Genomic DNA, 144,179 nt, shown 5'->3' on the forward strand with positions numbered 1-144,179 from the left:
TAAAAATAGGGCACAATGTATTACTTAATATGAAGGATTTGCCCATATTGATTGTTTACAGGTATTTTATCTATATTTTAAATTTTGTACTGCATTGCATTGTTTAATGATTAAAATGAATGTATAATGTCCATTCATTTTTCAAAATAAATAAACAAATAAATTCATTCAACAAAAATGTATTAATTAATTAATTCATTCATTCATTCAAAAAAAAAAAATATATATATATTAATAAGCTACTGTTTATGAGAGACAATGACAAGCTCTAAAATTACACTATTAATATATATGCACGTAACGCACCTGAAAATATAAATTTTAATGTATAAATTCTGTATCTAGAAGTAGACTTTTTTGTATTTTCTCTACCCACTGGTAATATTATAAAAACGGATGATAAATACTTTCAACTTAATAGTTATTTTTACTTCCTGAGTTCCACTGTTCCTCTGAAAACATAGTTTAACCTAACCTATTCACCTATTCAGAAAGAAAAAAGAGAAACAGGTATAAAAACTACATATCCCATCAGGCATTGCAAAACCAGGAATCACGCAGCCTTGTTTCTAACCAATCGCGTTCGACGAGCCTCACGCAGATGAGCAGTTTTGCGGGAACTTTGGAGAGGAAGAGCTGTTACAACCTGCCACTTACCCACGGAAAGGTTAGTAGAATATTCTCGATCTGCTTTGAATAAGCATAATGCTCCTATGCATTTAACAGCGGATTACGAGGACAAATAATCGGCTCTGTTGTGACAAAAAAACATAATAAGACAGCTAACCGTGCTAGCATAGCAAGTTGAAATAGTCATTTTACAGTCCCCCCCCCAATACAATATCAACAACCCAATGTAACTCTCATTGATTGAGTGTGACATTAACCGCATGTTTAATCACTCTTAAAAACTTGTATCACATAAACATACTGAAACCTTATTAAATGTTAGTAGTTAGCTAGTATTAATGTTTCTTGTTTATACTTGTAACGTTTAGTAGGCCTCTAAGAAAAAACTAGTGCTGTCAAACGATTAATCGCATCCAAAATAAAAGTTTTTGTTTACAGAATATATGTGTGTGTACTGTGTATATTTATTATGTATATATTTATTGTGTCTATATATTTAAAAAAATAAGTATATGCATATAATTTATATTATATGAATATATTTAATATATAAATATAACATTTTTCTTAAATATATACATGTATGTGTTTATTTATACATGCATAATAAATATACACAGTACACACACATACATATTCTGTAAACAAAAACTTTGTTTGATGCGATTAATCGTTTGACAGAAGAAACGAATGTTCACTGTAGCTAAAGTTTATATAAATGTAATGATATGAAGTGACTACATCTGATGTTCAGCTCCAGATTTTATGAAGTTGTGAAGTGTAAAACCACATTAAACTTTTTGAATCTTTTTTTTTTTCAGTCATCCTTATTTACTATGAAGTAACATTGCTAATATGTCTGTTATAGATAATGTTGTATAAAATTAGAAAATAAGTCAAAATCCATATTATCCGTAAAGATCTTCACTTTAGTTTAATAATCGAACTTATGTTTCTCTTGTTTGATTGAGAACATTTTAAATTATTCAGTAAAATGCCACCAAAGTCCAAGGCAGATGGGGCGAAGAAAGCGAGAGCTCCAGCCAAGAGGAAACTGGCTGAAGAATTCCCACCCGGAGAAGTTCTGACGGATAATGCAAAGAAAAAATGGAAGCTTGGATCAGCTGTGGGGCAGGGAGGTTTTGGCCTGCTGTATCTTGGTAAGATTCAAAAAAACTGTCGAAAACTGTGAAGTTCTAATGCTTTATTTTGTTTTATTTATCAGTTGCTCAAATGTGAATTTGTCTTACATCTTTTAGCAAATGAAGACTCTTCAGGATCTGTTGGTGCTGATGCATCTTATGTCATTAAAGTGGTAAGGGACTTCTGTTGCTTTCGACAGATATATGTCTAGATCTTGAACTTTTTAAATGCCTGTGATGTTTGGGTGGTAAGTAATGTAATGTCAATCAATGAAAGGCATTTCTGTGACCTTTACTAGAACAATAAACCAATGTTCAAAAAAATGTTTTAAGCAACATAGATGAATTATTTGAAATGACCAACAAGCATAACTTTTATTATTATCTTAAGTAAACAAAGCAATAAGACTTATTATTACCTGATATATAATAATGTGGGTAAAAGAGTATGACTTGCATTGAAGACCATACTATCATAGACAATTGGGCTAGTAAGTAACCGTTCAGCAATGTCCTAGCAACCTTTGCATGGGAATTTAAACAAATGTTTACATTTTACAAGTAAACTAAATAAAATAATTTAGTGTTTTGGTAAAATGGCATTGCATGGAAGTGCTATAATCAGTGATGGGAATAACTAAACAGCGTTACTAACGACGTAATTTTTTTCAGTAACGAGTAATCAAACTAATTAGTACTGTTTCCCCCGTTACAACGCCGTTACCGTTTCTGACAATAAAATGTGGCGTTACTATAATGTATTATATAGCTGTATTTGACGTACCTTAAATTCTAGTGTGAAGGCGCATGGCTCGCCGTCGTTTTGTCTCTCGTGCGCAAAGAAAGCTACAGAGCGAGAGAGTCTTTCATAACATGCAGAATTGACGCGCTACATGTAAACGATATTCTTTGATGTATTTTCCTTCGGAATTCTTCAGCCTTTAACATCTGCCAGGTTCTCTGGTAGTGGGTGGAACTAATGCGCAAGCGAGAATCTCATTAGCTGGCGCTCACCTATTATCGTCCCTGTTTTGATTTTAGCAAGTCAATTCGAGCGAACGCAGACAATGTGATTAATATTCATGAGCCCAGCAGCTCATTAATCCTTAGTGCGTTTTATATTGTTATTAGTAGAATTCGTAGTAGTTTTGCTATCTTATACATTCCCATTTTTTATACAAACACTAAACGACAAACAATATCTTAAGCACCACCACCAGTCCTAAGTTCGGTCAACATGACAAATATGTATTCATACTTGGTTATTCTAATTACTGTTCTATCATCATATAATGCTAAATTATCATAATATCATATTATAATGCTTGACTGATATTGATAAGTGTCAGTAGATAAATAATGTAGATTAATATTGGGGGCATCCAAGTTATTTGACACATTTGAACATTTTTAAAAAAAGTAACAATTCTTTCCCTGGTAATTAGTTACTTTTATAATGATGTAACTCAGTTAGTATGTGTGAGAAGTAACTATAACTAATTACTTTTTTAAAGAACGTGCCCAACACTGTTGGTTTTTAAAATGCACGTGGGTTCACCTTTTTATATTTTATTCTAAATGTCAGTTATTTTTGGTGATTATTTTTTACTGTGTCTTGCAGGAGCCCAGTGACAACGGCCCTCTCTTCTCTGAACTGAAGTTCTACATGCGAGCTGCCAAACCCGATCTAAGTATGCCCTTGTGACTGCAAACACACCCTCATATGCATGATGAGCCAGACTGAAAAAAGTCGAAGAGCAACACTTTTAATTAAAGAAAATTCTGAGCTCACCATTGAGGGCCTTATGGAGACAAAGCACAACTCTCTGCCTTTGGTGGCTCTTATGGCTGCCCCAAGGCCACAGCATTGCGCTTTATTTAATAACAATCCAAATGTCAGTCTCCCCTGACAATTAACTGCTATATTACTAAGGGATTCTCATGTTTTATTCATTGGAATATTGTAATGTTGGTAAATATTTGTCCCACCAGCAGATTACCTTGCGGCACACTTGCAGTTTGGTCCCTGGGGAATACTCTTATATTACTTTGAGCATCAACAAGTTTAAAGAATAAAAGTTTTGAATGATTTAACCACTTAATTTATAAATTGATCATTTGATTGCATTTAACGGTTGTTTTGATAATCTCACTTAGTCATTTTAGAACTGATTTAGAACACTGTAGTGTTTCTTGATTTCAGTTTGAAGTGGAATAATTAATATGTTGTGAATCCTGTTTGTGAATGTTTTGTTTATTCAGTTGGGGCTTGGATGAAGTCAAGGAAAATTGACTATTTGGGAGTTCCAAAATATTGGGGCTCTGGTTTTCATGAGAAAGGTGGTAAGAGGTATGAGGAAAAGAAACAAACATTCTTTTCTAAAGTATTACATGATAAATATTAAATAACCTGACATCTTAAATGTTTTTTTTAGGAAGTTAAAAAAGTTTTTTTTTTATCTTTGATCTTTTGAACATGCTCAGTGCCATTTAAAGTAAGATGATTTCACCTAAATCTTTATGACAGGTACAGATTTATGGTCATGGATCGATTTGGAACGGACCTACAGAAGAAGTTTGAGGGAAATGAAAAGAAATTTCCAAGGAAGCTCATTCTTCAGCTGGGACTCAGACTTGTAGGTTTCTCCTAAAAGTATTTTAAAAGTAGCAAACTGCGGCAAAAATGGAAGTTATGTTTTTTTTTTTTTTTTTTTTTTTATATAGCTGACCGCTACGACAGTTGTCTTGCACTTCACTTTGACAAAGCAAATAATTGTTACAAATGTCATTGTAGAAATAGCCACTTCACATAAGCATATGTCACCCAAAATTAATTTATTTCACAATCAAAATGTCTTATAGATGGGCTTCCTAAAATAAAGTGAGCAATGCGGGAGGCCACTCTTATTTGGAATAAAATACTAATAATTATTCAACATATAAATACAAATAAATTTTATAACTATAAAATTTAAATGAAGACCTTTTACACATTACACATTTCTTTTTCCCATTGACTGTTGTGGCATTGTGGGAGAAAATCTTATATTCCTGTATTATTATAAAATCTCATATTCTAACATATCTTTCATCTCTCTAGCTTGACATTCTGGAGTACATCCATGACCATGAATATGTACATGCAGACATCAAAGCCTCCAACCTCCTTCTGTCCTACACCAACCCCAATCAGGTTTGTTTCAAGCCTTCCACATGTTTACCAGATCTCTGTTGCCATGGCTGTACAGCTCTAACTGTAGAGACGTAGAAGGCAGTGTGTGTAGACTGCAGGACTATACAGAGCTCCTGCTTCTTTTAATTGGAGTACCAGTGATTTGCAATGTAAGAAACTACTTGTCTTATTTATTATTTTTTTTTTTCCATCGGTTAATGAGATTTGGGTGAAGAAAAAAAGCAAAACAATTTAAGCCTTTAATGCGGCTCATAAACTGGTGAGATTAGAGACAGTATTGAAGCTGTCTCTAGCAAATAAGGTTTGGGGGCTGGGCAGGGGCAAATATTTAATTTGAAGATTAATAATGTATCAGTGGTGTATTATTAAGATGCTATTTTTAAAGTCACAATTTAAAACTCGGCCTCTTGGGATTAGTCGCTGCTTACTTGGTGACTCTGAGCATCCTTTTTTGCACGGGTGTTCTTTTTGCCTCTGAATACATGCTGATTGGCCAGCTATCCATTGTGTTGTGATTGGCCGAATACCTCAAGTGTGTGACGGAAATGTTATGGCACTTTCCATATTTGGAAACACACAGCGTCTTCACGACATGGCGACGGCGACGACAATACTGTAGTGTGAATAAAAGTTACAGCTTCTTTCTTTGCGTATCCTTTTGGGCGGTGTTATGCAAATCTTCCAACACAATGTGGGGAGTGTTTGAATGAGGCATGGGCGTGGATGAGTCTTAACTTTTAGAAATAATACCTCTTTGGGTTTGAGACACAAGTTTTTTTTTTACGTTTTACATGCATGAACAGCTTGTAACACTCCAAAGACAAAGGAAAACATGAAATTGAAATGTTTGTGTGTGATTGGGATTTGGTTGTTTTAAAAAATCAGTAGGCTAGACTCATTCTTTGACTTTATAACACGGAATTCTGAACTGAATGTGAATTCTTTTAACATATTCCAAAATATTTAAACTCATAAGTTAGCTGTTTGAATCAGTCTGGCAAATCTTTAGTAAACTCACAAGTCCATCCAAATGGTTAATAAATGAACAACTAAAAGTAAACACTATTTAGCAAGTCAGATGTTCATTCTGTAACCACTTGGATGAATTTGTTTCTGTTGGAAAATAAGTACGTTTTGTATTTTAAGACTTGGGAGGACAGTTTTGTATTCTTGATAATATTTTTGTGCGTTGGGTGTGCGATATGACGATTTTTGATCATGGACGATAAAAATGTCTCCACGATCTGCTTCTGAAGAAATATCGTAGTATCATTCCATCAGCTGCAGTTTTGGCGCCGCCGTATCAATATACTGTACAACGCCACATGCATTCACATCAGTGTTAACTCAGTGGTAGAGTTACTCGCACAGGACACTGCACTTGCATTCGCAATCATAAAAGTACATTATTTGCATGTGCTTTAAAGCCTTACTTACTGGTTAACACTAGAAGTCCCAGAGAGCAGCCATTTGGCTTTTCTACCTATAAAACCCGCTGGACAGCCGATGGGCTGGAAGGCTTTAGGCTAATATCCTTAATCAGCTGTGAACAGTTGCTTTTGTTATGTAAACAATGTGGGGCCATGCTGAGCCACTTCAAGGAAACTTGTGTTTCACAGCCATCTTAGGGAGAAATCAACACGCATGTTTTTTTTCCTTTGTTGCTGAGATTTATTGATAAAAACAGTACAAAATAAAATAAAAAAGAAACCAACCATTTGTACACATATTTACAAATAATATTAAAAAGTACACGCCGCACTTTGTGGTGTTGTAAAGGGTGACAGTGTTTGGCTTCCTTTTGGTGGTATTATCAGTCTGAATCACGCTGTGCATGCTGCACGTTTCATTCACATGCTGTTCTGAAGAGCACTTTTTCTTAGCATGTACACCCGAAGCGCACGAAAAAACCTGTTAAACAGCGCCTGATTACTTAACTAAGTTATCTTTAGCGCTGATACTGTCAAAACACACAAGGTTTATGTATAGGCTCAGTTGGTTAAGTCTAAAATGAAAGTAAACAGCTGAGAGAAAACGGATACTTGCCTATATATTAGATGCGTGAAGGTCTTAAACGGACAGTATTAAACATGCTGCCGACTGTCATTAGAGGGATAGTTCACCCTAAAATGTCATTTCTGCCATTATTTACTCACTCACATGTTGTCCCAAACCTGTATTAATTTCTTTCTCGTACTGAACACAAAAGAAGATATTTTGAATAATGTGGGTAATCAAATAGTTGTTGGTCCACATTGAATTTGATACTATGGGAAAAAATACTATGGAAGTCGCTGTGGACCAGCAACTTATGAGTGAGTAAATGATGGTATAAAAATAAAATGCCAAAACACAAACAGACAAATCACTCACTACTCTTGACTGAAAAAACTTTAATACAGTTGCTTTAATAGGTATATATATGTATATGTTTTATTTTTATATTAGTTCATTAAATTTCTTGAATGCTCCTGCTAAATACACCTATTGCACCTGAAAATAAAGCACTGTTTGTTTTATTTGTATATTATTTGTATTTGTAATGTGCATCTTTCTTCTCATTTTTTAATAACAGATAAAATGATGACTTTTTTAAAGATTTTTTCTTCGCCCACTTTGGCCTAAATATCCATTCTTTTTAATATTCTTTTTTTTTTACCTTGAAAGGCTTTGTCTTTATAATAGGGAAATTACAAAATAGAAAAAGCAACATGAAAAAGAATTGTGATTAAAATCGTGACAATTCTAAAAAAAATCGTGATGTGATATTTTTGCTATATCGCTCCCACCCCTAGTTGGGTGTTGATGCTGGTGGTTTCTAATCAGCAGCACCAACTTTGAACACCTCATGACAAAGTTTAGTTAAAGTTTTTTATTTTTTTTTATTTTGTGATGTTTGTCACTGTAGGTGAGCTGTTAATCTTTGTTGTTGCAAATTGGCGTATGCAGTTAGTTCTGAGACACTACCTGGACACAAACAATTTTGCACTTTTTGAGGAGGTAATAGGTGCACCTGCAATTTGTGCACTGTCTGTTTTGGTATCCTTGGAAGGCTGTTAACTGCTTCCTGTTGCTTTGAAAACAAAGTGCTAATTGTCAGATCTCTTTTATAAGTGACACATACTGCTAATTGGCAATCCGACTGTTTGCAGCTTCAAATGTGATTTATTTGTATTAATCTTCAATTATGGTATACTTTATTATATTGGGTGTTATATCTCTAAGTAATTTTTAATTTCCCAGTCATTTTTTTCCATAATTGTTTTAGCAGTGCTTTGCATTTTTGTTGTATAATAAGCATTTGATTTTGACTATTTTTTTAACCCAGGTATATTTAGTGGATTATGGACTGGCCTACAGATATTCTCCAGAAGGAGTTCCAAAGGAGTACAAAGAAGACCCAAAGAGGTGTCATGATGGGACCATCGAGTTCACTAGTACTGATGCACACAAAGGAGTCGGTAAGAAATTGTAACAGTCAGTTCTATTGGTCACTCTTAAAGCTAATACTTTAGGCCTAGGTGAGTCCCTATGGCCTGAAAATACTTTTTTTCCCTATAGCCTGAAAGTACTTTTTTCTTTAACCCCTGGTGGATCAGGTAGCACACATCTGAGCAGTCATTTAAGTGTTAATTATATAGAACATCACATTGAGATTATTACATTATTAAGAGGAATCCTATTTTTAAATGTTGATGTAATGGTACTTTGCATCGAATACTACAAAGGTGGGCTATCCTTTAAAAATAGCCTCTGATACATGCATATTACATTTCAGCCCCTTCAAGAAGAGGAGACCTGGAAATTATGGGCTACTGCATGATCCAGTGGCTTTGTGGCCGTCTACCCTGGGAGGACAAACTTCAGGATCCACTGTATGTCAGAGACTCCAAACTCAGGTGACTGTCTTTAACCTTACTTGTGGTATTTCAGGTTTAACTTCTTTTTGAACTACAATGTAATCTACCTATATTCTAATCTACCTATTTTACCTATCTTTTTTTTGGGGGGGGGGTAATGAATAACTAATATACCTCTTTGCAGTATAACTAATTCATTTTTTACATTAATTTCCTTACTGTAAATTTCTTTATACAGATAATAATGGATTAAATTTAAAGTGCCCCTATTTTGCCATTTTTAAGGTTGCTAATATTGTTTTGTGAGTCTCCTAAAATAGGTTTACATGCATCCAAGGTAAAAAAAAACTTTAGTTTAAAAAAAAAAAAAAAAAAACTTTAATTTGAACTCATTTCTAAATGATTCTAAACGACTCGTGCGAAGCAGTTCAAAGATCCAGTCTCTCTAAACCCCTCCTTTCCGTGAGCCCTCGCTGCTGTGATTGGTCAGATGGCGCAGTCCTTTGTGATTCGTCTACCACGTACAGTGCGAATGATAGCCCATGGGCGGACATTATGCAAATGTGTTACTTTGTGACGTACAGCCGTAACAGAATAAGATTTGAATTCCTAACGACTCGTTTAGTTAATTGCGAGCCAATACAATAACTTTATATATCGTGCACTTTCGGCTTCACAACTTTGCAGAAAGTTTGTTCACATACTGCTACATGACACACTGCATGAAAGGTAATATTCGAAAAGGCATAATAGGGGCACTTTAATGAATTGTAATATTTATGCATTTAAGATTTTGATTTAGTTTGATCCATTTTTAAATATCCTTCTCCTCAGGTGTAGAGACAATATCGATGAGTTCTTGAAAAGCTGTTTCCCTGCAAAAAATATACCAGGTGAGGCAAAACTCAGCAATTTTATATTTATTATATAGTTTGTAATACGGTAGGTTAATCTTAAATCTTAGGAAATTTCTTACAGCTAAATGGGGTTTAAGCATATTTATTTTTTAACTGTGTCGCGATCGCAGAAGCACCTGTGAATTCTGCAGTATTGCTTTTTGTTTGTCTGCCAAGCAGTAATTGGAGTGACGCACTTTCGAGCTCTGATGCGCAAACAAGAGTGCAAGGGCCTCTTCTCTTGATAATGAGTGTGGACCTGGTGATTTAGTCTTAATTAGAGCTAATCTATCAGCTCTGTGCTAATTCCCAGCAACTTCTCGCACTTTCTTTAAACTGAAGCATGACCGCTTTATTTATTTATTTATATATATATATCACACACACACACACACACACAGTCATGGCCAAAAATATTGGCACCCTTGTAATTCTGTCAGAAAATGCAACCCTTCTCTCAGAAAATTGTTGCAGTTGCAAATATTTTGGTACTTAGTTTATTTTTTTTTGTTTGTATTGGAACAACACAAAAAAACAGAGAAGAAAAGTGAAATCTGATACAATTCCATACAGTACAATGCACTGTACAAAATTATTGGCACCCTTAACTTAATATTTGGTAGCACCCCCTTTGGAAAAAAAATACTGAAATCAATCGCTTCCTGTAACCATGAATGAGTTTCTTACACCTCTCTACTGGAATTTTGGACCACTCTTCTTTTGCAAACTGCTCCAGTTCATTCAGATTTGAAGGATGCCTTCTCCCAACTGCTGTTTTGAGATCTCTCCACAGGTGTTCTCTGGGATTCAGATCTGGACTCATTGCTGGCCATTTCAGAACTCTCCAGCACCTTGTTTGTAACCATTTCTGAGTGCTTTTTGAAGTGTGTTTCGGGTCATTGTCCTGCTGGAATACCCATGACCTCTGGTGGAGACGCAGCTTTCTGACACTGGCCACTACGGTGCGCTCCAAAATTCTTTGGTAATCATCAGATTTCATGATACCATTCACACAGTCAAGGCATCCAGTGCCAGAAGCAGCAAAGCAACCCCAAAACATCTTTGAACCTCCCCCATGTTTGACTGCAGGGACTGTGTTCTTTTCTTTGAAGGCCTCATTTCTTTTTTCTGTAAACAGTGCCATGATGTCCTTTACCAAAAAACTCTACTTTTGTCTCATCTGTCCACAGTTCGTTCTCCCAGAAGGATTGTGGTTTTGTCACATAAGTTTTGGCAAACTCCAGTCTTGCTTTTTTTATGCCTTTGTGTCAGCAGTGTTGTTCTCCTTAGTCTCCTATCATAGCGTCCCTTTTCATTCAGATGGCGATGGATAGTGCGAGCTGACACTGTTGTACCCTGTGTCTGCAGATCAGCTTGAATTTGTTTGGAAGTTAATCAGGGTTTTTTATCCACCATTCGAACAATCCTTTGTTGTAATTTTTCATTAATCTTGCTCTTCCGTCCACATCAGTGCCATGGGCTGTAAACCACTTGCGCACAGTGGACACAGGAACATTAAGATCTCTGGAGATGGACTTGTAGCCTTGAGATTGTCCACATTTTTCCACAATTTTTTCTCTCAAATCCACAGACAACTCTTAACGCTTCTTTCTTTTCATCATGCTAAGTGTGACACACAACACAAAGGTTGAGTCAACTTTTCTCCATTGTAACTGGTTGCAGGTGTGATTACTATATTGCCCACACCTGTTATTTGCCACATGTGTGTCTATATATAAATTACAGGAGCATCACATGCTTGAAAAGCTATTATTTTTTACAATTTTGACAAGGTGCCAATAATTTTGTCCAGTCCATTTTTGAGTTCTGTGTGAAATTGTATCAAGTTTCTTCTGTTTTTTTGTGTTGTTGCAGTGCAAACAAAAACAATAAGCACGTGAATACCAAAACAGAGAGAAGTGTTGCATTTTCTCACAGAATTGCAAGTGTGCTGATATTTTTGGCCATGACTATATATATATATATATATATATATATATATATATATATATATTACACACACACACACACACATTTTCTGTTGACAGATTGTTTTGTGAAATGTATAGCAAATATCTGTCTAGTGTGGTGCCACAAAAAAGTGACTGACCACAGATGCTGCTTTTGCTGCTGCTTCATTAATTTCATATTTGTCAATAAATATTATCAGTCACAAATTGACATAGAAATAGTCGGATAAGATTATAATATCAAAAATTTTGATTCTGGATCTAATTTTTTACCTTATATTTTCAATGTAATCTTTGACTTTTTGGACCCACATGTTTGTATATATGCATATAATAAACAGCGCATTGTATCAGATAGCCTGCTCGACCACAAAACAATTAAATAAATGAAAGATGAAGTTTTTAAATAAACTTGTTTTTCACCCTTCTCCGTTGTCGATTGCATTGCCTAGTTTTGCAGTCAGTGTGTGGCAGTCTGTACTTTTGCAGAACTTTAGGGTGTTCTTTCTTTGTTTCGTTTAAAAATCAAAGATGTCATTGGCTCCCTTTGCTCAGTCGCTGATGTGATGGCAGTTCTTAAGCCCTGTGACAGCCGCGCGGCAGACGGCGAGATCCCTCCTCAGGCTGTTGTCTTGTGCGTACACGCCACATCACAACACCGAGGTGATGGGAGGCGGCACTGTTAGCACGGCCATCACGAGTAATTCTGTTTGGTGTGACTATTTTAGCAGCCGACAGTAAACAACAGTTTGTGAGTGGAGAAGTATAAGGAATAAAGTGACAAATGTCAAACCCTCTCCTCTAAACTTAGCCTGAAGGTTAAAGTGTGAGCGCCTGCTGTGAAGACACTGCCCTGCAGGGACTGTTCTGTCTTTCCTGCACAATGCTAAATGCACAAATATAGGTGCACATGCACTTTATTAACGTCGGACTTCTGCATGTTGATTTGAGATTAACTTTGAGACAGAGGGCCAAGTAACTTTCGCATAATCACACACATAAATGCTCTTCGTTTGTTTATTGACCCAGAAGTGTCTTTAACTCTGTGCAGCTGTATTGCTAAGTCTGAAAAATAAATCCATTTGCATTAAGATTAAATTGTTGTGCTTAATGTCTTTTTCAATTTCTAGAGGAAATGAAGAAGTTCATGCAAGAGGTCAAGGCTCTCGGATACACAGACAAGCCAGATTATGCAAAATTGCGAGGAATTTTGCAGCAAGGCCTGAAGAGCATAGGGGTGACCGACGACAAAAAGCTGGACTTCGGTGTGTCGACCAACGGCGCAGGTCAGCCCTCTGTCAAGGTGAGAGCCACCTTCAGTACAACATCAAATAGCTGACCTCTGTCGCACTCCCTCATTCACGGTGAATTGAAAATACTGCGACAGTCCCTTTTTGAAGCCCGCCGTTTAAAAACGAGCCCATTTCAACATCCTATAATTTGTTTACCTTTTGAAAGCAGATTCAAATTTGAAAATGCCCACACACGATCCGAGACTAATTGCTCGGGTTAGTAGGAAATGGTGTCGAGTGCATTGATTTTCAAATGCGATTAACGTGTGATGCTTTTAATAAACGTTTCTTGAGCTTATTTGGATTCTTTTTTGCTGTCGACACACAGACGTGCCCTCATTTTACCTCAAAGTGTCTTTATGTTAATATTGGTAAGAATTAGATATTTATTTTCAGTATTTCTCTCTGCTTTTCTAATGGTGGAATGCCATTTGGCTTTAGTTTATTATCTTATATTGCAGTCAATACCCTCAAGGTGTCAGGTGGTATGAGATCTCACTCCTCTGAAATAAAGAGGTTATTAATTGCTGATTTGTTTTGTCTGGATTTGAAGTTAAATGATCTTTAGAAGTGAATTCTGCAGCCGTGGTGTTTGTTTTTTGTGTATTTCATGTAAAACAAACCGTCCGAGCCCACAAAGATGCCCTTGATGGCATATACTTTGGGAAAACGATAAGACTGTGGCTTCATTCATGGGGTCCGGCACAAAGAGCTCTTGGCAACAAAGCTGTCTGCATCTCAGGTTCTCTCTAGCGCCCGGGTGTTTATCCCAGTGGCCCCTCCTCTTCCTCCCACAGACAGGTCCTGAGTGCCTGTGTTTATTCCCTGCTAATGTATCACAAATTTGCTGACACGGTAACCTTGGAGTCGGCGCGGGCCGGCAATCAGTGAGCCGCACTTACGACAGGGGAGGGGACGGACTCTCCTCGCTTCCCACAATGCAGTTTGCATATGGAAGGTGCCACCAGGGAGCTGGCCCATGCCAGCTGAGGGTTACCTGCCCACTGCCGTTATTGTATGTAATTATCGAGCCAATCTGTTCAGCTCAGCAGGGTCTGAATGGTAATCATGAGGCAGCAATTGGCAAAATGGAAGGGAAATGTGAGGGGGTGTGGGGGGAGCTAGTAAGTTTGATAGTTCAAGTCCGAGAGAGGGGCGAGCATTCATTATGCAGTTTGAGTGAAGAAAAGGGAGAATTTGATTGCTGTCATTAAGTGCATCTTCTTCATAACCTCTGGTTCGGTTAGTACGATTTCCTTGAATTGAGGACTTGAGCTTCTTTGCTAGAATTTTCATTTGAGGAGAAAAAAACAAGGATTTTTGATTGATGAAATTGTTCAAATAGATTGACTTATTCCAAACTTTATTATTTGGAATTCTAAGAAAATTTCCCAACATTAAAATCTGTTTCCTGCCCAGAACGGGCCATTTCCAGTGTCAAAATGCATTGCCATTCAACAAATTGGGGTTTGTAAGATTTTTCATGTTTTTGAATAAGTGAATATGTCTCTTATTCTCTTTTTCTTTTCTTTTTTTTTTTTTTTTTTTTTTTACATATATAACGTATATTACATATATGGTACAGTGTATGGTATATATGGTTATATTCTATATACAGTGCAGTAATTTTGTGAAATTTTGCAAACCAATTTAAAATACCTCTTTTTATTTGAATATATTTTAAAATGTAATTTATTCTTGTGATGACGACAACTGAATTTTCATCAGCCATTTCTCCAGTCTTCAGTGACGCATCATCCTTCAGAAATCATTCTAATATGCTGATTTGGTGCTCAAGAAACATTCTTATCAACAATTCTTTATATGATCAGTATTTAAAACAAGGATTCTCTGAGGAATAGAAGGTTCAAAAGAACAACATTTTTGATCAATTTCTTTGCGTTCTTGCGAAGTAGAACTATTTCTTTCTTTGTGCAAAAAAAAAAAAAAAAGCATCCTGACCCCAAACTTTTAAACGGTAATGTACACGTATTGGGTTTGACATTCAAATTATTTTATTTGTTCTTGCTGGATTTACTGGATAGCTAAATTGTAATTTCATTTTCTCAAGCGTTCACAATGCTCAAGGTGCACGCAATAGTTTCCATGTGTATACTGAGCAAAAGGTCCCTTCTTAATATTTGATTTGAACTTCCTCCAAGGTTGCTCTAGGCAAGTGAATTGACCACTGCTCTTCCATCTTTTCCATCCCCTTTTTTGTGTCTTTATTTTTGATTGGAAGGCTCCCAAGCGAAAGAAGGCAGAGCAAAAAGGCCAGTCTGCTGATGAAACTGAAGGCGCCCCTGCAAAGAAGAGGAGAGCTCCTCAGAAGAAGGGTAAGTCATGTTTAGACTTTAGCGTTGACCTGTTCACTTATTAGCAATATCAGTAACTTTGGGTTTGGTAAATGTTTTAAACCGAATGTGTAACCTGTTTAGATGTGAATGGGGCTAAAAAGACGGCAAGTCCTGCAAAGCGTCCAGCGAAGAAACGAGCTCAGGCCTCATCTGAGCCAGCGGTGAAGAAAAGCAGAGGAAGGCCTAAGAAGAACTCTTAATCCTCTTCGCACTCGAGTTCAGGTTGTTTCCTTTTTGTATCTTTTAAATTGTCTGGTCTGTATTTGTTCTCTGTGGTTGCATTTTCTTAAACTTTAGCAGCTTGTTGGGCACACTCTCTCGCAGTGAAATGAAAATAAATAAGGGTAAAAAAAAAAAACACAGTGGCTTTGAGTTGTGAGTTATTTTCATTCCTTTGTAATGCCTTGAATAATCAAGCCTATGCGGATGAGGTCCAGGGGGGATTGCTTTGCCCCCGATAAGGAAATCCCTGAAGGAGCTCAGAGTCCCGACTCTTCCCCCGCCACATTTTTCCCTTGTTGTTGTGCTATGAAAGCTGCCATGTGGCTGGCACTCCGACGTCTGTGGGAGAGGCGAGCTGGTCTTTGATACCTGCATCGAGGCAGGCGAACGTGTGTCAGACGCCACTGAGCCGGGTACGTGCTTTTGGTGAAGGGGGCTCTGCGCCTTTCCACTCAGCTGCCATTTGATCAGGTGGAGACAAAAGACTAGAACTTGGGTCCTACTTTCTGTGTCACTCTCGTTTGAGTCTTTCTTAACTTCCTGTTCTCCGCTAGGAAATGGCTTCAAAGAGCTATCATTAAAAGTTAGTTGTGGCTGCACCACTTGTTATGCATTGTAACTTTATCGCTGGTTTTGATAATGCACCGACAGCATTCGCAGGCGTATTTTTAGGTCCAAATGTCATCTTCAATTGTTTGCTTTGTAATCGCAGTAAAATTGATATGACATTGAGGGGACAGGAATAATTTGATGAGGACAGGTTAGAATACATGAATAATAGATATGGCATGTATACAGGGTCATGACTGGAAGAGCAGGGTTATGTTTTCCAAGAGTTTGGGGAAATGCACTTGTAATAGATAGAAACAAACTCAGTCATGTGTATTTGTATTGTTTTTTTTCATGAACACATTTCATGATTCAGTTCTCTTTCACAGGCTCTGCTTTTGATTTGATTCTTATGCACATTCAGATTTTTTTGGCTATATTGCAATTAGAATGTCTGTTTTGCTTACAAATTAATAATAATCAATCTGTTCAATCTTTGTCATAAATTATACAGCATCAGAAAAGAGAGCTGTAAAAATGTAGCATTTCAGACTGATTCAAACTGTTAACTTATTTTAAACTTTTATGCTCAGTCATTTTTGAATTGGACTACACCAGTCACGTTGTATGTTGGTATTTTTTATTTATTTTTTTGCATGCAACTGAGTAATTGGCATAGGGTAAAAGATTTTTCAAATGAAATTCATAATTAATTGGAGAATCTGTGTTTTTACCCTGCCCTAGATGAATCTGAATTCTTGAATTAGATTTTTCAAATCTGTGAAATTTGACATGTCCCATCAGTAAAGCCCAAACCATTAAAACCTGAGTAAGGGATATTAACTGGAGTTGCCAAACCATTGAAAATTAAACTTAAATTTGTGTAGTTCCCAAAGACCCCAAGTGTGAACTTTCTTTTAACGCAAAACCGATTGCAGTTATGTCCATTATATTCTGCTCTAGGTCAGATGCAGCAACAAAAGAAAAAGTACACCAAAACCATCGTTGGTGCTTTTATACCCAATTTGCTCATTTCAGAGCTCCTCTGAGGCCAATCTCCCACCTTTCACCCTCTCTGATTTCCTTGCTGAGGGAGACCAGAGCCTGGGTTGCCTTGTTAACTTTAGTTAGACTCTGTTGGCCCAGCAATAACAGTGAAAGCGGAAGATGTTTCTCCTAATGTTTGTTTTCAGAGCGGAGCCGCGTGAGCCCCGAGCTGATGCCGGCATCGATTGTTCCAACAGTGAGGACTAAAGTGCACCCCTGTGTGCTTTCTTCCCCTTCCTCACCACTGACCTTCAGGGCGCACAGCCATTGCTCCGCAGTAGGGGGCAGTAGTACATAATGATTGCACAGCTGGGGGGTGGTGGGTGGGGGAGGTAAACCTTAAACACAACATTACCACCTGTACCTCACCAGAGGACATGCTGCTTTGATGGGCTTGACTGTGGCCATTGATTGACCTGTGTTTATATCCACTCTCTTAGGTTCTCAGAGTTTGTCTTGGGCTGTTGGGGTTTGCTGGAGGGCTGCATGCTGGAAAATAATTTCTCCACGCAGAGGTTTCACTGGCTCTCTGCTTTCCTTAACATTTTGGAAGTGGGTTGGTTGTTATTAATGGTTACTTGTGCTCTTGCGTTGAAACTTTTGGCTTTTATTGACTAGCTGTGCTCTTGAAACTTTGCGGATTAGTGAATGGTGTGATAGTTCTCCATTTATTATATTAAAACAGAGTCAAATAATGATTGCTTTAAATAAAGGCAAAATTGCAGGGACTGGCAGAAGGGAAATTTTGTATTTGTTTATTTATTAGCGATACATTAGTAGTCAAATGTTTGGGGTCAGTAAGTTGTTTTTTTTTTTGTTTTTGTTGAAAAATTTATATTTTTGTTCTCCAAGAATGCATTAAATTGATTAAAAGTGACCGTAAAGACTTGTATTGTTACAAAAGTTATCTTTCAAGAAAATTTTAACTTTTAATCAAAGGATCCTGAAAAAATGGATCACTGTTTCGACAAAAATAGTAAGCAGCAAAAGAGTTTTCAACATTAATAATAATAAGAAATGGTTCTTGAGCACCAAGTCAGCAAATTAGAATGTTTTCTGAAGGATTATGACACTAATGGCTGCTATTACAGAAAAAATATATACATTTTAAAAATAAAACATGAAAATAGTTAAAGATAGTTAGTTATAATAATATTTTGCAATATTGCTGTTTTTCCTGGATATTTGACCAAATAAGTGCAGCCTCGGTGAGATTTCTTTGGAAAACAGAAAACAAAATCTTACCAACCCCAAACTTTTGAACAGTTGTGTGTGTGTGTGTGTGTGTATATATTTAAACTGCTTCATGATTTAACACTTTCTGTTTTACAGAAGCATGTAAATTCACCTAGATCAGTTCCCAGTGCCATGTGATTTTGGAAACTTATGGCAGCATATTGGAAACTGCAGTGCTGGCATTTATTTGTCTTACAGAAATTTGACATTCAGAGCCACGTTAGTATCTTAAAAAGGGAAGGGGATGGTTGGCAGCTGCAGTGATAGAATGGAAAAATTAAAGGTCGTCAATGATGGTTCCAAGCTAATTATAATCGCAGACTTCATACTTTTTACTTTGTTGCAGTCATTTCTTTTCTGTTAGGGCATCTGATAAATTTGTCCGGCTCGTGTCTTCATTTGTTTGTTTTGGGGGCATAAAATTATTTATATTTATTTTTTTTCAGATTTATCAACACCTGCTCTATTTTTCTTCTCTCTCGTTCTCCCTACCTTTAGATGAAATAAATTTCACTGTTATTGTGTTTGTATTTATTCCCATCCCCATGTGCCCCCATTCCGAAATACCCACACATGGAAAAAGAAATATACCGATTTTACATGGCAGAGAGAGAAAGAGCTCTTTCAATGCAGTTATGGTACATTTGCGATTCTAGTTGTGTGTAAATATTAGAAAACAGCAGGTTCTCACATTCACCGAGGAAAGGCATAGCAATGGGGCTAAGATGCGCGTTCTTATCGGTATTGTATTCACACTACACCGTCCTCCTGCTGTTTCTAATCTGCCGCCGCCGCTGTGAGCAAAACTGGACAGGCATTTATTGTCCCAGCAGGGGTATGCTTGACAAGAGAATGTTAAACACTCCACTACCTGCAATTTTCAAAGGTGATACTACACATGATAAAATGTAGATACACGCTTAATTTCTGTTTTGGGGGAAACAGGGGAGAAACTCTAAAAAATAAATAAATGAACAGATTTTTCTGTTTCTTTTCCGCATTATGGGCTTCATTCTGCAAACGTGGTGTGTGCTTTTACTGTTTGCACATAGAAAAAGCTGTCTCTCGTAAGCTGTCGATCCTCCAGGCAAAAGACTTGTCCAAAACGAAAGTGCCAAGTCCAAGTCTGCGGGCCAAATTGCAATCTTTAATTCGATTTACCCTTGGCAGCGGCGTTGAGTGGGTTTAGTGGTCATCAAAAAGACATGTTCATCAGCGTGAAGCGAGCTCTCTTACTCCGAACTGTCCATGCCATTCATCAGGACTCTCTCAGACGACTCCCTCAACCTCTCCATGTCTCAGACAAGTGATGAGTGCCAAGCATGGACCTACTAACTGCTGAGAAAACGGGTGAGAAAATAGAAGAGGCAGGAGTCTTAATTAATGTGACATGGACACATATCTCATGCCCACTGAAAGACATCTAATGAAGTGTCGGTTGATGTTCTAATGAACTCTGAAGGGGTCCTAAAGAGGATGTTCAAACTTGCGTTCCACCCCGTTAGCCCGTGGCCATTGTCTCAGTGATATCAAAATCACACTACTTAAAAAATATGCCTGGATGCTTGCTCGTGAGCTACGGGTCTTCGATTAGGTCCCACTGTCTAATGGTCTTCACGCTGGGTGTGTCGTTTAAGGAAACAAAACATATTTATTTAATCAATTTATGGGACAGTGAACATAATTTTATTAACAGGGAGTCAATTATCTTTCTTGATAGATGGCTGTGCTGATGGAAATGTTTGCTATGATACTGTAAATGCTTCGGTGGAGAGCAGTGTTGTAGGGTTTGCAATTGATACGTTCAGTCCATCTTAGTAGTATTGTCCTGGACCATCAGTTTTGCAAAAGTAACAGTAGGCAACAGTTCAGCAGGTAGCGGAGATCTTTTCTTTAGTACAGGGCCTATGGAATGCCCGGGGCAATGTCTTGCATGTGGCCTATGGAACATAGCGTACCTATTCTGAGGCAATCGAACACCACTGTTGTGGTCAGTTTGTGGCTGGATTTGTCACGGTATTTTATGAACTACCTTTAACAAGCTTTGATGGCTTTTGCAGCCTCTTATTAGAAATGCCATTTTCAGCCTTTGAGCTATAAGAACGGCCTTCTAGGAATCATGGCATACTAGGTAAGAAACAGCAATATATATTTTATATAATTTTTTCAAAAGAATAGCATGTAAATAGAGCTCGTGTTATTTTATAATGTAATATTAAAATAAAAAAATATTGTATATTCAAATATACATGGGTATATATATATATATATATATATATGTGTGTGTATGTATGTGTATATATATATATATATATATATATATATGTGTATGTATGTATATATATATATATATGTAAATATATATTAAATATCTTTAATTTTGCATATATATATATATACATACATACATACAGGTAGCATACAGGTACATCTCAAAAAAATTGAAATTTCATGAAAAAGGCCAATATTTTTGTCACTCACTTCAGAAAGTGAAACCCGTATATTATATAGATTCATTACACAGAGTGAAATATTTCAAGCCTTTATTTCTTGAAATTTTGATTATTATGGTTTACAGATAATGAAAACCCAAAATTCAGTGTCAGAAAATTTGAATATTACATAAGATCAATAAAAAAAGGATATTTTAAACAGAAATGTCAGGCTACTGAAAAGTAAGTTCATTTCTATGCACTCAATACTTGGTTGGGCCTCCTTTTGCATGAATTACTGCATCAATGTCGCGTGGCATGGAGGCAATCAGCCTGTGGCACTGCTCAGGTGTAATGGAAGCCCATGTTGCTTTGATAGCGGCCTTCAGGTCATGTGTATTGTTGGGTCTGGTGTCTCTCATCTTCCTCTTGACAATATCCCATAGATTCTCTATGGGGTTCAGGTCAGGCGAGTTTGCTGGCCAATCAAGCACAGTAACACCATGGTCATTGAACCAGCTTTTGGTACCTTTGGCAGTGTGGGCAGGTGCCAAGTCCTGCTGGAAAATTAAATCAGCATCTCCATAAAGCTTGTCAGCAGAAGGAAGCATGTAGTGCTATAAAATTTCCTGTTAGATGGCTGCGTTGACTGTGGACTTCGGAAAACACAGTGGACCAACACCAGCAGATGACATGGCAGCCCAAATCATCACTGACTGTGGAAACTTCACACTGGACTTCAAGCAACATGGATTCTGTGCTTCTCCACTCTTCCTCCAGACTCTGGGACTTTGATTTCCAAATGAAATGCAAAATTTACTTTCATCTGAAAAGAGGAGTTTGGACCACTGAGCAACAGTCCAGTTCTTTTTCTCCACAGCCCAGGTAAGACGCTTCTGACGTTGTCTCTGGTTCAGAAGTGGCTTGATATCCCTTTTCCTGAAGACGTCTGAGCGTGGTGACTCTTGATGCACTAACTCCAGCTCCAGTCCACTCCTTGTGAAGCTCTCCCAAGTTGTTGAATCAGCTTTGCTTGACAGAATTCTCAAGCTTGCGGTCATCCCTGTTGCTTGTGCACCTTTTCCTACCCAAATTCTTCCTTCCAGTCAACTTTGCATTTAATATGCTTTGATGCAGCACTCTGTAAACAGCCACACCTTTCAGTAATGACCCTCTGTGACTTACCCTCTTTGTGGAGAATTTATACTGTATGGATGGTCATTAATTGAAACTCAAATGTTCTAAATATTAGTAAATATTCTAATATTTTGAGATACTGATTTTTGACTTTCATGAACTGTAAGCTCTAATCATCAAAATTAAAACACAAAACTTTAGAAACTTTTTGTTTTACTTTAAATTTAATGAATCTAAAATATATGCAAGTTTCACTTTTTCAAATGTTACGAGAAAAAAATGAACTTATTCATTCATCACGATATTCAAATTTTTTGAGATGTACCTGTGTGTGTGTGTGTGTTTGTGTGTGTATATACACACACACGTATAGAGTTAAATATTAAAGAAATACAATTGTAATGTTTTTTATGTACATTTTTATAATTGTAATTTGTTGTCAGATTGAGTGCAAAATAAGAATATCAAAATAAGATACAAATGTGTAAGATTTGTGATTTTTGCCGCCTTTTTTTTATTTTATTTTTCTAGAATTACGATGATGGTGATGATGATGAACCGTCAGGTTGCGAGAGCCCTCTGAGAGAGTGGTTCCCATAGTATAACATCATCAGCTTCTCCAGCTCCCAGCAGCAGCTTATGCTTGAGGGCTTCAAACAGCCCTGCGGGTTCTATTGTGGTGTCCGGCTTGCGGGGAGGAGAAGCGACCAGCTCAGGTTTCATGAAGCACCACTACTTGACACAAAAAAGGGCCAACCTTGCTGACCCTCTGCCCTCTCCCACCATTGTGTTATTGCTCTGTTGCTGTGGCTCCAGCCACCAGATTGGTTTGCTCAGGAATGGGAGAGGATGTGTCTGCCGCTCCATCTGTCAGACCGAGGATCAAATAATAGGATTTTCTGTCCTGGAATTGAAGATAATTGCAGTCTCTATTCCGCTCCCTAACCGTATGATATTAACCTTGCGCTCCTGAGCCCACACTGGGGGCAGCACTTGGACCAGATGGCACTGTGTTTTGATATCCGATCTAGGCGAGGAGGTCAAGTTGAAGTTCAAGTCCAAAGGACCGCTGTCCCTGCCTCCGCAATAGAGGTGTCATTCAAATAGAACGTCCTTAACATTACTAGTTCTTTGCTGGGAAGACAAAATGTAGAAGCAAAAGAGCAGTTATACATACGGTGCGCTGCTGAGGGTGAGGACATAAACCATTTATACACACCGAGGTCACGGTGGGAGAGGCCATATAGGTCGCAAGAGGCTAGCTTTGGGGACATGAGCAGTGTCGGCGAGTAGATTTAGTATCAAAGGTTTTTCCTGTCGCATATGGGTCGAGAGTGAGCAAGATAAACTACAAAGCCAGTCAAATGTCTCGTGTCTCATTGCTGTCCATTTGCTACTTTGAGTTTGTGAGGACATTGTGGAAAAAAAAAACATAAAGGAATACTGTCCGAATGAGAAGCAGAAATTGCTTTGTGTGATCGACTAACCCCATTACCAAATGTAATGAATGAGCCATTTGGAACACTTTTGATGATCAGTCTGCCTGCATGTGGTACGGTGGCCTCCTGTGGTGGCTTTGAGCCGAATACATAGTAATAATGTTAAATTAATAAGAAAATTAAGCTTATTAACTAGATTTGAGATTGTTTTTTGTTTCTTTTTTCGTTGCAAAATTTACCACCCAGTTCTCATCAAAATAAAATGTTATATTAAATAAATCTAAAACAATATTTATATATTAGATATACAGTGCCCTCCAAAAGTATTGGAACAGTAAGGCCAATTCCTTTATTTTTGCTGTAGACTGAAAACATTTGGGTTTGACATCAGAAGATGAATATGAGATGAGAGATTAACATTTCAGCTTTTATTTACAGGTATCATGAGCAGATCCTTTCTTTCTCCAAACTTTAGCCTTTCCATCTCTTTGGTCCATAAAGCCTTGTCCCAGAATTTTTGAGGCTCGTCTCCTATTCTTCTTGCTAATGAGTGGTTTGCATCTTCTGGTGTAGCCTCTGTACTTTTGTTCATGAAGTCTTCTGCGAACAGTAGATTGTGATACCTTCACTCCTGCCCTCTGGAGGTTGTTGCTGATGTCACTAACAGTTGTTTTAGGGTCTTTCTTTGCAGCTGTCACAATGTTTCTGTCATCAACTGCAGATGTTTTCCTTGATCTACCCGTTTGAGGTGTGTTACTTAGTACACCAGTGGTTTATTTCTTCCTCAGGAGATTCCAAATGGTTGTACTTGCTATTGCCAGTGTTTGTGCAATGGTTTGATTGATTTTTCATCTCTCAGCTTCACAATTGCTCGTTTTTCACCCACAGACACCTCTGGTTTTCATGTTGGTTACACGTCTAACTAACTATAAATGCAGTCTGCACGGATCTGAAACTGAGCGCAGACATTCAGTGCTATTTATTGTTTGAATAATCAATTAATAGGACACACCAGGGCAACAAAACACACCTGTCAGTCACATGTTCCAATACTTTTGGTAACATGAAAAATGGGTGGGTTCAAACAAAAGGTGCTATCTTCTAAGTTGTGTTTCAGATCCAGATGAAAATACCTGTAGATAAAAGCTAAAATGTTAATCTCTCATCTCATATTCATCTTTTGATGTCAAACCCAAATGTTTTCAGTCTACAGCAAAAATAAAGGAATTGGTCTCACTGTTCCAATACTTTTGGAGGGCACTGTAGATATAGATATATATAGATAGATATATATTAAATAACTCACTTACTCACTCTCTCACTCTCTCTCTCTCTCTCTCTCTCTCTCTCTATGTGTGTATATATATATGTATATATATATATAATCCAAACTTAAATTTTTTTTACATTTATTGACTTTTATCTTTCACAAGGTGACTTTATTTCTTATTTTAAACATTAATTTACAATAATCTGTTTTATGTATAAGACATAAACAGGCTTCCTTGGAATTGTTTTTGTTTTTATTCACCCAACCCTCAAGATTTTAGTTCCAAATATTGACCTTTCTAATTGTAGTTCACAAACATGATTTTCTTTATAATACCATTTTTTTCCTTTTTTCTCTTTAGATTCCCTTTCTTTACATAAACACTTCCACCTTATATGCTCCTTTTGTGGATGAATGTCTTGATTTATATAGTCATGCTCTCTACTTCCTCCATTCCCTCCCTTCCTCTGTGTGCACCTTGCATGGGATGGCGTGAAGTTATTGTAATTTAGTGATGATTTGTCACTGTCATCCTCCAGGTTCCCGCTGTATCCAGAGACTGCGGTTGGGCCCCTCTCTGGCAGGGGTGTTCCGGGGACTGCCACGTCATCTATATGGGAGCCCCATTAATAAGGGTTAAATCTGGCTAATTGTAATCCAATTAATAACAGACACAATGATCTAGCTTCCGTTTGTTATGTGAGGACCCAGCTGAAACGCTTTTGAGGGTTCACGCCCCCCCAGGTTTCGCCCGCCATTGTCGGCGTACTCAGTATGCAAGGCTAGTTTTTATTAAATCCATTGACTGGCGGCCAACGGTAGGCTGCGATGCCAGTGGCCCTCTCCGGTGCGTCTCTCTTCTTCAAAGCGGACAACTTAATGGCAACCCTGGTGTCATTATCCTTGCCATATTTCTTCCAATTACCCCTGTAATCTCTCTCTTTCTTTACATTCCAATTTAGTACAGTAAATCACGAAAAGCGGACTTTTATTGTCAATGATATATGCTGTAGTACTGAGTGAGAGAAAAATAGGAGAGTGAACCTATTTGTGTTTATGGCTTTAGAGGGAAGGAGATAAATGACCTGGCTTTTTTATTTAGTTTTAATGAAGAAGGGATTGAGGGACTCCCTGTCCCGGTGGCATTAATGTGATTTTTCCCTCTCCAAAGAAGCGCCTGCCTGTCCTCGCATTTGTTTGTGACCTAGTTGCGCTGGTCTCCGGAAAGGACATCCGGCTTTGTTTGCGTGAACATCCAGTGTCCTCCGTGCTCATAAACACACTAATGGGTTTTTCACAGCGGCAGCTGGACAGGGGTGGAGAAGGAGCGAGCACTTACAGTAAACGATCAGTGTCCCTCGATATTAAACGTCCCTCCGGCCACTAGGCTAAACGATGGTTCCATTTAGACCCTCCCCAAAGCACCCTCCTACCCACTTAAAGTCCCCGCCTCCACCATCTCCTGCTCCCGTACAAGGCAGGACCAAACAATATTAGCCGAGCCACCTTATGCTCTCCACATGAGTCCCCTCAATCGTTCAGCGTTAATTGGATACTCAGTCCCCAATTAGGTTCTTGGCCCAAAAGCAGAGCATGAAAAAACAAGACAGGTTTAGCTCCCTTCTGTGGGACTTCATTAGACGGCTACTGCTGCAACATCCTTGGGGAGAGAGAGGACAGTGCTGTGCACACACACACACGCATGCATGGTAAACACAATAGGCCAGTGACACGGCTTGAGCGAAGGGCCTACAGCATTGGGAGAGTGAGGCTGGAGAGAAGTTAATTACACACTGTGTGTTTCTCACTCATGTGAAATATTTGGAATTCATTAACAAAATCAATATGCCTTCGATATCCATGTAGAAACATAGTGTGTGTTGTAGAGTTAAAGGAATCGTTCGTTTGAATGTAGAACTTCTGTCACTGTTTACTCACCCTCATAACCTGTGAATTTTCTCTCTTCTGTGGGACACAAGTGATTTTTTTTTTCTTTACTCTTTTTCAATATAATGCAAGTGAATAAGGACTGGAGAACATTTTCAGGAAAAAAATTAAAAAAAGCCACATAAAGTGCTAAATAGGAATGCCATTGCTTTTAAAAATGTCTCCACTCTTGTTTGTAAAGTAAGATTAATCACATGCTTATTTCTTTGCATGCGTATATTAAAATAGATATGATTATTGTATTTTGAGCACCAAACGCCACCCCTACCCTAAACCTAACCACTTCTCAAAAATATAAAACGCATAACTATCAGATAATAGTGATGCACAAGGTACTTCACCATGATTCAGTTTTTGACACATTGGGAACGAGAACGCATTGCAAATTCCAAGTCTTCTGGGGCCAGTTGCATAAACATAGCCACTATGTTAAAGGGGTAGTTCACCCAAAAATGAAAATTACTCCATGATTTACTCACCCTCAAGCCATCTTAGGTGTATATGACGTTCTTCTTTCAGACAAATACCATCAGAGTTGTATTAAAAAATGCCCTGGCTCTTCTAAGCTTTATGATAGCAGTGAATGGGGGGTTGAGATTTTGAAGCCCAAAAAACTGCATCCAGCCATCTTAAAAAGTGCTTCACATGGCTCCAGGAGGTTAATAATTCTGAAGTGAAGCAATGCATTTGTGTAAGAAAAGCATTCATATTAAATAACTTAAACTGTAATCTATAGCTTCACAAGAGAGTGGTGTTCCAGTAGATGATGTAGGCGTTGAAGAGAGAGGTGATGAACGAGGAAGCGCAAAGGAGAGAGAAAAACACTGGTCACAAATTAGAAGTAAACAAGGATTTGTAAAGAACGTTTTGATATAAGGTGAGAGGAGAATGGTTTTCCTTTGCTGAAAAAAACAACGCCTACATCATTCTCTGGAACGTCACTTTCTCGTGAACAACAGCAGAAACTAACAGAAGTTTTAAATCTGGATATTTTTAAATATGGATATTTTTCTTTCACAAACAAATCGCTTCGCTTCAGAAGGCCTTTATTAACCCCCATAACCGTGTGGAGTACTTTTTATGATGGATGGATGCACTTTTTTGGCCTTCAAAATCTCGACCTTCAATTCCATTATAAAGCCTTGACGAGCCAGGACATTTGTTAATATAACTCTGATTGTATATGTCTGAAAGAAGTCAGTCATATACACCTAGGTTGGCTTGTGGGTGAGTAAATCAAAGGTTGATTTTAATTTTTGGATGAACTATACCTTTAAGACTGTGTCTAAAGAGCTAGCAGGTTATGTAGATTAATGAACTATTATTCTTTTGAATCAGATCTTTTCAGTGATTCTGCTGATCCTGTTTAAAAAAACTGGTCTGAATGACTCTTTCACAGATTTGGTTCTCACTGATTCAGCGATTTGGTTGCAACAGCTAATTGCTTACTGAAGGGAAAAAAATAACACTGAAAATGTTATTTCTTAAACAAAACTATCATATGGTTTAACAAAATGTCAAACGCAGTTGTCACTTGGACTACTTTTATCATACTGGTTACACTTTGTTTTGATGGCCCTCTTTAGAAATTCAGTTATCTATAGGTAACCTTTCCAACTACAGTACATGTCAACTACTAGTCATTAGAGTGTAAATAGTGTATTAGTGAAATGTTAGGGTTAGTAGAATAAGTTTACACATACTTGCAAAGTTGCATCTAGTCAACAGAATGTCTAAAGGGCACCATCAACGTAAAGCATTACCATTATACTTTAATGGTACTTTTACATTATTTTTGAAGCTAGAAAACATCTATGCTGATTCATTATAATTTCATGGAAAAGCTTGACAAATACATTAATCAAAATGTATTTTTTGTGTTTCACAGAAGAAAGTCAGTCCTACATATTTGAATCAACATGAGGGTGAGTAAATTACAGCATTTTCATCTTTGGTGAACTGTCCTTTTAAATGCATGTTGAATTTGCCCTCTGTGGATGGAAATGTGGCCTCAAACCAGTACGCTTGTTTACCACCCCTCTCTTTTGCTCTCGCATCCTCCTCCCTCCATCTCTCTTTGCAAAAACGAGGATGTAGTTTACTCATAAATTCATCAGGCACAAGGTTTGCACGTAACAATTTGTGACTCGCGTGTCTTTTCATTTTAAGGCTAGTAGGACACGGACACCGCCGCTAAACAACATGCTGTATTCTGTAATGACGTTGATTTTTTTTAATGTTTCTGCCACACACGATAAAATTCAGGCTAATCCCAAAGACCAGCCCACCTCCCAATCAGTTGCTATTTATTTTGACTGGAAGCTCACTGATGGCAGTGAGCATGAAGTGTTTCAGTTGAATCAGAGCTCGCTAGATGTTGATTTTGTGTTTGTGTGTGTATGGCAATGTTAAATTCCTCACTGAATGACGAAACGCCATGTGTGCTTTGTTCAGATAGGTACTTCATCATAACCTCCTTTTACTTTGTCTCTTTTTACGGGTACTGAAATGTCTGTTAAAACAATGGCTGTTTTTCCCTGTGGTTGGCATGGAAATAGTTATCAGGGTAATGTTAACTTTTAATGCATCTATAAATTTACAATTAGGTTCTTAGTGGTGGATTGTGCCGTCTTCTCCAGACTGTTTTTCCACAGGGTGGTGATAGCATGTTGGTGTTGTCCCGAAGCTTGCCTGAAGACTGCCTTGAGGGGAACTCCTTAGAGGAGTCCATGAGCTTACTGAACTTCCCTCCCTTCACCCCACTTCAGCCAATCGGCTGCCAGCAACTACGTGCGCCTGGCTAACCGCTTTGGAAGATGTTTCTCTGAAATGTAGGTAGAAATATGAGTTGGTGTATTTGCTCGGTTTTAATTTTAATGAAGTGAAAATGCAGGAAAGCACATTTGCACGGGGGAATGGGAATAGTTAACCATATTATCCTTTTAGATTTTAAAGGATTGTTTCCAGTTCAAAACAAGTTAAGCTCAGACAATTACCACAGACAATAATTTTGACTCATCACTGAGTCTGTAAAAATAAACAACCGGATTTATAGTAATGCACTTAGAATGGAAGTCTATTGGGATGGAATTTTGCATGGTTAAAATAGTGTTTTAAATAGTAATTATTTCTATTAAATAATTATTCTTATTATATTAAATGTTGAAATACTAAATTAGCTAAAAATTTAACATAAAGCTAAATATATATATATATATATATTTTTTATTTTTTATTTTTTTTGGGGGGGGGGGGGGGGGGGGGGTGTCTGGATACCCACTTTATTTTTTTAAGATTTAGTTTGTTCAATTATGTGTGTAAACTTGATATATGGCTAGATTCTTTTTATTTCTAAACTTTCATGATTCAGACAGTATGTCAGTATATTCTATACATGCTTGACATCCTCTGTATTACAGTATACTTCTGTATTGAGTAGATTTTTTTTTTCTTTTTGTTGTTGTGTGTATTTTCAATTTAGTTTGTTTAATTCAATTATTTATTCATTTATTTGTTTATTTATTGGTTGGGGTGGAGTGGGAACAGTGTTTTTCACTATTCTGTATTTTTTGTAAAAGTTCAATACACAGATTAAGTGCAAAGAAAAAAGAATAAAAACAATAATAACAACACCTTCAATAATAATAATAATAATAATAAAAGCTTAATATAAATATAAAAAACAATCTAAGAACAACACAAAAAAAAATATTAAAAAATTCTATAATTAGAAATGTCTCATCTGAGTTTAGGCATCACTTACAGTTTGTAAAATGGATATTCATTTGGAGATTTGCTAAATGCAACATTTGTGTTAAAATTATAAATCTTTTTTAACTAAGTGTGTATTGAAAAAAAGAAAAAAGGTCTTCTAGATGTTACTTTACATGGTTTGTGTTTGTTTTTACAAGTTATGGGAAAAGTCAGTTATTTTCAGTGGTAATTGACATGACACATACAGGCTTGGTATGTAAGAGCTATCTTAATTTATTGATTAAATGGGACACAAACCATAATATATCGTTGCCAACTTCAAATGATAACTGAAAGACTAGCTAATCATTTTGCACTCTTGCTCTGTGCTTAGCCTGCTGAGAACAATCAAACACACCCTCTGTGTCTCTGTCTCTCTCTCTCACTCTCTCTCTCACACACACACACACACACACATATATAGTACATGAAACCGCTGCCTTTGGTCCCCAGGCTAGAATCAACAGCTGCTCTTGATGACACGTATATGTGCGATCTCCCACCTATGTTAATCACCTCTTCACACAAACCGCTCGCTTCACAGCGCAATCATATCCGTTAACAGCCACCCTCACGCTCTCTGTGCAAATGGAGGACGACTCCAACCCAGCAGAACCCACCCTGCCTCTGCATAAGGGCGAAAACATGCCCCTGTGCCCTGCAATAACTGGCATCACATCAGACAGTGTCCACTGCACTGTGGTTATAAATCTTAGCATTTAAGTACCTAGAGGGGCACATTTCTGGCAAAACGAGAGCTGTAAATTTGCATTTATAACTCCCAACCATGTGTTAAAAATCCTGGTGCTTTGGTTTGGACTGGGCTTCAATTAAAACATGATCCTTCTGGTTTGTGGGACTCAGATCTTTGGTCAAACACATTAACTGCCATCGCTCTGCCAGGATATCCAGAGGCATGTCTTTAGGGCTCCCGCCAAGTTAGAAAGCAGTTATTTCTATAAGACACTGAAGGAGAAATGGACATTATTGGAAAGCCCTGGGCAAGAGTACTACATTCTGCCACCGTTTATTCATACACCCTGAGATACTCTTAGAAAGACTCTTAAATTGTTATGCGATGGGTTTATTGTTTTACACCTACTACACTGTAATAAAAACTGTAAAAATAGGGCACAATGCTTTGTTTTAAATGGCTGCCCACTGCTCCGGGTGTGTGTTCACTGCTGTGTGTGTGCACTTTGGATGGGTTAAGTGCAGAGCACAAATTCCGAGTATGGGTTACCATACTTGGCTGTATGTCACTGTCACTGTTTTAATATGAAGGAATTTTCCATACCTTTTTTTTTTTTTTTTTTTTTTTTTTTTTTTATACAGGTGTCTTACACACACACACATATTATATATATATTTATACATTTATCATATGTGTGTGTTTTATATATATATATATATATATATATATATATATATATATATATATATATATTCTATATTATAGTGTATTTAGCTGTTGTTAAGGATTTAAGGTAAAAATGGAAATTGTCTTCATTTACTTCACCTCATCGTTTTGAACTTGCACACAGTTCATGTTTTGTCAATTTGGATCTGCTTTAGTCTTCATTCTCGGTTGAAATTCTTAAACAATTTTTTTTTTTTTGCAGCTTTTGTGTTATTTTGTTTGTTTTGTTTTACCCTTTTTAACTTTTTGTTTTCCTTTTTATTTTGTTTTACTTTGTATATATATTTTGTTTTGTTTTGGTTACTTTTTGTTGTTTTTTAATTTATTTATTTTTAATTAAAATTATTTGTTTTGTTTCGAGTGTGTGTTGTGTTTTGTTGTTTTGCTGAAGAATGAAAGCCGTTCAGATTTTGAACAACATGGGGAGAGAAAACAGAATTGTCATTTTGGGTTGATTTGCGTGAAATGTCTCTTTAAGTGCAAATATTAGTCCATTGCTTCCCCTTTGTGCCTTTTCGATTATAGATCAGCATAAAACATATTGTTCAGTAATCTATTCCCTACAAGCCAGTCTTGAAGCCGGTCATATAGCACGACAGTTATCACCTCATTTTCAGCTCTAATGCAGTTGTTGTTTTTGGGTGCTGGTGTAATCACCAGCTTGCCATGTCCTTGCTTGACCAGATCATGACATGTTCAACACTTCACCATCTGTTGTCTCTTCTTTTTCCACTGTGCCTAATTGCATGCATGCTCAACTCATCGTGGACATAAACCCTGCTTGTTGTTGTTGTTTTTTTGGATGTTGTGATAATGGTGTGTTTGTTTGCGTGTTTAGAGGATGATGAGCCCTGTTGGTTTGTCCAAAATGTCCTTGGAGATCAGATCCGTGCATCTTTCCTGTAATGAAGCTCCACAGAGGGCTGTTGAAAGGAAAGGGCAATGGTCCTCTGGGTCACCATGCTTCTAATTGGGTCTTAGTGGTCTCTTAATGTTGGAGGTTCCATGACCTCCTGTGGCCACTTTGTAGTCACTATACTAGCATTGTTCATGAGGCTCTACAAAACAAGAGGGATCTCACCGCTAACATCTGCACCTCAGTCTGTGGTGCATCTGTTTTATTTATATTTATAAGGATGTAAGACTTGATTATGTAGTCAAAGTGTCCATTGTGCTCATTTCAGATTGATTTGACAGCATCTATGGCATTCTTATTGGTGGAACAGCCTTTGAAAATTAAAACCACCTCAACTCTTTTATTTCTCCTTTCCATCACCTGTGAGGAACTGTTGCCTATTAATTTCCATACCCCCCTTTTCCCAAAATGATACTTTTGACAAGTGTCGAAAGGCTTGTTTTCTGATTTTTCAGAGGTAATTTATGGGGCATGGCAGGGCTTCCTTAAAGATCTATTTTGCTTTTCATGTCTATCGGGCAAGCTCTAGACAGCACTGGCTGTGTGGTGAGAGGTGAGTGTTGGGTGGAAGTGTTCCATTTGGAGAGAAGCATCGCAGCATCAAAGCCCCCTGTCAGCTTGAAGCTAGACATCACTGGGATAGATGGCTTTGTTTTGAAACAACAGACAGGAGCTGCCAGCATGACAGCAGTGGTGGTTAATTGATACAGAAGTATCTCATTTTGAACTACAAAATTTTACAACTAGAAAGCTTTTTTTATATATATATGTTGCAGGTCCCGGCTCCGGAGACCCGACAGCCAGATTACTGTAAATACAGGAAAACAAATGAGAGTCGGGAATCACGTCTTGTCTCTGCCAGCTCCTCTGTATCTATATTTATTGACAAATAGTCAGTATTCCACATGAATAAAACACTCATTCTTCTTCAAAAGAAAACAAATAAAGTCTCAGTATTACTTCTCATTGTCTTTTCTCTTTCATTCATTCTTTGACATTGTATTCTCTGCATTTAATCCACTTTTAACATTCAAAAATCTCTCATTCATATTCTTTTGTTATATCTAGTATTAGTTTACTCAGATCATGCACATAAATGCAAACTTTAACTCTGTTTTACAGTTCAAAACATTTGTGACACTTATTTCACATTTAGTTCCCCATAAATGGACAATATAAAGCATTTCAGCCGCCATTACCCGTCTCTCTACACGAGCTGATCACGTGATCAGTAAACGCGCCAAGCGCGAGTCCAGAGTGAATCTTAAACAGAGCATTTAAATTAACTGATGAACTTTTCAATATAAACAAATAAAACATCCACCTCAGATTTACTAAATAATAACATGTTAAACTTCGAAGGGCATCTTAATAGGATCATATACAGCGTTACCATGGCTGCACGGCCTTCACAACACATCAAGGGAATAAACTGTATGATTTGTCACATAACCTCAACAATGGATCTCACTATACATCGCGATTTAACAGAAGGCATGAAATTTAAACAGTTTTCTCAAACGTTCACATTATGTACCTGTAAATACAGGAAAACAAATGAGAGTCGGGAATCACGTCTTGTCTCTGCCAGCTCCTCTGTATCTATGAGCGGCAGCGGCAGATAGCGTCCGTATGCGTGATCTTCCCGTATCAAAATAAAAGTCTCTGCTCAGGTATGGAAAGAAAAAGGTAAAAGTCCCTCTTTAGTGTTTAGTACAGACAAATATTGCCATATTTGTTAAGCACGTTTTGATATTTGTATATTTATTTTTCTGTGGGCACCACACTCTCCCTGACAAAAAAAAATCAAAGCTTCCCATCACCAAACACTTTAATTATTCTCAATAAACAGCAGTTGTAACCCCATAAGGTGTGTAGGCGGAAGGCAAATACCAGTGAGGGTAAGTAATGGGTGTGGTGTAGTTGTGTAAACCCCAAACGGGCATGTGTTGAGTGGGGTAAGCAGTAACTGAGTTCAGTGTGTGAGTATAGGGGTGGATCACAGGTTGGCCCAACGTATCATAGGTATAAATTTGTCTTGGCCTCCGCTCTCTAGTTGACCTTCTGGCACTGGCCTCTTCTTCCATCCCCAGACCCTCAGCTCTTTCAACACCATCAGGCTCACTTTCTGTATTTGCTCCGTTCGACGCATCAGCGTAAACTGGATGTGCAGCCTCAAGGTAAGTAGCTGTTCTTCTGTCTGCTGGGCTCTCACTTATTCTTTGAACCTCTCTGTCTTGACTCTGTTCTGGGTTTTCCCTTCCCTGTAGAACACGAGTGGTTTCCCATACAGGAGCTTGCTCTGGGAGTTGGTCGCTTCCTGACATTGGCCAACTGACTGGAGCCTTTACCCAGTATCCTCCTGTGCTACTCTCTGCATCGGAGCTTGCGAGGTCACTGTCTTTGTCATCCATGTTGTCGTTGTTTGTGTGTCTCACTGTTTTTTTCCGTCTTTCAGGTCTCTTGGATCCGGGTGTCGTCGCTGGAGCTTCTACAGGTAGATCGTTCACTAGTAGCAACAGGTTTCGATGTAGTGTCCTGGTCTTTCTACTGTCACTGTTCTCAGGATATACGACATACACTGGGTTGTTTGATATTTGTTCTTTCACCACGTACACAGCTTTCTCCCAGTAGGACCGCAACTTTCCTGGGCCTCCTCGTTCTCCAAGATTCCTAACCAATACTCGATCTCCTGCCTTCAGCACAACCCCTCTCGCTTTCCGGTCATACTGAATTTTCCCTCTTGCACTTGACTGTCGACTTTGACTCTCAGCGATCTTGTACGCTTCACTCATCCTGTGTGCCCACTGTTTTGCGTACCCCTTAGGTGTTGTTTCTTCCTCTGACTCCACGAGACCAAAGATCAGATCAACTGGGAGATGAGGATGTCGTCCGTACAGCAGGTAAAAGGGAGAAAACCCTGTGGACTCGTGGCGGGTACAGTTGTATGCGTGTACAACCTGAGGTAAGTGGTTTTTCCATCTCTCCTTTTCCCTGTCTGTCAGCGTCCTCAGCATCTGCAAGAGGGTCCGGTTGAACCTTTCCACGGGGTTCCCTTGCGGATGGTATGGCGACGTGCGGGAGTGCCCAATGCCAGCCAGTTGTCTGAGAGTCCGAAACAATCCATTCTCAAATTCACGGCCCTGATCATGGTGCAACTTAGCCGGGTACCCAAAGCGTGGGATATAGTCCTGGAATAATCGCTCTGCTGCAGTCTGCCCTGACTTGTTTTTAGTTGGGTAGGCCTGAGCAAACCTGGTGAAATGATCCATAACCACCAGGATGTACTCATACCCCCCACGGCTCGGCTCCAAGTGGAGGTAATCTATACACACCAGCTCCATAGGTGAGTGTGTTGTAATACAACTCATGGGTGCTCGGACATGTGTGGAGGGCTTCTTCTGCTTTATACAGGGACACTTCCGGGTGACGTACCCTTCTATCTCAGTCTTCATATACGGCCAGTAGAATCGATCCCTCGCCAACCTGAGTACTCTCTCTGTCCCCACATGTCCCATCCTGTCGTGGAGGTGCTCCAGGGCCAGCTTCTTATATTTGCTCGGCAGGACTAGTTGCTTTCTCTCCATCGTCCTTCGGTAGAGAAGTCCCCCTTCCACATGTAGTTTACTCCACTCGTACATGAGCCTCCTGCTGGTCCCTATCAAGTTTCCTCTCATTTCTTCTGTTGGATTGACACCATCTACTTTCCACTGCCTTACTTGCGAAATCACAGGATCGTCTCTTTGGGCTGTGATCAGTTCCTCCAGTTCAATTGTCGGCAAGCAGGTGGGCGATGGCTCTACTTTCTCCTCCGCAGCAGACATGTACAAAGCAGCAATCCAAGCCACATCCTTTTCCTCAGACACATGACTACCCTCCCAGGCCGCTTGTACAACACTGGTGGGTAGCTGTTCTGTACACTGTGTCTCAAACACTTCAATGTCCAGGGGAAGACGCGACAGCGTGTCAGCGTCAATGTTAACTCTTCCTGGCCGGTATTTGATGTCGAACCGGAAATCAGACAACTCCCCGACCCAGCGATGGCCCACCGCGTTAAGCTTTGCAGTGCTCATCACGTAAGTCAGTGGGTTGTTATCGGTATACACAGTGAAGTGCTGGGCATAGAACAGGTAGTCCCGGAACTTTTCGCAGACTGCCCACTTTAAGGCCAGGAACTCCAGCTTGCCGCTGTGCAACCGATAATTCCTCTCAGCCTTCGTCAGTGTCCTGGAGCCATAGCCAATTACCCCCAGCTTTCCCTCCTGGTGCTGATAGAGAATCGCTCCCAGGCCCTCCTCTGACGCGTCGGTGTGGAGAGTGAAAGGCAGGTTAAAGTTCGGATAGGCCAGCACTGGTGGTTCCTCTAGCATGCCAACTAGTCTCTCCAAAGCTTGTTGATGGTCTCTTGTCCACTCCACTGGAGTCTTTGAGGAAACTTGTGGCCCCCTAGCTTTTCTTTGGCCATGCAAGGTTTGCTCAGGTCCTGTCTTCGCCTGCAGCAACTCGTACAGGGGCCTTGCAACTCTGGAGAAGTCCTGGATAAACGTCCGATAATAGCCGAGGAACCCCAACAGCCTTCGTACATCCCCCACCGTCTGTGGGGTTCTGTGTGCGAGAGATCGAACAGCCTCCAGGTCCCTTGGATCTATCCTCACTCCTTCGGCGGACACCAGGCGCCCCACGTACCTGACCTCCTTCCGAAATATCTCACATTTTTCAGGTTTCAGTTTTACGCCGTGACACCGAAGGGCCCTTAACACTCTCCTAATGCTCTCAACATGCTCTTCAAATGACTTAGCATAACACAGAACGTCATCTAGGTAGGGTATGCAGCACTCATCCCTTAACGACTCTAGCATCTCCTCCATGCTGCGTTGGAAAGCAGCAGGCGCGTTAGACAGGCCGAAGGGGATCCGCACCCACTCATACAGGCCCCAAGGGGTAATGAATGCTGTCATGTGTCTGGAACCCTCGTCGATAAAGCCCTGGTGGTAGGCCTTACCCTGGTCTAAAATACTAAACCAGGAATATCCTCCAAGCGTGTCTATTAACTCCCGTATCCTGGGCAACGGGTGTCGATCGGGAATGGTTTTTTTATTTAGGAGGCGGTAGTCCACACAGAGCCGGAGCTTGCCGTCCTTCTTCCTAACGCAAACCACTGGAGCGGCATACGGAGACTTGGACTTGACAATCCATCCCTTGGCCAGGAGTTCTTGTATATATCCTTTTACCTCACTGAACAGGGGTTTCGGCACAGCAGAATATGCTCTCTGAACTGGAATAGCATCTTGAAGGGTGATGGACATCTGCAGACTGGGGATGCATCCAATGTCATCGTCACCTTTACTGAAGACGCTAGACTCCTCGTATAACATCTTCTGTACAATTTCACGTTGACTGTCACTCAAATGCCCCAAGTCAACAGGAGGATGCCACAAGCCCGTGTTATTGACTGCCTCCTCCGTCCCTGCCATCTGGACCCTGACTGTCTGCCTTGCTCCACTCGATTGTCCCGGTTCCACTATTCTTTCTATCCGCTGCAGTGTCCCAATGACCGTGCCCTGTGGTAGAACTACGTCACATCCTGTGTAATTCCCTATGGGTACAGATGTATATGAGTCGCCTTTGTTAGGCATCTCCAGGAGCCCCTCTCCGATATCCAAGCATCTCAGATGGGTGTTATCCTCTTGTGGCTCAAACAAGACTACTGAATCCAACTGTGTTAACTTTGACGTGATCCGACATTGCACCCAAGCAACCTGTCCTGCTGGAATGACGGCTCCACTCTGGCCAACTTTCAGACGACCACATTCTTCTTCTTCGGTAGTCTGTATAATGTCAATTAACGTTTGTGCCTTTTCATTTGGGACATCAATAGCTCCAGCTAATAGAGCGGTAAGTGTTTGCATGAGCTGTTTCGGTTGACCCTGAATCAGTTCCTCAATCACATTGAAACCCAAGAGTGGTCTCTCAATTGGCATTTTGCTTACTAGGAACGGCACATTGATGGATAGGCTGGGGTCCTCGTTTCCTAGCAAGTTGACTGTAATAACTGTCCATCCGTCAAATGGAATAGGATCTCCATTGACTGCACACACCTTCAGATCATCCCCGCATCCCAGTAAGTCTTGCAGTGGTCTCACCTCGATATCAGGTAGGTATTTCTCTTTCCACACGCGATCAACTATGCTGACCTGTGCCCCTGTGTCGAGCAGTGCCCTCACGGTGAGTCCATTCAAATTGCACTGAGTTAATGCTTTGTTTCCTATCAGTTTAATTATGGTGTCAGTTTTGGTCTGGTAAGGTTCAAGACTGTTTGTTCTTTGCGTCTTGTGTTTCACTTTTGGGTCCGTTGATTTGTCCTTTTGTCTCTGGTTATGTCTTTGATCTATGGCTTTTATCCCTTCAGTTCCCTCCAGTGTCGAGAAGGTCGAGTCAGTTTGGGACATTCGTTCAGCGGTCACTGGTTGTCCCTCTGCAGTGGCCGGCTTCCGTTTCCCTGCCGCTGAAGTCGTCTCAAACACCCAGCTGCCCGGTGCCCCTCCTCACCGCAAATGAGGCAATGTGGACAGTCCTGTCTCCCTTCTCCAGTACACTGTGAACAGCATCGTGAGCGGCTAACTCTGTGTGAAATTGGTTGACTGGCTGAGCATTGGCAACCCCTCTCCACCCGTGTCGCCAGGGCGTGTTGTAGTGTATCAACCATGTTGGTAAGAGCGTCGATTCTCGCGGTAAGTTGTTTGATTGGGTCATTTTGGCTTTTTCTCGCAGTCTCTGTCCTTCCTCCATCGCTGTCAGGTTCACTGTGGACTTGAGCACTACTCGCTGTGGACTGTTTCATTCTGGTCGGTGGGCCCAGTCGTCGCAGCCTCTCATTTTCATCACTCGTGACTTTCATTACATGTCTGAGGATGGCATCGTCAGTCACATTACTGTCAGCAAGCAGTGGCTTCAATTCGCTGCGGATGTCTTTACATCGGTGGCTCAGGCCCTGGTATACTGTGTGTAAAAACACATCTTGCACAGTGGCTGCACTATACTTGTGGTCTGAATCAGTTTGCCTTGCTGCATAAAGTATTTTCTGCTTCAACCCCATGACACGGTATAAGAACTGCTGAGGTGTCTCGTGGTCGCTTTGTTTAGTGCACATCAATTCTTGAAATAATTCTGTGCTGCTCTGATCTCCCAGGTGTGACTGCAGGAACCCTTTTAATTCATCTACTGTCATGTCATCCTTATTTATCAGCATCTCCTTGAAAATGCCGGGCTTGATGATTCTTAGCACACCTCTGATAACGTCAGTCTCGCTTAAGTTCTCTCTGAGGCCAGCATCCATTTGTCTGCATACATTGTTATATGCAATGTCTGACGAGTGGTCTCCAATCTGGCCTCCGTGTATCTTGAACTCGCGGGGCTGGATACATGGAAGTCCTACCAGTGGGAATGTACTGCTATGAGCTGTCAGCTGAGGTCGTTCAGTCCGGTGCAGGGGTGGCGGTGGAATGGAGTTCCCCTGTGCACCAGATCGAGCCATATCAGTGTGTTGTGTGGGTGTTGTCATGTATTGTTGTATTTTCTTGCTAAGTGCTTCATACTCTGCAAGCATTTTACTTAGATCTGTGTTTGTTCTAGGTTCAGCCCCCTTAACACCCCCTAAATTAGTTGCAGCCTGTGGTGTCAGGTAGGTGTTATTTGTGGCTAGTGGCTGTTCATCAGTAGTGAGTGGATGGGACACATGTGCAAGGTAAGTGTTTGTATCAACATCAGATGTACATTCAGTGTTGCAAAACTGTTTTGCTGATTTTACAGTCTCCTGCAATGTCAACAGTCCACTCATACCTTGATCCTCAGTCTCAAGTAAAGATTCACTTGACATAAAGGCGTTGATGTATTCAAAACAACCCTCACTGTCCTCCAGGTCCAGTTCAGATGAGTCTTTACCTTGCACAGGACCGATGACCTTGGCAATGTGGAACAGTTCATCAGCAGGTAGTGTGATCAGTTCTTTTCGGATGTCCCACACCAAGCGCTTCCTCGCACGATCCGCCATGATCCCGCTTTCTGTCGCCCCTTCCGTTGCAGCCTTGACCTCAGGATGGAGATAATCGTCTGCAGGTCACCTGGCACGCGCCTCGTGTCTCGTCGTCTGTGGATGTAGCAGCCGCCGGCCTCTAGCCCAACGCCGCCTGGTCTCAATGGTCCTGATATGGTTGGATCAGCCTTCCCGTGTCACGTAAGGCTGATCCCGGACGAGCCCCCAAGAATCTGTTGCAGGTCCCGGCTCCGGAGACCCGACAGCCAGATTACTGTAAATACAGGAAAACAAATGAGAGTCGGGAATCACGTCTTGTCTCTGCCAGCTCCTCTGTATCTATATTTATTGACAAATAGTCAGTATTCCACATGAATAAAACACTCATTCTTCTTCAAAAGAAAACAAATAAAGTCTCAGTATTACTTCTCATTGTCTTTTCTCTTTCATTCATTCTTTGACATTGTATTCTCTGCATTTAATCCACTTTTAACATTCAAAAATCTCTCATTCATATTCTTTTGTTATATCTAGTATTAGTTTACTCAGATCATGCACATAAATGCAAACTTTAACTCTGTTTTACAGTTCAAAACATTTGTGACACTTATTTCACATTTAGTTCCCCATAAATGGACAATATAAAGCATTTCAGCCGCCATTACCCGTCTCTCTACACGAGCTGATCACGTGATCAGTAAACGCGCCAAGCGCGAGTCCAGAGTGAATCTTAAACAGAGCATTTAAATTAACTGATGAACTTTTCAATATAAACAAATAAAACATCCACCTCAGATTTACTAAATAATAACATGTTAAACTTCGAAGGGCATCTTAATAGGATCATATACAGCGTTACCATGGCTGCACGGCCTTCACAACACATCAAGGGAATAAACTGTATGATTTGTCACATAACCTCAACAATGGATCTCACTATACATCGCGATTTAACAGAAGGCATGAAATTTAAACAGTTTTCTCAAACGTTCACATTATGTACCTGTAAATACAGGAAAACAAATGAGAGTCGGGAATCACGTCTTGTCTCTGCCAGCTCCTCTGTATCTATGAGCGGCAGCGGCAGATAGCGTCCGTATGCGTGATCTTCCCGTATCAAAATAAAAGTCTCTGCTCAGGTATGGAAAGAAAAAGGTAAAAGTCCCTCTTTAGTGTTTAGTACAGACAAATATTGCCATATTTGTTAAGCACGTTTTGATATTTGTATATTTATTTTTCTGTGGGCACCACATATACATATAATCTGTAATTGTAGGTATGTAGGTAGACCTTATGGCATGTCAAGAGTGTGTGTGTTGTGTATGCACCGATACACTAGTGCATCTTTAAAATACACACACGCACACATCTCCAATTTTCAGTGGTTCAAAAGCATAATTTCATGAAGCTACGAGAATACTTTTTATGCGCAAAGAAAACAAAAATAATGACTATATTCAACAATTCTTCTTTTAACAATGTCCTTACTACATTTCTGGGCCTTGAACTTGTCAGTTTCATTGCTGTCTATATCAATATATTTTTCATCAAAAATATCTTAATTTGTGTTCTGAAGATGAATGAAGGTCTTACGGGTTTGGAACGGGTCAAGTGTTCATGAGATGGATTGCCTGATGGAAGATACTGTTTCTGTGTCTGGTCGTTCTGGTGCTCAGAGCTCTGTAGCGTCGACCAGACGTAACAGTTCAAAGAGAGCGTGTGCTGGATGTGAGGGGTCCAGAGTGATTTTACCAGCCCTTTTACTCACTCTGGATAAGTACAGCTCTTGGAGAGTGGGGAGGGTTGAACCAATGATTCGGTCAGCAGTCCGGACTACCCTCCGTAGTCTTCTGAGGTCAGATTTGGTAGCTGAGCTGAACCAGACAGTTATTGAAGTGCAGAGGATGGATTAATGACAGAATTTTCATTTTTGGAATGGAAATTCTGTCATTAACCCTTAAATGCATGAATGTTTCGCCAATCACTCTTACATATTTGGGTCTTTAGTGACCCGGACATATATATCCAGCACAGATGGGTCCTAAACTGCTGCAATAGTAAAAAACTCTTGATATTTTAAGATCCATTACAGAAGAATAAAATAAAGGATATTTCGTTACCTTTTGAAACTTAGAAGGCTTCAATTTGAGCAAATGATTGTACCATCGCTGTCATCTTCAGAGCGCACTTCCACAGTACATTCAGCATCTGACTCATATTTGTGATCTCAAACATATTCGCAAAACTACTATAGTTTGATCGCTGGCAGCTTATTTACCACATCCACCATCAAATGACAGTGACATTTATATTTTATGGCATACAGTAATTGCTCTGCAGTATAGCCATTCAAACCAGTAAAATCTTTACAGACATTATTTTAAATTGTATTATTTTTTCTTGTTATATTGTTTATAATGAATAGATTGAGGAATACTAAGAAAGCTAATGTCTAACTTTAAAAAATGAAAGGGGGAGAGGGTAGTTAACGACGTCCCGGGTCGCTAAAGACCCGAGGTATGCATTTAAGGGTTAATTACTCACCCTCATGTTGTTCCAAACCCGTAAGACCTCCGTTCATCTTCGGAACACAAATGAAGATATTTTATATGAAATCTGAGAGCGTATGCAGTTTCCGTCCAGCAGATATAATCCAAAATGGTGCTGCGCTGACATAGAGACAAACTGTTGAATAAAGTCGTTATTTTTGTTTTCTTTGCATGCAAAAAGTATTCTCGTAGCTTCGTAAAATTACGGTTAAACCCCTGATGTCACATGGATTATTTTACTGATCTCCTTGCTAGGTTTTTGGACCTTGATCGTGTAAGGACCTTGCTGTGTATGGAGGGTCTGAGAGCTCTCAGATTCCATCAAAAAATATCTTAATTTGTGTTCCGAAGATGAACGGAGGTCTCTTGGGTTTGAAACGACATGAGGGGAAGTAATTAATGACAGAATTTAATTTTTGGGTGAACTAACCCTTTAATGAGTGATATATAGATATTAATGACAAATTAGGCAGTTTAATTGCCATCTTACCACAAGATAAACAAGTGTTTCACATCATCACAGTTACTGTATTGTTAAGCGTGACTTGTGGACCCCTGTGTTGACCAATGGATGTCCAACTGAATGAGCATTGAACTATCCAGTTTATAATATAGCTTTATTTCATGGTGGAAGCAGATACACAGAGCAAGATTTTCACAATCTTTCTTTCTCTGTCATCCTAAGTCCTCTATTAACTCTTCAGTCTGTTCTGGGTTTGTTTTGATGTCTTGGAGATGGACGACCACCTCACCTAATGCCAATAACGCTGTAATTTTTTCTTAGTCTCTGATGTGCCTTATATATGCCTTTAGAAACATAAAGAAAGTATATATTTCAGAGCAAGTCAAATAAATAAATAAATAAATGAAATATTGTTGCCAGACTTGGGCCCTGGATTCATCTTCATTCTGGGTTCAGATTTCACTTTTGAGACCAGCGCAGCTGATCAGATGACACCAAACGTGCCAAGAAGGAGTGTGCCCTTGACTTGTGTTTGTGTCTTTTTGTGTGTGCGTTTCTCTCCATCTCTTTCATCCTCTGTTTATCATGTGCAGGTTCCGCTTTGTGTATACGTCCTGTCTGTCTCAGACTGGTTGGAAAGGTTGGAAGATTGCTGATTTCCCCAAAGAACAAATGATACCTGCAGGCCCCATTAAAGCCATCTGTAGCATGCGTCCATGTTTATCTGCTCCCCCCCGCTGCACCACCGGACTCCAGCTCCTTACCGAAGACCTATGGCACGTGTCCCCAAAGTGGCTGGCCCCGATGGCCCCCCGTAGGTTGGCGCCATGGTGTGCCAACTCCCTTCGTCTGCCAGCAACCTTCAGGTCCATTACCGTTCGCTATCAGCAGGGACCAAGCTGGGGGAGCCGACAAAAGTGGCATTTCCAGAGCGCATCAACATACTATCCCTCAAGCGCTGCAGGCCTCGTAAAATTGGACTTATGGCTCGGTTGCCAGCATAAATAAGTCCCTTTGATAGTTAGGGGAAGAAGTTATGACACTCTTGGGTACGCGTGAGGGACAGTGGCACTGTCATCTCATTCCTGCTACCCTGGCACCCTGGTGCCTCTGATCTTTCTGCCGATTCAGGGCACGCTCTCTTCATTACCGCCGGCCACCGGGGACTTGTTTTTTCTGCAAGATTAATGAGTGCCGCGGAAATTCTCCAGCGCATCTCGATAATTAAGTCTTTGTTTATCAAAAAACAAGTTATATTAGGAGCAGGAAATTCGCAGTAATTATTCATAATCCTAACAATTCAAGTGTAGCTACCTCATTTGCCTGTGTAATTCTGCTTTTTAATTTCTTGCATACATTTGCATATTAATTTTGCTCGTTGGCTGCTGCAGGCCTCTGACAGTAATTTTTTTTTTTTTCCCTTTCCGCGTGATGTTTTTCACAGGGTGAGGCTCAGTCGGGTGGCATTTCGGCTGGGTGTAATGATAAATTATGAATTTTTCTAATTTGCTGCATAATGAAGTAACCCCTTCCGATCCATTTCCTCTTCCTGCGCTGCGGCTTCAGGCCCATCAGATGGTTGTCGGAGCGTGTTTCTTTATCTCTTTGAAATGGCCATGTGGTCATTAGAGACGGCGGTGCCATGCGGGTGTCAAAGGCTGTTTCTCCAGTCGGGGTGAGAGATCGTCAGTTCCCTGGCATCCGCTCCAGCTATGCGCAATGCCTATCCTCATTTCCACTTCGCAAATGGTGTCAACTCCCATTTTCATCGAGCCACTCCAGAAGAGACAGAGGACCTGTGTCCAGTGCGAGTTGTGTACGCTGCTTATGAGCGTTCGGTTGATGAACGCATCTCAAAGACAGACTGACATCCTCCAATTTTTCCATGCGGTCTTTAAAGCGTTTACTGTTACACAAAGTTGACTGGGGCTGTCAGAACAGAATGAATATTGATGATCTTAAGCATCATGAAAGCAGGATGTTATGCTTGAAATTCATCAGCCCACTTAAAGCACATCAAAGCCACATCGCACACTGAGGCACTTTGGAACTTTTATGCTAAAGTTTTGGGGTTCTGTTATGTGTTTGACAGATAATCATTTGAATACAGTCAGGGATGAGTGTCCTTTTCAAAATGCTTAAACCAACATTTAAAGAAATAGGTTGTCCAAAAATGAAAAACTGTCATCATTTGCTGGTACCGTTCATGTTGTTCCAAGCCAGAAAGACTGTTTTTCATGCTCTTTTCCATTTGATTATAATTAACATACCTCCCAAAAGCTGTTATTCACTAGAAATCAGCGATGTCGGATACATGAATCAATCATTATTTTGAGTCGTTTCATTTCAGTGATTAGTTGATTTAGTTCACAAAATGGTATGAATGATTCACTCATGAAATAATGTGCCATTTTGGGTTGCTTCTCAGACAATACTATTGTATAGCTTTTGAAGACTTAGAATATAGAGCTTAAGTTATGAAAACTTTACAGTGCCTTTAAAAAAAAGCAAAGCCTCAAAGCAATGAACTGTGAACTTTTCAATCCTTCCTTTAGAAAAGTAATTTCTCAATTTTTTTAGGAATAACTTTTAGGATGTTTAAAGTTCCTTAGCCACTATTTTCAGAGAAGAAAAAAAAAGCTCAGGGATCTTGACCAAGAAGAAATCTCAGAGCACTTTCCGCTTTGTCAAACTGCCTGTTAGGCAGCAAAATTTGTATTCTATAGTGCCGTTTACGTTTTCTGTAGGCAGTGCAACAGATGTGAGAGTCGCCAAACTGTTATGATACGATGATACTGGCATAACTAGAAAACGAGTCCTCTGTGTGTGCCGTGTGTTTGGACTCTACTCTGTTTTTCCTCCATATTCCCATTCTGCTGCCTGTGAATCTCGCTTTACAGTGTGTTTACTGCAGTCAAACAGATACGGGGGTCTATTTACTCTAATCTAGTCTCCTTGTGACTTTGATAGTGGGTCCGTAGGGGTATTTTCTGCTGTGTTCATGTCCATATTGCTGCACCGTGTGCAGATTACAAAATATGCATTCTCCTCATGTTCAATAGGTTTTGATGCTTAAAGGGATAGTTAACCAAAAAATTTAAATTGTTATTTATTACTCACCTTTGTGCTGTTCCAAACCTTTTTGACTTTTTTCGTTCCATGGAATTTTAAAGAATTCTACAGACAAGTGTTTGTCTTGCAATGAAATGGGGTCTATCAAATTTGAAAAATTATGCAGAAGCATATTAAAAATATAGCAAAAGTGGTCTATATGATTCTAGCACTATGATTCTGAATTCATGCAATAACTTTGTGATGCTCACAACAAATATTGAAAGCATTCGCTAAAATCTTAATATCTTCATGAAGTAGCAACATTCGATATCGCGATAAAGAATTTGTTCTTTTTCAATGAATCATTGATCCATTTCATAAAACCAATTATGATGATTCATTCACAAATACTGATCCAGTTCCCCTCAAAACTGAATGATCCAGTTACAGCAGATAACAGCTTAAAGGAGAAAAATCAGTGAATAACTTTATTTATCCACTATATTTAATGCAAAAGCTGTATGGGCCACTTTTTTTGTTGATAATTTATATTTTTGTGTCCTTTTTTGAAGCGTGAAAATTCCATTCATTGAAGTTGCATGGAAAGCAACCATTACATATGTCCTGTTTTTGTGTTCCACAGAATTAAGTCAGTCATACAGATTTTTAATGATACGAGGGTGAATACATTTTGATTATAAAAACTGAGCAGTAATTAGTGAACTCCAAACTAAATATGCACGAATTATACTCTTATAAACAAAACAACCCTGTATGTTTATACTTTTTTGTTGACAGAACTATTTGTTAAACTATGACAATGACCCATGAGGCGGCACTGTGTGCCATTTAGGCATTATCATGTAGTTTGTGCATTTATTCATCAGGACCTCTCACCTATGATAATGCTAGCTTTATACACAGGTTGCGCACGACTGACCTGCGCTTGATTTCCATCCTATTTTCCGATGTCCGGACGTCTAACTCCTGTTAATGGGGCCACGCCGGTCATTATCGAAATTTAATCCGTTTGGTTGAGGGGACATATGCATAAATAGTGATAAAGAAAGAGGGCAGCTGTCTGTAAAGGTTAGATGGAGATGACTGTAGAGAAAGGCCAATATTGTCTGATAATATGGCGGTAGCACGGCTCTATAATTATGAGGTGTCGCCCCATGCAGCTGCTTCCGCCCTGGCTGGCACTGGGTGATGACACCAGAGCGAAATATAGCACGGAGGTCTCTCCAAACAGCCCTAGTGTCAAAGGGGTTGACATTTGATTTTCTGATGTGCCCAGAGACATTTACATACTGCTCTCATTACCAGACATTTATTCGTGGCTGTATTTCAGAGAGCATTCAGAGTTCACGTTGACTTGTACTGTTGAAATGCAAAGTAAATGCAATTAATGACTGTTTCTTTTTTCCTTTTATCGATAGGACAGTAGAAAGGGGAAGGGGCCAGGACATGTTGCAAGTCATAATCAAACCTGCGTTTCCCACAAGAGCACCAGGGCTATGCCGAATGGGACCTAATACTAAGGTATTTATTTTTGTTAGTTTGTGAATAGATGAAAGGTTAATAATTATTTAAATGTAATATTTAAATAATATAATTATTATTATATACCATTAAAATAAACAAACTAGAGCCCCTTTCACACAGAGATTCCGGAAAATACACGGGTAATGTGTTCCGGCGATTGTTCCCGGGTCGTTAGATTTGCTGCATTCACACTGCCAGTGATTTCCCGGAATCTGTGCGTGCTTTCACACACAACCCGTAAAAGTCCCGGAATGACACGTGACGTCATCATGTGACGTATAATGTACGAGTCGAAAACGCTAGACAGCCAAGAAACAGGACGAACGTTAAGTAGCAAATCGGAAGTGTTTGTACTGCTTTATAAACATATTTTGTTATTCACCGCTCTCCGAGTTTAAAACACAGACTAGTCCCTCCGGCACTGCAGGGCTGTATTATTGAAAACACCCGCTCAAAGAGTCGCACAATAACTACGTCATCACTACGACACATCCGTTATGGCATTGGCTCCGGCTTTTGTTCACACAGCGCTCGTTCCGGGACTGAACCCGGCAATGTTACTAGGTCCCCAACCCGGGATTAATCCCGGGTCGTGGTTGCGTTCACACAGAAGGCACTCCGTCAATTTTCCGGGACCAACGTGCAGTGTGAAAGGCGCTTAAGTTAGGTTGCAGTTAATAAAAATGAAATGGATATATATATATATGTTATTTTCAAATAGTGATTAGCAAATCAAAGTGTGCGATTTGAAGTATATTGTCAAGTGAAAAGTTCATATTGCACAAATTCATATGAATTGTGCAACTCATAAAATAAGTACGATGGTGAGGTTGTACGAATTAGCCACCTCGTAAAATATGTATGAATAACCGTGAGATCGGGCTGTTTATTTACACACATTCAGCTTATAATACTGTGTTTCAGTACGGCTCTAATGCTAGCTTCACTTTATTTTCATTCACAAATTTTCCAACAAATATTTCAACTTTTTTACCAATATTCTGTCAGAATAAAAGCTTGAAAATTTGACATTAAAAGCTTAAGGGTTTGAAAGTGAAGAATTTACAACAAAAAATATTTGGATTGTTACTAGACGTGTATATATACACAAAAAAAATTATTATAAAAAAAAATTATATTGCTAATAGAAAATTTTTTTCATATTTGATCTGTTTCCTTGCATGTCGTGTGACTCATGAGAGAACCGTTAACAAGCAAATATTATTAAAATAATAGGAGCTTTTCAAGGAAATATTTTACATCTTAGGGGTTCGGCTGACATAAGTTTTGGGAACCCCTGATTTAAACATTTTATTAGTCAATTAGCCTTTGCCTATTTTAAAATGCCCATTTTTCTGCCAACGTTTCCAGAACAGACTGAGCTAGAGCTTTGGTTTACATAACCGGCTGTGCGGGGGCAAGATCACTGGGGTGAAAAGGTCCCTGTGAGAGAAAAGAGAGAGAGAGAGAGTTGGAGGGGGGTTTGACGTTGAAGTTGAAGCCTGTTCTTTTGTGCAGCCGCTCTTGATCATTTACATCAAGTTGACATTCGGAGAGTTTACTCTGGGGTCTGTAATTGTATTCTTTCTCCAGTTCTGCATTGCCAACCGTGAAAATGGAATCTTATCAACCCTGACCAATTTTTAATGTACAAAATGAATTGGCAGAGGTTCAAAAAAGGGAGCTACAATTCAAATCAGGTGAATGATACATGTATTTTTTCCTCTCCGAAATCCTCCTAGCTGTTAGCCGCCCCCCCTCCAATCAGCCCCCACTCATTGCTATCATATTACAATGGATTTATTTTTCTTTTAGGAGAAGGGCAGGAGCCACGAGGGCTGAAGGAGGGTAATAGGAGGTGTTCTAACAGTAGGAAGAGGTTGAATTGCTCAGATTTATTGTAGTCTTAGCGCTGGATGAACTAATTGAATTGATGACCTAAAACAAGGACGAGCAATTTCTATTTTGCTGAGATCACTCTATCAGAAAGATTGAGAGCCATATTTCATTCATCCTACCGTAGGTTAGCACTAGGGTTGAGGTAAAACATTGACTTACTGATCCACGGATCCCTTCTCTTTTTGATGCCTTAATACTTGGTGCACCTAATTGCAATAAAGGCTAGATCGGTCAAAAATGGATATGACCTTAATGCAGTTTTCACCATGATGATTCGCGTTTCCTGGAGAAAAGGTCACTGCGGTGTTAACGGTCACACCTCAGCTGGTTGTACCTCCATTTTAGGTCCCTAACAAGACAAAGTTTTGATGGTACGGGCAGGACCTTGATAGAATCTTGGGATGGCTACTCTGTATTAGTGATTTTGCATCAAATTAGCATTTTCTCTGAAAATAGAATTCTTTTTCCTCTCCCTGTTCGGTGGAAAAAACAAAGGGAGCGAAACGAAAGTTATACATATGTTAAAATCACATCGGTGACAAAGATCATGTAGAAGTGAACAGCATCCTCAGTCACGCTTGTGGTGCTAATCTCTCTTTTTTATTAAATTAGATTTGGAGCAACGGAACAAACAGGGGGCGAGACTTTGGCGTAATATTTTAATCAAATTGTCATGAATGACTGGATACAATTAGAGAAGCTGTCAATCAGAAACGCAGGGACCCTTTTGTTGCTCATCTGTCAGAGACTCGGATGCAGACAGGGCATGATGGGCCGGCATTGGAGATGACCTTTTCTGGCATCCACATGTATATGAGCCACTTTCTCCTTTTCTGGTCAGTTCTGTTCTTTTTCTTTACTTCTTTTTATGTGGAATGGGAGTGCTCCACACCCTGTCAGGCTTATCTTTTTAGGGCTGCGATTGGCTGATGAATTATCAGACGGCAGTGAGGGACAAATCTGCTAATCTTTTTAAATGACATTAGAGCTCATGCAGAGCTGCATAGGCACGTTTGAGAAGGAACACCATCAGAAAAATGACTACCATGGATGACATGTTCACCCTTATTAAAAGGAACAGCAGCATGCTCTCCATAACCAACCCCCATTCCTTTTTTTCCTTTTATTGTATTTTGCATGAGCACTTTAAAAACTAAACAAGTGTGAAAACGATCACTTATTAGAGCAATTTGGGCTCGAGAATCCTTGACAGTTTGAATAAACGGCCTGATTTGGCTTAACAGCAGTAATCTTTGAACATTGGGGTGTCTGCGCATGGTGAGATAATCAATTTCTGACACACCTAAAGAAAACAAGCATTTTCTTTCCTTAATTGGGCTATTATAAGTGCATGAGGCATAGACAAACGAGAAAAGCATTTTTTCATCGCTGACTTTTGGGAGGAATGTGTTTGTTTCCCTTCAGTTCCTTTGCTTTTTCTACTTCAATAGAAGAAAACATTTTTTGTTCTTTTTCCCCTTTTTTTGAGGGGGTTGTTTGGAGAAAAACAACAGACCACAACACAATGGCTCCAAAACAAAAGGCTGTGCCCAGTTGCACATGTATATATTTTTATCCCAGTGCGCTAAGCTGCAGTTCGTTCCCCTGAGTCTAGCAGTAATAATATGTGTCATTATCCACGAGTCGGTATACGTTCATGACTGATATGTTAACAGCCTTGACTGTAATCTCCAATAATTATGTAATGGTGAAGTGGATAAATTTGTTCAAAAATTAATGATTGATTTGATATACTGCCTTGGAGACCAAAAGTGCGTGCAATCATGCATATGTATTTAACAAACGGGTACATGCTCCTACACCTGGTGCAATTATAATGTGATTCCGTACATGATGTTCTGCTGCTGGAACCATCCACTGGTGTGACCGACTGATCATGTGACATCAGACAGAATATTTCACTCTCGAGAAATATGTCAGTCAAGGTGTCGGTTTATGGTAATCAAATCATCAGCAACATTTTACTCCTAAAACATATTTGAATGTTAAGGTATTAAAAAATGATCTATCTATCTATCTATCTATCTATCTATCTATCTATCTATCTATCTATCTATCTATCTGTCTATCTGTCTATCTGTCTATCTGTCTATCTGTCTGTCTGTCTGTCTGTCTGTCTGTCTGTCTATCTGTCTGTCTGTCTGTCTGTCTGTCTGTCTGTCCTTCTCTATGTTAGTAGCTATGTCTATCTATCAGTAGGTATATTTGTCTATCCATTGATGTATCTGTTGGTCTTTCTCTCTGTCTGTTTTTAGTTACTGATTTGCCTCGCATGTGGTTTGTTTGATTTTTCTTCGCTTTCAGTGTCATTTATCTACATCAAGGCCTTCTTTCAGTTTGGAGATTGAACTGCAGCCAACCTTTACCACTTAATCAGGGGGTTAATACCACACTCAGTGATGGTGGTGTGTTGGACATATTGAGATGTCAACCCATTTACAAAGTGTGCATAGGAAATTACAGAGGTCCTGTGTCATTTACACTCCATCTGCCCCCTGATGCTATAAAACCAAGAAGGGTGGAATCTAGGAGGGAGAAAGAGGCGTTCATAAAACCAACAGCCCTCCATTCTTGGAATGGCCAGCGCCCTGTCTTTTCGACTTACTTTCTTTCCCCCTCTCCTCCACTCCCCCTCTTCCGGAACACGGAGGCAGCCGATCCTGTGAAATATAACTTGTGGTGTCGGCGGCCCGCGCACGCGCTCCAGCAATATGCTCTCACTCAATCAGATTTGCATAAGTAAGCTCTCAGCAGGCCTGCTCCACTGCCCAGGTGCAGGCCTATTTGCATATAGAACTGTGAGAGGGCTCCCTAGAGTCACTTTAGACTCCAGTGGCTGCTGAGTGAGCTTACGGGCCGCAGCACTGGAGATGAAATTTGAATTAAAAACCTTGGCCGTGCTGTTTTTTTTTTCCTTGTGCAAAGGGGGGAAATGGGGCCGGCGAAGAGGCACGTAGGCATTGAGCTCAGAGACAGATAGATGGGCCGGGATGGGTGGGGGTAGATGGATGACTGGACAGAGGAAGCTGGATGGGCCGCTCAGAATGGCACTGTGAATCTTAACGTGGTGTGATTTTGACTTATGCGTTTGCCATGAGCTTGCTTGTCGGTCATACATCCCCCATCAGCGACTTTATGAAGTCAAAGTGAGCGGATGTTTTGTAATGTAATTTAAGGTTATCTTCGGCGGCATTACAATATGATAAGTGCTGTTTGAATTTTTTTCTATGTATTTCTTCACATAAACTCAAGCGCACACTACAAGACTAAGTCTTTCTCCCTGTTTTAAGAGACAAATGCCTGATCTTTAAGCACTGAACCATTTATGCAAAACTATTTTTTTTTTTTTTATATTTTGAATTTGTTTTTTCAAGTCAAGTCGAGTCGAGCCAAGTCAAGTCGAGTTTTATTGTCATTCTGCTACATGTGTGGACATATAGTGGAACGAAATGTCGTGTCTCGCAGGACCACGGTGCTACTTACTAGTTAAACATAAGATAAACATACAACAATGCAAGTATAAGAGAGAGAAAAAGCATCTGACTATATAAATACTATAACTACTATACCTAGTTGCCTAGACATACACAAACTGAGACTGTACAAGAACTTTACATATATACTGTATATGAAATTGTGCAAAATGATAGAAATAAAAATTGTATATATATTTCGTACATTAAATTGTTGTGCAGATTAAAGAGAGATTTTGTGGGAAGCAGCGCATAGTGCAAAAAGATTTGTAGTGCAATGCTCAAGTAAACATTATTTTGTAGTGCAATGCTCAAGTAAACATTTTTTTTATTGAGTCTTTGTAGCAGGGAGTGTTCATAGAAAGTGTCTAGTGTGCATACAGTAGGATGAGTGCGTTACTACAGGTGGTTTGTATAGCCCACTCACCTGTGTGTAGCACACTCAGAATTGCACTTAGGAAAAGTTGTCAACAGTATTAATGAGTTGGGTGAGTGGGGGGTCAGAGGGGGACAGGGAGATTGGAGTTAAGAGCTCTCACAGCCTGGGGAAAAAAGTTGTTGAGCAATGTGACAAGCTTTGATACTCTGGTACCTTCTACCTGATGGTAGGAGCTGGAAGAGGTTGTGGGAGGGGTGCGTGGGGTCTTTCACGATGCTGGAGGCCTTGCTGGAGCATCGTGTACATTTACATTTATTCATTTAGCTGACGCTTTTATCCAAAGCGACTTACAATTGCTATATATGTCAGAGGTCGCACGCCTCTGGAGCAACTAGGGGTTAAGTGTCTTGCTCAGGGACACATTGGTGTCTCACAGTGGATTCGAACCCAGGTCTCTCACACCAAAGGCATGTGTCTTATCCACTGCGCCATCACCACCTAAGGAACCACGTGTAAGGAAAATGTCCAGGATGGAGGGGAGAGGGGCACCGATGATCTTTGCGGCAGTGTTCACTGTCCGTTGTAGGGTCTTGCGGTCAGCAGCACTGCAGTTCCCATACCAAACAGTGATGCAGGTGGTCAGCACACTCTCAATGGTGCCCCAGTAGAAAGTGGTGAGGATGGGTGGTGGGAGACTTGCCCTTTTCAGCCGGCGGAGAAAGTGGAGGCGCTGTTGTCCCTTCTTGTTGAGTGACGTGACGTTGGTGGTCCAGGTGAGATCCTCTGAGATGTGCACCCCCAGGAATTTAGTGCTGCCAACTCTCTCCACGGTTGAGCCGTCGATGGTCAGTGGGGGGTTGTTCAACTGGACTTCAGCCATCACAACCTCTTTTGTCTTACATTGAGGGACAGGTTGTTAGCACCACACCATTTCGCCAGCTGTGCCACTTCCTCTCTGTAGAGCGTTTCATCGTTGTTGCTGATGAGGCCTACCACAGTTGTGTCATCAGCAAACTTGATGATGTGGTTGGAGCTGGACTTGACAGTGCAGTCGTGGGTCAGCAGCGTGAAGAGCAGCGGGCTGAGCACACAGCCTTGTGGGGCACCTGTGCTCAGTGTGGTAGTGCTGGAGGAGTTGCGGCCGACACTGACTGACTGAGGTCTTGCAGTTAAAAAGTCCAGGATCCAATTACAGAGGGGGGTGTTAAGGCCCAGCAAGTTTAGTTTGTGGATAAGCTGTTGTGGGATTATAGTGTTGAATGCTGAGCTGAAGTCGATGAACAGCATTCTTACATAAGAGTCTTTCTGTTCCAGGTGAGTAAGAGCTAGGTGGAGAGTGGTGGATATTGCATCGTCCGTGGAACGGTTTGGACGGTATGCAAACTGGAATGGGTCCAGTGTCTTTGGGAGACTGGACTTGATGTGATGCATGACTAACCTCTCAAAGCACTTCATCATGATTGGGGTCAGTGCTTTTTAATTTTATAGTTTAGTTTTAAAAACATTTATTTTATTTTTTTTCAGTTTTAGTCTTTAGTTATTTTAGCACATCACATTAAACAAAATTAAATTAAAGGTGTCATCGGATGCTAAATTCACTTTTACATGTTGTTTGAACACACATGTGTGTTGGCAGTGTGTGTACACATCTACCCTATAATGCTAAATTAATGCCTAAAAATAATATCCCCTTTTTCAAATCAAGCCGTTCTCAGCTTCTTGTCTGTGGACGAAGGCCGCTCCCACAATAGTTGATTGACACAGCCATCTTACCTTACACCCGCCATGAGTGAGCTGTAGCAGTTCGACTGCCAATTTTTTCGATGCTGGAGCAGGGATGTAGACAAGAATGGCTCCATAGCGATTGAGGTGTTTTGTTGCTGAATGTAATAATGAATATAGCAGTCATCATTTACTCCGACATCTGAGCTGCTGAAGACGCAGTGAATTTCCTTTGTTTTTGAAGGGAATGCGCCCCCGATCTGCCTAAATGCGTTTGTTCGTGCAAATCATTCATGATCCAGCTTCACTTACAGCAGAAGTGAATATAAGGTTTGTTTGTTTTTTAAGAATCTTTGCAATCGCTATTCCTAATAACGTGCTAGTTAGCAAGTTTCGCGGCTAAAGTAAACAGTCTCTCAGAGCACAGCTCATCACCCCATGGAAGAGAGGGGCGGGGGGGTCAGCAGAGCTCATTAGCATTTAAAGCAACATGCAAAAAACGAGTTGATTTCTGCAGCGCTAAAAAGGGTGTTTTTTACACTACCATTGAGCTAAATTTTAACCAAAGTATGTTATATACCTTTCATTAAGACCCTAAAGAATCATATCAACTTGTAGAAAATGGGCGTCCGATGACCCCTTTAAGAAATATTACCTTGGAAACTAGCTGAAATAACAAGCTCAAGAAATTATTTTATATTTTATTTTAATACAGTTACCATTTTTTTTGTCAAGTAGTTTTATTAATATTTTTTATTATTTTATTTTTAGTTATGCATTTATATAATATATATCAAAACACCAAAACAAGATGTTTTTGAATGAGCTTCAGTCTTGTAGTATGACATTATTATTATTTTTTATTTTAACAGTTTCTTTATACTGCCGACAGAAGCAGTGTTAAGAAAACATACTTTTTTGGGGAGATGTTGGTCTTCTAAATGGGATATTTGAAAGACCCTATTGCGTTTCCATATGGTGTATAATGAGTACATAAAAAAGCTGCTTAACTATTCTAGTTTGCAGGGGTTTGTATGTCATACAGTTATTGTAATGTATGGCAATACTCAGATTGTTTCAAAGACATTGGAACTGCATAATCTGGAGGTCAATACATATGACCTTCACACAACTCCACCTCTAAACTGATTGCAAGAAATAGTGTGTTTCTGTTTAATGCTAAATCATTCAGAATTTATTCAAAAAGTGGAAGAAATGGTAGATATGAAACATTGATCAATTTCAAACCACTGGACGTATTTAATCTGTAAATAAAGAAAATAAAAAACAGCATGACCTTTAAACGGATGCTTCAATTTGATTGTGGCCTGGGGTCAGTTATCATTTATCAAATTTCTTTTTTTTTTTTCTAGTTCAGGGGTTTTTTTTAGGCCAGGGGACTCTGAAGGTGCTAAAAAAAAGAGTGCTGAGGGTCTGTGGAAATGTTCAGAGAAAGATTTTATGCAAGTGGATTGACACAACCTATGCAGTCTATGAATTTCATGCACAAATATTGACTATATTCAATCTGAACATGAAAGGATGGATGGGAAAAGGTGCATCCGCACCGCAAGCTCTTTATTTTGCATGATTGCCATGTACAGTATAGGCTATATTCAAACTGAACATGAAAGACTGGATGAAAAAGGATGCATCCACAAGCTCTTTATTTCGCATGTATCAAAATTGCAAACGTCTGACCAGTCGGCCCTTATCTGTGCGGCCAGATAGCATCACAAAACAGGCCTGTAATGGGCACATGCTCCATTTGATAATCCAAAAGCCTTGTCCGGAGATAGGATTTATTTATTTTATATTTTCCAGGGCCCAGGCTGGGGGCTTATGGTCTGGAGAGAGCAAGTGAATTACCTATACAAAGGAAATGCATTTTGGTCCCTGTGCTCCTCAGACTGGGTTAACATTATGGCTTCCATTCTGCCCCTTGCCTTGTTTTTGATTGATACTTTTCAATTACAGTCTCTTCAACCTTCCCCCCTTCCAGCCAACATTCAAAATGCTTTTTCTCCCTCAAGTCTGTGATAACTTCAAACATTTAGGGGGTTACAGGAGCACCAGTAACCCTATTTAGCTGGTGCAGTAAATTGGTTCCATGTTCAACATAATAGCAGTGACAGGGTTTTGCTAGGGAAATCAGTCCAGCAAAGGGACATGCCAACGATAAGACATCCAGCTTTGAAATTCTATTTCTTGGTATCAGAATTAAATCTGGACGTTATATTTCTTTGCCAGCAAGGCACTCTGTAGTTGCCTCCCGTCGATGCTATTTGATCATTGGTTGACAACTAATACCCGTCCTGTTCCTTCCTTTGACTTTTTTGGGAGAGAGGTTTGCTTTTTTGCAGTGTTTAATCAAAAAATCTTTATTTTAAAGTCATGAATTGTGTTGTCTCTTCTTAGTGGACGTGGAACAACTTTTGAAGATAGTCATCTTGTAGGAACCTCTTCACTGCATAAAATCCCATTTTTAACAGGTATTTTTATCTTTTCCAGTAAAATTATAATGTAATATAAAACAATCTAATTTTACTAAGGAAACCACAGTGCTTTTAGTACACTTTTTAAATATAAATCAATATAAGCTAGTGCAGTTAAATGAAATGTGCTTATACTCATCTATATTTAACAAATCTTAACTAAATGCTGTCTTAAGTAAATGTATCCTGTTTTAAAGAATATATATATATATATATATATATATATATATATATATATATATATATATATATACACACACACACGTTTGTTTTTTTTTCTTATTGAACTTTGCGTTGCGTCACATTATACAGTCATGGCCAAAAATATCGGCACCCTTGGTAAGTATGATAAAAGAAGGCTGTGAAAATTTGCATCGTTAATCCTTTTGATCTTTTATTTAAAAAATTCACAAAAAGCGAACCTTTCATTGGATAATAAGAATTTAAAATGGGGGAAATATCATTATGAAAAAAAGTCTTTCTCAAATACACATTGGACACAATTAACGCACCCTTTTATTCAATACTTTTTGAAACCTCCATTTGCCAGTTTAACAGCTCTAAATTTTCTCCTATAATGCCTGATGAGGTTAGAGAACACCTGACAAGAGATCAGAGACCATTCCTTCATTCAGAATCTCTCCAGACCCTTTAGATTCCCACTCCACTATTGGTGCTTCTCTTCTGTTCACCTCACTCATTTTCTACAGGGTTCAGGTCAGAGGAGTGTGTTTGTGTTTGGATTATTGTCCGGTTGGAAGATCCAAACATGGCCCATTATAAGATTTCTAACAGAGCCAGTCACTTATTGATTTTTTTTTTTTTAATCTGTTGGTATTTGATAGAATCCATGATGCCACGTGTCTAAACAAGATGTCCAGGACCTCCAGCAGAAATATAGGCCCACAACATTAAAAATACAGCAGCATTGTACACATGCGGTACTTTTTATCCCTGTGTTCACCAAACCCATCTTGAGTGTTTGCTGCTAAAAAGCTCTTTTTTTTTTTTTTTTTCATCTGAACATAGAAGCCAGTTCCATTTGAAGCTCCAGTCGTGTCTGATAACTGAATATGCTGGAGGTTGTTTTTGGATGAGCTAGGAGAATTTTTCTTGAAACCCTCCCAAACAACATGTGGTGATGTAGGTGCTGTTTGACAATTGTTTTTAAGGTTTTCTGACCCCAGGACTCAACTATTTTCTGCAATTCTCCAGCTGTAGTCCTTGGAGAGTCTTTAGCCACTTAAACTCTCCTCCTCATCGTGCATTAGGACGATATAGACACATGCCCTCTTCCAGGCAGTTTTGTAACATTTTATGTTGATTGGAAATTCTTAATTATTGCCCTGATGGTGGAAATGGGAATTTTCACTTTTCTAGCTCTTTTCTTAAAGCCACTTCACTAATTTGTGAAGCTCAATTATCTTTTGCTGTACATTAGAAATATATTATTTGTTTTTTCTCATTGTGATGGATTATTAAGGGAATTTGGGCTTTGTTTTCCCTCCTATTTATATTTCTGTGAAACAGGAAGCCATGGCTGGATAATTTCATATTCATAATCACCCTGGAGTGCTCAGAATTGTGAATATGAATGGGAATATACTTCAGAGATATTTTTTCTCGTAAGAATTTCTAGGGGTGCCAATAATTGTGTCCAACATGTATTTGAGAAAAACATTTCATAATGATATTTCCCCTCATTTTAAATTCTTATTATCCAATGAAAGGTTAGATTTTCGTGAATTTTTCAAATAAAAGATCAAAAGGATTAACAATGCAGATTAATTTTCACAGCCGCCTTGATCATATTTACCAAGGGTGTCGATATTTTTGGCCATGACTTTATTGTAAACTCATTATAAAGTGAAATTGCTTAGTGGTGCTTCCTGAAAAAGTGGACTCCAATAATGTGTTTTGCAGTTTTCTTGTTAAACTTCAGTTTTTTTGTATTTAAAATGTATCATGAAGTCCCCAACCCTGCCTATAGGTTGGTGCAGAAACAAACACATAGAAATTAAATACATTTCAGAATTATTTCCAAAGAAACCACAAGTACATTGAGACAAAGAACATTTTGAAAAAGAAAGACTAAAATAGATTTTCTTGTAAAATACACTGCAACAAACATTTAATTACAAAATAACTATTTTTTGTATTTATTGTTATAAAAAATGTTTTATTCATCTTATTCTTACCTGTTAACAAAAACATGACTGGTGACAGATGTGGAATCATGAAACCTGCAGTTGCCTCAGAGCAACTTGCCAATTCTTATAAGAAATAGCCTACAAAAAGTTATGCTACATCTCGAAACTTACAGCCTAAAGTGTTCTAATCCTTAGCGGCACCAAAGCGTTCTGTGCCCTAATGCCATTAATTATCATTTCCAATTGGATAGTTTCAACTGTGTCATCCCCAGCTGTTTCATTAGGCCAACATTTTCTGGGAAAGATTCCCTCTCGCTCGCTCTCTGACTAGCGGTGCGTCCCTCACCAATTCACTTCTCCTAACAAATGCGCCCCATTCGCATCAACTGCTCAACTTGGGGAAATTGCGGTCTGGGATTAATACGTGTTAAGTATGTGAAATGTGTCTTCGGTAGGTTGCGTATGATGTCTCACCATAATATGCACTTATTGATAGTGCCTGTTACTTAATCTTAACAGTAGAAATGGGGAGGAAAAACTTCATATAGCATCTCAACATTGGTAACCCACTGGGTTGGTGCTTGTGCTTTGCTGTATATTCGAGATGCCCGTGTTCATACTGTACGCAGGGACAGACTGACGGATGTATTTTGAGGGGATTAGAGATTCCAGGCATGTTCGGGGAGGTGGAGAGAGAGCTCCTCCTCAGTTCACCCTGACATTGTGAGTGTCAGCATCAGATCACTTTAATCAGGCAAGGGATATGCATGATAAAACGGATAAGGGACTTTAATCAAAAAAATTCGCTGGTCTGGAAACGTGACACACTCCGACAAGCACGCCTCATCCCTGCCGCACCCCCGTGTCACTGCCAGGCGTGGGCTCGTCATGAATATGCATGGCAGGAAGGCAAGGTACCACATTAAAATGTGCTATTGTTTGTTCAGCTGCACGGCCACCAGAAGAAATAACCAACAGAGGCGTACAAGATAAGTTTGCTAAAATCCATCAGAAAATCCCATAAGTACGCACTCACAAACTTAGACAAGCACAAGGAGATTCACGTGCTCTGCCTTCTTTGACCCAATGTGTTGGTATCATGGTGCTTTGATATATTCAGTAGTTCTGAATAATTAGCATATTAAAATAATGTAGATTGTAGAAGGTACTCGAAGGATTCGCTAATGTCAGAACTTACTTCAAGTATCTATCTATCTATCTATCTATCTATCTATCTATCTATCTATCTATCTATCTATCTATCTATCTATCTATCTATCTATCTATCTATCTATCTATCTATCTATCTATCTATCATCTATCTATCTATCTTGTTTGATTTAAAATAATTTAATTATTTTAAATTGATCTTTATATATACACACGTGTATATAAAAATGAATTTGTACACAATATAAATATTAAAAAAGAAGATGCATTTATATATTATACTATTAAATATTATATAATATTTTATTTATATATATCAAAAACCGGGTAAATTTATATATTATACTTAAACTTTATATTATATAGTGTTTATATATAAAAAACAAGGTAAATTTCTATATTACTTGTACTGTGTACACACACACACACACACACACACACATATATATATATATATATATATATATATATGTATGTGTAAATGTGTATATGTACCGTATAATGTACAAGTAATATAGAAATGTACCTTGTTTTCGATATATATAAACACTATATTATAATGTGTGTGTGTATATATATATATATATATATATATATATATATATATATATATATATATATATATATATATATATATAATCAATATTGTATAGCTTATTTATAATATATAAATATGTATAGCTTATATTATATGTAAATATTTTATAGCTTGTGCACAAACTATAACAATATTGATATAAAAAAAGAATATTCCTTTATTTATATATATATATATATATATATATAACTTTTATTGTTGTATGTTACATATATACCATGTAAATAGCTTTATATTAGGTTGTACGTTTTATATTCTATTTACATTATAGATGACAGTTTTCTTGGTGACCTACATGTATAGAGACGCTAGAAAGATAAACACAGTTGTCTTTGATGAAAATCAGTCTAAACAGCCGTAAGAGCAGATGTAAACTGACAGCTCAGTGGAATCCATGCACAAACTCACACATCAACGTCAAGCTAATGAAGTATGTTTAAGTGCCATTGATGTGCTAAAACAGTGACATGTGACTGCCTCTTGAGCAGTTGTAATTAATTAGCTTACACGAGTTGTACGATGCCAGCATATATGTATCGCAGATGGTCTTAAAAAAAAAACATGTCTATCTCTTTATAGTACTGAGTAAAAAAAAAACCTTCATTACAATTGATTTGTATTGTGCTCACATATCTTACTTCTTTAATGTGGAGCGGTAAAGAAACAATTGTGTCTTTGATTCTGGACTTTATGTGCGTATTTTGTTTTGATGTGTCTGTCAGGGTTGACTGCGATTCAACAGTGTCGGAGTGTTCGACTGTTTGATTGTTTACTTGAGGAAATGTTAGTTCATTTAAAGGCTTTTTCGCGGCCGAGGTTTGTGTGTTTGTTTACTTTGGCAGTCTTCTAAGTGATTGAATATGCAAAGCAATTTTTGGTGATTATTTTGTGCTAATTCGAAGGCCTCTGTCTTTTGTGCCTAGCCAGTTATTGGTTCACCCTCCTGAACAAATCCCTAGAATTCAGAGGATCATCATTTGGAGGGAAGGGAGCTTGTTAACCTAATGATTAAGTTTAACCAGGCCTTGAAGAATATATGGATGTGGTTCAGCCGAGCAGAACTGAGTAATGGGTTGTAAATGAGGGGTGTTGGCAAGGGAGGGTTCTTTGAATATGGAGGTGCTGCTCTGTGCAGGTCAAGGAGCTTCCAAAAATGACTCCCAAAATAACCTGAGCGAGAGGGAGAGGGATGAGAAAACCAGAGCGACGAGGAACTGATTACGATCTCAGCAAGAGACGTGCACTAGTTTCTCTCTATTTTCTGCATATATCTCATTAAACGAAAAGTGCTGTTCAAAAAGAATCATTTCATTGATTGAAGTTTGTGAGAGTAAAATAATGTGTAATAACAATCTTAGCATTGGGATTTATGCCATGCCACTGTTATATTACTATATTAGCTTAAGCAAACAACACTACATGCATCTATTATTTAACATATTGTGTAATATTTTAATGTCCCTATCATATATGTTTATATATTGGATTAAAAACAATGGAAATTATACTAGTAGTTAAATTCTATCACAATCAAATGAAGGGATGTATTTATACACTAACTTTTCATTTTCATTCATTTGTATTTGCTAGTGTTATTATTCAATTATTTCAACTATTATTTTCTAGTATTAGAAATAAGTTAATTAGAATAGTTTTATTAGTTAATATTTCATGTTTTGCCTGTATGTGTCCACAATATTCCTTCCCATTGTTAGTTTTTGAAAAATTTAAATTTTTTGATTTTAAGAAAATGTAGGTCCTTAATGACATCATGCTATAGGAAGTGATGTTATTTTGGTAGGGAAAAGCGTAAACATCAATAAGTATTATCAGTGGATATAATTATTTTTTATTTTATTTATTTATTTTTTTAATTAGGCAAGGCAAGTTTATATAGCACATTTCATACACAGTGGTAATTCAAAGTGCTTTACATAAAAGAAAGTGAAATAGACATTAAAATCAATAAAAACATGGAAATAAAAATAATAAAAACAAGGAATTTTAAAGATTAGTTAGTCTTACTTTAAAACACCCCATCCTGAAGACGATATGATGATATATACATGTCAGAACATGAAAAAAGTCAAAGATCTTAATATTTTTTTGTGTTAGATTCCATCTTTCTATAAATAATTCTGTAAAAGTTATTCTGCATAATTTTTAAGTGTTTATGTGTTAAGTTTATACAAATTCTTTATAAATCACAACAGAAACATTCCTTTGTTTTGTTGTTTTTTTTGTGTTTTTAATTCTTTGTGTTGTTTAATTATTTTGTGCTTTGCTTTTTTGTTTTTGTTTTGTTTTGTTTTGTTTCAACAGAGATACAATTGTACTGGAATGCCCCGCCTAATAATTGATGGATTGTGGACTATGAAAAACTTAGCTTTGTATTTTCTCTCACAATATCAATAAAATGCATGCATGTTTCTTCCATATATTGATCCTTGTAAGCTCATGTCAGTAGGATATTGTATATTAATTCAGTGCTGAATCAGGGTTGCTTTGGGAAACTTCTGTTTTGGTTACTATTCCTGGTCACATTAGAGCACACATGACCTGATAAAATCTACTAAATTCATAAAGCCCATCAAATATGTTTAGATCTTAGGTTAAACAATCTATAATCACCAGTTACTACATCTGAAAGGATTTGTGGTTTATGTTTTGAGCCACTGCAGGTATAAAGCCAGCTGAATGTGGGATGATCTCAGGTGATACCCCTCACCGCAACCTGTCAGCGAGACACTTTACCCACAATTAACCAAAATAAAAGAGAAAACCGTGAACAAAGCAGAGACATGTTCCTAAACACTGGCGTCTGTGTTGAGCTTGGGTGAGCGTGTGGATACAGTCGGGTGTTGCTGTACATCGGGTTCGGAGGGCAAGCGCTCTGAGTGAAATTACAGCCGCTGGTCAGACCTGTTGCAGGGAGTTTGTTACAGAAATGGGTCCTACAGTGGAGGGGGAATATTGAACGTTGAAGAAAGGGATACAGCGGCAGAGGATGTTTGCTGTAATACCCAGGCCAGGTTCCTCCACTCTGAAGTGGACAGATCAGATGCAGACGAGATTAGATTTCCTTTAAAAGCCTTTCCCTCGCGCTAATGGCTTGAGGCCTCTTGCTCAGAGGCCAGAGTAAGGTCAGTGGCATGGAATTGAATGCCCCCAGGATAATCTCACATCCCAAAGCTAGGAAAGTGACACTGGATTTAAATTGGCAGAAGTGTGCATACATATTGAGATCTCAGTGATGGCAGGTTAAACGTGTATTTGGGGGAAAAAAAGGACTGTTTGGAAAATGTATTGGGTTTGTTTAGCATCTGCGAATGCTTTTTGCCTTAATATTTGGGAATGTTTGCTAAAGAGATGCTGTAGTTGAGGACTGTTTGACTTGGCCTTTTAAAGTGGCCAGCTTTCAAATACCCGTGCTTGAGGCTGTGTTTGAGATTTTGCTTTTATCCTTGGTTTTCATCCAGGTGAGTGTGGTTGGATATTGTGGCATAGTGAATGTTCAATGATTATTTCTGGTTTAATCTCAAGTCATGAATTACCTCCAGAGATTCTTAAGATATTCAAGCCACTCTTATTATAATAAGTGTTAATCTATGTAATATATATTAGTATGTGGTCATGCAGATACACTTTTGAATGTTAAATGCTGCTGTTCATCACTGTTCTGCATAGTTTTCAAAAAATGTGGGGTTTTTTTAAGCATTGTACTCTTATTAAATGTGTAATATCTTAATGTTATGTTAATATTGCTATAAAATGTTAATTATATTCAATTATATGAAATTACACACACAAACACACACATATATGCACAGTGCCTATAGAAAGTCTTCATACCCTTATTTTTTCACATTTTGTTATGTTGCGTTATGTTAACTGCTATAAATTACTTTTTTTTTTTTTTTCGCATAAATCTACACCCCCCTCACCATAATGACAAAGCAAAACCCAGATTTATCACAACTTTGCAAATTTATTAAAAAGTAAACGCTGATAAAATGACATTGCACAAGTCTTCATACCCTTTGCTTTGACACTTGAAATGTAGATCAGGAGCATTCCAGATTCACTGGATCGTCTTTGAGATGTTTCTATACTCCGACTGGAGTTAACCTGTGGCAAATTCAGTTGATTGGACATGATTTGGAAAGGCACACACCTGTCTATAAAGTTTAACAGCTGAAATGGATGTCAGAGCAAAAACTAATCCATGAGGTCAAAGGAATGGCCTGCAGAGCTGAGACAGAATTGTGTTGAGACAGATCTGCTGTGTTGAAGGTTCACAGGAGCATTTGGCCTCCATAATCCTTAATGGATGAAGTTTGAAACAATCAGGACTCTTACTAGATGGCCAAACTTACTCTCCTGGCCAAACTGAGCATTAGAAGGAGAAGGGTCTTAGTTAGAGAGGTGCTCAAGACACTGATGGTCACTCTGGTTGAGCTCCATTATCTTATATGGAGATGGGAGAAACTTACAGAAGGACAAACATCACTGCAACACTCCACCAATCTGGGCTTGATGGCAAAGTGACCAAAACTCAAGCTTCTCTTCAGTAAAGATACATGAAACCATGATTGGAATTCACAAAAATACACCCAAATAACTCTCAGACTATGAAAAAAAAAAGATCTGGTCTGATGAACCTCAATTCCTTATTCGTGTCTGAGGGAAACCAAGCACCGCTTATCACCTGCATAATACCATCCCAACGGTGAAGCGTGGTGGTGGCAGCATCATGCAGTGGGGGTGTTTTTCAGCGGCAGGGACTGGGGCAGTGATCAGAGAAGACGGAAAGCTGAATTCTGCTAAATACAGAGATATCCTTAATGAAAACCTGGTTCAGAGCGCTCAGAACCTCAGCCTGGGCTGAAAGTTCACCTTCCAACATGACAATGACCCTACAATCATTAAGTTAAGTTTAAGTGGTCTAAATGTATTTATCTGTATTTGTATGTTCTGTGGAAGGTATAGGACCAAGAAATGTTCACAAATGTAACACACCTGAATCAGATAACCACCTCGTTAGAAGAGAGCTACGTGCATGAATTGTGTTCCGATTGACATGATCCCTACACAGTGTTCATTGCTCCCTACTCCCTGAGCAGGGGAAATTCGTTGAAGTTTATTTCACTTCGGAACATTCATGCATGGATTTGTGCTGCGCATCTTCACACACAGACAACACTTCCTAGAGAAGTGTGACATAATATACCTCTGTAAATAAATGCAATTTAAATTCACGTCTCCCTCACTTTAATGCCCTTTGTATGGAACATACGCTTTGAACTGGAATCATGGCGGAATATCTGGTGATGTCCACTAAGCAGGGCATTTTTGATTTACTGTCGGACAGAACAACCATCGGACTTGATAAGATATACATATGAAATGTGCAGAGCGGGGAGGGCGCGAGGACTGTAATTGGAAACCGTTGATGTAGCCTATTGTAGTAATTTAATGTTGTCTCTGGTATTCTGCTCTTTGAGCATATGTGCGTTCAGGGGGCGTAGCTTTGGACGGCGATTGCAGGGAGGGTGGGACGTTCACTTTCAGTGCTACCAGGCTAAAGTTAGCATCTTCCGAGATCTCCTATTTCACCTTTAATATATTTTTATTTCAGTGATGAACAGCAGCATTTAACTAAATATGTTGTTATAAAAAGCAAAACACTGACATTAGACAAATCGTAGACAGATAAATCCTTCAAGTTGAGTCACCGTTACTTATATAATGCTGTATACAATAACATAATTAATGATGCAAACGTCATCAAATATGAGACAAATTTATATTCTGCTCTAAAGCAGCTCTGCTGTTATTTTATCCCCTTCAGACCTGAATTTTTTTCACTGAACAAAATTGTTTTATCTTCTCCAATATAGAAATAAGTCTAAAAAACAAGATTTGTGCGAACTAATTTTTTTATTCGATTTTCTTTCTTGTCCACTATAATGAACACTAGTACTGAATAAAAATAAAAATACCCATGTTTTAACCAAACATAAGTAGAGCTTCTGCCCTATAGTTGAGCTAGCGTTTAAGATTTTGAAAAGAACACATACTATAAGAATGAACAATGCAGTAAGAATGTGGGAAAAAAGGTAAGATGATATGAAGTCTCAAAAAAATTAGTTTGATCCTTTTTGTTGGTTGAAGTGGGTGAATCTGAGTATATGTGTAAATGTCTTTGTGTGTATGTGAATTGGTTTATGTGTACTTGCTGATTGTTTTGATGAATATATGATTGTGTGCATTATAGCATCAAGGCATCAGTGTGTGTGGAGGGGGTGTGAGTGTGTGTGTTGCTGTGTATTCACTGATCTCACATCCACTATGGCTGTTTCTCACTAAAACCAGTGAAAAGTTGATTGACAGGCTATGGTCACTTTGATGACATAAATTAATTATTGAGCTTTGAAATGCTTCCACACATTTCTCAACCTGTAATTCCTGAGGTGCTGTTGATATCTTTCAAGACCTGATGTCCATTGCGATGGACAAACATTTTTTTTTTTTTTAAATCCTGTGCTCTGCAACTCTGAAAGATCTTCAAAATAACTTTGAATATTATCATTTGATAGTCTTAATTTTATAATAGGTGTAAGTTGATGAGGCTACCATAAACATAAATTTGCATATAAAAAGTAAAATGTGGACTTCCTCCCCTTCTTGTCTAATTGGTTAGTCATGTCTCTCTTTTGTGATGCCTGTAGCTCAATCAGCTTAAGTTAGGAGTCATATCTTCATTATGATTGGTTGATCAGGGGCCAATCAGTGACTAGGCATTGCTCATATTATGAAAACATCATGTGATGTCCATTTCAATGGACGCAGGGTTCGAAGGTTTTTTTTTTTTTTTCTGGACTTTCCAATTCTAAATATGCTAATTTGCAGTAGTGTTTTGTTATGCTACATCACTGAAAAAGTTTGTTACTCTTGAGCTACTGTCATACTATTGAAAAAAATATATTTTTATTAGCTTTGTAGTTTGTAATGTTGCTACTTTTAAGTGACCTCCTAATTGCTTTGTCTAAAAGTGCATGCTAAATGTTATGCTTAAATAGCTAAAACATGTTTTTGATCTTATCTTTAAGTCGATGAAGACTTCACATCAGATACTTTTCCCTCCCATTATGCATATTATGTGAAGCTACTGTGTGCCCCCAGAATTCAGTATGCCAAGGTGTCATGCATACAAGCTGTTTGTTTTGTCTGTGCCAAAACCCTTTCTGATCACGTTATGCATAATCAACCATTTATAACAAATTGTCAATGTTTTTTTAGTGCTGTCCATGACCTAGAGCAAACATTATGATATTTGCCATCAAATATGCTGACGAAAATCAAACGGGCAACAGCAAAGTGCCCTTGTGCTTATGCTCGCTGAGGCCTCGGAGAACTGCAAGTTAATTTCTGATATGGAGCTTCTTCGGTGGTTGAGTAAAACGGCTGGTCTGATTGACTATTGTTGAAGTTAAGAGACAGGGGGCATTGAGTATTTTATCATCTTTTTACAGACAACAGCACTCGCAAACCGAATGTTTGGGAAATTACAATTACAATTTTAATCCTTCAAGTACAGCCAGGCAATTTTCTTTTTGAGGAATTATTCCTAATTCTTGCAGAATTCTCAGGTGTCCCCTCAACTTTTTAAAAGACAGATACCCACGGTTTATTGGCAGGAGTTATTCATTTAATAAGGGTTAGTTTCAGAAGCACTTGTATAAATCATTTAGTTGGAATTAAGTCCTTTCATCCACTCTCGAGATTAGAAATCCATTAATGAATTATTTGAAAGAAAATATGAAAAACTTCAATGCAAACACGAATAACATAACCAAAGAGAAAAGTTAAAAGCCTGTAAGAATTTTGACCAAATGTGACATTATCTTGACATGCAGACTTCAAATTTCTCTCATTTGTTTCCTTTTTCCTTTGGATATAGTTTTTTTTTTTTTTTTTCCTGTTATTGTCTTGTAATGGCATTAAATAGATTGTGTGACTGTCTGAGATGGTTAGAATCACATTCACACTTACAACTCAAACAAAGACACATCATTTAAAAACACATGCTGGACCAAGTAAGGAACATCTAGAAAACATTTAAGCCTCATTTTCGATGTTTTGGCTAATGATAAATCATTTGAAAATAGAAGAGTGGGGGAAATATAATATGGGAGACTAGAGCTATTCATACACTTAATTTTTTTATTTTATTTTTTTTTTAGCCAGTAAATTTGTAATATTTTAGCTGTTGAACATTTTAGCTGTTATTGCTCAAAAGAAAAAAAAAAAAAAAAAAAGATGCAGCTCATTGAACGTCTGTGAATATATATATATATATATACCGGGGCAAGTTGTCACAATGGAAATTGCCATTAAATAGCATATTATACACCCGGATTATTATAATTAACTAAAACTAAAGCTGAAATTAAAAATAAAATATAATAATTATTATGTTAGTCGCCAAAGAACGTTTCTCTTTTTAATTTAGCTTAACTTGATCTACTAAACTATCTAAAACTGAAATATTCAAAGTCTATATAGACCAATAAAAACAACAAAAATTACAAAAACGCAGAACGAAAGTACTACAAATAATTAAAAGCAGAAAATATAAAAGCAAAAACTGATTCAAAATATTAATAAAAACTAAAGCCTAATAGTATCTGTAATGATAATAAAATAACAATGTTATAGACTTTTCAGTACAGTAGTAATCTATAATCAAACCCATAACATTTGTGTATGCGTGTAAAGCGTAACCCACAAAAAAACTATTTTTAGAATTAATTAAACAGTACATTATTTCATTGTATGCTAAATTATATAAAATTATCAACACATGAAATATGTGGCAACCTGTCATTGATGCAAAATACACTGATAATACAATTTCAACTCTTTTTAATTTACAGAATGTAAGATTTTTATTCAAAATAATTTTCCCTTGTTTAATTTGAGAAATAATATTGCATAAATATCATAAAGAGATATCTTTGGTATCTGAAGTACTTACACATCCTGAACTGCACATGCCATTGCACATTCATTCTGCTGCCCACCAGGATCTCTTTCAGAGCGCCCGATTCCCCTGCAGTGGAGCTCATACCACTGGCGCGATATCTGTGGAACCAGAAGGCACCTGAAGTCTCTCCAGCCAGGCCTTGGATCAAAGTCAGCTGACCCGTTCCAAATGCACCCCTGAACCATGCATCAAAATAGCGCCGCAGCCAGTAGCTCAGTGGGCATGGGGCTCGGGCCGCGGGTTGGCCTGTGCCAATGCAGGCCTGGGTGAACACGTCAGATTGATTTATGTGACGTGTGGCCCACCCTGACCCCTGTTTGTGGGCAAGCCGGCTGAACTGTCTCCCATGGCTGGTGTCCACCTGTTCTCTGGTCTGAAATATCCCTCTTCGTGCTGGGCAGGGGCGATGCCAGCAGCTCCAGGGTCACTGAACATTATTCAGATTAGGAGTGTAAGTTCAGGTTAGAAAATGTGCTTGAAATATTTTTTTTCTTGATTCCATCAGGAGGACATTAACAAAGAATGACCACAGGAAAGCCCATACTAGCAACTATCCTGAGGTGCGTCAAATGATCTCTCCAAAATAAAGTTAGGCACTGATAAATACTGAAATAATGGCAATATATGTTGCTTTTACTTCCTTTTGTCAGAATGATGGTCCTGTTCTCACAGAGTGTGTAGTTATGACATCTACCATCTGGCAGTGTTATTTCAGTGTGTATCTGTCAAAAGTTTGAAAACATTATGATTTTTAAATATCTTTAACGAAGATTATCCTACTCTCCAAGGCTGCATACAGTAAATACATTAATATTATGAAACAGTTTTACAATTCAACATAACTGTTTTATATATATATGAATATATTGTTATGTATTAATCTGATCAAAACCGAATTTTCAGCATCTATTTTTATTTAACTGTTACATGATCCCTCAGAAGTCATTTTATATACTGATTTGGTTCTCAGTTATTATTGGTTCTCAGTTATTAATAATGGCTATTATTGTTATACTACAATATATACTTGTTTATATAATACCATTGTATTTATTAATGTTTTGAATTAGCTTTTCTTTTTTTCAGTTCTAATTTTAGTTTTAGTAATTTTGTTTGTCATTTTTTATTTTTTTATAAATGTGTTTATCTTTATTCAGCTTTTATTACAGTTTTTAGTACTTCAACTTAAGTTGCTAAGCCAACATTTCTCATTTTTGTTTCAAGTTTTTCATCCAATATTTATATTTTATTTCATTTAAAATGCATTTCAATTACAGAAAATTATTTTAATCATTTTAGTTTTAGTTAACAATAACAAACACTGCTAGCAGGCTCTAATGGAGCCATGCTAACCAGCCAAACCATAAGATCTGATTGGTTGATAGGAAAATTGATTCAATCAGTGTTCAGGAGTAAGTATAGAAATGCTTTTAACTGTTGTAACTGTCATCCATTTGCATTTAAAATAGTAGATTTTCCGATAACAAGATATTTCTATCCAACAAGTACACATTTCACAACACGCTGTTTGTGCATTACAGCCATGCAAGGAAAGACAACTTTGAAGAAAAAAATAAATAAAAATACGGCATTTTAGGTCTGCTTGCTACTTTTTCAAAAGAATATCTTCGAATGAAAGCTATATGCTGTCTATCTCTACACTGAAAACCTGAAAGCCTCTATTCATACTGCTGCACAAGTTCCATTCGGAGAAAAAAATAGCATTAAATAGTTTGTAGTAATGTTCATACCATGATTAACTCTTCAGCATTGTCTGACTGGCTTGGCGTGATTAGTATCAGTGTCATGTCCTTGTGAAAGTTGGATGAGAAAGTTGAGACCGTTATGAAACCTTGCTCAGGGCCGGCCTCCTCAGCGGGGGTTATAATTAGGTTGTCTTAGAGTTCCACCAGATTGTCCAAGTGGAAAAACGATGAAATTGAGAGAATCGTTGGCCATCGATACCCAATTATAAGACCGGGACACCAGTACTTTTAAATTCTTTCACAGCATGACAATCCCAGCGATCTGATGTTTTGATCCTCGGGATGCTGCTCGCACATGTACAATCAACCGAGAGGAACACATTAACAGTCTACTAGATACGTCAAGGCAATAAAAGAAATGTACTGAACTTAATGCTTCCCGTAAAGCCACATTAAATCCACTGCAAAATTTCGAATAAAGGTCTCATGACTATCTGCTGCTGTTTTTTGCAATCCTATATAGATTCGAGTAGCGTGTGATAGACTTCTGAAACGATGAGGCAAAGTCCCTCTGTTTTCTTTTTGCTTTTTTACCAAAATCAATCTTAAGCTGTTAAAATGTTTATATTTGTAATATTTATACATTTTGAAATAGTTATAAATATTTTTTTAAATTATATTTAAGAATTTTACATTTTTTTTCACTAGTTTGACCCATTCAGGCTACTTTTCAGACCAGCTGTGGACATCTGGAAGTAGCAAATACGCAATTTCTCATTTTTCATGATTTAGTTCGTTTCTTTAGCTTTATTTTTGTACTATTGATTATTTTCTCATTTATTATTTTATACTGTTTCCTTCTCTTCAGAGAAATAACCACTGTTCATAACTTCATGATCTATATTGATGCATTTAGAAACTCAAAAAAAAAAAAAATACTTATGACAAATCTTTTGACTTTCTGACTGACTGTACTTCTTCCTGGTTAACTGATCATACTTCCCATCATTTTTATTCTTATCATAATTTGTGAGAACATTCGTTTTTAGGGTGTCATTACTCATGTCAAAACTGGTTGTTAAATACATTAAGATATGATCGTGTCCTGTCAAGGACCGCTTCAAATTAGACATTTCTTTTGAATTGGATATTTCTTGATGGCATAAATTTTAATGAACGACACCGTTCTCATGTTTGGGGTTTGATATGAAATGGTGCATTGGCGTCCTTGATCTCCTGCAGTCATCCTCGAGGTGTTCTCTAATATGGCTGAGAGTGACATGCCTCGACAGTTAGCATTTGCACATCAATAAGGCAATGCAGAGCTTTGACCCAATTACAGGGCTGAAGATCAGTGAGGCTGGAGCTCCGGTGGGCTCGGCTGGGGAGCCTCTTGCTCAGCTTGGCAGGGTCACGGGGAGCCAGGTCACTCCGTCGGCTCTCGGCTCTCAGTCTCGGGGTCAGCCGGTGATCAGGAGATGAGAGAAAGTGCTGCCTTTAGCCTTTGAGTGCTGTCATCTTTTTCTCTTATCTTCCTCCCTTCATATGCCTTTTTCTCACAGACACAAGCACACATCTCATCTGCTGCTGAATATTGGGCCTCTCGCCTTTTAACACACACACACACACACACACACACACCAGGAGTGTTTTCTGTGAAGAGGTAAAAGAGGCAGTGCCTTTTCAAAAACAATTGGATGTTAATTTTATTGTACATTAAACAGTATATAATTTATATTATTTTAAAATGTTATTGGTTGCAATAATAGGAAATATAAGATACGTAATAATTTGATGTATATAATTTTTTATAATTATTTTAATAGTTATATAACACATATAATTGAATATTTCATATATAATGTAATTTGTAAATAATGTATGTAATGTTTTCCACATATTTTATATATATATATATATATATATATATATATAAACATTTGTTAAAATTAGTATGTTTTTTAATGTTTTTGCAATGAGTTTTTTCCCTTTTTTCTATATATAGTTTTCACATACACACATTTATATATATATATATATATATATATATATACAGTTGAAGTTAAAACATTACATACACCTTTCAGAATCTGAAAAATGTTGATTATTTTACCAAAATAAGAGGGATCATACAAAACGCATCTTAATGTTTATTTAGTACTGACCTGAATAAGATATATCACATACAAGATGTTTACATGTAGCCCACAATAGAAAATAATAGTTGAATTTATAAAAATGATATAAATGTTCAAAAGTTTACATACACTTGATTCTTAATACTGTGTTGTTACCTGAATGATCCACAGCTCCATGTAAACTTTAGAATGGGGTCATTTTTATAAATTCAACTATTATTTTCTCTTGTGGACTATATGTAAACATCTTTTATGTGAAATATTTTATTCAGGTCAGTACTAAATAAACAATAGCATGCATCTTGTATGATCCCTCTTATTTTGGTAAAACAATTAACATTTTGCAGATTCTGAAAGGTGTATGTAAAGTTTTGACTTCAACTGTATATATATATATATATATATATATATATATGAGAGAGAGAGATGTGTGTACTATATATTAGTGCTGATTAATCGCATCCAAAATAAAAGTTTTTGTTTACAGAACATATGTATGTGTACTGTGTATATTTATATATATATATATATATATATACACACACATACAGCATTGTCAGAGAGTCACCACAGTCACCGCAGTCTCCACCAACGACACTCACTAGATCCCAATCCCCTGATTTCTGATCACCGCCACCTGTCAGCACTAATCAGCAGCACTATATCCCTGCACTCCTCCCGTTCACTCACTGTCTGGTCTCCAACTTTCCATGTTGACTAACCTGACCCACTTACCTTTTGTCTACTTACCAGTTGCTCCAGTGTTCCTATCCCTGTTCTCCACCGCTCCAGTTCTCCACCGTCTCCACGCTCCACTGTTACCTCCGGATCCCCTGGAAAACGGAAAAGGACATTAAAACCCCTAGAGCCATTCCCATTCCCCGCCTGCTTACCTCCCCTCTGTTACAACTCAATAAATCTGTTGATTGTATTGCACTTACCTCTGTGTCCTGTGTCTATCTGCTGACAAGTATATATTATGAAAATATTTACATGTATATACATATACTTATATTCTTATATTTTATATTATATACAAATATATTTAATATATTTTTCTTAAATATTTACATGCGTGTGTTTGTATATATATATATATATATATATATATACATATGTACACACACATTTATTACGTAAACTTAAACGTTTATTTTGGATGCGATTAATCACGATTAATTGTTTGACAGCACTGCTATATATAGAACATCAAACAGAACTGGAAAAAGCTCAGGCTCTCATAATTTTACCTCATCATTCAGAAGTCCACCACATGCCACTGATACACACACACACATTACACTCGTCATGCCAAGAAGTGACCTGTCAGTCAGCCCGTTCCCACAATCCTTCACCTAAGAGAGGAGTGGAGGAAGACTTCTCTCGATTCCATGCCTTGTTAAATCTATCATCCCTTTAATTAATAGTGTTTTTACGGCAGCGTCTGAACTGTGTCATTTCCATTATTGGAAAACCCAACGCGATTAATGAATAATTTTCATTTTTGATCCATTATATCATGCCAGTTGATCTCTTTTCCGCGTGGCTGAATGATAGCGTCGTTTTCTGCCCCTCGATCAAATTTAATGTGGCCCTCTATTATATTACAGTGTTGCGACTGAAGTGTCAATTTTTGTCAGGCAATTAGAAGCTATAACCTGTGAAGCTAAGTTTGATAGGCATTGTAATTGGATTGTTTCAGCAATAGCTTGAAACGCTTATAGCTCTTTTTTCCTCTCGTTTCCACCCTTTTTCACTCCTGGCTTCTGATAGCAACTCTTCCTATATGTGTAACTTCAGAACAAACAAAAGATGGTGGTCTAAAGAAGGAAGCTAAGAGTGCTTGCCTGGCAGAAACTCCTCCCTTTGCCGCTTTCCCGATTTGCATGGATTTGCAGTACGTCTTTTTCTGCTTCTGTGGTAGATGTTTGTCTATTCATCTTGACCCTGCAAGAAAAGCATAGTGCTAAATTTAAAGCTCTTGCTGGCAGAATTGTGGCCTTTGTAGGCTGTGACATGGATGTGGAGATTTCTATAGGAAAGAAAAAGTAAAAAGTTTAAAAAGTTAAAGTATAGCTTACTACAGTGTTACTTAATATTCTTTTTTTTAATAAAAAACAAAACAAAGAAAAAATTAACAATCCAATTATATAGTCTATTGTATCTTATATTCATGGCCATATTTTTGCTGGGTTAAAAAAAAAATCACTCTTATGGTGACAGTATCAAATTTGAACATGTAAATTTATACTAAATATACATTTGAATTAAATGCAACTAAATGAATCACCCCCTTTTACATAAGTCATAAAAGTTACATAAGTCGAGAAGCTACAGGGAGTCAAATCATTTTTGTGAATCTGTTCATCAACTGTCCAAACCAAGCGATTCCAGGAGAAAGAGCAATTTGTGACCCTGGACATATGTCAAATGTCATAAGTCATATTTTTTTTTAACTTTGAGATTAATACATTATCTGAAAGCAGAATAAACAAGCTTTCCATTGATGTATGGTTTGTTAGGATAGGACCGTTTTTGTCCAAGATGCAAATATTTGAAAATCTGGAAAATTAAAGATCTAAATATTGAGAAAATCTCCTTTAAAGTTGTTCAAATTAAGTCCTTAGCAATGCGTATTACTAATCAAAAATGACGTTTTTATATATTTACGGTAGGAAATTAAAAAAAATATCTTCATGGAACATGATCTTTATTTAATATCCTATTGATTTTTGGCATAAAAGAAAATCTATAATTTTGACCCATACAGTGTATTGTTGGCTATTGTTACAAATATACCCACGCTATATGATCGGTTTTGTGGTCCAGGGTCACAATTAGAATGAACCAATTTTCTAGAATAAATCTGATTAGTTTGTTTTTTTCAGTGCTCTTTTTAGGGAACATTTCAAAACTAACTAGTTCACTAGTATGAATCAGACATTTCAGTACTACATAGGTGAGGAAACAATTTTGGACACGTTTCGCTAGAATGAATCGGACCATCCAGCTCTACATAGGTGAGGGAACCATTTTGGACGAATTCTGATTTGCTGGAATAAATCTGACTTTACGAAGGTACGTGTGTGAAAGAGAGGTTTGTTTAGGTGAGTGCTTTTAATTATTCTTTCAGCTCAGATATTAAAAATAGCGATGTAGCCTTTGGTTGTGCTATATTGCGACTCGTTTAAAAGAGTCGGTTCGACACTATTTAGAAAATAGCTGAACTACACCTCACGAAAATTAACCATGGTTTTAAGCATGGACAAAAAAACAAGGGACTAGCTGCCTCTGATTATTAAAAAATATATTGGACAGATTGAACTGCATAAGTATCAGCATTTTGTGGCTCTCTACAAACAATTTATTTTCACCATGTTTAGTAGCCCATGTTTATAAGTGCACAAAATGGTCACACATGTCAGAATTGCATTATTAGTGAGTTCAAGCACTAAACTGAGGCGTAGAGTCATGTTAGATGAGCTCAAGATATGCATAGTTTCTGTGATGAGAGCTGTTAAAGACCTTTGCCTGTGTCGAGTGTTCTGCCCTTTATGTTAAAAAGGAGGGCCTTTTTCAGTCAGAAAGTAAATTAGGCCTCTCATAACGGCCTATTTTTTGTCTCCCTTTCTTTCTCAGCATGACAAGAACTGTGACACGGAGTGTATTGGCCAAATTAATGAGCACTTCCTAGTTGGGCTTCAGAAGCACATTAAAACACTCTTGAAATGAGCCGTGTTCAGATTTTAGCCACAATTCCGTTACATATGTGAGACCTGAGACTCCTTCAAGTGTGTTTTTGTGGACTTGGCTGTAACAGAGATACCCCCTCAGTAGGAGCATCTAAATCAGAATGATAAATGCTTTATGATTTGCCCTTTCAGCTGGAAATGCAGGTGTCTTTGTTAGAAATGCACGACGGTCAGAAAAGCTGCTCCTACGTATAATTACCAAAAGATTTTTGGCATACACACCAAATGAATTTTTCTCCCCGCGTTCCCCAGGAGTCCCAGTAAACACTTTCCCCTTCTTTCACAGTAGGAGAAGTAAAATTATACATTTGGTAGAATGAATCTGAGATGTGTTTTGTTTTCATAAAACTCTTCTAAGTTTTATCTAAGTGATGTCACTTTGCATAGTTCATTTCTGTCAAGTTTGTTAGTCTGTTAGTTAATCTATAGCTTTTTCCTTTTCCCCAGCAGCATTGCAGGCTTTACTGTAGTTGATATGTCTCTATAGACAGTCATTAGTATTCATGCTTTGGCTCATAGAGACATTTGCCTATCAGACAGGCCTGGATTAACATGTGGCTTTTTAGCACCTAGAGCAGAGATGATCTTCAAGGAGGAGCAGGCATTTGAAGGTGCTCAAAGAGCATCAGGAGAGGGGGTGGAAGTCAGTATGATTGTTTGTGCTAGATCCCCTCCCCCCTCCCCCTTGCTCTCGGAGCACCAGTCCCGTCGCTCTTGGCAACACCCCGGGTGACATGGGCATTGCCGAAGCCTCCTGGGACACACTGTGTCACCTCTCAGTGAGGCATCAGGCTTTTGTTTCATGTCGAAGCAGGAATGGATAATAACGTATGCATGTTGAAAATGCAAAGAAGAGAATTAAAACAAAATGTGGTGAGATAGTTGTCCACTTAAAAAAAATAATCAAGAGGTTAAAGGTCATTATCAGATATGTTCAAATACAAACTGTAGGAAATCGTGTAATTTTTCCAAAGATAAAGCCTGTTTTATTCTATTACAATCATGTTTCTTCACTTTCACCAGTAATATGCAAAGAAAAACCATGCTCTCATTTATTTCATGTGATTTTATGTAAGTGATGCTTTAATTGGCATACTGGATGTGTTTATGTGCCTCGCACACACATGCACACACTATATCTACCTGGTATCAGTCAAACAGGAAATGCCTTGCTTCTCATGTGCACCTTTTTTGTGCCAGTGGAGGGCAGAATTACATTTCTGAAATTCAATCCAGCGAAGTTGATTAAAATGCAATGAGAACAGCTCTCCTGCTAATGTTGTTGATATCAAGTATAGTTCCTCCACTTTTCCTAAAGGATACACAGCCGTAACAGGCAATAATTTCAGTCGCTCAGATTAAAATACACACCAAGGGCATGCTGATGAGACTGAAGACTCTAAACGTTCGCTGTGTCGTACGTACAGCTTTAAAAAGGGGTATTTGTCTCTTTAAGTACACATTTAACTGTATAAGTCGATGATAACTAACTCAACGTGTTGTGGCTTAATTATACATGATAACGTGAGAGGGGAGATCTTGGCGCTGACATCTCTGACCCCAGAGTGTGTCTTTCTCGTGCCGCTCGATGATTTGTTTTTATTTCAGCATTCATCATATACTGACAGATAAACTCCAGACCCAGATCAGTTTGAATCAAAGCGAATTGGAGACTTCTACAGAGCAGTAAATGTCTTTAATTATCCCCAGGCAGCGCAGCAGAGAGGCAGAGTCTGTTTGAGTGGCGTTAAAGGGAGAGATCTGGGCCTCCCCTTAGCGCCTAACCTACTGGCACTTAAGAAGAATGTTGCATTATGCCGCCCTGCATTTGCCACTTGGATCAACCAAATTATCTGACAGCAAAGAGGGAAGGTTCAAAATTGAAATTCCTGCTTGAAGCTTCATTCATTTAAACAAGGAAAACCACTTTGTGTATATTCAACTTGTTCCGGTGACATCACTGTAACACAGGCCTTGAAAACAAATCGCGGCGGAGATCTGGTTGCATGATAATAAATAGAATATGCCAATCAAATTAGGGGTGTGTGTCAGTTTGGACTGTGTGGAGAGCCAGGTTCCAGTGGTGCAAACTGAGCCTATCAATAGCTCATTTGAAAGGTCGCTGGCCTCATTTGTGTATATTTGGGATTGTATGAGTTTTGAATTTTAATGAGAACAGCATTTTTTTTCAAGAGATTGTTCGGTAAACGACATGAACACTGGGAAAACATACTGTATGTTAATGCAAATTTAGGCAGGTTAAGGTGACAGCCCTGGTAGCCAGAATGAAGATTTAATCAGTCCAAAAAACATAATTAGTCAAAACTGGAATATTTTTCGGTATTGCATTCTAACCTAACCTATTTTTTTAGTTTTCTTAATTTAGAAAAAGTGTCCATTTCATTTTGAATTTTATTTAGTGATTTTTTTTTTACTAAAAAGATCACACGAATCATGAAGCTAATGGTTGCAAAATATAGAAAAGAGCTCATGTAATATTTAGTTTTAGCTCCTTAATTATCAACATTTTATGAATGTTAAACACCTTTTTTCACTGATCAGTTGTTGTCAAAACAGTCAGTTATATGGTATAGTTTGCATAATTAATGTTAAATATGCAATCATGTTTATTTTGTTTTTTTGTGTTTAAAAAAAAAATCACAACTCATTATGGTAACAGGGTTACAAAATAAAATAAAAAAAGCGCTCATAAAATAGTTTGACCTCCTTGAGATTTTATGAATGTTAAGCACCTTTTGTTCCACTGACTATAATAATTTTTAAGGTTCTGACCCTATTTTGTAACCTATTAGTTTGAAGTGCTATCATATCAGTGCTATCGTTTTGAAGAAAAAAAAACAACTCTGAACGTCATTATCAAAGAGTGTGCCATTATAGCCTTTATTTAATATGTTAAATCTCTGCTATTATAAATCTTAAATTAATAAAAAGTGAAATCGTAGCATATTGACGCTTGAGAAAATATTCAATTAGCTCCTCTGTATTATATATTCTCGCATACGATTGCGCTGAGGCTTGTTAAATTGAGATTAATTTAAAATTAACACTTACAGTGTGATCACAGATCAGAGTCTTGTTTTAACTTTCTTACTCTTAGTTACTTCGCTGGAGACTTAACAGAGGAGCTCATATTTTTCAGCATTTTAAATAGACTCATGCCGACTGACTGAACAGCATTTCCAAGCCCTTAAAACAGAAGAAAAAATCTGTTCAGTCGGCACAGACCTCCATCATATCATCATTTCAGACTGCACAAAAGTTTACAGTTCACGCTAGGGTGATGCATTTGATAGACTCGATTTTTCTGCGGCCATATGAGTTTTAGTATTTCATATTATTATTTGGTATGGACATTTTGCATCCCCTCTATCTTTTTTTTAATGTGCCTTGTTTATCCTTGTTCATTCATGATCGCTGCTCTTTTGCTTACACAAACATATTTCAGAGACAGTGCAATCAGTCTTACTTTGCCACACATTTCTGAATGGAGCTGCTTTGATGCTGTTGGTAAATTTGATCTTTGTATTGCTCCTTCACAGAGGCAACCAAACATGGCACACTTTTATGACATCGGCAGAAGTATGTTAATCTTTCTTTGTGAATTATAACAAGTCGTTTCTTCATTCTGCAAAAGGAGGTCTATGGCGCGTCAGAGTGATGTATGGTTTACTCATGTAAATGTGATCTTACTCGCAGTGGCATGATGACTGATCTCCAGTGCATTCCAGAAAAACAACGGCAGCTCGTTAGAAATGTGTTAAGCACACAGCCTTTTGCCAAAGGAGACAGGGAAGGCCTGAGCAGTGCGGGAAATTGCAAAGGATCTGGCCAAGAGTATGAATTTCCATGTGTGTAGTGCCATTTTATCCCCAAAATAAAAATGATGTCATCATATTCCCAATGTCATTAACCGATGATGCAAATTGACTTTTTTGTGTGTGAAAAGCTAAAGAAGTTTAGCAAAATGCACAACGAAAAAAGCAGCATAAAAGTAGAGTGTATACCTTGTCAAGTTCTGTGAAGCCATAACTAAAACCTAATTGCATTTTTTTTTTAACTTTCATTTTATTGCCAAGAGCAGCATTGAAAGTTCTGCTAAACACCTTCTTTTGTTTTCCACAGAGGAAACAAGTCATATGGGTTTCGTACAACATATTGAGTAAATGACATAATGATCCATTTCTTTAAACCTACAATAACTACTGAATCATATTTGATATGCAAATCTCTAAGGCCTCTAAAATGTCAGCATGATCAAAACATGTACACAATCTTATACATTCCTTCTGACTTCAGAAAAACCATGTTAAAATGTATCAAATAAATTAGTCTTTTGAGGAACGTCTCAATCATGACTATTACATTGCATTATATATTTTGCCCCCACAATAAAAGCTAGTTTTAATTATAAATCTAGCATGTAAATATAATCTTAAAATGTATTATAAGGAGATATAGAGTGAAAACTGATATTTGTATACATTTTATGCAAGCTGTCTGTTATACTGTTATACAGATCTAATTGGTTTACATTACAAGCTATCAAAATTTGTCTTACTTCTATAAATATCAGCAACTGCAACAAATTGCATATTTTTGCTCAGTTTGGGCCTTTGAATTAAACTGAGGTGTTTTTTTTCCCTCCTTGAGTATGAGCTCCATATTCTCGTTTATTGTACTATATGGGCCATAGAAGCCTTCCATCCCATTCAAAATCGAATTCAAATTTATTTATGTTTGATATTTTGTCTAAAGGTTCAATAAACTGTTCCCTTTCAAAAAGTAGATTGTTCTGATTATTATTTCATGTGTTAGGCTTTATAGGGTTAAGCTAAGAACTAATGTACAAGTAGTACTCTTGAGTCGCCATTCAAATCGGCACCGTTTCCATAATCAAAGTTTCAGCGATGACTTTTACTTTTTCTCCAGGCTTTAAAGTTCACGCAGATGCCAGTGATAATTGGTGGGTTTATAGCTGGAGCAGGAAACTCTCAGATGCACAAAGCAAAGTTTTCCACTCCACTCCAAGCAGCGCGTATTCTTGGGGGATGTGCACTTTCCTAAGCGACACCTTGCGCTATTATAAATGGCTTTGGCACTTTAGAGCGCTTGATATACAGTGGCAATCTGCAGTCTATGGCATGTTTTAGTGGAGATGGGAAAGGGATGGAAGTGGGGGTGAGGCTGGTCCCAAGAGAGGCACCACTTCCCCTTGTTTATGGGACATCCTAATTGGGACACTGTTGTCAGACAGTCTGATGTGACTTCTAAGGCTCCGTTTCCCTGAGAAGTGTGCATTTGTGTGTTTGCTTATGTGCACACATGGTGTTCAAACTCTGCTGCCTGCCCTGTGGCTTCCTCTGCTGTTTCCTGCCTGTGCGGCCCAGACTGCTTGGGCTGGCTCACCCTCCTCCTCCCCCAAGAACGCTTCTCCGACGCCGCACGAACGTGGAGGTGCGCCCACCTGTGCTCAGCCCGGCACAAACCCGCAGGTTCGAAGCGCTGGATGGCAGGAACTTCCCGCTGCCACCCCCCTCTTCTCACTCCACTGCTTCCAGCTGAGGAAGAGTGGGTGAGAACGCCGCCAAACTTTACCTGCTACACCACATTCGTATTTATAGCTTGGTTTTTTGTGTTTTTTTTGCACTACCTGCTTACCGACTGACAGCGATTTTTATCTTGTTCTCGTGCCTGGAAGTGACACAGATACTGTACACACAACATCCCGGCAACATGCAGAGGCAAAAGTATATAAACATTCATAAATAGGTAATCCGTGTGTTTTTTGGAGTAAAGTAGGAGATTTAGAATTTCTTGAATTTTACAAGTGAAGAGTTAATATTTATTTCGCAATAGTAATTTGAAACCCTATTCAAAGTTCTAATACAAAAGGTATTTTTATTTTCTATGAGTAGCGTGTGCTTTTATTTTTTTTATATATTGTTTTTAGTTGGAAGGGCTGTTAATTGAATGTGTTAAATTAATAATAAAACATTTCTGTAACACCTTTCATATACACAATGCAGCTCAAAGGTGAAAACAAAAAGAAAAGCGGATTTACTACTTTAAGTGTGATTAATTATTTTTAAAAAGTGATAAAATAATTAACACATTTATTCATGCCCCCTGACCTGTACGTTAATTCCTCATTTAAATGTATTTTTCTAGCATTGAATCAATTCAAGCTTAATGTGCCACTTTCATGTTTTTTTTTTTTGCAAGTTCTGGCAACTACAGCCAACGCATCTCACCAAACCACACTTACCAAGAACAGGCACAGAATGAGTAGTCGTTCAAACAGGATGTGTTTTTACTTTCAGTAACAGCTAGATGGCACTCAACAGAATGGAACAGAATGTAGAGGTCTTGAAAAACCAAGATGTCTTAAAAACACTGCGCTAATGGCGTAAGACGCGGAAAATATAGTCAAGTCAAAACAGCAACACAACGACCAAAACTATAAACACTTAAAAAAGTTCTAAAAGAATACAAGTCAGTCAGTCTGTGGAAACACACAAACAAACCAAAAAATCTTCTAAAGCCATTTTTTTTTTTTTTTTTTTTTTTAACGGGTACTTTATTTGTCTGCCACATTAATTGATCCTTAAATTATCCTTTTTTTGGGTTGGTCTTCAAATATTGATACATGTAATTGTTATTAATTAGATGAATTGTCATATGTAATTAATTCCATTAAAATTTTGAATCGACTGACAGCCCTAGTTAAGACTACTAAGAGAACATGTTTAGTTTTGAAGATAACTTTGAGAACTAGGCACAAATCGGAAAGACAAAACAAAAACAAAAACAAAGGCAGAAATAAACCACGTTTGGCAGTTGGAAATCAAACAGCTGTGAGAATAGACTGCTTGTGAGAGAAAAATAGGGGTCCACTCTGGGGGTGAAAATGCGCCAGTTAACATCCTGTAAACAGGGCCAACAAAGGCGAGATTTGAATAATAGTGCAGAACAGTACATGGAGGTTACCAATTATTTTTGCATAAGCAGTTTGCGATATCTCTCTCCCTCCCTCACTCCCTCTGTGTTTAGCATTAAACATCTCTTTCTCCACTCTCTGCTCCTCAAACAGAAATCTTTGAGCACGGGGTAAAGCTTTGTTTTCTGCGATTTGATGGCATTGCAATCCCAGTTGCTTTAAATAATTCATCACGTGTGGATTTGCTTTACAATAAATTAGATTGTTTTCTTTGGGAACTGACTCCAAAACACTTCTCACCTAAATAAAGCGCTATGATAATTTTGACTTTGAAAGTTTTCTTTTTGGCAAAAATCATTTGAATGTAGTAAATATCAGTAGTGATTCACCACTGTATTTTTTTAAAACATTATAATCACTTTGTTGACATACACATGATAGAAGAGAAGTTGCACATTCACAATTTAAAAATGATCTCCGTTTATTTCACACATTTTATGAAAATGAAAAACAGTTTTACCAATTTCATAAATAAATAAAGCACTTTATTGACTTAAAATTAACATTTTAATCACTCACTTTCTGTATATTAAAATACTGTCACCTGAAGTTTGGGTTAAAGACATTTCTTCAGTTTATAAAACACATGGACGGCTATAATCTGTAGTAATATCTACAGCATATATTTATAGCTCATGTATTTATGCAACTCATTTCTACAGTATTTAAGGAAAAGTTTAGGAAGAAAACTAATGGATTGTGTTCACTTCAAAAACTTGAGAATTCAGATTTTTTTAATTAAAAAAATGTTTTTCATTATTGTTTCTGGGATATTGCAGTGAAAATCTGGTGACTGGCTGAAATCTTGCTGGGTCAGGTCAGTTTGATTAAAACTTTTACATCAAAAGTACTTTAGAGGAAGTGCTGTCTGATTCTGAGAACTGTGTTCGTATGTCTATCCGCCATCTCTCCGTACTGTACACATCATGTCGAAACTCATCTAGTTGTACCTCCTGTCTCTGGAGTCATAGTTCACTACAAAACTCTCCACTTCATTTTGGCGACTCTATTAAGCTGAATTTTGCAAGGCATATTATCCTTTATTCATAGTGGTCTCAGAAATCACAAGGGTTTCACACTCATGCATAGTTAGTTAACTGTTAATGCAAAATGCTTGTATCAAGCAGCACCGATCATTGTCTCACGGAAACCCAAAAGAATCATGCGATCAAACCCCAGGTTACTGCATGTCAGAAAGCCTCTATTTAAGCACCTGAACCCAAATAAACCAGCAGTTTACTTCTCGCTCACAGGTCTGATGGGGTAAAATGAAATCTCACTTCTATAGAAAAAAAAACACCAGGAATGCTTTCTTTTTTTTTTTTTTCTCCCCTCTCCTCGGTTCATATAATGACCAACAGCTGTTACACCTGCCACAGTGAAAAAAAATTATTAATATACATCATAAACATTGATTTGGTTTATTCAAGCATAATTTTAATGAACATCTCAAAGGGAAAGAAAGAAAGAAAGAAAGAAAGAAAGAAAGAAAGAAAGATCTATTATTTTCATGTTGAAAACTGAAATTATTTAATTACTGAAAGTGTTTCATAGCTGTATTTTAATTTTTATACTTTTTGGCTGGTGTTTTATTATAAAACAAAGAATTTTTAAAAATGGTTCAAGAAATATATAAATGATTTATTGGCAAGCTAGATTCCTAATACAACTTTAAAAATTAAAACTATTTCTCAAATTTTGATACTGATCCCAGATCATTCACTGAACATCCATGGCGAATAAAAAATAAATTAGGCCTACTTATTTTCTAAACAATATGCTCACTGCAACATGTTTCCAAGTAAAGGCTACCGAGAAGTGAACTAAAGTGTGAAGAGCATTATTTTGAAAGAGTAATAAGAGAGAAGTGTTTTGTGCTCGCTTTATTTTTATCTTGCTCGGGAGCTGCGAGAGGTAATGACAGATTGAAGGATTCGGTGGGCGTCTAGTTTTCGCTCGAGTGTCCTGTGTGTAGTTAACACATGCCCACCGTCGCTCCTCACAGAACACCAAATGCTAAGCGATTCACTGCTCAAAATGTCCAATAACAACCTGCAAGAAATGTGTCCAAATACGCTCATTTTTTATTTCTTAATTACACACTAATTTTGTTCTCATTTTACTTGCTTCACTTAACTTTTTGCAAGACCATTAAAACTATACTCTACTTTTAATGCAACATTATATATATTTACTTGTAAGTTTTACTTTTTGCAAATGTCTAGTTCACATCAACAAGTACCAGAAAGCAAGCAAACACTAGCCTGTCCCACAACTCCTACAAAAAAAAAAAAAAAACATCCATGGAGGGATGATGTGGAAAATCCTCCAGTAACAATGGACAATTAAAATCTTATTCCTGGGTTGAGAAATTTAATTTAATGAATGTAGATCTCTGCAACAACAGATGGTCTTCTTATACAAAATACAAAGATAGATTCCTTGTTTGAAGACCGCCTGATCAAATGCCAGTGGTTATCAATTAGGAGCAGAGTGATGGTTAGTGAGCGGGAACATAAAACACTGTGTCTCCCCCTCCACACACACCCTCTCTACCTTTACAAACACACACACACACATTCACAAACACTGCCGTCAAATCGTATAGTTTATATTGCCATCTTGCATGTGAGAGTAAACGTAAAATATATCCCACTTGCGATTTGCAAGGTTTTATTAAACAGTTTTTCTTGTGTGTGTGTGTGAGACACTGATCTCCACTTCAACCGGTTCGCAAAGTCACAGGGAAGAGAAATTAAAGACACTGTTGTTACTGCATGCTTTACATATGAAAATGAAAAGAGACACCTTCAAATAAAGAAATTTATATAGCTCGTGCAAGATATATATGATTTCCTAAATTCTTATTTAGACCTATTAGATGTGGTGAACTAAAAATTATATAGCTTATTAATTTGATCCATTATATCTGAGGTAAATAGTTTACCAAGTAAATAAATAAATAAAAGGAAAAAAAAATCGAGTGATTGAATATGTAAATGAATAAATGAGAGCATGAATACAGAAGGAAATGACCACAGTCATCTTCATATTTGCAATATGAATCTCAGGCTCCATAAATAGTAAAGGAGTGTGGTAATATATACTGCAGCCCAACTGGAGAGAGCAATTAAGAGGCTGCTCAGATTTAGTAGAAATGAAGCTACTCGCAGAAGCCAAGGAGGTAATTGTGAGACAGCCTTGATTGTTTTGTAAGAAGATGCTTTCCCTTTAACTTTTTAAACACTCCGGCATCTACAGAGACTCTGTTTTAATGGAAATAAGTGAGTCTGGAAAAAAAGGTCTAAGTTTTTCTCATTTATTTACTTCCCTAAATGCATTCTTAATCATATAAAAATTAAGGAAATAAGAATAATTAAAAAATGGAAAATTTTAGCACTTTCGGGAACGGCGAGGTCCTCGCGTCATTCTGCTTCAAAGAAAAAAGATAAATGATGATGCCATTAAAAAGTGAACTAATTAAGGAAGGCTTCTTTTAAGAACTCATTAACTGCAACCTCATTTACATAATGATGCATATTAATTAAGTTTTAATGAATCTGAATTTCCACCAAGCCGCTTTTCTTTGGCTGTGGAACAAATTGAACAAATTATTTAAAAGTGTTCTTGAGTCTACTTTTCACACCAAAGGGGAGAGAATGCAATCATTTGTAGAAAATCATATTTTTTTAGGCAGGCCCATCTGTTATTATTTTTTTCTCTCTCTTTTTTTTTTATGTAATCATTTACCCTTTTTTCTAGACCTGGGAGATTCGTTGCATTTCCACACAAATCACGAGGTTTGTGATCAAGGGTAAAAACACCGTAAAATAAATCTAATGAATTTAAGACTTGTTTAAAAAAAGAGAAAGAGATATGCGTATGTCCACACAGTCAACAAGTAATGCAAAAGAGTGGCTTTTATTTTTCTCTTACACAGAAGGCTATTTAAACATTACAGGATGTTTTTAATAAAAATAAACTTGTGCATACAATACATTTAAAAATATATAATACAAAATATAATATAAAAAAATTGAAAACATCATAATAGGTTACCTTAAAGACCTCAACGGGACCTTTGTTGCTATCTGTTGCTGCCGTGGTGAAACTGGAACAAGAGAAAGCATGTTTAACAGCACCAGCTGCCGCAATTTCAGGTGTTATTGTGGCGTGTGAGTGACTTAACACATGTGCTGCACAAACATCAGTATCATCTCCTTCCTTTCTGCATGCAAAGCTCTCTCTCTCTCTTCCTCTCTCTTTAACACTTAACGCTGCAACGCTACTAGCATAAATCTGGGAATAAGCACAGCCCGTGGGACTGACAGTGCACAAAGTTTGGCGTTTTAGCCTTTTTTTATTTCGGGGGAGGGAGTGGAGGTGAGAAAGGAAGAAAGAAAGAAGCTGATGAAAGCCATTGCAGGATGCTTAATGTAAAACTCACTTGCGCCAAATGGAGCGGCGGTGCCTCTCTCTCTCCCCTCCGTCTCCCAGATGCTGAGCTCCGGATGTGTCTCTGAGGTTAACCTGACACAAGCGACAGCTCCCCTCCCCGTATGCCTGCCTCGCGCAGCCCCCTCTCGCTCCTTCATCCGTTTCTGGTGCTTTAAAGGAATCACCTTTCTGTGGCGGTAGGATGCCGGGGGTTCTTCTGACAGTGAGCACCTTCCTCAGGGGAGGTCAGGAGTCAGGGATTCAGATGAGGCAAGCTGGCGATGCAGTGTAACTGAAAATGGAAAGCAGATGTTAGTTAATTAGGGAAAATGTGACTGACAAGACTTGAGCGGCAAGGTACACGAGCTAGCCGGCACCGAGCAGCTGTTGTTGCCGACTTCATTGTCAGTCTCGTACACAAGTCACAACATCCCCACGGCGAAACGCGCCCGCATACGCAGACAATTATCAAAATAGAATTAGGCTTGATTTAATCATACCCGTCTCTCCTTTGAGTTTTCGGCCATCGTCGTCCAGCCGTGCGTTTTTCTCGCCTCCCTGTTTTCTTCCAGTTCATTTTCTGCATTTGTCTCGTTGCTGTGATGCACCCAGGGCTGTGACTCCGTCGAGACTTTCGCTGAGAGGGTGGAGAGACAATAGACAGGGGAAAAAATTGCAGACAAAATAAAACATTCTTAATGAGCCCCACGCAGTAATCTTTCACTTCTCTCTTCTGGAGTAGGAGGACGTAGCGGCGGCGCTGAGATTTTTGGTGAAGCGTTTCAGCGAAGTGAGAACGAAGAGGTGCAGAGCTCATCGCTTCGATTGTCATGGAATCTTGGATGGAAAAAGAGACTAATATGCATTAAACGTGGCACTGAGGAAATCACGTTCACAAACTGATAGTTCAGACTTCCTTTACCTCTGACCTCCTGTGTTTATGTACACGTAGTGGCCCCAATATGTATTTGGAGACATGAAGGGAGTTCACACAAAAATGACAATTGTCATTGTCTTTCTCCTGTGGAACACAAATGGAGATATATATATATATATTTTTTTTTTTCTTTTAATGTCTCAGTGTTTTTTTATGTATACTTAAGGTCAAACGGATCCAATGTTGCTTTGGACCCCATTGCCTTTCATTGTCTGGACAAAATCAGTTGAATTATTCTTCAAAATATTATTTGTTCCACAGCAAAAAAAATAAATTTAAACAAATGAAATTTTAGGGTGTACAATGCCTTTAAGACACGTCTCAATGCATAGATCATCCCAAATGGCGATGTACTGCTCAAAATGGACACTTGTCCAGGGTTCTTAGAAGTGGAAGTCACCATAGTTGGGTAAACATCTATAGTAGTGAATGGAAACTACAAAAATACAATTTTTGCATTCCAGTTTGCTCCAGTAGCTAAATAAACTAATTAATAATAATAGTAAATTAATATATATATTTTTTTTAAATCAAGAGATTTGTATACATTGGTCAGAAGAGCAAAATGTCAAATTTTCCATAATTTCCTCAGTCATTGTATTAGAAACACTCATGCAATAGCGTTAAATAGTTTACTGTCTTAATGCCAAGCTAATATCATAAAGTACAGTATCATAAATATAAGTCAGACTTACAGGAACATGTCCATAGCTGAACATGATGATATGACACATTTCACCTGTGGTTATTCCAAAAGGATACCTGTGTGAATTTGAGAGGAACTGACTTCATACATCTACTATAAAGTCACTTTGTCACCTGAAAAGTAAAGAAAGGCAAAGCTAGCTTCCTTTCTTACCAAATGCTGTGATATTCATACAGTGTGACTAAAGTGTCCACATATTGTGCAAGGGCACTGTACATTGTATGATTGCATACAATTGCTTTTTTTTAATTATTTATAGACTAGGCAACGGTTGATCAGACTTCCCCTGGGTCACTCATGCAAGTCTGAAGAGGATGTATAGGCTTAGACATCCATGAAAATGTTATAGAATTGGCTATGGTTACACTATTGTGTTAAGGAGTGTATAATTTACAGCCTTGATCATTACTGTTTTGATATTCAGCTATTGATTTATTTTTATTTTCTTTGTGCAATCTTGGTTTATGCATTCTGTTGCAACCACAAATCGATATACGCATAGAAGGATTTCCCCCCTTTTTCTTTGGAGCATGTTTTAGTTTAGACAGTGTTTAAAGCAAACAGTTTCTTTATTTTCAAAGAAGCATCTTTGCTTGTCCATCCATTATTAATTTACTTACTCGCATGTTATTCTGAACCTGTATGACGTTCTTTCTTTAGTGGAACACAAAATATTTTGAAAGTCAATAGTCCAAATGACATTGGACTCCAGTCGCTTTCATTGTATGGACAGACATTTTTCAATGTATCATCTTTTGTGTTCCACAGAAGAAAGTAAATCATGCATGTTTGGAACAAATGACTGAATGTTCATTTTTGCGTGAACTATGCCTTTAATGCTCCATAAACACTTATTATTTCCATCTCTAATTTTGACAGCACTGTTAATTCAAGGACACAGCAAAGATCCAAGCATTGCCATCTCTGTGCCTAAGTCTGGGCAAGTTACAGGAATCTCTGGTCAGCAATATTAGCCAGTGAAATTGATGAATTGCTAGACATTAGCCCCATTCAAACAACAGATGTTAATTCACTTCAGATGTGAATTATCTGATCATTTGTGTCAGGAAGCATAATATGAATGACACAGATTATCTGAAATTCAGCTCTTCCCTTGGTAAACAGTATGTCCTTTTTCTCCTCAGGTAGAGGGCTCTGGAGTTAAGGAGGCAAACTCCAGAATGTTCCATTAGCCAGCCGTGTCTCTAAACATCTCATTAGGACCTCGGCATGGCCGCCTTGGGCTCTGCTGTAGAGAGTGATTGCTTTGCTCTATGATGAGAAAATATTAGTTATTCTGGCTCTGGATCCGTACACATATGTCCTGTTGTTTGGTGTCATTAACCAAGGACACCGAAACAATCACGATGGCCTCGGATCTTAAGGTTGCATACAAATGTCTCAATTGTATCTCAACTACTGTATTTCTAAGCACAAGTGTGGTCCAAAAGTCTGAGAACACATTAAACATCTGGGATTTCAAATTCAAAACCTTACGCAACAAAATATTTTGATATAGATTAAGAAATTTGTTGGTCACCATCCAGTAACATTTGTGACATTCATCATTTTACTCACACAGTCATATGTTCTTGCTTCCAGTGAGTCTCAAGGTGCTCTTTGGATCATCTGAAGAACATGATCGTAAGATTTTACACAAGCTTGCATTAACACACACACACACACACACAAAACTAAAAAAACTTAGTTTATTTACGAGATTGCCGTATTTAATAACTAAACTCACAGCTGTAAATTTTCAGCTCTCCTAATGGCATTTTAAGAGAACAGTGTGAACAGAACTGTAGGCTACTAGACAGTCGTACAATGCGTTGCGTACATGTTTCGTGTGCTTTTTGTGTTTTAATATGGGGTTCCGGTAACTCACAGGCGTAGATAGGAGTATGTTTTAGATACATTGGGAGCTGCTCCTGCCAGTTTTGTGGACTGCGTGCCAATGTTCCAATATCCACTCAGGTATTTAAGTTGTTGTCATTACTTGATGAACTCGCGCCTCCTTTGGACTCTTGTTGTTTCAACTGTGACGTCGCCATCTTTGATACATATTTTAGTTACAGTCAAAGTTACAGGTGATATTTTTGGCTTGCGAGAGAAAGTCAGGTAATCACAGAACACGTGTTTGTCATGTGCTGCTTTTCTATTGTTTTTCTACGTATACGTGTTAGATATGTTCAAGCAACGTTTCACACATGAGCCTTCTTAAAACGCTGTGTTTTTTTTAATCGCATCTTTAGACCTTCGTTTTGGCGTTTTTAAATGCAAAAACACGTTCTCTGTGAATAGCTGCCCTATTCGTTTAGAGACTCGATCACTAAGCTGTTGTGCGAATGAGATAATTTGAGAGTTACATTTGGTATTAGGGGTGGTGATGGCGCAGTGGATAAGACACATGCCTTTGGTGTGAGAGACCTGGGTTCGAATCCACTGTGAGACACCAATGTGTCCCTGAGCAAGACACTTAACCCCTAGTTGCTCCAGAGGCGTGCAACCTCTGACATATATAGCAATTGTAAGTCGCTTTGGATAAAAGCGTCAGCTAAATTAATAAATGTAAATTAAATAGGCGGTTGTCAGTTTTATTTTAGTGTTATTGAGATACTATAGATATTATAGTTTTTATTAATATTTTGAATCAGTTTTTGTTTTTATATTGTCCTGTTTTAATTTTAGTGTTCGTTTTAGTAATTTTGTTGTGTTTTTTGTAATTTCTAGCATTTTTTCAAATATATATATATATATATATATATATATATATATATATATATATATATAGTTAATTTTTATTTCAGTTTTAGTTATTTTAGTACATCAAGTTTAAGGGATAGTTCACCAAAAAATGAAAGTTCTGTCATTACTTACTCATCCTCATGTCATTTCAAACCCATAAGACCTTTTTTCATTTTGGAACACAAATTAAGATATTTTTGATTAAATATAATTTTCTGACCTTCCATAGACAGCAATGCAACTGACACGTTCAAGGCCCAGGAAGGTAGTAAGGACATAATTAAAATAGTCCATGTGAGATCAGTGGTTCAACTGTAATATTATGAAGCTATGAGAATACTTTTTGTGCTCAAAGAAAACATAAATAATGACTTTATTCAACATTTTCTTCTCTACTATGTCGGTCTTCAACGCGCGTTCACAAGAGTACCACAATGCATGCGTGTAGTGCTGCTGATGCAGAAGCCAGCGTTCTGATGTAGAACCCAGATGTGGGCCAAAAATAAAAAAAAATTGTTTTCTTACTACTTTTCTGGACCTTGAACTGTCTATGCAGTGTCAGAAAGCTCTCAGATTTCATAAAAAATATCTTAATTTGTGTTCCAAAGATGAACAAAGGTTTTTATGTGTCTGGAACAAGTGAGTAATGAGAGTGATTAATTAATTACATTTTTTCATTTTTTAGTTAGATATCCCTTTAAGCTAAATTAAAATGGGAAATATGAAAATGGTTTACCTTTAATAATAAAAAATATATATATTATTGAATTTAAAAAACAATAAGTCATTTTCACTAGTGGTCTCAGACTTTTGGACCCCCGCTGCAGTCAGTTTCTTTGCCCCAGATTCAATATAAGATAGAAATAATGCTGTGTTCCGTGAACTAAGAGCACCATGCTGGTAAGAATGTGTTGCTAATCACCTCCGTCTTTGTTATTTCTGCGGTTGAATCCTTTTCAGCTCAGCTGATTTGATCAAGGCACTGCCGTTTCCAGACTTTGAGCAGTTTCTCTTTCCCTCCCTCTAGAGAAAAAGCATTTACTGAGAATCCAAAAGAAAAATATGGTGTTAGAACCTCCCCTTCCTTCAACACAATCTCATGGGAGCCGAGGAAAGGTATCAAAACAAAGAAAATCAAAAATTTCAGACTAGATAATAACTTGGATTACAAAGAAGTGCGCAGCCCAAAGAACTAGTAATTGGGTCAAGAGTACTTCATGTGCAAAGAATGAAAATAATAAGATGAGATAAAAAAACAGATAAGATTAGAAATATGAAACCTTGAGCTTGTTAACTTTGCAGAATGATGGGTTAGCGAAAACATGCCAATCTTCAGCATTTTTTTTTTTTAGCTCATTTCCACAATGCAATAAGTCTAACTGCACAATATGTTCATCAATGCAATGAATTTGTCCTCAGCTATACGGTCTCTTGTGCATACTTGTAGCATCAGGCCGCTGTCCATCCTGGTTACTTTGATCGCCTCTTCAGTTTATGGACCATGTGTCTTTTAACTCCCACAGACCACTGAGCATCCATGCACTGTGGCTGGACCATAATGCCGTCCTATCCACTACAGCCACGGCCGGCGGGCTATCTAAGCCTCTTTGGCAGGCCTGCATCCCAGAATCCTCTAAATAGAAATAATTGTGCCCGACAATCGTTGTGTGTTTTGCTAATGCCTGAGAAAGAACTTTTTTGTCGTTCTGACGCCCACGAGCTTGGCTAGCAATACATGAAAAATATGCTAAGCTATGTAATCTCAGTCCTGATTAATAAGTGCCACGAGTGCTTTGGAGTGCTCACGCTGGACGCTAATGGCTCCATTCAGCGGTTGTGTGACCACGCTGGAAACCGTGGGACCTAATGTCTTGACATTATTCCATTTGACCACTCTCGAGTAGGATGATGATGACCTTAATTGTGATAATTTAGCCTGGCTGCTTATATAAATCTGTCCTGAATGTAGCTGATCGCTCATATAATACAATCTGTTATCTTTGCTCATTAAAAAGCATGAAAAAGTACACTGAAAAAAATGTGGTGTAGAAAGAATTTTCACACAGAAATGCTAGTAATTTTCACAATTACTTAAAGAAAGTAACATTGAATTAATGTGAAATGTTAAAATAGAAAGACTGGAGTAGTATTTTCTACAACTGTTTTATTTACAACTTTGAAATGTTTTTTTTTTTTCATTGAAAGAAATGGATTAAAATAAAGTGTAATTTTGTTAAAAAAAAAAAATTTCTAAACAAATTTTACAATTACGTAATTACAAATACGCAATTAAAGCTAATTGCACATAATGTAATGTTGCATATAATGCAATGTTCTTGGACCGATCTTAATGTGTATTCAACAAACCTACTCATGAAAATGAAATGTTTATAGTTTGACCAACATGTCCTGTGGTTAGTTAGTGAAGTGGTAAATAGGCAGACAGAAAACTATCCGTTTCTACAAGAACCACCCCTAAATGTGATTTTAAAAAAAGCATGGGTGGATCGTTTTGGCCAATTTTACAGGTTCCAGTGATTTTTGAAGTTGCCTTCTTAAGTTGTTTCATTCTTCCACCTCTTTTTTCGTTCTTCTGAATCTGCGCCACTTGTGCCGCAGAGCAAATTTGCAGGCAGCTCAGTGCACCTATGGCAGACGCTAAATACGAGCTAACAAAAGACCCAAACAAACACATTCAAAAGCAACTCTTCTCAATTTTCCAAACGACTTGTCCATTTTATGACAATACTTTTTTTCCCCCCGTTTTTGTGCCAAGCCAGTCTTTCTTTTTCTCCCCCTTTAAGGCAATCACCTCTCTCATATACATCTGTACAAATTGATTTCCTCTTTACAAGAGAAGATAAAGAGCACAGCAACAGAAATACCTGTAAGTGAGGTATAATTACTGAGAGAGACACCCCCTACTGAGTCCATTCAGCAAAGTCCCAACAACATGCATTTAAACCTCAATAGCGCTCGACAGCCTCGTACGAATAAGCCAGAGATTTGATTAAAATTATAGCTCTTTTGCTCCTACTTCATCTATTAAGATAAGCATCTTGTTCAGGGCATTTTTATATATACATATGAAGAGGTCTGGTACAATTTAACAGTTTTCTCCTGCTGCTCCGTACAAAAGGATAACTGAGAGACCCCACTTCACTCTCACCTGTACAAAGCGGTTGGTGTCAGAGTGGCAAATGGCCATATTCAATAATATTCAGGAGCTCCATCTCTGACAGAGTCTCTAAAAGAATGCCTCGCCATTGTTTGCTTTTTGAACGTGTAATGTGTCGGCAGAGGCCTCAACATCTGTCTCTGGTCTTGTAATATGTGAATGTGAGTTGTAGCCAGAAAGAACACACTGTGTTTTCTCTAATTAATAGTTTTTAAATATTGTAAGTTTGTAAGTTGTTTTGCCAGTTTAACCTGGCAACGTATGGATTTGGATACACAGTTATACACATAAACTGGAATAATTCACCCAAAACTTATGTTGGTCCACACCTGTATAAAATATCATAATAAATATATTTAACTTTGTATAATATATATAAAATAACTTTGTTGGTTGACATTTTCTATTGCAATTACAATGAATAGAGACAGATGCGTTCAAGCTTCAAAAGCACCATATCATAAATATGGTCCAAATGACTGTGAGAAATAGACTAAAATTAATATTGTTATTCATTGATCTGATGTGACCAGATTATTGGGACAACATGTTAAATTTGTAAATGAATCATTTAGACTGGTATTGTGAACCAGGTCAAGAGATTCACTGAAAAGATTCAACTCATTAATCGGACATCACAATTTCTCTCATGAACATGCCTTCAAAGTTTTGAAATACTACTTCGGTTGCACTTTAATGATGCTTTTGGTTCCATTTCAATTTTTCTTTTTTAAATAAAAAATCCTCCATTGTAATTGAATGGAAAAAAAGTTGTATCCTTACGCATTTTGTGGAAGAAAGAAAGTCATTTGAGTTTGGAACAACATGAGCATGAGTAAATGATGACAGAATTTTCATTTTGGGCGAACTATTCTTTTTCATAGAATGACAAAACAAACCAAATATTGTGAGATGATGACTTCATTATGTGTTTCATTTCAGGCAATGATTTTCTAATTTGTTTGTTTTGTTTTAGGTCATTTTTGGCAGCTGTAGTGCAAACCTTCTTTGCAGCAAAGAAACACAGTTTTCAGCCCAAAATAAGTTGTAAGAAAGAAAAGCAAAAGGTGCGACAGTTCTGGAGAGGATAAAGTGAGAGGCAAGAAGTTTTATGCACTTTTACCTTCTATTTTGCAGGTGACAGATATGTCAGGACCTAAAAACCCTGCGGTACTGCATTTTTCTTCCTCTTAAAAAAAGGAGTTTCTTAAACCAGAGAGCACACAGACAACCCGAAGGACTTGTATTTTTAACAAAGCATTTCTCTGTTTTAAATATCTTCAAGTAGATTCACCTCATCCCTCCGAGCTTTCGCGCTTTTCTTTTGTATTAAAATTTTTGGAGGGAAACGCATGAAGCAAAACAAGAGCAGAGGACTGTTTTCCTTTTTTAGTGGTGAGCTGATACTAAGGTATTGTGAGTTTGGCGCTGTCTAATGATCCACTGACGGTGCTGTTGTGTCCCGTGAGGCCTGGTTTGAGTGACTTGTCTGATGTGGTGAGCTTTTAATGGTACATAAAAATGAAGTCATGTAATAAATGAGAGGGAGAGCGAGAAACAGGGTCCTCTTAGTTATGACAGTCATGCTCTTCTTACGCTGGCATGTACAATTATATGCTATTTAATACTTAAATGCTTACTACACAAATAAGATTTAAATAATTGGCATGATTCTTCTGGCCATTTGCATATAAATGCATCTAAATACTTCCAAGTATCTGGCACTGCCTCATAGGATAAACAATAAAAGAGGCCATGATATAAATAGCTAATAATCACTTTGCGGTATGATTCCCTTGAACCATATATTCTCTGGATTTTCATGGTTTATTTATAGATATTTGTGCATGTGTGTGCCCTTTGTAAACTGTAAAGAAGTGATCGGGCCTTAGATATAGAACATGCAGAGTTGATTATTTCAAGGGGTCATTTAGCATTTATTTGATTCACTGTCTATTGTCTTTTTTTTTTTTTTTTTTTTCACTGGCACCACCAGGGGCGGACTGGCCATCGGGAGCACCGGGAGAATTTGTTGTTGTTGTTTTTGTTGCCTGCCGAATGTACTAAATTGATTATTTCCGAATTCGCCATTCAATAATATTAATTAAAAAAAATAATTAAAATAATAAATCATGAATAGGTTAGTCTTGACTGGCATCGCACTTCGCCTCGCGCACGCTCCAGAATGGAGTGCAAGCGACCAGGTGGAGCAGAGAGGAAAAACTGTCCTGTTCAGGACTTCAAGTGATGACACTTTTTATTTACATCTGTATATAGAATATTGCAGTTTATTTGTTTACTTAGTTAAACATTAGACTGCTAGTAAATGTTAGCAATAGCAGTCAATTAATTACTGCAAAATTACCAAAAGGGCATGATTACTATTGTAAAGAGTAGGAATTTAGCAGACAAATATTCACATCGTTTTATAACAGGTTTAGAGGGAGTTAAGGCAAACAACAACACAACGGAAATTAACAAGGTTACTATAGTTAAACCATGGTAACCACAGATTAACAATGGTTTTACACTATATAGTTCACCATGGTATTTGTAGTAAAACCCATGATAATGCAAAAACATGTTCAGTTAAGATTTTTTCTATAAAGATATATTCAGGATGTAGCTATTATTGTACAAATTTTTGACATTTAGGTAAGATAAAACAATAACATATGGTCCTAATTTAATACATTTTTTTCTATATATATATATATATATACATATATATATATATATATATACAATACAATACAACAAAACTGCAATAGTCTATATACAGATGTAAATAAAAAGTGTCATCACTTGAAGTCCTGAGGACAGTTTTTCCTCTCTGCTATAATTATATATTATGTTAGGGCTATATTATAAACCTGATAAATAATTGACCTTGTTTTTGAGTCTCTTGCTCATCAAGGCTGTATTCATTTAAAAAATACAGAAAAAACTGTTATATAGCGAAATATTATTGCAATTTCTAATATTGGTTTACTATTTTAATACCTATACTATAAAACATTATTCATTCCTGTGATCAAAGCTGAATTTTCAGCATCGTTTCTCCAGTCTTCAGTGTCCCATGATCCTTCAGAAATCTTTCTAATATGCTGATTTATTATCAGTGTTGAAACTGTTGTGCTGCTTAATATTGTTTTTTGGGACATGTGATACTTTTTTCTTTGATTCTTTGATTAATACAAAGTTAAAAAGAGCAGCATTTGTTCAAAATATAAATATTTTCTAACAATAGAAGTCTTTACTATCAATTTTATCCATTTAACACATCCTTGCTGAATAAAGTTGATTTAACTTTCTTTAAACTTTTTTAAAGTATCTTTAAAAAAGAAAGAAAACAATTCTGACCCCAAACTTTTGAATCGTTTATATTGTAACAAAATCTCTATTTTGACTAAACACTGTTCTTTTTAACTTTATTTTTTTTTAAATATCACAGGTCCCAAAAAATACAGTATATAAAAAAATAATAAAAAATAAAAAAGCAGTACAACTGTTTCCAACATTGATTAAAAATCAGCGTATTAGAATGACTTCTAAAGGATCATGTGACTCTGAAAATACTGCTTTGCTTCACAGGAATTAATTACATTTTAAAGTATATTAAAATAGAAAGTTTATTTTAAATTGCAATAATATTTCACAATATTATTTTGTAAAATAATATTCAGTATTTTTTATCAAATAGATACAGCCTTGATGAGCCAAAGAAACTTCTTTAAAAAACTTTATTGATCCAAACTTTTGAACTGCAGTGTATTGTTCAGTAAAAATGTTTTCTCAGGTAACCTAAAGTGTACATCATTTAGTTACATCAAGGGTCAAATCAAATATAAATAGCACATTAAAGCTAAAAGTTACACGATTTTTTGTGCGCGCTGTACAGGTCTGGTATAAAGAATGCTTTTGCTCAGGTGCCCGAAATGTCCGCTCAATAGAGAAAAGTTTTGCTCAGCAAGAAAAAAAATTAGAGGGAACACTGCTCCCATGGGTGCTTAAATTTGATACAACTAAACTGAAGAGTTTTTAAGGCCTTAGACAGTTTTAAATGTTAAATGGTATAAGAAATAATTTTTCAAATTGCCTTAAATAGATTTTTAAGAATTCTGCAAATATCTTGTAAATAGTAAAATAAAACTCTTTCCTTGATATTCGTTGATATTTGTGTATTGAAAATGTTTTTGATTGACATTTATGGTGTTTTTTTTTATTTGGGCTAGTTAAATCTGAAGAGTACCTGTCCGAAGGGCTACCAGGGATTTAGAAATTTTGCGAGCCCTGCAGTCAAGACTAACCTATTCATGATTTATTATTTTAATTCGTTTTTTTTTTATATCTGCACATACATCATTTTTACATCAAGTCAGTACATTAATATTAAGTTTAATTATTTAAGTTCAAATGAGTAAAAATAAAGAAATGATTTAATTAATCGATTATTTTGTAATATTTGTATAATGTTCTTGCATATGTAATGTACACCAGTCAAAAGTTTTTGAACAGTAAGATTTTTTTTTTTTTTTTAAAGAAGTCTCTTCTGCTCACCAAGCTCCAAAGTACAGCAAAAACTATTTACTATTTAAAGCTGAATTTTTAGCATCATTACTCCAGTCACATGAAAATGTAGCTTTGATCACATGAATACATTACATTTTAAAATATATTCAAATAGAAAGTAGTTATTTTAAATAGTAAAAACATATTTCACAGTATTAGCACTGTAATATTGCTGTATTTTGGATAAAATAAATTCAGGTTTGGTGAGCAGAAGAGAATTCTTTAAAAAACAATAGGTAGTTGTGTGTATTTTACATATAGATATAATATTATGGAATATATTGGATCTATTCTATATAACTTTTGAAGATGACAATTTGGTTAGGAGCATGGTGGTCCAGCATTGGATGTGGAGGCCCCCTTAGTCTTCACCCTGAATGTCTATTTCCTTTCTGATGATCCCAGTGGCCAAATCAGCACTTGTCATTACTGCTTACTATGTAAGAGGTCTGATTTGGTAATTTATGTCATCTTTTGGGATTTAGGGGCAGCAGCAGTCAATTCCACAGATAAAATAAGACTTAAGAGGTTGTCCATGTCTATGGCAAAACTCCCAACTTGCTGGCGGGAAGCGCAGTCTGAAACGGAAATGGAACCGTGTGAAAATCAAATTGTGTGGAATAAAAACTAATGGCTGTGTTTAAAAGTGTCACAACACTAGAGAAATATATGGTTGCACGTTGTCACAGTATCTCAGTTACTCTGAGGGCGTTCATTTCCTTAAAACAGACTCTTAGAATAGATTGGCAGTATCTCTGTAAACCTCTGTATTTTTCATAGCTTGACAGACCCAAATACACTGAACATAACTTTTATTTCCTCCTCTTGAATTTCTTTACACACCTAAGAAAAAAAGCAGTAACAGTCGTGATGGAGCAGTCAGACTCATAACATAGGACGGTATCTGTTGCACTTCTTTTTTTCTAGTTTCTACCTGCCTCTCCAAAGCACTCTTTGTATTCAGCATATGTTAGTCTAGCAGATTGCTTGGCTGTTCTCTTGTGGAATAATCAGTGCCAGAGCAAATGCATCTGCTTCATGATAACCGTTCTCAACGTGAGGAAATGTCCCAACACATCCAACTTGAAATGTAGCTGATTCACTGAGGCCTGGCTCTCAACATCACAGAGTTGTGATAAATATGTTGAGAGTTTGTTCTTTGTGATCCACAGGCCAGCTTCTCTTGTGTGGCAGTAAGAGGCAGAGACAGAACAACTATCCTGGCTGCTGTAGCTTCAATCAAGGCCAATTAGACAAGTTTGTGCAAACAAGTTATAACAATATAAATGTTAAAACTACCCCACACGCAAATGTAATATATGTACATATATTTCCATATATAATATATATTGTCACAAAGTAAAAACATATTTTGGAAATTGGAACAATTTCATGTTAACATATATATCTAGCCCAGACAAATATGTATGTTTATGTATGTATAACACATTTTTGCACATGTATGTCATACACATACACCAGTAAAGTATGGAGTACCACAAGGATCTGTCCTAGGTTCTCTGCTATTTTCAATATACATGTTGCCCCTTGGTAATATTATTAGAAAATACAGGATTAGTTTTCATTGTTATGCTGATGATACTCAACTATATATCTCAACAAGACCAGATTAAACTTCTAAAGTAAGCTAATAGATTGTGTAAAAAATGTAAAAGTTGGATGACCAATAATTTCCTCCTATTAAATTCAGATAAAACAGAGATATTACTTATTGGACCAAAAAAAGAGTACACAGAATCTCTTGGATTACAATTTGCAACTAGATGGATATATTGTTACGTCCTCTAAAGTAAAAAATCTGGGTGTTAAATTAGACAGCAACTTGTCCTTTGAAAATCATATTTCCCATGTTACAAAAACAGCATTATTCCATCTTAGAATCATTGCCAAGCTTCGAAACATGCTACCTGTTTCTGATGCAGAAAAGCTAGTTCATGCATTCATGACCTCTAGACTGGACTATTGTAATGCACTGCTAGGTGGTTGTCCTGCATCTTCAATAAACAAGCTACAGATAGTCCACAATGCAGCGGCTAGAGTTCTTACCAGGTCAAGAAAATATGATCATATTACCCCAATTTTACAGTCTCTGCACTGGCTACCTATTAAGTTCCGTATCATTTACAAAATATTATTTCTTGCCTATAAGGCCCTAAATGGTTTAACTTGTCTTCTTCCACGCTACAATCCAACCTGCTCCCTAAGGTCGCAAAACTCTGCATTTTTGGTAGTACCTAGGATAGCAAAGTTCACTAAAGGAGGTAGAGCTTTTTCACATTTGGCTCCCAAACTCTGGAATAGCCTTCCTGATAACGTTCGGTGTTCAGATACACTTTCTCTGTTTAAATCTAGATTAAAGACACATCTCTTTAGCCAAGCATTCACATAATGCATCTTATAATCTTGTACTGCAGTTATATCTGATCAAATGTACATTATTATTATTCTTTAGCTTGGGTTGAACAAATCATTTTTGCTTAGATGGAACAGCAGCTATGCTAATTATGTCTCTTATTTGTTTCTCTGTTTCTGTCACGGGATTAACATCACATGGTAACTAGGAATTACAGAAGCTTCAGTCTGGATCCAACCCTTAAATGATCTGAGATGACTGAACACCTGAGAAAAGATAATGCCAACCCCTCAGAGGACCTCAGAGGATGCCAATGCTCAGACAACATACAGAATTACCAAATTGTGTTATCACAAGTTATCACAAACGCTTGATTGCAGTTGTTGCTGCTAAGGGTGGCCCAACCAGTTATTAGGTTTTGGGGGCAAGCACTTTTTCACACAGGGCCATGTGGGTTTGGATTTTGTTTTCCCTTCATAATAAAAAACTTCATTCAACAACTGCATGTTGTGTTTACTTGTGTTATGTACGGCCCACCACTGCGCGAGTAGTATAGACAAAACCAAAATTTTCTTTTAGCCAAACCCTTTTCAAGCAAGGTTATCTTATTATATTATTGTTACCTTATAGACTCAAGAATACATCCATTCCAGACACGGAAGACGCTCTGATTTGAATTTACAACATTTATTTTACCAACCAAACATGTTAACATATTTGTTGTCCTCTTCTAAATAATGCCGCGAGTGGGGCTTGAGGAAGTGACGTCGCCTGCGTCTGCGCAGTGCAACCTGATGCAGCTCCAGAAGAGACACAGGATACAGAAATACTGCAAAATAATAATAATAACGCGACTAAACGAGACAAAATAACATTACAACATTTAGTTTCGTCTCGTTTTAGTCAACGAAAATGAAGAGACATTTTAGCATAGTTTTTATTTTGCAAAACATAAAGTCTCGTTTTTATTCGTCAACAATATTGCATTATATATTTAATTGTCGTCATCGTCACATGACCAGCATTTACGTCTCATCTCGTTTTCGTCACGTGATAAAGGTTCGTTGACGACGATATTTAGTCACAATTTTCGTTGACGAAAGCAGCACTACAGTCATGACCAAAAATATCGGCACCCTGTGAAAATGAATCTGCATTGTTAATCCTTTTGATCTTTTATTTTAAAAATGAACACATCTAACCTTTCATTGGGTAATAAGAATTTAAAATGAAATATCATTATGAAATAAATGTTAGAAATTCTTATGAGTAAAATATCTCTTAAGTGTATTCCCATTCATATTCACAATTTTGAACACTCCAGGGTGATTTCACTCCACGACTTCCTGTTTCACAGAAATATAAATAGGAGGCAAAACAAAGCCCAAATTCCCTTAATCATCCATCACAATGAGAAAAACCAAAGAATATATTTCTAATGTGCAGCAAAAGATAACTGAGTTTCACAAATTAGTGAAGTGGCTTTAAAAAAAGTGCAGTGAAAATTCCCATTTCCACCATCAGGGCAATAATTAAGAATTTACAATCAACAGAAAATGTTACGAAACTGCCTGAAAGAGGACGTGTGTCTACATTAGGGGTGTCTTCGATTAAGGATTTTCATAGTTGAATCAGAATTTTTTAATCTTGTCGATATTCGACTGATAGTCGAATCATATTTTTTGGGGGCGGGGCAAAATACATTACCAAGAGTCAAGTCAGTCGTAATTACTGACGTTAACACACATGGAAGATGTATATCGGGTGCATCGCAAATACAAACGGGTAAATAATTTATTATGTTTTGATTAAAAGATAGTTAACATTAAACGTCAGCAAAACCCTAATAATTCACAACATGTTTTACAATAGTGTTCTCATTATAACGTTATATATATGACAGTTGTTGTTAATGTTCTGCATTTCTGTTTTGAGCTGCACGCTGTGAAAATGAATGAAGCTTGATAGCAGGTTTTTAATCAATGAGATTTAACTCATCATTTATGTCATACAGAGTATGATTCGTTATTTATACAACATAACGTAAATATAATGACTTATAAGCTACCTGCACAAAATGCCCAGAAGGCACATAAACGTGTCTGCGAATGAACTCTTGTGGACGCGTTCTTCATGCAACATCGTGCAGAAACACGGCAACTAAACTCTAAAAATTCACAGCGTTTTATTATAATAGTGTTCTCATTATCATGATAAATCATGTTATCATGTTATGTATATGACAGTCCCAGTCATAGTTATTAATATTCTGCATTGTTGTTTGTCCTGCCCGCACTGCATCGTAACTCAACCAAATGCATCTTATACGAGATAAATAATATATATGCTACACAATATATATAAACCGGCTGAAATGTTTTGAAATCACTTGCACCCTACCTGATCGTAAAAATCCAATCTTTCACTCTGCCTGTGTCAATTTGAGTCTTGTTAAAGATTTAAATCCCTGCCGCCAAAATCCTCTGTCGGAAAAATTATGGAAAGTGAAACTTAAGTCTATAGGGTTGGTTGGATTTATTCAAGCATGTTAAAATATTTATTTGAAGCTTCTTTCTTTTCAGATTCTTATTTCTAGCATTATTTTAATAGGCTCTATATTAACTTATTTGGAGAAAACTGTTAGATTTATGTGAAATCAAACATTTGAGCACCCCGCGAATATTCGACTGTGAGATTGGGAGTCGAATCAGGCTCCTCCTATCGAAGCGTCGACTATTCGGGGGGCACCCCTAGTCTACATCATCCTAATGCACGATGAGGAGGAGAGTTTGAGTGGCTAAAGATTCTCCAAGAATCTTGTCTTGGGGTCAGAAAACCTTAAAAAAAATTGTCAAACAGCACCAAACATGTTGTTTGGGAGGGTTTAAAAAAAAAATTCCTAGCTCATCCAAAAACAAACTCCAGCATATTCAGTTATCAGACACGACTGGAACTTCAAATGGGACTGGCTTCTATGGTCAGATGAAACTAAAAAATGAGCTTTTTAGCAGCAAACACTCAAGATGGGTTTGGTGAACACAGGGATAAAAAGTACCCCATGTGTACAATGAAATATACTGCTGTATTTTTGATGTTGTGGGACTATATTTCTGCTGGAGGTCCTGGACATCTTGTTAAGACACATTGCATCATGGATTCTATCAAATACCAAGAGATAAAAAATCAACAAGTGACTGACTCTGTTAGAAATCTTTTAATGGGCCATTTTTGGATCTTCCAACCATACAATAATCCAAACACAAACCTCAAACACAACACAAAAATGGGTCACTGAGCACAAAACCAAGCTTCTGCTATGGTCATTCCAGTCTTCTGACCTGAACCCTGTAGAAAATGAGTGAGGTGAACAGAAGAGAAGCACCAACATGGATCTGGGAATCTAAAGGGTCTGGAGTGATTCTGGATGAAGGAATGGTCTCTGATCTCTTGTCAGGTTTTCTCTAACCTCATCAGGCATTATAGGGCCTGATGAGGTGTTAAACTGGCAAATGGAGGTTTAAAAAAGTATTGAATAAAAGGGTGCCGTTAATTGTGGCCAATGTGTATAAGAGAAAAACATTTATTTCATAATGATATTTCCCTCCATTTTAAATTCTTATTATCCAATGAAAGGTTAGATTTGTGTGAATAAAAGATCAAAAGGATTAACAATGCATATTCATTTTCACAGCCTTATCTGATCATATTTATTTACCAATGGTGCCGATATTTTTGGCCATGACTGTATGTGTTGTTTTAATAATAATAATTTCTGTATGGGATATGAGAGAAAATCATAATGAAATAAAAACTGACCTGCATATTTTCTTAACAAATGTGTGATCTGGGTCCTATTATTTTTTTAATTAAAACTATTCAGAGTAAATTTTGACATTCTCAGAAAAAAGTTTGGATACCTGCTTGAATTGTTCAGCATCTGGAAAAAGTCTTAACCTCTAATTAAATAAATCAAAATTAAATTAAAATGGAAGGTCATTTGCAAAACATTATTCTGTACAAAAGTAGCTTCATTGTAAAGACCTGCCATGCATGTCGTTTTAATAAAATGGCATACATAGGCCTTAACTGAATGTGCAAATTATGTGATAATGTTTACAATGATGCAGAAAAACAAGTGAGAGATCAGCCAATGGCTTCAGTTAAGAAGCTATATGGTTTTGGGCCAAAAAATACTATGTAATCCCTTTAGGCTCATGTTACTAAGAAAAAACACAGCAAGAAGATTTAAGCAGATATTTAGATGACTAAGCTTCAATGGAAATGTCCGAGGCAAGGTACCGTATAGCTCAGCACTTTCAGAGAATGCACATGGCGTTCTTCAAGAGGACTGAATGAAATGGCATCACAAACATATGCTTTTATTTAGCATTTTATGGTTTCAAATTGCATTCACAGATCCGGCACCCCCCATATCTCATTTCTTTGGCGCATGCAGGCGAGAGTGAGGCATTATGACAGTGACCATGTGCAGTCAGTAGGAAAGGGCCCTTTTGTCTGCCCCGCTCTCTGTCACGGAGGGTCACGCAGGCTTACCCTCGGAATAAAGCCCTGGCCATTGTTATAATTTGCAGTGATGCATAGAGAAGGAGATAGGCTGCTAACAGGGGTTACTCGGAGCAGGGGCGTCTTTGCATGGAAATGTATGCTCAGGATGGACAGTATGCGTATTTCTCTCGCGCCCCCTCTCCCCCCACCCTCCACCAGCAGTGTAGGCCTCTTCAAGGTCACTTCCAAGGACAGTGGAGCCAATTAGTATGCAGATCAGGACCTGATATGGTTTAAGGGTATTGCTCTGATGCAATCACATTAGTTAGGCCAGTAAAGAATCCTCAGCTTGACCTCAATCATTGCAGCCACGGGAGAAGGCGAAGGAAGAATAGAGGAGGGTCCGCAGTGTCCTGATTCTTCTTCTGTTCTCGTACCCGCCACGGTCTTCACTGTAGGACACAAATGCATTTTTTAACTTTCACTATTCAGTGAATGAATGTATTAATAGTAATATTACTGATGCTTTATTAATAATTATACTTTTATTTTGTATATTATTTTCCATTATATTTTATTTTTCTGTTTGTGCCTTCCCTGTGAATCGAGCCCACAACCTTGGTAATTTTTATATCATTGTCTACCAGTTCAACTTAACACTGCCAATTGCAGTGGGGTTCAGAAGCCTTGAAGAAATGGTGAAATGGCTTCTATTTGCTGTCAAATATTTGGTGTCTAATTTTTAACTTAACTTTCCCTATTCAGTGAATGAATTTATTAATAATAAGAGCACTCATTCGTTCATTCATTCATTCATTAATTCATTCATTTAACTTTTTTATTCGAATTAGTTCATAACATCTATGGGATTCAAACCTACAACCTTTTTATTTGTATTTTTTATTTAAAATTTTGTTTGCATATCAACTTAAAAATAGCAAATTACAGTGTTTTTTTTTTTTTTACTATTCAGTTAATTTATTAACATATAGATGACTGAATATTTTATTTTATTTTATTTTATTTTATTTTAGTTTAGTTTAGTTTAGTTTAGTTTAGTTTAGTTTAGTTTAGTTTAGTTTAGTTTAGTTTAGTTTAGTTTAGTCAGTTAATGCTATTCCTGGGAATCGAACTTTGAATTTTTTTTGCATCATTGTCTACCAGTTCAGCTTAAACACTGCAAATTATAATGAGGTTCAAACGCAGGTGAAAAGGCATCTATTTTGCTGTCTAATTCAATTAAAAAAATAAAAATAAAAAAAAAATCTAATTTTATTTTTATGTAAATTTTAAAAATCCTGAAACTTGCTTGTTTTTTCAGGAAAAAAAATAAATAAAATCTTAGATATTCAATGTGGTATCAGACTTTTGGACCTATCTCTGACTGTTAAATGCATAATCCTTGCACTAAATATCACCACAAATTGTTTGTAAATGTAAACGCTTATTTCATAGCGTGCCCTGTGTGGCGCTGCTGTTGTGCTGTGTAAACATGATTTTGGACCGAGCGTGCTGTTCCCCTGGTGATCTGGTGCCTGGTCCGAGCCGGTCTGCTGTGGCCTTAGAGGCTAGAATACAATTTACTACCCCCTTTTTTCTTTAAATCTGTGTCCGGGTTGTAAATTTCTTCCAATTCTCGCTCTTTCGCTCCTTCTATCTTTCTCCCCTTGTCGGAATTAATGAGATCAGGTTTGATCAGGGCAGCCGAGTGTTCAGAGAGAAATCTCACAAGCGCCTTGTGTCCTGTAATAGAATTTGCATCTAATGCATACATAAATCAAACATCTTTCTGGACATTTTCATATGCATAATGTCATTTCATCCTGTTTCTTTCTGAGTGGGGTGCTAAAGGAGAGGAGGGGGTATATGTAGGTGGCTGAGGGGATTGTAGTCAAGTAGAGAGGTGATTTTTTTTCTCCTTTTTAACTTCCTTTTAAAGGTTTTCTTTTTTGCTGACTGTGTATTCATAGTGAGTTACAGAGATTACAGATCTTTTGGGGTTTTCTTGTCAGGAACTTTTATCGTGAAGAGGATTGTTGTAGCCTATGTTTGAGTTGAGTGTCTGCGTGTGCACTAATATGCATAAAACATGAGTTATGTGTATTGTGTGTGTGTGTGTGCAAAGACGGGAGAATAAACATGCTTTGTGTATGCATGTGCACATCCACATGTGTGGGTGTGAACATATATCTTTTTTTAACATGAATGCATGTGTGTGTGTGTGTGTGTGTGTGTGTGTATTTGTGCTGATGGCATATTGATAGAGAGACCAAGGGATGGGGTGGGCCGATGCTACAATATTTCTTTCTTCCACTACCTTAGTCTTTGGGGCTTTGTTATGCAAATGCACGAAAGAGTAGGAGATTCAAAGTGCCAAAATTTCAAGATTTTTTTTTCATTCTTTTTTTCAAGAACAAAGTGGTGAGGTATCATGATTGTCCTCAATGTTTGGTAGTTCCTTGCTAACAAGGCTTTGCTTTGAAGAAATCGCATTTGCAACCATCATAATTTGCATGTCTTAGATGGTACTTATACTACACATTACCATTCGACAGATTTACTGTATATACGCAGGAGAAATATCAGCTATATAAGCAATATTAATTTATAGCAGGCATTACGACTGTCTACATTAACGTTCGGTTGGTTTACACTGGAGACCTTCATATCTGACAGTGGTCTTGAATGTTTAACATGAGCGTTATTGGCTGCCAGATGACTGACTTAACCTTGCGAGGCTCCGATTTTAAAATACATTTGCATTTTCTCACAGATTTATGAAACAGTTTTCACTTGATATTACATTCATTCCGCTCATGAGCGAGATTGTCCATAACTCACCAGAAGATGGATCTGTTTTCCCACCAGAAGTAATTAAATATCATATTTTCACTCAGAAAGTTAAAATAAATCACTTTTTATGTGAGCAGAATCCTTGGAGATCGCGCACACGTGTTTCGGTGATGAAATAAGCTCAAATGTGGATGTGGCTCCCTACCAGAAAAAATTAAGCGCTGGCGACGAGCCAAGCTGCAGGAAAGAATCAAATCTCACAAAAGAAGCCATTCGACTGTTTATATCCCGCATAACGTCCGGGTAAGAATGTTGGTAATTTGCTTGTTTTGAAACAAGCTCTGTCCCTTAGTATAGGGTCTCCGAAGGCCTCCATGCCCCACTTTTATACGCTCATTACGATCTACATTAATATCTTCAAATATTAATTGGACCCATGAAGCCATATGAGTCGGCACCCTTGCATGTCGGCTCGTCAAGCGCTTGGGCTGAGGACGGTCTGACATGCCGGCCACAGAAAAGCTCCCGTGCTAAAACAATGCCATTAACGCCAATCAAGATGACACTTATGAGCCTTATTAAATGATATGTGATGTTCAGCATCCTTTGCGACTGCTCTGCCCATTAATGTAAACCGCTTCTGACCTCTTGGGTTTCTTAGCACCATAATGCAATGTGATTATGAGTCCAGTCTCATAAATAATAAAGAGGGCTAGCAGCATCATTTATGTATTTACATGATGATAAAGTGTTGCTTCTTGCTTTGATAGAAATTAAAAAGTAATGTGTTTCCATGTCTTTTTTTTTTTTTAGCACCGGAGGATAAGCCATGAATCAGGCATCTAACTTCCACTTGCTGTTTTTTTGTATTCTAGTGTAATTTGCAGTGCAGCCACCAGGTTTAAATGCTCTTTTATTCTGTACAAGTTGAGATTTAGCACTTTTAATTTAATAAAGTCACTCAAAAGTAAGACCGAAGATGTTTTATTGTATTTCATCATGCCCAAAATGCGTAAAAAAGTGGTTGAGTAGAGTTGCATAAAGATATTGAGTATTATCCAGGCAACTACACATTGCCCAAACCCCTGCTGAAATGTCCTAAATGTTTTGCACAATTTTGGAAGTGCTCATGTAAGCACTGTTGAGCTTCATGATTTCACTAAGTTTCCACTCATTTGGGTGGCTCTGCTCGCGCTTTTCCTTCCATTTAACCAGTTCGGCTTTTCCAGAGCAATCGCTTAGCTCATAGTTTCAGAATAAACAAATGGATGAGTAAGTACAGTATCTGCTTGTATTGTGTATCAGAACGATGCTGTGCGTTGATCATTATCTTCTATTCTCATCACAAAATCATCAGCCACCGCAAACAGACACTTTAAAGTCTCTCTCAGCTGCAGTACTTTAGGTTTTTTATCTTCCTCTGCCTGTTCATTTGATTCATTAGCATACAGATAGTGCTCTCCAAAGATATGTCACGCTAGAGTTGTCCTCATTGCAAAGAAGCAAGTCTTATAAAGGTATTCCATATCTGTGACTGTGAGTTGTTTCTAATTTTTCCTCCAGGGATGCTTTGTTCTCTCGTGTGAGAGCGACAGTTACTAATCCTTCATTAAATGGCATTGTCAGCATTTAAACTGAAACCACGTTTAATGGCTGCTGACCAGCAACACAGTTAAACTGTAATTAATTTCTTTGTGCTTGAATTAGGGATGTTTTTCAAAGCACAAGCCATTCACTTTCATTTAGCTCATTTAGGTCATTTTTCACGTCTAAATGTGAGGTCTTCTGCATCGTGTGCAGCATTTTGTGAATGAAAAGCAAAATCCTGAGATTATCCATTGTTTTATTCTTCAAATTTAATCATTATAGAGAAAAAATTATAGAGAAAATGTCATTTACTTAATTATGCTGTTTCCATGACATTACTTGAATACAGTACTGTAGCCTAGTTTTTCTTTTAAAGCATTTGAAGCATTAATTATATATTTACTTATCTATCTATCTATCTATCTATCTATCTATCTATCTATCTATCTATCTATCTATCTATCTATCTATCTATCTATCTATCTATCTATCTAATTGACACTTATGACTTGTTTTGTAGTCCAGGGTCACATATATATTGAACATTCTTTGGGCTATTTTTTAATGTAAATTGTGACATGGCAAAGAAATGCTGCAATAGTTATGAATTCTTCAGTTTAACATTCTGATAGTAAAATGCAAAATACATTCTGATATTGTAAAAAAAAAATATATAAATACTTTTTGACACATTCTTCTTCATTCAAAATAAGATAAAGCACTTAAACTGCTGGTCCCTGATGACAAAGCAGGCACAGGAATATGCAGATAGATTTATCGAACTAGCCATACGTGGCCGTCTTCCTGGTCATGTAATGAAGGAAATATACACGGCGAGTGGTCAGAGAGCTCCCGCGGCTTAATGTCAGTGGATATCTCTCAGACAGGCCCTGAAATATTTGCTCGGGAGACTCTCCGAGGGTTTCAATCTCCCACAAATCCATTTATATGTTTGCAGCTGATTTATGGCCTTATTTTAACTGTCTTCTACATGCAAATGCAGGAGGCCGCTTAGAAATATACATAATGTGATTCTCAGGGTCATCCCTCCTGCCTGTCAGAACGCATTCCAGCCAGGAAGAGTGGAGGGACTGGGGGAATTGCTCTTTCCTGAGAGGAGACAGGAAGTGGCCGGCCACTGCTACCTTCCTGCCCTTGCCTATCATTAACAGAAAAAGGCTTATGTCGATGTATATTAAAGATACAACATATAAAACATAAACTTAGGAAAAAGTGGCCTATCTTACACCTGTCTTTTTGTTGTGAATATATGAACAGTGTAATTGTGAAAGAAAAAACACTTTATGGGTTTAAAATGACATGAGGGCGAGTAGATGACAGAATTTTCTCTTCTTTGGGGGGGGGGGGGGGGGGGTGAACTGTCCCTTTAAGAAAAACTAGAGAAAATGATGCAATGTTTGTGAGCGGTTTTGCCTTTGTTTTATGTGAAACTACAGATGGAGAACTTGCCATGTGATGGGCTTGTTTACATTCAGACAAAGCTACAGATGGCTGAATTTGCATGATGTGTAGAAACATCATGAAGAGATTCTGATATCAGATCTGAACATGACAAGCTAGCAGAAGCCAAACGGGTTCCTGATCGATTTCCAGTTTTCCCCTTCCTTCAGTAAAGCTCTTACTAGCCTTCATTCTGATCATTCAGATACAGGGAAAAAACGATGCGTAATGCTATTCTAACCTTAATGAGGCATATACGTCCATCGGTTTGTTATAGAGATATGCACTACTTGCCTCTGCAGGTCATTAAATAACAAATGAAAGAAATTAAGTGTAGAGAATGCACTGAATCCAAATGTGGCCATATTTTCAGGTCATAGTGGTGTAGTTTCATTAAAGACATCTGTCATGGAATGTGTCATTACATTTTCACCCCCCCTCCCAATGCTACATATAATTAGACTTTTATGCCTTCGAGCATGGGTTTCACTTTTACAGAATTAAGGATGTCCCACTCAGACTAAGAAAAAGAAACAAAAAAAAATCTCAGGAACACTTAAATAAAAAATTTAGAAGGCTAAATTGATCAAACATAAGCTATGATCAGCCTGCCAGTCTACCGCTGGCCGCTTGGTCGTTACTTTAAGAAAGAAAAAATAATTTAATGAACAAAAAATGCTCCAAACATTTTTTCTAAATGAACTTAATAAAAAGCCTGAACGAAATATAAATACTTTGCCATTAGGGCAGGGCTCTAGTACTTTTTATCATTTTAGAATGTTAAGTTCTACTTCTGTAGATATTTTGGTGAAAGTAACTCAAAAGTAATACAGGTGTCATGTAACGTATTACAATTCTGAGACAGTAATATTGTAAGGTAAGGAATTACTTTTAAATAACAGTAACAAGTAATCTGTAATGTATTACAGTTTGGAAGTAACTTGCACAACACTGTTCATTTCTATGCAATCAATACTTGGTAGGGCCGCCTTTTGCATGAATTACTGCATCAATGTAGCATGGCATGGAGGCAATCAGCCTGTGGCACTGCTCAGGTGTAATAGAAGCCCAGGTTGCTTTGATAGCGGCCTTCAGGTAATCTGCATTGTTGGGTCTGGTGTCTCTCATCTTCCTCTTGACAATACCCCATAGATTCTCTGGCCAATCAAGCAATGTAACACCATGGTCATTGAACCAGCTTTTGGTACCTTTGGCAGTGTGGGCAGGTGCCAAGTCCTGCTGGAAAATGAAATCAGCATCGCCATAAAGCTTGTCAGCAGAAGGAAGCAGGAAGTGCTCTAAAATATCCTGGTAGATGGCTGCGTTGACTGTGGACTTCAGAAAACACAGTGGACCAACAGATGACATGGCAGCCCAAATCATCACTGACTGTGGAAACTTCACACTGGACTTCAAGCAACATGGATTATGTGCCTCTCCTCGCTTCCTCCAGACTCTGGGACCTTGGTTTCCAAATGAAATGCAAAATTTACTTTCATCTGAAAAGAGGACTTTGGACCACTGAGCAACAGTCCAGTTCTTTTTCTCCACAGCCCAGGTAAGACGCTTCTGATGTTGTCTCTGGTTCAGAAGTGGCTTGGTAGCCCTTTTCCTGAAGACGTCTGAGCGTGGTGACTCTTGATGCACTGACTCCAGCTTCAGTCCACTCCTTGTGAAGCTCTCCCAAGTGTTCGAATCAGCTTTGCTTAACATTATTCTCAAGCTTGCAGTCATCCCTGTTGCTTGTGCACCTTTTCCTACCCAAATTCTTCCTTCCAGTCAACTTTACATTTAATATGCTTTGATACAGCACTCTGTAAACAGCCACACCTTTCAGTAATGACCCTCTGTGACTTACCCTCTTTGTGGAGGGCGTCAATGTTCGTCTTCTGGATCATTGCCAAGTCAGCAGTCTTCCCCATTATTGTGGTTTCAAAGAACAAGAGATACCTGGAATTTATACTGTAGGGATGGACATTAATTGAAGCTCAAATGTAAATATTCTAATATTTTGAGATACTGATTTTTGACTTTCATGAGCTGTAAGCACTAATCATCAAATTTAAAACAAAAAAAACTTTTGAAACGTTTTACTTTACATGTAATGAATCTAAAATATATGAAAGTTTCACTTGGCTGTCCATCACATACACCAAAACAAAATTGCCTCAACATATCTAATTGGAGAATCTTTTAAGTGAATCTCTTTTCTTTTTTCTTTTTTTTTACTCCATTTCTGTTCCTAGGAGAAATTAAGTATTCCATTCTCTGCATAAATTTTCAGGTCTTACTCATGCGACACTCGGGGGTGTTGAATTTTTTATGACAAAAACGGTCTAATAATTGTTGAACAGATGTATTGTTGAAGAGTGGGCTCCAACAGACCTCATAAAACAGATTTAACATGTTAACCCTGGCTAGCCCTTAAATGACATGCAAAATGGAGAAAGAAGGAACACTGAAATGATGCTGTGCTAGCATAGTGAAGTGGAAAAAAAAATGCCTGATCTAGTTTAATGCTATACTCAAATTCCTTAAAGGTTTTTTTTTTTTATTGTTCTGATCGTTAAGTTTAAAAGCACATCTACCTAATAAAAAAACTGCAGTTATAATTATATGCAGTTATAATTGCGCTTTAAAAAAAAAGCATTGAAAACATTTAGAAGTCAATGATCTGGTGCGATTTAGCACTGTTTTTAAAGTGAAATACCCTTCTTCAAGCATTGATTTTTTTTGTTTAGTCAGTTGGGAAAATTGTAGACTGTGGTTCATGTTAAAACACTTTTATTGCAGCATTTCCTATTATTTAAATGTTTTGAAGTGAAGTGACATTCAGCCAAGTATGGTGACCCATACTCGGAATTCGTGCTCTGCATTTAACCCATCCAACGTGCACACACACAGCAGTGAACACACACACACCGTGAACATACACCCGGAGCAGTGGGCAGCCATTTTATGCTGCAGTGCCCGGGGAGCAGTTGGGGGTTCGGTGCCTTGCTCAAGGGCACCTCAGTCGTGGTATTGAGGGTGGAGAGAGCGCTGGACATTCACTCCCCCCACCTACAATCCCTGCCGGCCCGAGACTCGAACCCACAACCTTTAGATTACGATTCCAACTCTCTAACCTTTAGGCCACGACTTCTGGCTCAGTGGGCTTAGAATTAGGTGGTGTGCCAGTGGCAACAGCGAGTTCCTTCATCTAATTTAGTTTTTTTTTCGTTCCCTGACTTGCTGCATAATTTAAGACTGACCCATGCCTGCGCCGATGGCACTGAAGTTTTGACCCATGGTTTGCTTTAATCTGATTCAAAAATACATGAGTTACATGTCAACTGAACTTCCCTCATGTTTACATAATGGGCATCAGCTCTAAATTATCCCACTTCCGAACTTGACATGCATCAGGAAGCTCTGGGAGGCTTTGAGGGTCTGGATAAACATTATCAAAGGTCAGGAATTTAAGTCAACTTATTCCCTACGATGTTAGTCGTTAGCCCCCCCTCCCAACCTTTTTAGCATAAAACCTAATTTGCCCTGTCAGTTTTATGATGAAAAAGACTGGAAAATTAGTTAAATTAGTTGCAGTATGTTTTTATTGCATATATCTGTGGACTTTTCTATACACAGCAGCCCACCAAAGTATTTGGACTCCTAAGTTATACCTAAACATGTCTGTTGAATGTTATGTGATGTTAAAATATGTGTTTTGTTGTGATTGTTGATGTCAGTGAGTCATTCTGCAGGTTACACTGATATGCCAGTAGGTGGCGACAAGTGACAAGTATTGACAAGTCATTTCATTCGTTTATGAATGAGTCATTGAATCATTCAATGGTAATTCAAAGTAAGTTAAATAAGAGAATACTGCCATTATTAGATATTTTATTAAATTCTTTCAGCACGACTGTTTTTTGAAGACGGAACGGTTCATTCTGTTTTGGCTTTGTTTGGAAAAAGGTTACTTGATATTGATTTTCTGTTTATTGAACTGCTATATAAACACAATTTCACACATTGTACATCTTTTACATTGTAGTGTCTCACTGTGTTTTCAGCGCCCTTGAGCTTGAACACCAAGTTAAAGTCAGGAAATTCAATGTTTAATAGTGCGCCTATAGAAAGACTGCATTGTTTTCAGCGCTGTGTCTTGCATCTTTATAAGGAAAAACGAGATCTGTCTGAATGGCAATTCTTCAGCTATGTGGCTCCATTGATGTCCAAGTGCATATTAGACACATTCCATGACTGTAACATAACCTGTACATTAGTTACCTCAACACTCAACTGAATGGCTACAGCACCATTTATTTTATCCCTTGCTAGCTTTCCTTTGTTACTGGATAAAGCCTTTTAACAAATCCCCATTAATTCTGTGTATGGCAGTAAGATATAATTTAGGTAGCCGTTAATTACGTACAGTATGCCCTGAATAATTTACTGGTCAAAGACAAATTTAATTAAGTCACCGTTCGTTGACAATGTGTGTGAACATTGTAATACTCATATCTTATGCAACACAGAGCGTGTTTAAGGACAAGACTAAGGACTGACATTCTTTGTATCTTTGCTCTTTAAGACTTAAGGGATGTTAGTTCACCTAAGTGCTTTAATGTTCTCTCTACTTCTCTGTATTGAAATACCTAGAATACTTCACGACTTCAGTTATCACTTACCCTTTACAAACTATTTCTCTTTCTGTATTGCTTGTGAAAAGATGACTTCTTAAACATCTCTTTTAAAGGGTCTCTCTCGCTCTTCTTCTCACTTTCTCAAACAGAAAATAAAATAACTGGCTCTGTAAGAGGTAGATGAGTACCAGTCTATCACTTTCTTATTGACTTTGAGGTATTTCCTTAGCTCGTATTGATTAAGGCTTGGTTCAGGGTACTGGAAGCTAATTCAAGGTCGTCACTTTGAGTGGGAAAGGCTCTGCAAGAGTTTGTTTAAAAAAAAAGTAGAAGTAGAAAAAAAGATACTGGTAATTTTCTTACAGGATATTATGTAATGTTTACAGGCATCAACCCTATAAACAAAATAAAGAAACGCATAATTCAAAATATGAGTAAACCACATGTAAAGTATCTTTTGTTTTTAGTTGTGGTCATTAACTGTTGGTCATGCAAATTGATCATTAGGACCAACAGAAAGCTTCTTGGTATAAAAAGTGAGTTCTGTGTGAACTATTGAAGAGCAACAATGGATCTTTTTTGCCAGCAAAATTTGGTTCAAAGTTCACTAGCATAGTTAGTTGGACAGTTAGGCTCTATCATATCTATATTTTAATTTGTACTGCATTATCTTTTCAATACTAAGATCACACATTTGGTCAGATCATTTTATAAATATATATATATATACTGATACCAAAGCAGACTCAAACCCATAACTAAATGTACTAATTATGTAGTGTACAGATTTTATATGAAAAGTCCTGCCATTTATAGAATAATTAATGAAGCAGTTTCTTTATCATACAGTATTGTGTACTGTAAGAGCTTTCTTGCCAACAGATATGGATTTATTACGAATTTGACAAAAGAGAGAGAGAGAAAAAATGCAGCTAATAATAGTTTGAACTTTCCCATTCTCATCTAGCAGATTTAACAAAAGTTAAAGCCATAAAATGCGTGATCTAGTGTGTGTGCGATTTCTTTAATTTCTCTGGTTAATTCACATAGCCATTCTCTATACTCCTTGCGTATGAAGAGTACCCCCTAGGAGGAAAAACAATAGACTGCCTGAGTGGCACCAATTGCCTGGGGGCAGGACTTGCTCCGTTAGGATCCCCAAAAGGTATCTAGTGAAACAAAGCCAGAGTCTACAGTTGATTGGCAAACAAAGTAGGCACAGGCACTTAGGAATTCAATTGCATTTTACCCATCACCATTTCTGTTCAGCCTAAATTGTGCGCCTGGACTAACAGCTTCTATTAGCTCTAGTGGTGCCTATTCAGGTGCTAATTGAGATGAAACCAGGGTTTGTCAAGGTAATTATAACAAATAGCTAGAAATGGCTGGAGATGGCCTTTGAGCGAGCTAAAACTGTGGAGGGGTATTAATCTTTTATAGCCGTGACATGAGTAATAAGGGGTAAATTTATCACTGTATCACATCTGCAGAGATGATATGATATCATTATGATTTTTTTTCATCTTCAAGATACAGAGGGAAAAACTTCATGTTCAAGGGCCTCAGAACTACTTATGAACGTCGGTTAGTGCGTAACATAACCCTTGGAATCTGAGGCTTGCATGCTTGCATTAGAAAAATGCTCATAAGCTTGCAACAATAATTATTGGCGTAATATACACTACCTGTCAAAAGTTACAAATCATTAAAAAATGTTAATGTTTTTGAAAGAAGCCTCTTGTGCTCACCAAGGCTACATTTATTTGACTGTAAAATATTATCACAAATAAAAATAGCTCTTCTTTTTTAAATATATTTTTAAAAGTTATTATTTTGTGTTGGCAAAACTGAATTTTCAGCAGCAATTACTCCAGGCTTCAACGACACAGGATCTTTCAGAAATCATTCTAATATGCTGATTTATATGCTACCCTTCAAAAGTTTGCAAGTAGTATTCAGAAAGGACAATTAAAAAAAAAAATCAAATAAATGCAGTCCTGGTGAGCTTAAGAGACTTCTTTGAACATATTTGGATAAACATGTTTTGGATAAAAAAAAATTAAACAAAAGAATAATAATGTATGTATTATATTATAAATTATTATTATTTTTTTTAATATACGCCAATCAGCAGTGCAGATTAGGCCAAGTCGTGTGTGCACGTGTGTGCGTTTGCCATAGAGTGAGTGAGAATACTGACGATACCATTGAGAAATCGAGCAAAACCTCTCACAATACATTAAGCCGTGGCTCAACTTAGCAACAATCCGTTTCTTCTCAATCTCTGATGCAAGTCTTTACCCAAACTGTATAAATAACACTCCCACCTGGACCTTATTCACCACCCAGTGGCATTTATTAGGAAGTCTTCCTTCTCATTTGCATCAGAATTACCTCTTCAGGTACTGGTGTTAAACTCTCAAGCCAGTGATTCCATGGATCACTTAAACCGAAAGCTTATCAGTGTTATTATAATTTATAAAGGATTTAGGAAATCATATTTTGGAGAATGTTGATCCATAGACCATTCCTGAGGTGTTATTTTCTCACTCCTGTGTTTACCCACTTGGTAGATCGGCATTGTGGAATTTTGCACTTATCTTTCAGGAAATCCGCTTTCGCCTCGGAGAGAACACTCAGATATTTCCATAAATTACACAGACAAAGTGAGAAATGAAGGTGCTTCACCTGAGGCGACTAAAGAAAGTTTTCTAGAGGTTGCTGAGCACACGTCAGTAAAATCGGCTGTCGACTGTAGAAACAAGTCTGATTGTGTCTTTAAGAGCGAGAAGATGTGTTGCTTCTAAATCACTGTTAAGATGTGTGAATGCTTGGTTAGCAAAACTGCAAAGGAGGGAATACAAAGACGTATTCTTTGATTGCTCTGAATATAACTGAAGTAATTGTTTAGTGCACCTCTGGGTTGAAAGAACAAAGCTTGCACTAACTTCCAATTCCTAAAACAGCAGTTTTTAACCTCAAAGCTGAACTTTTTTAGTGGTAAAAAGACTTTTCCCTTGGTTACTAAAGGTAACTCATTTGTAGAATGATGTTGTGGTTCTGTGTTGTTTTCAAAACATTGTTCCGTTTATTTTAGGCCCTGACCAGTTTGACCCTGCAACAATGGTTCAACCAACAGCATGAGTTTGGGGGCAAGACTATCCATGGCAATGGCAGACAGCAGGGAGTGTCGGGGAAAAAAAGCTATTTTGGTTACACTTTATTTTAAGGTGTCCATGTTACAGTGTAATTATGCATTTAAGTACTCAGTAACACTTACTATATGGTTAAGGTTAGGATTAAGGTTTGGCTTAGGGCTACTTGCAAGTAGTTGTGCATAATTTATTGTTATTATAATAGTAAGTTTTTTTTTTTTACAACTCTGTGTCCCAGGTAACTTTTAATATTATTTTAAATTATAAATTAATTCTGTGTCCTGCAGGGTCTTGTACAAATGGGGTCTTTTTAACAGTTATTGACATTACAGTAAAACTGTGGTAAATTATGCAGAAATAGACCCCTGAGGTGACAACTGCAGGTTATCGATTTTTCCAGTAGAGAAAACAAGCACTGACAAAAAGATTCAGAAACTTTAACAGCTAAATTGAATTAATTTATGAATTTAGGTGTTATGTTAGTATTATTTATATACTAATATTACTTTATTTATTACTATTAATGTTTATTTTGTTTTATTTGAGTTTTTATTTTAAGTTTAGTTTAAGTTTGTAATTTATATTTCCGTTTTAGAAATTATTAATTTATTTATTTCAATTTGGTGTCAAAGCAACACTTTTGATCTAATATTTAATTTTTACTTCATTTCAATTACCTAAAATGAGTGTTAATAGTTTTAGTTAACGTTAAAAACACTAATTCGTTTATTGTGTTTTCACTGAAGTGTGCTATATATTTTAGCAGAAAGTATGTTTACCATGCAGAGGGTAAATGAGAAGTAACCCGAAATGAACCTTAAAGCGGCTATGCACTTTTAATGTGTCTTAAGAATGTACTCTAGTGGATTGGCATCACATGATGTACGTGATTCATGTTTATAAAGGACGTGCAAACTGCAGGTTACGCTGCAAGAATGCCGTGTTCAATTCACATCACATCACGATGTGTACATCCTAACATTACGACAGACCTCACATATGAAAAGGAACAAGCGTAATTTCTCTCAAGCAGCATATGCGCCACACATTAACTCTCCGCGAGGAGTGCATCTCCCCGTTCCTCCATCCTAATTTACAGTCTCAGTGGACTCTACCTTTCAGAAGGTAGAGTGCCTCTCTACAGTCCACTGTAATGCATATTCCCTTTGTTATAGCGTTAGTGTCAATTCTGACTCAACATGGATTGCCAATTTGTCCTTTTTTTTTTTGGCACGGGCAATTTAAATGCACTGGCTTTTATGCAAAACATACTAAAATCAAGCATCTTCCACTAAATTGGACATTTTTATGGTTATAATTTTGCCATTCTGATGGCAAGAAATGCTGCCCCAAAGGGATTGCGCCTCTTATCTTTTGTAGCTTTCCGTGATGTCTGAATGACAAGTTTCTTTAATATGCATGGAGAATGGCAATTTTGGGAGACTTTTGTCCTCAGATCTTGATGTGGCAGATGCCAGAGGAATTACCCCCCCACCCCAGCACCCCTCCCAATTCTTGGTCCTAATAAAAATGTCAGTGCTCTGGAAACCTGTACTCTATCTAATCGTGATTATAATGAAGTGTGGCTGAAATAAATATCAGGAAAATCTATATAAAAATTCTAAACACAGAAATGAACTTCAGTATCATGTTCAGTGTAATAGGATTGTGAATGAATAATTGTGGAAATGGATAAATAAATATATAGTCATTTCATTGGATAAAAACAACCATCAAATTTCCCATTCAGTTTCTCAGAATAATGCATGAAATAGCTTTGTTCTGTTACATGAAAATGCATCAATAGGTAAAGAGCATGCCTGATTATAGTATATGATTCACCATAAAGACAAAAGGACATTAGAAACATCTTAGATGGAGAAATATTCTCATATGTTTTTTGGCATGATTCTGCTATGATATGCTATTGTTGTAATGCAAAATACAAGGAAGAGTCAGTGTTAGAAAATGTAAGGAATGGTTTACCCAGAATTTTATTTTCTCACCCTCATGCTGTTCCAAACCCACGACTTCTTTCTTCAAACTAACACAAAAGGAGAGAAGTTGAAAATGAAATTCGTTATTGTTATAAAATAAGTTTGCACTTCTTCATGCAATTTCAATGAACAGAGACTTCCAAGCTTAAAAAAGGAGACAAAAGCACCATAAAAGTGATTCATACAACTTGTGTGATATATTCCTATTATTCTGTAACCATACGAGGCCGAAATTCGCCTTGCCATTCAAATCAAAACATAGTTCTGCGAGGTGCAATCATGCGAAATAGCAAGTAAAATTTGGTGACATAATTGCAGTCATATGACTTGGAATATAGTGAATGAGTCATATGGATTGCATTTATGAAACTTTTGTGTCCTTTTTTGAAGCTTGAAAACTTCAGCCTCCATTCATTGTAGCTGCGTGAGAAAAAAAGCAACCAGCACAGTTTTCTCCTTTTGTGTTTTTAGAAGAAATAAAGTCATGTTGGTTTGAAATTATATGGACGAGTATATGATGGGTGACCTATTCCTTTATGCTAATAAGAAACAGTTCATATAAATAGTTTCCTTATAATCTGCTCTTGCCTACAACATTCTGCCACAGGAGTTAATTTCTCCAAGGTCAGCTATCATGTGCTGAAATAAAGCCTTTACATTTCCATTCAGCATGCTATGCATTCAAGCTTCAAGGTTTGGTCCACTGTCAGTATTATGAGAGATGATTAGAGAAGCTCAGTGCGTCAATCAAAGCCGAAAGGAAGCGGGCTGGCGAGGGGTGCGAACTCATTTGCATAGCCCTCTGTTAACTTTATTGGGATGGGCGGGGCAGATGTTTGAGAAGCCCTGCCTCTCTAATACAGCTCCAGACATTGCGCTCAATCTCTGTCCCTCATCCCAGTTCTCTCGCGAGCACAATTAAAAATGTATAAGGCTGCAGCGAGGATGGATTAGATGCTGGTCTCCCATGGCTGCTGATCTGGAGAGCGAAGCTGTCACAGAGGGGGTTAGAGGGAAAGGTGTGGGCAGGAACCCCATGACGACAGAACTTCTATAGTCCCAGCGCTCCAGACCTTCTCACTTGGCACCCCCTCCCACCCACAGAACCCACTCGTCCTGCTTCCAAACAGATTACCCGCTTTTGCTTTTATTTACAGATTTTCCCCCAGGGTGTCATCCCTCACCTGTCCGATACAGTGAGTAGCCTTTCATCCACCACTCCCCCTTCCCAGAGACTGCTGCCTGTACCACCCCTGCCAACAGCATGCTCACAGCTAATCAATCTCACCCACTTTTTTCTTTTTAGACCCACCCTCACCAAAGACGCGGATGTGTCCCGCAAGATAAAGTATCATTCTATCATGTTGGGTTACTTTAGGTTGAATATGTATCAGGACTCCGCCTTGCCGAGTGGGTTTCCCTTCTTTCTTTCTTTTTCCAAACAGGAGTGAGGAGGATAAAAACAACCATACTCCATCACACACAGGAAGTGAACTGATGATGTGTATCTGTATAAGTCTGTATGGAGTAAGCATGCGAATACGAAAAAAGGAGTGTGTTAAAAGACCCTCTTTTGAGTGCTGATACAGTCTTAAATTATTTATTACTGTGCTATTTTGTTTACTGTGTTTTTTAAGATGTGGCAAGCTGATGGATTCTGAAGTAAACAGCAGAATTGGGCCAAAAATGGCAAAAAAAATATTTTAATAATGTTCTATTTCATTTAAATGGACTGCAAACATAAATTTCCTTGTTAGAGACAGCACTTGTGGGTTCCAATTGCAATATATTGGTCAAATCTTCTGAGAAAAAAACATTATTTATTGTCTTGGAGCTGTTACTCTCCACTCTAGTCTCTCACATTCACAGATTTTCACAGTGTTAAGCTGATCAATGCATTTTCACCCCCCGTGAGTGCTGGGTTTCCCACCTGTCAGGTTATGTTATCCCTGATGGCCAGATATCCTGTGCTCAGAACACCTGCCTCTTATTCTGGTCACCCAAAGGCCTATTATAATGTCTTTACTGTCAGGATGCAGGTATGATGGGAGTACGTGTGACAGAATGCGGCGATGAGCTTACTTATCACACATTGCTTTTGACTAAAAGCAAAGAGGAGAGGCAAAGGAAGTCATGTGGTTTTATACAGTATAGTGCGCTACGAATTTGCCTTTGAAATAGATTTCCTGTTGCAGCAACTGTGTACACGGCGCATAGCTGAAAGCCGTTTATGAAATAAAAAGATGGTGGCACACAAGTATTAGCTTTCATTATTTTATTTAATAATAATACTGTTAATATATATATGCACAGAAATTCAAATTAAAAAAAAATTGAAAATAAATGTTTGATGCTGTAATAACATCTATTGCCCATAACTGTATATATGGGTAGTTCATTCTTAGAGTTACAAATAGCATGAGAGAGGTTTATCTTCAATGTTAGAGGTTTTTTTATTTATTTATTTATTTATTTACATTTTGCCATCAACTACCCATATATTTACAGTTGAAGTCAAAACTTTACATACACCTTTCAGAATCTGCAAAATGTTAATTATTTTACCAAAATAAGAGGGATCATACAAAATGCATGTTATTGTTTTAGTTCTGACCTGAATAAGATATTTCACATAAAAGATGTTTACATATAGTCCACAAGAAGAAAATAATAGTTGAATTTATAAAAATGTTTACATACACTTGATTCTTAATACTGTGTTGTTACCTGAATGATCCACAGCTGTTATTTTTGTGTTTAGTGATAGTTGTTCATGAGTCCCTTGTTTGACCTGAACAGTTAAACTGCCTGCTGTTCTTCAGAAAAATCCTTCAGGTCCCACACATTCTTTCAAACGCTCACTGATGCTCCAGAAGGAAAAGCCATGCATTAAAAACTTTTGAACAGAATGAAAACTTTTGAACAGAATGAAGATGAATACATTATTCTTGCTTTACCTAAATATCATATTTTTTTCATTTAGTACTGCCCTTCAGAAGCTACAGAAGATACTTTCCAGAAATGTTTTCCAGAAGACACATTTTTCCTTCTGGAGCATCAGTGAGCGTTTGAACCTTCTGTAATAGTTGCAAATGAGTCCCTCAGTTGTCCTCAGTGTGGAAAGATGAATCTCAAAATCATACAGTCATTGTTGGAAAGGGTTCAAATACACAAAAATGCTGGAAAACCAAATAATGTGTGGGACCTGAAGGATTTTCCTGAAGAACAGCAGGCAGTTTAACTGTTCAGGTCAAACAAGGGACTCATGAACAACTATCACTAAACAAAAAAATCACAGCTGTGGATCATTCAGGTAACAACACAGTATTAAGAATCAAGTGTATGTAAACATTTTTATAAATTCAACTATTATTTTCTCTTGTGGACTATATGTAAACATCTTTTATGTGAAATTTCTTATTCAGGTCAGTACTAAATAAACAATAACATGCATCTTGTATGATCCCTCTTATTTTGGTAAAATAATTAACATTTTGCAGATTCTGAAAGGTGTATGTAATGTTTTGACTTCAACTGTATATATATATACAGTATATATATATATATATATATATATATATATATATATATATATATATACACATACATACATACACACACATTTTGTTTACATCCCTTAATATTGAGTACTTACCTGAACATGTAAACGTAAAATCAAAGTCTGTTAAATAGGATGCATCCCCCAATATTCAGATTTGTAGTTGAGAAATGTTTTTTTGTTTTTTTTATTGCTAATTCTTAAACTATTACATTTGTTCTTCCCATTCCCTATCTGGTTGCAGCATTGACGTCAACTGTCTTCAAAACTTTGGAAACTAAAATTAAAATATGAGAGGAAGACAGACAGCGGTTTGCTAAACATCCAAGTTTACGAAGAAAAATAAGCACGGTCAGTCATTACAGTCAATCAGACTTGGCTTTCTATTTCTGTCTCACAGGAGAAGGACAGGGGCCAGTCGTCCGGATTCACAGGGCAGCACAACCTGCTCCAGCCCAGCCTCAGCTCATTAGCCTGCCCTGCTAAGACGGAGGTGTCTTCGCTTCCAAAGCCTCCGCTTTGACATTCACGCAGTGCTTCCAGTCGATCAGGTCCCAGCTCTGATAAATTTGCATCTCTTTGAATGTGACGCTGGAAAAAAAAAAAGAGGCGAAAAGAGGGAGGGGAGAAAAAGGGCCCAGCCACTAGATTAAATTTTGCCGTCTAGAAAATGAGAAAAAAGGGCCTCTATCTCCTGGAGTCTACTGGGAAGATCTTTATTCTGATTCTTGTTAGAATTGTTTATCACAGTGACAGAGCAGGCCTGAGCAGAGATAAAGGCAGTGCTCCATCACGCGCCCTGACAGTCGTAGGACATGTAGTGGAATGAAAGAAGCCAGGGAAATATTATTAATAGATGCTGACTTGATTTGCCTCAATTGCACGTCAAGAAGAGGGGGCCATGGCTTGATTGCAGCCTATGAAGTTCTGTCCAAAAGGGAAGCTATTTTTCATTAAGTGATAGAAGTCTTTTTCTTTTTTTTGGCTCCCTTTTGCTTTCCAAGGAGCTGATAACTTATGCAGTTTATTCTAACCGTGCTGATTTGTGTCAGTGAGAAAGAGAGTGAGGGAGAGAGAGAGAGAGAGAATGGGGCTTATCTTGTCTTTTATAAAATAAACCACCTTTCCTGGTATAATGTTAGTTTTGGTGCAAGTGAGGAGCTTGCATGCACATTCGACCTGCTCTTGTGATCTACACGCATGCAGCTGCAGTGTGGTTGGGGCAATGCTGTGCAAAAAAAATATGCAGTACTGTATGCTCAATATTCGCAGGATTAAATGCAATTACAACAATATCAGATATGCATACTCCTATAAAACCATTTGTGCAAATCCAATTGAATTTGTCACATGTGCAATAATAATTCATAGTGGGTATAATAAGATTTTAAAAAGATGAGATCAATCTCATTACAGTTTGCACTGTTTTGTAAGACATACATGGGCTTTAACTTTGAACACTTTTGGCCCTGTGTTTTCTTCAAAATAGAATTTTCAAAGTCACTATTTATTTTATCTTTAATATTTTTCCATTATTTTTTGATAATTATCACAATTATAATGTTTTCTTGAAATTATGTTTTATATATTTTTGGTAGAAAACTGCATACTATTTTGACATGCTAAAAAGTTAAGTTAGCTCGCAATATGCAATGTATAAATCCTAAATTCACACAATTAAATATTTTCACAGTTTTTTGATAATAATGATTCATTTAATTAAAAATTTTGTAATATTATGTCAAAAATATTGTTCAAAAGTTATACAGTACCTTGATTTTTTATTTCTTACATCACATTTCTTCTTATTATTATTAATTTATTTTAAGTTAAAATTGCTAGACTAATATACATGATGCCACAACTGTCAGATTAAGTGTAAATATTTAAATAAAAAAAATCTGCACACAAATATTAAAATGATTAATGATACTTCTCTCTTTTTTTAGATTTCCAAAGTTTTAAAAATATTTAATTTTTGTGATTGATTTTCATATTTAAAGATTGAAAGTCAGGGTCTGTGATAAGGGTAAAAGTGCATTTTTATGGATAATGCATTTGAAAATTTTAACTATAAAGGCATGGTAAAATTTTGGAAAGTTTTGAAATGACTTAATATGACAACATAATGAAAATAAAAAAGTTAAAACTTAGTTTTAATAAGATTCAACCCCTGGGACTTAATGTGTGTGTAGCTGAAGAAACTCATATTTTCTGTGTATTAAATGTGAGGCAGGCACTTGTGGTGTTGTCATTAGAGATCTCTTTAATGAGAATGAAAATGTGTTTGACTAGCACTGTGAACACAGGGGCGGAAGGAGAGACAATAGGGGCTTATAATCCATGGGGTTTAGTTGGACGCTGTGGGTTTGTGAGGTGTCGCTCTTGCTGTGGCGGGCTGGAAAACACACACACACACACACACACATACACGCACACACGCACGCACACACCTGTCGTGTGAACAGAGGAGGTGGTGTTGTTTAAGGGTAGACAGATGGAAGTCTAACACAGGGTAAATGAAAACTTAAAACCACCCAGCGTTGAGCATTTATTTAATACGAACAAACCGCATTTAAATGTTTTTGTTTTTTTTCCATATTCCAGCCTTTTTGCTTTGTGATAAAAATTTGAATGTCATGTATGTTGAATGTTTCTGTAAATTTGTATTATATTCACAAATTGTCAATAATATAATAACATTGCATTATATTTAACAATATTGATTTTTTAAACATGCAAGACCTAAATAATTCAATCTAGTTTTAACCTGTAACAAATTATTTTTATGCTTACTATGGTAAGTTGTATATTAAGTTGGTTGTTATATATTAAAGTACCATACTAATATACTATATATAAGTGATTTTACAGAATTTTTTTAATTTGGCAATGAAACATTATTTGTAGCCAGCAAGTTGCTGTTGATTTAACTCAAACTTTCTAAATCATTTTTTTCATTACAGATGGTGCGAAAGCACTTTGAATTCATTATGGAGGTCTTATTTTTGCTTAGTTATGTTGCGACTCTTTAAGTGCCAAGAAAAAAGTTATTTTGCAAATGTTTGCCTCTCACACACTTCGTTTTCCAATGCTGTGCACATTTACAGTGCTGTTCTATTGGCACTATTCACTGCGTTTTCAAGCTAAACATGCATAAGTGTGACACAATTGTGAAATTATGATTTTGTTTATATTCCACCTCTCTGTCTCATATTACCAAGTAGAGATGTTATATTGTATTTGTCAAAGATTTTCCTGAAAGGATCCCTGCCCTTACAAGTTCAGTTTAATGCAGTGTATGATGAAATGCACATGTAATGTTAACCTGGGTTAACAGCTTCAAATGAGCTATTAAATTTCTCATACAGAGACAAATTTTGAGTGCTATTCAAGTGGGTCTTTACAAGTGACTTTTCGTCTCTGATATGTTCTCAAGATATGTGAGAATACTACTAATTATAGCCTTTAGTAACGTAGCATAGCGACTCTCAGCAGTGCCTCACTGGCTCTCACTCGCCGCACACTTAAGTAGATCTGTACATTAAGTGGAACAATGGTCGTATAGTTATCAAATGTCTGATTTAATTTCTTTCACCCTGTTCCATTGCTGCACATTTGCACCGTAAAGAGCCGTATCAGCATATTCCATATTGTAGCAACATTTCCGGTTGTCCGCCCATGTCGACGGCTCTTTAAAGGAATAGTAAAATTTACTCGCATTCAGCCCATTCAAGATCTAAATTGGAACAGATGTGGAGAATTTTAGCATTTTATCACTTTCTCACCAACAGATCCTTTGCAGTGAATGGGTGCCGTCAGAATGAGAGTTCAAACAGCTGATAAAAGCAGCACAATAATCCACGTGTAATGTAAGTAATCCACAAGCTTTGTGTTTATAAGAAACAAATCCATCACTAAGACTTTTAAACTTTAGTCCTCTATTCATAATATTGCTTTCTTCAGTGAAAAAGCCATCTCAAATCAGAAAAAAAAATGCACAGATCAAGTGCCGTTTCCAAGTGAACACAGTTATAAACAATGTTGATATATTTTGATGTGAAAGGACAACATAGGATTGTTTTTTTTTTTTTTTTTTTTTTTACTGGAATAAGCATTATTATGGATTATGGACTGGTATTTTGGCTAGAAGCAAGGGTTTGAAGTCAAATTTGTGGATTACTTACATTGCTTGTGGATTATTGTAATGTTTTTATCAGCTGTTTGGACTTTTATTCTGATGGCACCCATTCACTGCAGAGGATTCGCTGGTGAGAAAGTGATGTAATGCTATTTTTTTCCAAATCTGTTCTAATGAAGAAACAAACTCATTTAAAACTCGGATGGCCCGAGGATGAGTAAGTTTTCAGCATATTTTCATTTTGGGGTCAACTGTTCCATTACGGAATGATGTTTTTGAACGGTCACTTGGACAGATCCACACTTTTTTCTTTTATATTCAGCACATATCAACAGCATTCTTTGATTTTCTGTTTTCCCTCAATACTGTTCTTTATCCAACCTATCTAAATGGGATTCAGGTTGTGTATAGCTCTTATCAATCATTTTGGCAGTCAGTTTTTTTTGTAATACTGTAATACAGTACAATTGTAATACTGCATTTTAATTCTTTTGTTGTCATTTTAATGGTTACAATTTCATACCACAGAAACCTACGCATTGCAGCACGGAATGAAAATGAATATATTTTATATTGTGACAACAATGTTTTTTTGGTTTTTTTACAGTGTGTCAAAGAAAAGATCACCACTGTAAGTGAAACTTTTGAGGCAATTACCTTGACAAGTAAGTGATTTTATGACAATGTATGATCAATGTAGTTATTTCACTACAAAAGGGATACTGTGTTCTGTCTGATTCCAAGCTTTCAGGAACAAATCGAAATGAATGAGAGCTGCTTGAATGGAAATTGTACTTTCATTTTACTTTCTGAATAGAGAAGATAACTTTTGGAAAGTAATTAGCCAGCGATTTTCATTCGGAAAGCTGATATGTTTGTGTATATATAGTGGGGTTTAAAAGTCCGCATTGGGAATCTGGGATTTTTTTTTTCAATTTTATTTAATGTAAGCTGGAGGTTTTAGGATATGAAAAAAAATATATTCTGTTGTCATTAAAGCAAATGAGAAATAACTATATTAATGTAAAAACATTTTTTTTTTTCATTTTAAAACATAAACTGCAAATTGACATTTATATCATACATCCTGATTTATACCTGAAATATGATCTGAAATATCTCCTTGATGATTTGTATATGGTGTTCACAAGTTTTCCAAGGTATATTGTAAATTGTAAATCAATTTCTGTGCAATTCATTTACTGCTGTCAAGTAACACGTTTTGACCTTCCATACTAATGGATATTTAAACATGAAAAAGACACAGGGGAAGACAGCGAGTGAAAATGAGAGACTATAAGAATGTATACGAGCTGTGCGTGCTTGATGAATCACAGCAGGGAAGATTTTATCCATGTTATACGCTGCCATTTTGTCAATGTAGCAATCAGTAGGCTAATAGTCATGTAATGTAACAACGCTGGAAATAGTTCATGATTTAAAAACCCATTCCTGACAATCTTGTATAACCACGTTTTGGATTACATACAGGTTGAGAGCTGATAAGACTCTGCCAGACCTTCATCTGATCATAACTTGTTTTTACATTGAAAAGAAAGGTAGTATATTTGTTAGTCTTCATTCAGATGAATAGGAAAGAACTTAAAGTCCCACTGTAATGAAAGAGAAAGGATGCTTATTTTACATAAATAACATGCTTTTAAAACCATGGAATGTCATTTTGAATTTAAAATCATAAGAGGACCAAATATTTTCTCATGTTGTCATTGTAAGCAATGTTTATGCTTTAAATTGTTTTTTGGCAACTAGGCCAACTTTGTGCTGGCCTTGGATAAAAATCTCTCTCTGGAAAATGTGTGGTATTAGAAATGAAATAATGCAGAGTAATACAAAGCTGAAAGAATTCAAAACTGAAACAACGTACCAGTGAAATAATCTCTAATCATGTAAATGACACCCAAGCCATATGAAAAACATGTTAATAACAGTGTGTTAAAGGTCAGCGTCACCGATATCACGTGCAAACATTATGAGGAAAAAAAGAGCACTATTTTTTCCAACCACAAATGTCATCTCTCTGATCTCTCGTACATTTGAGTTTGCCCTCAAATGTACAACTGTGTGCTCATGGGGGCTCTTTTTAACAGAAAGCACACACAAAACTATTAAGACTTTTGTGTGTGATATTTTAGCATCTTATTCACCATCTGTGCTGGTGCACATTAATATTAATACACTAAAGTTTGTGGTCAGAAAAAAAATTAAATTAAGACGCATTAAATTGTGACAACTTGTTTCCACCACAGGATAAAAACAAAAACAAAAAACAATGTAATTGTGATTTTTGTCTCACAATTCTTTCTTCTTTTTTTCTCGCAATTTTGGGTTGAAATCTCACAATAGATATTTTTTACAATTGACTTTACAATTCTAAATTGTGAGATATAAAGGCACAATAAAGAATTAAACAATTGAGAGACAAAAAGTCAGAAAAAAACAAACAAACAAAAAATTGACTTGCCATAAAAAGCAATTACCTTTTTTATTTTTATTCTGTGGTGGAAATGGGCTTTTATATTATAATAATCAAATGTGACAGTAAGATATATATATGTATATATATATATATATATATATATATATATATATATATATATATATATATATATATATATATATTATAGAAGATTCCTATTTCAAATAAATGCTGTTCTTTTGAACTTTCGACTCATAAAAGAATTCTGAGGAAAAAACTGTATCAACATTTCCAAAAAAAAAAAAAAAGTTTTCAACATTGGTAATAAGAAATGCACTTTCTTTAGCACATACCCATGTGATGCTGAAGACTGGAGAAATTGCTGAAAATTCAGCTATACCTAATAAATTCTATTTTAAATGATATTCAAATAGAAAACATTTACTTTAAATTGGCTTAATAGTTCACAATATAACTGTTTTTATAATATCTAACAAACGCATTAAACATTTTACAGACCTCAAACTTTTGAATATATATGGTGATGGCAAATTTCCTACAGAACAAACACTTGCTTTTAAATGTCTCTCCTGTTTTGATTGATTGATTAATTGCTTAAAAATACATTGTTTTATACTTTGATGCTGAGGATCTTGATTGAGGCTGGTGAAATAGCCCTGAATGACAGTCTTAAGACTCCTCAGTCTCCGTCTGTCAATGTTGGTAATGTTAAAACAACTGTGGCATCCAGTTCTGCCATGTCCCCCTCCTTTTTCTTTGTGTGTTTGAAGTGCTATAAACAAAGGGGAGTCCACATCACTTGTATAATAGCCCACAGTGTTACAAAGGGCCCAATACATTATCTTGACAGCGGAGGGAGAATCTTTTTGTCTGAGTAGTGTACTGTTGTCAAGCACACACTGGCTCAAAGTACCTGCTCCGCTCTGCAGGAAAGCTGCTTCTTCCTCTACTGTATTACATGCCTGCTGCCATGCACGGGACACGTAGATCAGGTGAAATAGCTATCTCTACCTGAGTCCTTTAGTATGATTTGCCACATACTTTTAGAAACAATCTGTCGCTAATATTGTACACTCTGTATGATATGTGACTGCGGTGTATCTTTGGCTGAATTCCACGTCCACGAGGCATAAAACATTCTATTAGAGCAGCTCTGCTTTTCTCACAATTTTTGTGAAGACGGTCATATTCGCACAGATTGTGATCCTGGTGAACCAGGTGATAAAGTGATTTCAGGCCAAACCGAGAGGTCAAAATATGATTGAAATCACTAACATTTTAAATCCTTAGCCACATGAGCTATTGCTTTTATAAATGGATAAGACAAGTGATTTGATAGCATTATGGTTGTATGGGACATTACCAGGCGCCAATGACCAGTAAGAGGATTTTGACATTGCATGAACCTGTGACCATCTCTAGAGATTAATATAGACAGGGTGATTGCTGTATGTCACAGGTAGTTGATGCATAACATGTCCATGGCCTCAGAAATTTAGAAACTTTGTAAAAAAAAAACATATATATATATTTTCACACCATTATATTATACTATATTTGGATTGGATACCAGTCATAAATCATATTTCTCCAGCAACTGTATTTAATGCTGTTACTAGTTTATCCACTAGGGGAGCCCTATTCCTCAGTTGAGATCTTTACTGAAAAGATCTTTCCCTTCACAGGACATTCATATGTTAAAATCATAATTCAGTACTAATCGGAGGACAGCATAGGTCAGTTTTAGTTCTACAGTGCTCAAAATTCATATTCAAATGTATCATCTATGTTGTTATCGTCCTAATTTCACAACATCACAGTTAAAGCAAAGCTTAAATTACATTACATTTTTCAGTTCTAATAAAAATAAAAATATAATAGGCCTAGAGTTATTTTGTATATGCATTTTTTAATTAACTTTTTTTTTTAAAGAGAATTTCATCAATCTTTTAGTGGAAGAATAAAAATAATAATAATTGTAGTCTATAGTAAAATAACTATTTTAAATAAGCAGATAAACCTAATGTATGTATTTTGCATACAGGCAACAAGAATATGTTTAAAACTGCTTTTTAAGTCCTGCTGTGTGATTCTTTCTTTCATCACTTCTCTTTTCTCACCCCTCATGTCTCCTGCTCGCTCAAGAATTTCTCCAGCATGCATGTTTACACACTTAAATAAATATATAAATGTATAGTGTAAGCCGAGACAATCCCGTGTTGGTCTAAACATGAGAATTCATCCATTCAAGCATTAAATGCTGGTGCAAAAAAAGCAGGCGGAAGAGATGCAGCCCTCTCTGCTCTCCAAGACGCAAACTGACAAAAGAGGGCAGTATGATGACATTGACAAAGTGGACAAACTTTTAATCTTTGATTCCTTGCCAGTCGCTGAAGAGGCTCTCTCTGTTTGTGTTTGTGAGTGTGTATGCGTGTGTCTGTATAAGCAGGGTGTTTTGTTTAAACATAGAATGTCGATGAAAAGTACTGAAATGAAAAGTGGACACTTCAAATGATGAGAGGCAAAATCAAGGACTTACTTTATGTCTTTATTCACAGAGTATAGCTAAGATCAAATGTTTATTGAACATGGAGATAACAGCACACCTTCCAAATTTAGCTGCTGTCAGCATCACCTTTCTTTTTGTTTTTTTTTGCACACAAATGCGAAACCTCAGAATTAAAATATATACACCTGTAGTTAGAAGGGCATCGCAGGTTTAAAAATGATGTGCAATGAATCAAATCTAAGTGTGCAAATTTTTTTTTTTTTTTTTTTTTTTTTTTAGCTAAGGTCAACATTTATAGGAATTATATTAATTTTAGTGAGATATGAACACCATTCAAATTTTGGGGGTTGGTTAGATTTATTTTATATAAGGTTTTTTTTATGTTTAGTGTTTTTAATATAATTTTATTACAATTTGAAACATTTTCTATTTGAATATATTTTAAATTGTGATTTATTACTGTAATGGCAAAGCTGAATTTTCAGCCGTCATTACTCCAGTCTTCAGCGTCATATTTTCATTCAGAAATCATTCTAATCTGCTGCCCAAGAAACATTTCTTATTATTGAAAACAGTTAATATTTTTGTGAAAACTATGGTACTTTTGTTTTCAGGATTCTTTGATGAATAGAATGTTCAAAAGAACAGCATTTATTTGAAATACAAATCTTTTGTGACATTTTAAATGTATTTGCTTTTACTTTTGATTAATTTGATTAATTTAATGCATCTTTTATGAATACAGTGATTCATTTATTAAAAAGAATTACACAGAGCTTTTGAACAGTAGCATATGTATTGTTGTGTTGTAAAAACACAATTTATCTTTGTCGACAAAAATTTCAAGCATTTAAGCATAAGATACGCAACAACTTGCCCAATTGACAACCCCGCCCAACCAGACTTTAATGGAAATGCACTTGTTTACTCAACAGTATTTGACAAAAAAAAAAAAAAAAAAAAAAAAAAAAAGATTTTGGAATTTTAGCTTGGAGGACAAAATGAACAAAAGAATCTTGATTTGCAGCCGTTTTAATCTAGATGTTTAACCACTGCTAGAGAAAACAGGCACGAGTGTAATTAAGCTGCTGACTTTTGAAATTGTCAAGTTATTGAGATCTTCCCTGTGTGACAACTGTACACAGTTTGGAACAGCTTATATGATATGTTTAGGAATATTCTCCCTTCTCTCTCTCTCTCTCAAGTAACTGGTGTTATATGGCAATGATATTGTGATTGGAGCTTGTTGCCAGAGCTTAACGCCAGCTCTCTCTCATGGAGCCAAACATTCTTCAGATTTCATTAGGTGAAAGCGCATTCACAAATGGCGTATTATGTCACGTAGGATGTGATTCCTGCTCTGATTAAGTTATGATCCATCAGGAATCCACACAATCAAATGCCAAATCGCAGTGATGCAGCTTTTTCCGATCAAAATAAAATATGTTCAGGCCATCGGGGGGTTCTCCTTGTCCTGGAAGCGTCTCACATACACACGCATACACACACACACACACACACCTATAGATTTCACTTTTGCTCAGTCATTCTCTTTCTGTACCTGCGAGTGCTGACACTCTGTAGTTTGACCTGACAGAAAGACATATGAAAGAACGTCTGACATTCACGTCCACACCTCTGTTGAGTTATGTATCGTGTGAAAATTATAATAAATCCACTTAGTTTATTTCCTGCTGATGCTTCAGGATTCTTGGAAACTGTTTGCAGATACTTGGTTGTGCAATGAGAAGTAGATTTTGCAAAACAGAATGATTGCAAAGACCGTGACATTTTGTGCATTCGGGTCAATGACGCTCATGATGCTCATCTGTTTATTCAAAAATACATCTGAAAACACAATGTCTTGACTACCCCATTTTACCTTCAAAATATATTTAAAAACTTTAAGGGAAATAATGATGGTACACTCACATGTTTTCAAGGTGTGAGGAAAATTGTATACCATTTTCAAGAAAAGTTTTAACTTGATGACTCAGCTGTAGAGTCATTCAATTGAAACCTTTCTTGAAAATGGCATAAAAGTGTTTTGAAACCATTGGTATCCAAGATTAATACAAAGAGTAGATTTCGAAGAAATTTAAATCAACTATATTTTTCCTTCCTTTTAAAATAATTTTATTTTTTATGGACATACTTGTATATAATTGAACCATCTATCTGTTAATTATTTTGATTTCACATTGAGAAATAATTCACGACAGCTGTATGCTGAGTTGATTTTTTTTGACAGGATGTAAAATAGATATGAATTTCACTTGCAGTACATTTATGCAATATGAATTTCACCAGATATCTTTTGTCTGAATGGGTTTTTAGTGCAAACGTTCGGTGGGACCTGGGAGGAGGCCTGAGGTAAAACATCACATTGCTCTTAAAGTAGCCATCAACCAGTGGGCGAGGGCCAAATTAAGCAATGTTCGTTGTCCGTGAACAGGGACTCACTTTCAACCCGACCCTAAAAAGCTTTGTAAAGTGAATCAGCTTAATTGAATTCTGAAGTCCCGCTTTTCCGAGGCCCGATAGAGAGAATGTGAATATTGTGTTGATGTAAAGCCCAAATGATTTTTGCTCCATTTTCTGTGGCTGATTTTTTTTTTTTTTTTTTTTTAGAACGTTTCATAGTAAAGGGATTTCAGAAATCATAATCCGACTTAAATTAAGAGTATTTTTTCACTAATTCACAAAATATATGAACACTCTATATCTTCAATTAAGAGGATTGAAAGATAAGTGTGGAAATGGGAATTGACTGGAAATTGGATGTTTTGGGGCTAATCTGCAGTTTGCGAGCAGGTTGAGGACTATGAAACAGATTATGAGAGCACATATCTTAGATATCACATACCTGGAGTGCCATCTTTTGTACATGTGGATACTCACGAGCGTCGGCGTCTCTTTCGCGATGATATAGGACATGGAATGTACTGATGTGATTCAAATTATTCCCACAAATTAACATACACATGCAAATGAGGATTTAATTAATTGCAAAATGCATTTTGATTAAATACTCAAAATGTCATGATTCTAATCTTTACAAAACTTTTAATTAATTTTGCTAGTTAAACCTCATCAACACTTCCAATGGAGCTTAATTAGAATCTAGCCTCCCCCTTATAATTTAAAGCAGGAAAATCAAAAATTAACCATTGTTATCACATATGTAATGCTACCAGTAAGAAAGATGGAGTCGTTGATAAATTAGTAGGGTCCTGATTTTCGCTTGCCAGTGAAATAATAGTGCTAATTGGCAGATACTCCAATATTGATTAAATGAGGCACACGACACTCATTTCATTAAGTCGTTCTGATACCATAATTCAGATCACCCTCTTTGTGTATCTCATCGCCTCAGGATTAACAATTCAATAAGACCCAAGACTGGAAACTAATGGCCAAAATAAACATCCAAATTAAACTCCGATGATCACTTCAGAAGGACCCTTTCCGCTTGCTGTTTTCCTACACGGCGAGTTCACCAAAAGTTGGAAATAATTGCACGCCGCCAGTTTCCCACAGTACAGTCCGTGTTTTTTTTTTTTCCTTGGGTGAGTCAACTTGCGCTGGAAAAGAGGGTGCAATATTAAAACGTGTGCACCTGAGTTGTGGCTGCTGTCAGGGTATCTCGCCTTTCATCACGGTGGGAGCAGGTAACGCTAAGATTTTTAAGATTGCCTTTTCAAAGCCTGCAAACTTTCCTCCTCTCCAGTGGAAGTCCACTAAAGAGTCTAAGGAGGCTTATGGGGGATAATTCCTTCCGAGGTGCTAGAGGTGAGATAACCAATTACACATGATCACTTTTGACTTCTCTAATCTCCAGCCTGTATCACTGGATTTCACTCATATGAACCTGCAAACCTCGTCCCTCTCAAATCAGACATCTCAGCCTTTGTTATTCTAATATTCCAGCTTGACTTCAGCACTTCAGTCAAACAGTTAAGTACCATCCCGATGGGCACGGTTTTCTCAGGCTCCAAGAGAAATTTGACCTGTGGCTCTGAATTACGGCATTCTTAGCTCCAACTCTTGTCCATAATACAAAATCAGCAGCTCACGCAACTGGTTAAAATCAGTCGATTGAAATTAATATGGAATTTTGTATCTCTACTCAGTCATTTGGTTTTATTTTGCAGTGATATCGAAAGCCATTATCATTTTACCATTCAGCGATATTTAACCTCCTGTTTTGCTTTCTTTAAAATATCAATGTCTTCTTCCAGCCCTTCTATCTAATTCTGACTCACCTCTACAGTCCTTATCTATATATGGCGTGTAAGAATGCAATCTCTGTGCTTGCTTGAATGGTGAACCCTGAGGCAGTCCAAATCTGAGGGTACTATTTCATGTAAAAGTGGCTATTCTCCCATGTTTTTCCTCTTGTTGTTTTACATTCAAATGTTTTTTTTTTTTCATAAAGCCATGTAGACTGTAATGTAACTGATGTTGACATTTTAGAAAGCTGCTGGTCAACACAAGTGATGACAATTGGGAAATTAAAACGTTAAAATATCTATGTTCAATTCTAAAAATCTATATGTGGCTAACATGGGCATTATGCTTATTTTTGGTAGCGCTTCTCAATCTAACTAAGTGGATTTTCACCAGCGTTTATACACATCACTAATATACAGAATGTGTAATACTAGTGACCATTTTATGTTCTGTGTCATTTAGGCACAGCAGACATTGAAGTGAAATAAGTGACACGCTCTCCAGTTACATCTTGCAGTTAGGGGTTTTTAAGAGAAACTTGGCCTATTAAAGCTGAGATTGTCCTCTTGTCACATACACCCATGGACTTCATAGAGCATTTGATCTACAGGGGAAAATTTGATGTAAAGTTTCTGAAAACTCTTCCTGTTAATATTTGCTCACAGGAAGTGGCTAGAATGTTGTTACAAAATAGCACAAATTTTACCCCTCAAAAAAAAAAAAATGTCTGAAACGAAACACTGTGGGTGGCGTTACTACATTGGTGTATGGGTTGACTGGTGACGTCTGAAAGAGTAAGAGGCCGTCTTTTGAAGCGGTTACGAATAGTACTTGTTTTTCACCATTCGTGTTGTTGATGCTCTGAACACTGTAGGATTTCCTGAGTCACAGAGCCAGTTGCAGAGTTGTCAAGATTAGACATAGGTAGGTTGTTGTTGTCTAAATATGTACTAGTGTAGATGGCCTAGATTAACAACAGGTGGCTATTTAAAAATCACTTCCCAAAAGTGAATGAGTAGTCTGTGCTAGTGGATGAATCATCAATAGAGAAATTAGGGAGAAAAATAAATTTTTGGGGTTCAGATTGTATAGTTACACCATTTACCAGCAGTGACTAAATCCCAAAGAAACTAGGCTACCAGTATTTCTATCAGAAAGACTAAGAGAGAAGGTAAACGTTTACATGGTATTTATTCCAAAAAGTATTAACAGATGGTAATGAGTCACGATAATTCATGTTTAGTTGTATTAAAATTCTTCGGCATAGTCCCCATCCTTTATCCGAATCCTGGGGATGCAGATTTTGTCTGATCCTGCCTGAAGATGAAGGCAGGGGCGGAGCTTACCCCCAAAAGAAGTGTGAATTGATACCCACCGGTTAAGGCTTTTCCACTCAGGGAAACCCCAAAAAGAAGAGAGAGAGAGAACAGATCAGCATAACTCACAAGAAAATAAATACTCCATGTTGTGCAAAGGCCGTGATAGGCCATGAAAAGCGAAGGCCACGATTGGCCGAATTTCCTGAACAATAATAGTCAGATTTACCTGATGACCACCATAGGCAGAGATATGCAAAGGCCACGATTGGCCGTGATCTGCGAAGGCCCACGAATGGCCGTGATCTGTGAAGGCCCACGATATGCCAGTTTTGTGAATAAATGATGAAAGCAAGATAGGCCAGGTTACATAAATGATAATAATAAGTTTTCATACACGTGACTGCGTCGGACTGGAAATGCAAGCCCGTGCGAAGATATTTCACATTTCACTGCGTAACAAAGTTCAAGCTTGGTGAACTCTTGCCTGATTACGCATCACGTGGTACCGTGTGACCAACGGTAGATTGATACGTCACAGCATGACCTCTTATCTGAATTAAAAGAACATACATTTAAAACTGCAGCACTGCAGGAAAGTGGAGTACATTGTATGATCTTACAATTTAGATGCATTATAATTTGCTATGCAAAGGGACACGATAATCAGATAATGTGAATAAAGCTATGAAAGGCTATGATAGGCCAATTATGTGAAGGGAAAATTTGTGGAATACTGAAGCCAAAGATATAGTTGAAAAACGAATGGAAGCACCACCAGTAGCTAGCGAAGAAAAACATATAAATTTTATGATCTCATGAACGATATAGCTGTTGGATCAACCTGAACACAGGACAAGCGCTCGCTTTGTATAACTGAAGGCTTTGTCTTGAACACAAAGTATGTTCTTGCACAAACCCATTCTAGACCCATCCCCCACAAGTGCATAAAGCAATATA

At 37.2% G+C, this 144,179-nt stretch overlaps 1 protein-coding gene across 15 annotated transcripts; it reads left to right on the forward strand.

Annotated features, from left to right (window-relative positions):
- The first annotated feature begins 579 nt into the window (after positions 1-579).
- Positions 580-105,376, forward strand: LOC306886077 (serine/threonine-protein kinase VRK1-like). Of its 15 annotated transcripts, none has more exons than XR_013785590.1 (18): positions 580-667; positions 1,621-1,790; positions 1,890-1,945; positions 3,394-3,463; positions 4,035-4,122; positions 4,300-4,408; positions 4,873-4,965; positions 8,294-8,426; positions 8,744-8,864; positions 9,660-9,718; positions 12,822-12,994; positions 15,226-15,319; positions 15,422-15,562; positions 28,508-28,544; positions 29,259-29,450; positions 48,246-48,348; positions 103,672-103,756; positions 105,082-105,376. XR_013785590.1 is itself a non-coding variant. In XM_079442948.1 (14 exons), exons 2-13 carry the CDS (start codon positions 1,625-1,627, stop codon positions 15,538-15,540), a joined length of 1,281 nt encoding a protein of 426 aa, XP_079299074.1. In that variant the 5' UTR covers positions 580-667; positions 1,621-1,624; the 3' UTR covers positions 15,541-15,562; positions 28,508-28,617. The 15 variants fall into 15 exon arrangements, 3 of the variants coding, with proteins under 3 accessions (XP_079299074.1, XP_079299073.1, XP_079299075.1); XR_013785591.1 differs by having other exon boundaries at positions 29,178-29,450; positions 105,082-105,372; XR_013785594.1 differs by lacking the exons at positions 103,672-103,756; positions 105,082-105,376 and adding exons at positions 17,599-17,710; positions 75,905-76,090 and having other exon boundaries at positions 29,178-29,450.
- Positions 105,377-144,179: the final 38,803 nt, after the last annotated feature.

The sequence above is a fragment of the Barbus barbus genome, assembly GCF_936440315.1.
Source record: "Barbus barbus genome assembly, chromosome: 20".
NCBI classification, from domain to species: Eukaryota; Metazoa; Chordata; class Actinopteri; order Cypriniformes; family Cyprinidae; genus Barbus; species Barbus barbus.

Coding starts and splice junctions, on each gene's coding strand:
- LOC306886077 (XM_079442948.1), top strand. CDS start 1,625: ATGCCACCAAAGTCCAAGGCAGATGGGGCGAAGAAAGCGAGAGCTCCA. Junction 4,966..8,293: donor CCTACACCAACCCCAATCAG/GTTTGTTTCAAG, acceptor TTTTTAACCCAG/GTATATTTAGTGGATTATGG. Junction 12,995..15,225: donor CAGGTCAGCCCTCTGTCAAG/GTGAGAGCCACC, acceptor TTTGATTGGAAG/GCTCCCAAGCGAAAGAAGGC.